This window comes from Thalassophryne amazonica, chromosome 2 (assembly GCF_902500255.1).
Source record: "Thalassophryne amazonica chromosome 2, fThaAma1.1, whole genome shotgun sequence".
Classification (NCBI taxonomy): Eukaryota; Metazoa; Chordata; class Actinopteri; order Batrachoidiformes; family Batrachoididae; genus Thalassophryne; species Thalassophryne amazonica.
This window is the reverse complement of record NC_047104.1, coordinates 130,877,336-130,998,765: the sequence shown is the minus strand read 5'-3', so window position 1 is coordinate 130,998,765 and position 121,430 is coordinate 130,877,336. Positions and strand designations below refer to the sequence as shown.

Below are 121,430 nucleotides of genomic sequence, written 5' to 3'. Positions count from 1 at the left end.
TCGTGTTGAGTACAACTGGTGGCCTGAGGTTTCCTTGGCAGTTGCTAGTAGCTCCAGTGACGATTTTTGTTGATGGTGCCAAACAGAGTTGTTTTTCATTGAAGAAGCCTGTTTGCCAAAGACAGAGAGGTGAAGAAACTGTCCATAGTTACAGTCCTTCCCTGGTCCATAAATGGTTCCATCAACTTTAAAACAACATTCTCTGACAGCCTCTCTCCCGCCGGACGAGTGGGATCTTTTCCCAAGTAAGGGATGGCATTACACATGTATTTCGTGTCCAGATATGCAGGAATCCAAAACTTGATTCCAAACTTGTCAGGCTTGGATGCAATCTACTGCAGAAAGGGACAATGAACATTTGACGGAAATAACTGCTCATCCATGGTAACATGCTGCCCTGGACTGTAGGACGACACACACTTCTGAACAAACTGCTGCCAAATGTCAGAAATTGCTGCAAATTTGTCCGTTTGTAAGCGTTCCTTGTGGGTGTCCTTGTTGTCGAAGTGAAGGTGCCCCTTTATTTCAAGAAAGGGGCTACGGGGCATTATGTCTTTGATATCTGGGTTGCCAAATCTAGTGGCCCACATGAATCGCATGGCACCAACGTAGTAGCCCTTGGCAGCCCTTCGGAAAAGGATTGCGAGGAACGCCATCAGCTTGTAGACACTCATCTGCCAGCTGGGGAAACACTCATCTGCCACCACAGGAGGCTTTGAAGGTGACTCGTGATTTTGCGTTTTGCAAACTCTGTTGGGCCTCCAGATCCACTGAATGCTGTCTGTGGAGTTTCATGAGCAGAATAGTCTCCAACTTTGTGGTAGAACCACACAGTGCCATCTTTTGCCTTCTCTGTGGATCCAGGTGTTATGCTCAAATCAGCAACTTTTGTTTTTTGCTGTGGGGGGGTTGCCATGTGTTGTGTCTTCCTCCTCATCCAATGTAGTGTCTGTGCTTGACCGCCTGTCTCCTGGTGCGTCTTTGGAGGGGAGGATTTACTGGTGCAAGAGCAGTCGCATCCTCATTACTTGAAGAATCGGTGACGACATTTTCATTCTGAAATGTAAAGTCGTCCACATTTCCACCATCAGATTCACTGTCTGACATGCTCTGTAGCATTGCTAAGACTTCCTGAGCGCTGATCCTTCTTGATTATATTGGTCCACAAGCAGTGGTGGGCACAGATAACCAAAAAATTAACTTTGATAACAGATAATCAGATAACTGAAATGTTATCTTTGATAAAGATAAAATGATAAACCACCCAAAAATGTATCGGAAGTTACAGGTAACCGATAAATTCCAGTATTGTCTGTAGTACACTTGCAATTACTAACAAGCTGATTTTGAGTTTTAACACCACAATCACTTCTGGAAGCATCAAAAGCGACGACAGACTCAAACAATGAGTCAGCACTTATGTCTTTGAGCATCCTCCCTCTACTTAATCACAACACTGCCGTCAGGCAGAGGTCTTGGAAAATAAAGCAATGCTGACTTATGGTTTGGTGTAAATAAAATGAATACTGATAGAATAATTCCATTACTGTCAATTCTATCATTTGTGCAAAGTTAAGATATATATCTTTTAATGCACTAATTGTGAAGTTTTGTAACAAACACAGACAGATGGCATTCTGGGTAAAATGTGCCTCCGCTAACACTGATTGGATGACTGTAAACCAACACGTTAATGTGAGGTGTGTCGTGTGTTTGGGTTTACAGATAAATGTGCGTTTGTAAAATGACATTTTTTATTTGTGAAAAAAAAAAAAAGGCCAAGTTGTAATGAGATAACCGTCTGATATAACCGGTGTCAAAATAAATAGAACACTGCCAACTACTGGTGCCAGTGCGAGTTTTGGCCCTTTTTCAGCTGATTTTTCATTCGTGTGAGAATTTTTTGGATCACACCGAGTTTCAGGTTAATCACGCGTCCTGCATCGTTTAGTATACATGGAGTAACAAGCTGCGTTTAACATCTCACGACCACCTCCTGATCGCCGATCGTATGGTCAGATGAAAATCAAACCTGTTTGATATTCTTGTGCCTGTGCAAACACCGCAGACCTGTCTTGTAATGTTTTTTTTGTTTTGTTTTTTTAACTTTGATGTCTCCCATCGAGAGTTTTTGTAAATTAAGTTTGAAAAAAAAGCTTCTGTTTACGTTTTGCTTCTGGAAACACGAGTCCGACGTGTGGGTTTTGAACGTACAATGTGTGTGAGAACATAAATCGGGCGCTCTGAACTTTTACACTGTGCGGTTCTCTGGTACAGTGTCTGCCCAGCTTCAATCTGAGTACTGCCATGAACACTACTGGCCAGTAGATGGCAGTAGAGACCTTGAAAACTTGCCAAAACAAAATTCCAGATAATCTGTGTTGCTACTTGCTCCATTTAAGATGCGTGGAATTTAATAAAAGCAAACACAATAACAAAGTCTATAAACCCAGAGAATATATTCACGAGAGTTTTAGGCACTAGAGTTTAATGCCGTTGTCCGTGGAGCCTGATCAGAGTGTCTCAAATGCATTTCTCATGTCGTGAACGTACTGAGATACCCATAATGCATCTGGACACAGCATGTCCACACTAAAACCTTAAAAATTAGCATATTACTTTAAAACTAAAACATATATCTGATATTTTCAGTTTATAAAACTTCATATGTGACGTTAATTTAAATAACTTGTCCGAAATTAGTTTGGTTAAAATATGAACCATAAGTTAAAAATGTATGCCTCTGGATGACTTGGGTGATATTGCCCACATATCAGTATGGGGTTAAAAGTAATGAGGTGGGTTTTTTTGTGGCCAGTTCTCTTTTGCCTGCGGAAGATAGAGCAGTTTCTTCTAGAAATAGTGTAACTGATGGTCTCGGCACTCATATACTGGTGTTGTCTATCTGGCTGGACTATGGACGATGTCACTGGTGTCTATGGTACAGGAAGGACATCATGGCCACACAGGAGCTGCTCTCAGCCTGATTCAAGTTTATTCTCCCCACTGGTGTAAAAATCAACAGTGCACAGTCATTAGTGCTGTTCAATGCAACTGGAACAGGGCACACATCATCAGCTCAGGAGAGATTTCCTTTGCTTCTCTCTCTCTCTTTAAGTGTATTTTTAAATGACATCATGACATATCTTTTTAACACAGTTTTAACCAACATGTATAGTGGAAATATTTCAGTACCATGCATTCAAACATTTTTAGGTTTTAGATACACAAAAGAAACATAGCAGCTTGATAAAAAATAAAATACATTTCTGGCTGTCACAGAGCATTTTAACTTCATTTTTATACAAAACTAAATATTAATTCACACAGACAATTTTCAAGCAACAATATATGAAAACCGTGCCTACCTGGTGTAAAAATAAACAGTGCACAGTCATTAGTGCTGTTCAGTGCAACTGCAACAGGGCACACATCTGTATAATGCAGACAAAAGATCACCATCTGTAACGTGTGAATCACGGCTGCACACGAGGCATCGGACACATGCTAGTTAGCATTAGCTCGGCTCAGACACAAAGTGTAGCTCGTGAATAAAGTTACTATTTCTACATGCAAGTGTCTGTAACTTTCACGTTAAGTTCCACTCGTATTTGTAGTCAACATGCATGCAAAAGAAGCTTCGTAGAACAACTTTAAAGAACTTAAATATTAAACATCAATCTGAGCATTACACACACACACACCTACCATCAGCTCAGGAGAGATTTCCTTTGCTGAGGTAAAACGTAGAGGTGGGCAGATCGATCCTAATATCGATAATCTCAATACCAACGCTGGTATTGATATTGAACTATCCTCATGTAAAAAGATCGATACTCAAGCTTTTTTCCTCTTCCACACGCACTGACTGCTGCGCACGCAGATTCATCAAAGTCTACTCTCTGTCTATAAGAGCAGCGCTGCGCTGTGTCATGCAGCATGGAGCAGCACACCCTCCCCCCTCTGGTCTTTTGTTGTTGCGCCGTCACGTGGCTCAGTCAACATGTGACACTGTGAACATGATATTGTTAAATAAAAACCTCTAATCCTTTGTTCTCAACAGGGGGACAGGGCCCACAGTGTAGCGGTGGGCCCTTAACATATTCTTTCTTTATTTATACAGTACTTTCTTTATTTAATTTTCACTTATTGTTTTTATTTTGAATGAATGGGATGAAAATCAGCACCTCCAAATCCGAGGCCATGGTTCTCCACCGGAAAAAGGTGCCTTGCCCTCTTCAGGTCGGTGGAGTGTCCTTGCCTCAAGTGGAGGAGTTTAAGTATCTCTGGGTCTTGTTCACGAGCGAGGGACGGATGGAGCGTGAGATCGATAGACGGATTGGTGCAGCGTCTGCAGTAATGCGGTCACTGTATCGGACCATCGTGGTGAAGAGAGAGCTGAGTAGGGGGGCAAAGCTCTCGATTTACCGATTAATCTACATTCCGACCCTCACCTATGGTCATGAGATTTGGCTCATGACTGAAAGAACGAGATCGTGAGTACAAGCGGCTGAGATGAGTTTCTTCCGCAGGGTGGCTGGGCGCTCCCTTAGAGATAGGGTGAGGAGCTCGGTCACTCAGGAGGAGCTCGGAGTCCAGCTGCTGCTCCTCCACGTTGAAAGGAGCCAGCTGAGGTGGCTTGGGCATCTTTTCCGGATGCCCCCTGGACGCTTCGCTGGAGAGGTGTTCTGGGCACGTCCCATCGGGAGGAGGCCCCGGGGAAGTCCCAGGACACGCTGGAGGGACTACGTTTCTCGGCTGGCTTGGGAACGCCTCGGGGTTCCCCCGGAGGAGCTGGGGGAGGTGTGTGTGGATCGGGAGGTCTGGGCAGCTTTGCTTGAGCTGCTGCCCCATGACCTGACTCTGGATAAAGCAGAAATGGATGTTTTTATTTTGTTTAAAGCCAGAAGTGCACTGATGGGAGGAAATTCCTTATTGTTTGACTTGAAAAAAGGAACAAGTTTGAAACTGTTTACAATATTTGTTGTGGTGTGTTAGTTTTTCCTTTATAGTGGTTTGTCAGCTCTCTAACCTCAGAAGATTGTTTTAATTTGCTTTAAGTTCAAATTTTTTACACTCTTTATTTAAGAAACAATGTAGAGAAGTGCACTGAAGGGAAGAAATTCCTTATTTTTTGTATTATTTTATTGTATTGTTCGACTTGAAAAACAGAATAAGTTTGAAACTGTTTACGGTATTTGTTGTGGTGTGTTAATTTTGTTGTATTGTGGTTTGTCAGCCCTCTACGTCAGGAGATTTTGTTTTAAGTTGTGTTGAGTGATATTTTTTTAAACAAAAATCTTGATTGTGATAATAAAGTATTTTGTTGTCACATACAATGTTTGGCGAAATTCTATCCTCGGTCTTTTGGATCCTTTGGATCTATGAAGCTTAAATATGCTTAAATATAAGCTTCTTATGGCCTCGGACAGTGGACTCATCTCTGTGCTTGTTCTGTTAGACCTCAGTGCTGCTTTTGATACTGTTGACCATAAAATTTTATTACAGAGATTAGAGCATGCCATAGGTATTAAAGGCACTGCGCTGCGGTGGTTTGAATCATATTTGTCTAATAGATTACAATTTGTTCATGTAAATGGGGAATCTTCTTCACAGACTAAAGTTAATTATGGAGTTCCACAAGGTTCTGTGCTAGGACAAATTTTATTCACTTTATATATGCTTCCCTTAGGCAGTATTATTAGACGGTATTGCTTAAATTTTCATTGTTACGCAGATGATACCCAGCTTTATCTATCCATGAAGCCAGAGGACACACACCAATTAGCTAAACTGCAGGATTGTCTTACAGACATAAAGACATGGATGACCTCTAATTTCCTGCTTTTAAACTCAGATAAAACTGAAGTTATTGTACTTGGCCCCACAAATCTTAGAAACATGGTGTCTAACCAGATCCTTACTCTGGATGGCATTACCCTGACCTCTAGTAATACTGTGAGAAATCTTGGAGTCATTTTTGATCAGGATATGTCATTCAAAGCGCATATTAAACAAATATGTAGGACTGCTTTTTTGCATTTACGCAATATCTCTAAAATTAGAAAGGTCTTGTCTCAGAGTGATGCTGAAAAACTAATTCATGCATTTATTTCCTCTAGGCTGGACTATTGTAATTCATTATTATCAGGTTGTCCTAAAAGTTCCCTAAAAAGCCTTCAGTTAATTCAAAATGCTGCAGCTAGAGTACTGACGGGGACTGGAAGGAGAGAGCATATCTCACCCATATTGGCCTCTCTTCATTGGCTTCCTGTTAATTCTAGAATAGAATTTAAAATTCTTCTTCTTACTTATAAGGTTTTGAATAATCAGGTCCCATCTTATCTTAGGGACCTCGTAGTACCATATCACCCCAATAGAGCGCTTCGCTCTCAGACTGCAGGCTTACTTGTAGTTCCTAGGGTTTGTAAGAGTAGAATGGGAGGCAGAGCCTTCAGCTTTCAGGCTCCTCTCCTGTGGAACCAGCTCCCAATTCAGATCAGGGAGACAGACACCCTCTCTACTTTTAAGATTAGGCTTAAAACTTTCCTTTTTGCTAAAGCTTATAGTTAGGGCTGGATCAGGTGACCCTGAACCATCCCTTAGTTATGCTGCTATAGACGTAGACTGCTGGGGGGTTCCCATGATGCACTGTTTCTTTCTCTTTTTGCTCTGTATGCACCACTCTGCATTTAATCATTAGTGATCGATCTCTGCTCCCCTCCACAGCATGTCTTTTTCCTGGTTCTCTCCCTCAGCCCCAACCAGTCCCAGCAGAAGACTGCCCCTCCCTGAGCCTGGTTCTGCTGGAGGTTTCTTCCTGTTAAAAGGGAGTTTTTCCTTCCCACTGTAGCCAAGTGCTTGCTCACAGGGGGTCGTTTTGACCGTTGGGGTTTTACATAATTATTGTATGGCCTTGCCTTACAATATAAAGCGCCTTGGGGCAACTGTTTGTTGTGATTTGGCGCTATATAAAAAAAAAAAATTGATTGATTGATTGATTAAATATGAAAAAGTATCGGTATCGGTATCTATCAGCGATACTGGGCCTGTATTTACTTGGTATCGGATCAATACCAAAATTCCCGGTATCGCCCACCTCTAGTAAAACGGCAAACAGCCCAGAACCCTGCAGCTGCAGTTGTGCAGTTTAACCACCAGATGGCGAATACAAAACATATAGAATGATATTCACAACAATTTTGTAGAAATTCAACAGAGGTCATTTCTAAATCTGTTACAATAGCGCTCGTCTGTTTGCAGAGGATAGAACTACACAACTGCTACAAAACATTTAACAGCTAGGTGCTGAACTAATTTTAAATTTTATAAGTGTTTGTAGCTGTTCAATTTTGTTTACCATGTTAACGGTCTAAAAATTATCGGACAAAAATTTATTGGAAGATAATTAGTCCGATAATGGTTTTCAAAGTTATCTGAAAAGATAATCCGATAATGAAAACATTATCTTCGATAATTATCGGTTATCAGATTAATGAAACTCTGCCCACCACTGTGTGCTAGACAGACAATGCACAACCAAAACCCCCAGAGCAAGATTATCCTAGTTTCACTCAGTTACATTACGTGGAAATTTCTCCAGGTGAGAGATGCTTCACATAGTTAATCAGAGGCTTCCAGTAGTGATGGAACCAATCAGAGGAGCTTCTGATCTTGTTTCTAGTTTTAAAATAAATAAGACATCATGCAACCAAGCGTCAAGCAAGGGCAACTTCCACAAAAGCAAAATTTTCCAGTGAGCCAGCAAAGAGGTAAAGACAATGACACTACTTTGAGTCACAAACACAAATATCCTCAGGGAAGCACCCAAAAATATGTATGTTAGGGTTAGGACAGATATTCAAATCCAAAATCTTTGAGATTGTATCAAAAAAGGAATGCCAGTAGTTTAGCAATTTCAGGCGTCAAGTCACAGGGGTTCCCAGAACATCTAGAAAAGCCCTCATTGAGTTTGCCTGGATAGAGCCGGGCAAGTCTGGCCTTACTAAAATTAATTCTGTGTAGTACTTTGAATTGTATTAAGCTAAGTCTGGCAGAGCTGGATGAGGAACTCACAGCACACAAGGCTTTTTTTTCCAGAAGTCATCCCATAGGGTAATCTGCAAGTCATTGTGCCATTTGGCCCTTATTTTATTAATGAGTGGTTCAGATGATAAAGAGAAAAGGTTATAAAAGAAAGAAATGCATCCCTTAGATAAAGGCTCAACTTTAAGTATTAAGTCTACACCACACGGGGGTGAGATTTGAGGAAATAAAGAAGAGGAAGTCCTCGCAAAATTACGTATCTGAAAATATTTAAGGGAATATGAGCTATTCAGATTGAAGTGAGTGCACAATTGTCTAACACTAGCAAATATGTACCTGTCCACATACATATCCTTCAAGTAGTGAAGGCCATTTTTTCAAAGGACTTAAATCGAGTTGCTGACTTTAGCCAGCAAGAATAAATGGTTATTACAAATAGAAGTTGTCTGAGGAAGAGTGAGCCAGCTGACAATGTGCCGATTCCAACAGGACTGGATGTGAAATGTGACGGAGAGAAAGGAAAGGCTTCTACCTAAAGCAGAAAGGAGGAGCAAAAGCCACTGAAGGTTTACACAGAATATAGATATTGGCTGCTATATTAATGTGTAAAATGTAGTTCCACCTTTAAACAATCAGCTTCCAGCCCAACAGGGGGCGGCAAAGGTAAGTGTCGCTTATGTTTCCTCGAAGAAGAAATCACTACGGAGACAACATGGCGGCATCGTTGGTGCGATTTGTCCGCGGAGGTTTCGGTAGAAGTTTTGACAGTAAGTGGAATCAAAACTCTATTTATAGGTGTACTGTTGGTGCCAGGTAGCATATGTATTCAGTGTGCTCTTCTGTATTACTTAAAAATAGATTTCCTCTATTTAAACAGTTAAATTTCTCAGGTTTGACCTTCCGGCTCGCTAATGCTAATTTTGGGAGGATTTTATTTTATTTTTTTAAATCACACTAACCTATGAGTAAATTAGTTTTGCTTTATGTACGTTTTCACTTTCCACTGAACCTGCGTTAAATCAATGGCGTATTTAATTGCAAAACATGCGTATGCTTCAGTCTTTACATTGGTGGTGGTATTATTTGTTAATGTTTTGGTCGCAATTACTGATCAGTCGCCACGGGAAGTATTATGGACATTTCCACATCGCTGAGTAATAGCACTGCAGGGATGGGCAACAGTGTGCCACAAAGGGCCAAGACGGTGCAGGTTTTCCTTGCATCCGATCACATCAGCAGCACTTTGTTTTATTGATGACAGCTCAACTGACCACCTGTGAAGGTACCTGCTGAGGGACTGTGGTAAATGGGTTTGTCATGTAAGATAAGATGTCTCTTTTACACTGTGGTGTGCTGGGGGTAGCACATCCAAGGAGGGCACATCCAGGCTGGTGCCGTGGTTGGCATGAAGCTGGACTCTCTGGTGACAGTGGCAGAGAAGAGAACTCTGGACAAACTGCTGGACATTATGGACGATGTCAGTCACCCTCTGAATGATTGAATGTTTAAGGCAATTATCCAAAAAGAACAGGATAGATTTCCAAAATATTAGTTCCCTTTTCCTCCCTCTCTCACTCCATCTTCAACCGCTTACTCCAATTATAGTTGGCGCCTATCCCAGCAGTCACAGGGTGTGAGGCGGGGGACACCCTGGACAGGATGCCAGTCTGTCACAGGGCCACATATCGACAGACAAACACATTCACACCCACACGCACACCTACGGACAATTTAAAGTTTCCAGTTCTCCTAACCTGCATGTCTTTGGATGTGGGAGGAAGCTGGAGCACCCAGAGAGAACCCACGCAAACATACGGAGAACATGCAAATTTCACACAGAAAGGTGACAGGTGGGAATCGATCAAATGACCTTCTTGCTTACGGGGAGAACATGGACGCACCACACAAAAAGGTGACAGGTGGGAATCCATCCCATGACCTTTCTGTGAGGCAACAGTGCTAACCACTAAGCCCACTATGCTGCCCCCTTTCCCTCCTTATCTTTGCATAATGTAAAAATACTGATACAGTGTCTATCGTTGGGAACAAGACAAGTCATTTGTAGATTTTTGTCCTGTACTCTAGTAAACAGCTCCTGTGTTAATACTGATCAATATTTTTGGCTTGTTGCATTTTTCTAGTTGCTAGTCGGAGCTTGTGTGCCATCCAGCAGCAGGCCAGGTTTCAGGGCTCTTCCACAGAAACCAGACGTGAGTATTGATGCTGCATGGATTGCTGATCAAATATAGTTATGGAATAACATAATGACTGTCTTGTCTCATGATGAGGCTCCTCTGAGAGACATTTAGTGGGTTCAACAGGATTAAAAACAATGCTACTGATGGGTTGTGCACTTGTGAAATACATTTGTTTAGATCTGTAAATTTGAGCCAGTCACACATACTGTTGATCAAGAGTAATCAGAGATTTCTGATGTCCACCAATCCGGATCTGGATCACTTCCAAAATTCAGTGGAGTCTTCCATGTCGTAATACAGTTGTATGTAAAAGTTTGGGCACCCTATAATTTTCTTGTGGTGTCATGCATGCTTTGGGGCCAAAATATGATACTCTCATTATCAAAGCAACATCCCATTCTGCGCTAATCAAAGCAGCAGCAATGTCAGCGTGGATGGCACCGCACCATGGAGGAAGGGACTGTGTGAATTTTCACTCCTCTCCGTTCTGTTTATTGCTTGCCATGAGCCACGGTCCTTCTCCTCCCTGTCTTCGTGGGAACATTGGCAGACCCCAAGTAGAGCAGGGCGTGGCTTTGCTTTGACCTAATGAAGCAATGCTTTGATCTGCTGCTGTGTTGGTTCTTTGTTTTATTTCGCTTTATCTTAATTTTTCCCACTAAAATCCTAAAGAGCATATGTCTGTGAGTAATATTTACCTTTTTATGTAAAACCAACCTGTTATGGTCTTCTGAAACAGTTGATAGATGTATTTCATAATTTAAAACCGGGACCGATGCTAACACGTTAGCATGTCTATGGAGGTTTCAATGTTAAAGTTAGCATTAAGTTGTTTGCATCTCAGCATGTTTGTGTGCATTTGTTTTCTGTATAATAATTAATGGATCAGCGTTTGTTGTTGTAAAAGAGTCAAATGTATTACAAATCGTAATTTTTTTAATTTATTTTTATTTATATATAGTAATAATAGCAACAACAACAATAATAGTAATAACTAATAATGCTACAATACAATTTTAGAGAAACAGACAAAAAGAACCTGATAAAACAAAACAGAAAAGATAAAACCAACTAACAATGAACATAAATAAACATAGAAATAAATGTTTCCTGTGAACACCTAGTGACTCGTACACTTCCACTTCATCCCTGTTTTATTTAAGTTTAGTGACAATTTATTTCGATCAAACCACATCTAAGCTGTGTTTTTACACAAGAAAAAATAAATAAAATGCCGTAAACTGCACATTTGTGTCTTTTTTCATGAAAATATCTTATTAAAGATCACATGTTACACTTTAGTCAGGCCTTTAAAATACCTTTGTGGACTCTTGCTCTAATATGTTGTCAGTGGTTGAGATGGTTGCTGTAGGTAATGTAGGCATCTAAAAATGGTCATAACTCAATGAAACCTGATGGAAACATATTTGTGGTGTGTCAGTGATGTATGTATGTATGTATGTATGTATGTATGTACAAAATAAAGCAAAACACTCCTCCAGGTATGTTTTTGATGAGAATATAACATAATAGTTGTGATTTGAGCTTGTAATAAAATTACAACCTCAGATGTTGATGTTGCATGTTAAAGGCCTTTTAATAACAACTCACTTAAATAATGGCAAAACTCACATGTAAGTAAAAAAAAGAGTAATCGAAAAAAAATAATCGACCGATTAATCGATTACTAAAATAATCGTTAGTTGCAACCCTAGTTTGTTTTATGAGTGAGAGCATTTTACAGATTAAATGTGAATAAGCCAGTTTTGAGTTTCTCAGTGCGCATGCATTTTCAAAACAGGTGACAGTGTTACTTTGTGCACAGCAGAACAACGTTGTCAGTTGCTTTAGGCCATAATTTTGTATTTTATTGAATGTACAGCCAGCGACACAGCACCCTTTTGGCGCATTTACCGGATTAGAACCGATTAAAATACTATAGAAGACAAAGAATGTTTTTACTTGACAGTTTGAAGTGAGTTTTCTTTGTTTCAGAGAGCTTCATACCCATTAAAATTCACTTGAATATACCAAATTTGACTTGCTCTTTTAAAAAATGTCTGGGGGAGAGCCCCAGATCCCCCAGAATCAAGACTACACCCTGCCCCCCACCAACCTTTTATGTACCTTTATTTTCAGGTTTGGCATTCTTTTTATGCTTTGTCTCTCTCTCCTTAGAGGCTATTTAGAATAGATGTGTATACTGTATAATGTGTTTATTGTATTTATTGAGGAAAACAGAGGGTGTGCCCCCACTACGCCATATTTTAGGGAATTGCTGGCATTGATTTTTGCCAGGAAAAAATTTCAGTCGTTTGAAAATTTATTGCTTTAACCCATGCTCTAAACATTGCTCAAAATCTGCTAAGGCATTCATGCAGAGGAACGTTCTGGAATGGCCATCTCAGTCCCCAGACCCGAATATTATTGAAAATCTGTGGTGTTATTTTAAGCGGGCTGTCCATGCTCGAAAACCAACAAACCTGAGATGTTTTGTAAAGAAGAATGGCCAAAATACCTTCAACCAGAATCCAGACTCTCATTGGAAGCTATAGGAAGCGTTTAAAGGCTGTTATTTCTACAAAGGATCTACTAAGTATTGATGTATTATTTTTCTGTTGGCGTGCCCAAATTTATGCACCTGCCTAATTTTGTTTAAAGAATTGAATTGAATTGAATTCATTAGACACCCATGCAACAAAATTTCACTTGTATACAACAACAAAACTCATAAACAAAGTAATCAAAGAAAAAAGACAGTAAGAAAAAATAAACAACGTACATGGTGCCTAAAGGCGTAGGCAGAAGCAAACCTTATCAACGCCTACACCCCTCCATGAAGTAAAATCAAATCAGACATATGTGCCTGCTCATAAACGTTAATTTCTGAACAAAATCTGAACAACAGCAGCTCATAATTACAATTAAAGTAAACAAATATTTCCCAAACAGCTCCAAATACAAATTGGTTACCACTGACATATTTCAGTAGAAAAGGTACGAGTATAACACCTTCATACAACTCAGTTCCAACACTTTCATCTAATACATATCTGGAGAATATCATGTCTTTGTATAAATATTTGAACCAGTTGATATCTGGAGTTTCTCAGGTAGAATATTCGCAGGTATTCATTTCACTGATTAATATCACTTTGAGCAGCTGGAATCAATTAATCAGTGAAATCACCTGGTGGAGTCTGTGGCTGCAAAGAAAACCTGCACTCTTTTGGCCCTTTCTGGAACAAGTTGCCCACCCCTGGCCTATATGAGTGCAAGGCATAATTGTAAAGTGTTTTGAGCTTAAAGTGCAGATAGTAAATGCAGTCCATTTATAATTTGTTACAAACCAGAATACAATTCATTTTTTAAAAGCGTGGTGCAAAACCTTTGTATGTGGACGGATTTCTGTCCAAATATGCTTGCATGTTCCGTTTATTTTGGCAGGAAATGTGCCAGAAAGATCAGAAATCAAGTTTCTGGTCGCGACTCTGTCACCGCGCTCATTTAGATTTCGTCTTCATTCATTTCGTCTTTTATTTCTGTCATTACTAGCAATGGTAAAGATATTACAGTTAATATAATGAGAAGGATTTCAGTTAATTATGAGAGTAGATTGGACCCAGCGTATTCTTGAATGTTAAAACATAGAGATCTGGATGTGTGACAAAATTCACCAAACCAGTCACATTGTGTAACAGTTATTCATTTTAAATTGGAATTATAATTGCTTAAATCAAAATGATCCATAGTGGAAGCCTGTGTGGGACTATTTTCTTCTTCTTGCTCCTGCAGCTTGCTCCCTTCGAATTTTGGTCCATTACTGCCTGTCCCACAGATGAAAACACGTCATTTAGGCTATTAATAAAGAGATTCATGGGGTTGTTTGCTTCATTTCCCTTGCCTGTATGTCTTTTGACACACTGGTCAGGAATAGCACTCCTGTTTCATTGTTTTCATTTTGTTTAAAAACAGTTTCATATGTGTGCCATATACGGGCATGCAGTAAAGCAGGTCTTTTGGGTTGCTGCAGTTACTCTGCTACATCTGTGTCTGTATGTGTACTTCTTGAATTTATTTTTTCATTTTCATATCTAAATACAGTAAAACCTCTTTAGAATGAACATATAATAATAATAATAATAATAATAATTAAAAAAAATTAAACATGCAGGAACATTTAAAATTTGAAGGACTTAATGCGTAATCATGGACTTATGTTTGTATAACTAATTTCAGTAATTCATTACAATTGATTTCCTTCAGTTTTTACTCTTTAATAGATAAACCGTTCAAAAATGATGACATATATTTTGTAAATTAAAGCACTATGCTCAATACTGGACAGGTATATTCATTGTTTTTTTTGTTTTTTTACCCAAAGTCAACAATTATGGCTATCGGGTATTGTGAAGATTTTGTGTCTGTCTGTCCATCTGTGCTCAGCATAGGTCCAGTCCTATTACTGCCAGCCTCCAAATTCACAGGGAACATTGTTGGGACACAGACCATGGACAAGTTCAAATATGACTAACCTTGACGCATTTTAAGAGGTTAAAACTTTACATTCTGTTTCATTTTGTTTTTTTGTTTTTTGTTTTGGTGCGGGGGTCACAGCCAAGCAGAGTAGAGCAGCACCATGACGTCAGTGACTGGTCTAGCTAGCTGCAAACTCTGTTTCATTTGTGTGTAAATATAACCTCTTTGTCATAATATTATGTAGAAGATAATGATAAGTAAACACTACTAAAACTGAAAACTCTGTTTTTGGGACCTGATAACACCTCTGAAGTGATTTACAAGACATCCAGAGGGCGTCAGCGTGCATGCGCATCACACATGGTGGAATCCACTCCCGAACCGCTGCGTTTCTGGGCAAATCTAGCTTTATTTGTATATACACATCAGACTGTGCACCTTATTCCCCTTCCTGTATCATAGTTTTTATGTTTATGCTAGGAAGAAGTTGCTTTTAATCTCATTGTACATGTGTATAGTGACATTAAGGTATTCTATTCTAAACTTTAAGTAACTTAAAAAACAAAAACAAGCAACAAATAGAAGTACATCAGCTCTGAGAGAAGTAGTGCTGTTAAGTCTTTACAGAAGTTTTTTCTTTTCTGCAGCCACAGTGCGACCAAAGGATGCGGTTACCTACAACAAACTGGCAGAGTTTGGGGAGTATGTGGCTGAGATTATGCCCAAGTACATTCAGCAAGTCCAGGTCAGTGCAGACTCCAAGAAGAGGTATAGTTTCTGGCTTATACTGCCATCATCTGGAAAGGGGAAATACATGCTTATCTGCACTTACACTCTGAATTTTGTGGCTGTGTTGTGGGATGTGTCCACTTCAGATAGAAGAGTCTGGCCTGTTTGGATTTGGCACCAAGTGGAGCTTGCTCAGTCCGTTTCCACTGTGCATTTTTGCACCAAACCCTGTTTGGGCCAGGCCAAGCATGGTCAAGTTGTTGGGGGGAATGATTAGTGATTAGTTCACCTAATCTGTATTTTTTTAACTATTGGAAGCAGTAGGAGGACCCAGAAAGAACTCACTGTCACGTGAAAATTTAAAAAGCCACATGGATGGCCCCCAGATGGGTTCAAACCCACAGCCTAGTTGCTATGAGGCAATAGGTGTAATAACTACAGATCTGTTTAATATAACACTTTTTGTTGCCAGAGCTACAAGAAAATATATGAAATCAAGAAAATAAACCTAAAATGCACCAGAATGATCTGATTTTACAAGCTTTATTTCCATATTAATTTTTCCAAAGTGATCGTTTGTTTCGGCCTGTTATAAAGAATTAAGACTGGTGTGTGTGTGTGTAGGTGACCTGCTACAATGAGCTGGAGGTGATGATTCACCCTGATGGGGTGATCCCTGTTTTGACCTTCCTGAAAGACCACACCAATGCTCAGTTCACAAATATGACTGACCTCACAGCTGTTGACGTCCCGACACGAGAAAACCGCTTTGAGGTACCACTGCACCGTAAGCACACTCAGGAAACAGGTCTGTTTTCAAAGCTGTGTACTTTACTCTTCCTGGTTTTGGGAAAGAGAGCAGGAGCAGTGCAGCTTTGTGTGTCTGGAACACAAACGTATCTGTATAGAGGAGGTCAGTCTCTTGTAAAAAGCATCTTCAGATGTCGACATTCTGCAAATGTAGTTTCTATGGATGACGTGAGCATCAAGAAAGCCTGGTATTACTGAAGATATTTTTGCATCTGTGCCGTTTAGTCGGGCTTCGTTGAATGGTGGTGTGATTCTGATTTGCATGGGGAAATGTGAAAACAGTAATTGCCCCGCATGGAACGCTGTCACTACCATTTTAGCAATGCTGTCTGAGTTGTTTTCCAAACTAATGTACTGTGTTTGACCTGTGTGGATAAATAAGAGACGTGCTGGTTCTATACCTGTAAGTCCACCTGCAGATCAGCGCAATTCTCCAGGTCTGCTCATTAATCATGGTAATGTGTGGTTGTCAGCATGGGACTTATTTATAAGATGAGATTGTAGTGAACAAGGTGTCTAAAGGTGTTTGACCCTGACATTTTCTTGGTCTTTGCAAGGTTTTTGCAATTATTTTATCAAGTGATATTCAGCATCCGTCTTTGTTGTTAGGTACTGCACAGAACACTAAAAAAAGTTTTATTTATAAATGAGGTTTGTAAATTGATAAACTCATTTTGATAGGATTGGAATTCCTATCTTGCTATCTTGCTCTTGCTTGCCTCTACTGGTGGTTGGCTCTCACTGCGGTATTGTATCACTTCCTGTTCCGGAGCACAGCGGTGTTTTGCTATATCTGTTAGCTGTTTAATCTACGCAGTTAGATTGATCTAGTTACCTAGATAACGATTTGTTTCACAGTGTAATCTTCACGTGCCTTAACTAAAGCACTCCCTCTGCTGAATCACCTCTAAATTATTTACACATTATTCACTTTATGTGTTTTTAGGAATTCGCTAGCTTAGCGCAGCTACTAGCTCTTAGCCGGTTTAGCATGGCGGCTTCTCCTGTCTCTCCCGCACTTTTCTGCTCTGGGTGTGAAATGTTTAGTTATTCCTCGGCCTCCTTTAGCAGTAATGATACTTGTAATAAGTGTAGCTTATTCGTAGCTTTGGAGGCCAGGCTGGGCGAATTGGAGACTCGGCTCTGCACCGTGGAAATTTCTACAGCTAGCCAGGCCCCTGTAGTCGGTGCGGACCAAGGTAGCTTAGCCGCCATTAGTTTCCCTCTGGCAGATCCCGAGCAGCCGGGAAAGCAGGCCGACTGGGTGACTGTGAGGAGGAAGCGTAGCCCTAAACAGAAGCCCCGTGTACACCGCCAACCCGTTCACATTTCTAACCGTTTTTCCCCACTTGGCGACACACCCGCCGAGGATCAAACTCTGGTTATTGGCGACTCTGTTTTGAGAAATGTGAAGTTAACGACACCAGCAACCATAGTCAATTGTCTTCCGGGGGCCAGAGCAGGCGACATTGAAGGAAATTTGAAACTGCTGGCTAAGGCTAAGCGTAAATTTGGTAAGATTGTAATTCACGTCGGCAGTAATGACACCCGGTTACGCCAATCGGAGGTCACTAAAATTAACATTGAATCGGTGTGTAACTTTGCAAAAACAGTGTCGGACTCTGTAGTTTTCTCTGGGCCCCTCCCCAATCGGACCGGGAGTGACATGTTTAGCCGCATGTTCTCCTTGAATTGCTGGCTGTCTGAGTGGTGTCCAAAAAATGGGGTGGGCTTCATAGATAATTGGCAAATCTTCTGGGGAAAACCTGGTCTTGTTAGGAGAGACGGCATCCATCCCACTTTGGATGGAGCAGCTCTCATTTCTAGAAATCTGGCCAATTTTCTTAAATCCTCCAAACCGTGACTATCCAGGGTTGGGACCAGGAAGCAGAGTTGTAGTCTTACACACCTCTCTGCAGCTTCTCTCCCCCTGCCATCCCCTCATTACCCCATCCCCGTAGAGACGGTGCCTGCTCCCAGACCACCAATAACCAGCAAAAATCTATTTAAGCATAAAAATTCAAAAAGAAAAAATAATATAACACCTTCAACTGCACCACAGACTAAAACAGTTAAATGTGGTCTATTAAACATTAGGTCTCTCTCTTCTAAGTCCCTGTTGGTAAATGATATAATAATTGATCAACATATTGATTCATTCTGCCTTACAGAAACCTGGTTACAGCAGGATGAATATGTTAGTTTAAATGAGTCAACACCCCCGAGTCACACTAACTGCCAGAATGCTCGTAGCACGGGCCGAGGCGGAGGATTAGCAGCAATCTTCCATTCCAGCTTATTAATTAATCAAAGACCCAGACAGAGCTTTAATTCATTTGAAAGCTTGACTCTTAGTCTTGTCCATCCAAATTGGAAGTCCCAAAAAACAGTTTTATTTGTTGTTATCTATCGTCCTCCTGGTCGTTACTGTGAGTTTCTCTGTGAATTTTTAGACCTTTTGTCTGACTTAGTGCTTAGCTCAGATAAAATAATTATAGTGGGCGATTTTAACATCCACACAGATGCTGAGAATGACAGCCTCAACACTGCATTTAATCTATTATTAGACTCAATTGGCTTTGCTCAAAATGTAAATGAGTCCACCCACCACTTTAATCATATCTTAGATCTTGTTCTGACTTATCATCATCATTTCTTAATAACATTTACATTTACTCTGATGGACTACCCAGCAGTGGGGAATAAGTTTCATTACACTAGAAGTCTTTCAGAAAGCGCTGTAACTAGGTTTAAGGATATGATTCCTTCTTCATGTTCTCTAATGCCATATACCAACACAGTGCAGAGTAGCTACCTAAACTCTGTAAGTGAGATAGAGTATCTCGTCAATAGTTTTACATCCTCATTGAAGACAACTTTGGATGCTGTAGCTCCTCTGAAAAAGAGAGCTTTAAATCAGAAGTGCCTGACTCTGTGGTATAACTCACAAACTCGCAGCTTAAAGCAGATAACTCGTAAGTTGGAGAGGAAATGGCGTCTCACTAATTTAGAAGATCTTCACTTAGCCTGGAAAAAGAGTCTGTTGCTCTATAAAAAAGCCCTCCGTAAAGCTAGGACATCTTACTACTCATCACTAATTGAAGAAAATAAGAACAACCCCAGGTTTCTTTTGAGCACTGTAGCCAGGCTGACAAAGAGTCAGAGCTCTATTGAGCTGAGTATTCCTTTAACTTTAACTAGTAATGACTTCATGACTTTTTTTGCTAATAAAATTTTAACTATTAGAGAAAAATTACTCATAACCTTCCCAAAGACGTATCGTTATCGTTGGCTGCTTTCAGTGATGCCGGTATTTGGTTAGACTCTTTCTCTCAGATTGTTCTGTCTGAGTTATTTTCATTAGTTACTTCATCCAAACCATCAACATGTCTATTAGACCCCATTCCTACCAGGCTGCTCAAGGAAGCCCTACCATTATTTAATGCTTCGATCTTAAATATGATCAATCTATCTTTATTAGTTGGCTATGTACCACAGGCTTTTAAGGTGGCAGTAATTAAACCATTACTTAAAAAGCCATCACTTGACCCAGCTATCTTAGCTAATTATAGGCCAATCTCCAACCTTCCTTTTCTCTCAAAAATTCTTGAAAGGGTAGTTGTAATACAGCTAACTGATCATCTGCAGAGGAATGGTCTATTTGAAGAGTTTCAGTCAGGTTTTAGAATTCATCATAGTACCGAAACAGCATTAGTGAAGGTTACAAATGATCTTCTTATGGCCTTGGACAGTGGACTCATCTCTGTGCTTGTTCTGTTAGACCTCAGTGCTGCTTTTGATACTGTTGACCATAAAATTTTATTACAGAGATTAGAGCATGCCATAGGTATTAAAGGCACTGCGCTGCGGTGGTTTGAATCATACTTATCTAATAGATTACAATTTGTTCATGTAAATGGGGAATCTTCTTCACAGACTAAGGTTAATTATGGAGTTCCACAAGGTTCTGTGCTAGGACCAGTTTTATTCACTTTATACATGCTTCCCTTAGGCAGTATTATTAGACAGCATTGCTTAAATCTTCATTGTTACGCAGATGATACCCAGCTTTATCTATCCATGAAGCCAGAGGACACACACCAATTAGCTAAACTGCATTGTCTTACAGACATAAAGACATGGATGACCTCTAATTTCCTGCTTTTAAACTCAGATAAAACTGAAGTTATTGTACTTGGCCCCACAAATCTTAGAAACATGGTGTCTAACCAGATCCTTACTCTGGGTGGCATTACCCTGACCTCTAGTAATACTGTGAGAAATCTTGGGAGTCATTTTTGATCAGGATATGTCATTCAAAGCGCATATTAAACAAATATGTAGGACTGCTTTTTTGCATTTACGCAATATCTCTAAAATTAGAAAGGTCTTGTCTCAGAGTGATGCTGAAAAACTAATTCATGCATTTATTTCCTCTAGGCTGGACTATTGTAATTCATTATTATCAGGTTGTCCTAAAAGTTCCCTGAAAAGCCTTCAGTTAATTCAAAATGCTGCAGCTAGAGTACTGACGGGGACTAGAAGGAGAGAGCATATCTCACCCGTATTGGCCTCTCTTCATTGGCTTCCTGTTAATTCTAGAATAGAATTTAAAATTCTTATTCTTACTTATAAGGTTTTGAATAATCAGGTCCCATCTTATCTTAGGGACCTCATAGTACCATATCACCCCAATAGAACGCTTCGCTCTCAGACTGCAGGCTTACTTGTAGTTCCTAGGGTTTGTAAGAGTAGAATGGGAGGCAGAGCCTTCAGCTTTCAGGCTCCTCTCCTGTGGAACCAGCTCCCAATTCGGATCAGGGAGACAGACACCCTCTCTACTTTTAAGATTAGGCTTAAAACTTTCCTTTTTGCTAAAGCTTATAGTTAGGGCTGGATCAGGTGACCCTGAACCATCCCTTAGTTATGCTGCTATAGACTTAGACTGCTGGGGGTTCCCATGATGCACTGAGTGTTTCTTTCTCTTTTTGCTCTGTATGCACCACTCTGCATTTAATCATTAGTGATTGATCTCTGCTCCCCTCCACAGCATGTCTTTTTCCTGGTTCTCTCCCTCAGCCCCAACCAGTCCCAGCAGAAGACTGCCCCTCCCTGAGCCTGGTTCTGTTGGAGGTTTCTTCCTGTTAAAAGGGAGTTTTTCCTTCCCACTGTCGCCAAGTGCTTGCTCACAGGGGGTCGTTTTGACCGTTGGGGTTTTACGTAATTATTGTATGGCCTTGCCTTACAATATAAAGCGCCTTGGGGCAACTGTTTGTTGTGATTTGGCGCTATATAAATAAAATTGATTGATTGACTGGGTTGCTTGACGCGAGGACGTTTCGCTTCAAATCGCAGAAGCTTCCTCAGCTAAAATTCTTGCTCTGGTGGTCTGACTTCTGTCTTGACTCTTGTAGAGAAGAATAAATAAATAATTATTCTTCTCTACAAGAGTCAAGACAGAAGTCAGACCATAATTATTCTTCTCTACAAGAGTCAAGACAGAAGTCAGACCACCAGAGCAAGGCCTATTGTATGTAGCACAGATTCCATCACGTACAATGTGGCCAAGCACCTCAAGTGGATTTTGGCTCCTCTAGTGGGTAACTCAGAACACCATGTGGAGAACACACAAGATTTTGTGAACAAGATCAAGGACCTGCAGCTGGAGGCAGATGAAACAATTGTCTTTTGATGTGACTTCGTTGTTCACCTGCATCCCCACCGCTGAGGCCGTCTCAGCTGTGAGGCAGAGACTACTGGAGGATGTGTCTCTACTTGAAAGGACCAAACTCACACCAGACTCACACAAATTAGTTCACCCTAAGGACAGGATCCCTAGTTACAAACAGAGCAATGTAGTGTATTCTATCAAATGTCAGGAAAACTGTAACGAACACTACATAGGCGAGACTAAGCAACCTTTACACAAAAGGCTATACCAGCACCGCAGAGAGGACGCCAGTGGAGCAGTTCATCTCCAACTTAAAGACACTAACCACACGTTTCAGGACAAGGAAGTTAAAATATTAGCCAGAGAGAAGAAATGGTTTGAGAGAGGGGTCAAGGAGGCATTCTTTGTGAAACGTTTGAAACCCAGCCTTAACCGGGGAGGGGACACGCTTTATCCCCTGTTTACAATGGGGTACTCAGGTCAAAGCAGTTTCAGTCTTTTGTTCATGGTAATGAGTCATTCACGTCATCAGCAGAGTCGTCAAGGGAGCCATCAGGAGAGGGACAGCTGCCCTGTCATTAGGAGGGTGCTAACTAGAGCACAATAGGTGCTAATTAGAGCTATTGTTTAGTCACCAGCCTATAGCAGTCTGCCTCTCGGTAGGAGGGATCTGGTTAGGTTTAAAACTCCAGCTTTTGTGATTTCTTGATTATTCTTCTCTACAAGAGTCAAGACAGAAGTCAGACCACCAGAGCAAGAATTTTAGCTGAGGAAGCTTCTGCGATTTGAAGCGAAACGTCCTCGCGTCAAGCAACCCAGTCCAGTCGAAGATTCAAGCTTCTCTACCATACACATTTAACAGTTGAAAGTACAAATCACATTGGTGCTACATATTGCTGCTTCATGTAGCAGTTTCACTTTGCATATCAGGATTTTTTTTTTTTTTTTTTTTTTCTTTTTTTTTTTTTGCCCCTAGGATTTTGGAAAAGGTTGGTAATTCTGAGCTATTGAGTGAGGAGTGCTGCTTTAATTATTTGAGGTAAAATGAATACCCCTATTTCACAGAGCACCATTCCTTCCCGTTTCATCCAGAAAAGCAAATCTTGGTGCGTTTTGAAGCATCACAGTAACTTGTTGATCCATCTTTTTGTCAGTATTAAACAAACGCAGTAGTTATGGCCATCATTTGCACCAGTTTTGAAATTGGGGTGAAATTTTTGAGCTGTTCAAAAAAATTTCGTCCTGATTTGACAAATCGGCATCATTACGTGGTCACTTCCGAGAGTTTGTAATCTTGACAGCTTCAGTCACATTCAGACATCTTTAAACGGGGTAGTCCTCATGAGTACAGCTTGATACTTGTTTGATTGTGCTCCTGGGGTAAAATTTTGAAGCAAAAGCCGCTTTTGTTGTGGCTCTGGCTGAGAACGCATCCGGGTGCTGCTTTACTTTTTGAGTGGGTCTCACAAACCAGCTGTTGGAGTATGTGGATCACAGTATGATGTTTTTTCGGCAGCAGTGATTGTGCTTTTAAAAGTGTTTGTGTGTATCTTCTGGTTTACAGATTGTGTACAATCTGCTGTCTGTGCGCTACAACTCTCGTATCCGTGTGAAGACATACACAGACGAGTTAACACCTGTTGAGTCCGCAGTTCCTGTCCACAAAGCTGCCAACTGGTACGAGAGGGAGGTGAGCGACAACCTGAGCAGTGTTTATATACAACCCCTGGCAATAATTATGGAATCACCGGCCTCGCAGGATGTTCATTCAGTTGTTTAATTTTGTAGAAAAAAAGCAGATCACAGACATGACACAAAACTAAAGTCATTTCAAATGGCAACTTTCTGGCTTTAAGAAACACTATAAGAAATCAGGAAAAACCTTTGGCAGTCAGTAACAGTTACTTTTTTAGACCAAGCAGAGGGAAAAAAATATGGACTCACTCAATTCTGAGGAATAAATTATGGAATCACCTTGTAAATTTTCGTCCCCAAAACTAACATCTGCATCAAATCAGATCTGCTTGTTAGTCTGCATCTAAAAAGGAGTGATCACACCTTGGAGAGCTGTTGCACCAAATGGACTGACATGAATCATGGCTCCAACACGAGATGTCAATTGAAACAAAGGAGAGGATTATCAAACTCTTAAAAGAGGGTAAATCATCATGCAATGTTGCAAAAGATGTTGGTTGTTCACAGTCAGCTGTGTCTAAACTCTGGACCAGAGTCAACGTCTGTGACCGAACTTTAAGAAACCGCCTAAAGGAAATGGGATTTACATACGATGATGAATCTCGAATCTGCATTGGGCAAGGTGATGATGCTGGAACTTTTGTTTGGTGCCGTTCCAATGAGATTTATAAAGATGACTGCCTGAAGAGAACATGTAAATTTCCACAGTCATTGATGATATGGGGCTGCATGTCAGGTAAAGGCACTGGGGAGATGGCTGTCATTACATCATCAATAAATGCACAAGTTTACATTGATATTTTGGACACTTTTCTTATCCCATCAATTGAAAGGATGTTTGGGGATGATGATCCCATTTTTCAAGATGATAATGCATCTTGCCATAGAGCAAAAACTGTGAAAACATTCCTTGCAAAAAGACACATAGGGTCAATGTCATGGCCTGCAAATAGTCCGGATCTTAATCCAATTGAAAATCTTTGGTTGAAGTTGAAGAAAATGGTCCATGACAAGGCTCCAACCTGCAAAGCTGATCTGGCAACAGCAGTCAGAGAAAGTTGGAGCCAGATTGATGAAGAGTACTGTTTGTCACTCATTAAGTCCATGCCTCAGAGACTGCAAGCTGTTATAAAAGCCAGAGGTGGTGCAACAAAATACTAGTGATGTGTTGGAGCGTTCTTTTGTTTTTCATGATTCCATAATTTTTTCCTCAGAATTGAGTGATTCCATATTTTTTTCTCTCTGCTTGGTCTAAAAAAAGTAACCGTTACTGACTGCCACACCTTTTTTTTTCCTGATTTCTTATAGTGTTTCTTAAAGCCAGAAAGACTTTAGTTTTGTTTCATGTCTGTGACCTGCTTTTTTTCTACAAAATTAAACAACTGAATGAACATCCTCCGAGGTCGGTGATTCCATAATTTTTGCCAGGGGTTGTAGTACAGTGCATCCGGAAAGTATTCACAGCACTTCACTTTTTCCACATTTTGGTTATGTTACAGCCTTATTCCAAAATGGAGTAAATCCATTTTCCTCGCAAATTTCTACTCACAACACCCCATAATGACATGAGTTTTTTTTTCTTTTTTTCTTCTGCAGATTTATAAAAAAAAAAGATGAAATCACATGTACATAAGTATTCACACCCTGTGCTCTATACTTTGTTGATGCTCCTTTGGCAGCAATTACAGCCTCAGGTCAAATTCAGATCAAATCAAATTTATTATTTTATATAGTGCCAAATCACAAGGTGCTTCACAAACATCATTTAAAAGGCAGAATAAAATGAAATAAAGATTAAAAACACAATAAAAAAGGAAAACGTAAGTATATTATTTACTTATATATTCCTTTTACTTATTTTACTTATATATAAAATAAGTAAAAGGAATAAAATAAGTAAATGGAATAAAAGAAGACACACAATCATATAAAATGCTAATGTTAAAACAGGGAAAAAAATGTGTCTTCAATCTAGTGTGTCAGCAGCATTTTGAACCGGTTGAAGACTCCTGATGCTGGACTGCGGTAAACCAGAAAACAGAGCATTACAATAATCCAATCTGGAAGAAATAAAAGCATGAATCAGAGTCTCAGCATCAGCCATAGATAGGATGGGACATGGAAGAAAGCAGTCCTTGTAATGTCCCTAATGTGGAGGTCAAAGGACAACGTAGGATCAAAATTACCCCAAGGTTCCTCACTTTGTCAGTATGATGTATAACACATGAACCTCGGCTTAGCGCTAGCTGATCACATTGATGCCGATGTCTTGCTGGACCAAGAACCATCATTTCAGTCTTATCAGAGTTCAAAAATAAAAGTTACTAGAAAGTTACTAGACATCCAAGTTCTCACTGCTGCAAGGCAGTCTTCTAAAGATTTTATGTGGACAAGATTTCTAGCAGTTATCGGCATGTATAATTGAGTGTCATCAGCATAGCAATAAAAAGCAACCCCAAAATGCCACAATATGTTCCCAAGGGGTGCTATATACAGTAAAAAAAAAAGCAGGGGGCCCAGAACAGATCCCTGCGGAACCCCAAACTTCATTCCCCAAAAATCAGAGGTAATGATCCAACAACACCAAGACTGTAGTGGTATCAGAGTCTTTTGCTTGCAAAAGATCATTTGCTACTTTAATAATCGCTCTCTCTGTGGAGTGATATTTTTTAAAAGCAGACTGCAGTGGCTCAAAAAGATCATTCTCAGTAACGTGGTCCATGAGCCGCCATGAAACCACCTTTTCCAGAATTGTAGAGCAGAATCATAGATTTGATATTGGCCTATAATTTTTTTTCTTGGTCTTCTTTTATATGATGCCACCAACGTGGCGCACCTATCTTTGGGTAATTTTGTCCATTCACCTTTGCAGCACCTCTCGAGCTCCTTTAGGTTGAATGGGGAAAGTCGCTGCACAGCCACTTTCAGTTCTGTCCAGAGATGTTAATTTGGATTCAGGTCTGGTCTCTGACTGGGCCACTCAAGGACATTCACAGACTTGTCCTGAAGTCACTCCTTTGATATCTTGGCTGTGTGCTTAGGGTCACTGTCCTGCTGAAAGATGAACTGTCACCCCAGTCTGAGGTCAAGAGCACTCTGGAGCAGGTTTTCATCCAGGATGTCTCTGTACATTACTGCATTCATCTTTCTCTCAATCCTAACTAGTCTCCCAGTTCCTGCCACTGAAAAACTTCCCCACAGCATGATGCTGCCACCACCATGCTTCACTGTAGGGATGGTGCCTGGTTTCCTCCAAACATGATGCCTGGCATCTTTGTATCATCAGACCAGAGAATTTTGTTTCTTATGGTCTGAGAGTCCTTCAGGTGCCTTTTGGCAAACTCCAGGCAACCTGCCATGTGCCTTTTACTAAGGAGTGGCTTCTGTCTTGCCACTCTATCATACAGGCATGATTGGTGGATTGCTGCAGAGATGGTTGTCCTTCTGGAAGGTTCTCCTCTCTCCACAGAGGAATGCTGGAGCTCTAACGGAGTGACCATCGAGTTCTTGTCCACCTCCCTCACTAACTCACTGTCTGTAGACTCAGAGGTCTACAGACAATTCCTTTGACTTCATGCTTGTTTGTGTTCTTACATGCACTGTCAACTGTGGGACCTTATATGTAGACAAGCGTGTGACTTTCCAAATCATGTCCAATCAGCTGAATTTACCCCAGGTGGACTCCAGTTAAGCTGTAGAAACATCTCAAGGATGATCAGTGGAAACAGGATGCACCTGAGCTCAGTTTTTGAGCTCCATGGCAAAGGCTGTGAATATTTATGTACATGTGATTTCTTAGTTGGTTTTGTTTATATATATATATATATATATATATATATATATATATATATGAATAAATTTGCAATGCACATTGTTATGAGGTATTGTTTGTAGAATTTTGAGGGAAAAAAAGTGAATTTTATTCATTTTGGAATAAGGCTGTAACATAAGAAAATGTGAAAAAAGTGAAGCACCATGAATACTTTCCAGATGCACTGTACATGACATTTCACTGCACTTCAGACACACCCTTAGCACAGTGATCTGTTCCTTGATTTTAAATGCTATGTAAATTAGTTTGACACTGATAGAAAGCATTTTTGCACCACCAGACCGTGGTTCAGTCAGAAAAATCTCATACTGCTTGGTAGATATTCAGAAGACTCTGTCCTCTTTAATTATGCCCCAGTATGAAATATGGTGGGGTTACAGTGATCAGCTTGTCCATCCATCCATATGTTTTTTTTTCTCTTGTTAGTGCGATGCCTCAAGAACCAGTTCACCAATTTCAATTATATTTGGCGTAAGGGTGTACTTGGGTGATCCCCGACACCATTTGATTATGGTGAGCTTGGGGTCAATTTCAAGGTCACAGTGAGATATTCAAGATAGTGTCTTTCCCTCCCCTGTTAGCATGATATCTCAACAACCACGTGACCAATTTATTCATATTTAGCGTAAGAATGTACATTGGTGATCCCTCAACACTATATTACTGATTCTGTGAATAGCCAGTCCTTATAGCAATGACCTTCTGTGGCTTACTTTCCCTTTTTGTGGGCAGTGTCAGTGAGTGTCTTCTGCACAACTGTCAAGTCAGGACTGCATATTTGTACTGCATAATTTGTGACTTGAACTGTTCTTATATTTTGAAATATAGTTTTTCATTTTCTTTTTTCTTTTTTCCAATTTTTTTGGGAGTTGTAATTGTTACAGTTACAATAAAACCAAAACTGTGCTTGACACATTTTAGTTTCTATGTCCTGAGTCTAGAATATAGGAGATCTGTTAGAAAAGTATCGGACCTTTTTATTTGGGTGGACCACTGCTCACTCAAAGCCTGCTCACAGGCGAATGATGCAACCGACAGGTGTGAAAAAACCCACGCATGCACACAAAGGTTCAAGCTTGGCTGATGCAATCACACGTGATTCAAATCCATATGGTTTTTGAAAAAAATAAAAAGGTCCGATACTTTTCTAACAGACCTCGTATTATAGCTTCACTTTCTGAAATATGTAAAAAAAAAAAAAAAGAACCACAAAGTTTTTTGATTTTTTTTTTTTTTTTTTTTTTTGGAGCTGCACCTGTTGAAGCAATACAGAATAGACTGTAAAGTGTGCATGTGTGTTGTTGGGCAGGTGTGGGACATGTTTGGGGTGTTCTTTGCCAACCACCCTGACCTGAGACGCATTCTGACTGACTACGGCTTTGAAGGTCACCCCTTCAGGAAGGATTTCCCTCTGTCGGGATACGTTGAGGTGAGCACTGCCAGCTGAACATGTGACCATCTTAATAAAAAAACATTAAGCTGGCTCGTGTGAACACTGTCCTCGGTCAGTATACAGCTCACATTGTTGAATTCAGCCAGTTCAGCATTTTCAAGAACTTTGACAAGTCAGATTGTTTTTGCAGAATAAATGTTCCATGTCTTGGTTTTATCATTGGATACATCTGATAACATGATGAAGCTGCTTTTGAAGTCTGAGTGTCACTGCTTTGAAACCTGAGCCAAACCAGTGTGCCAAATGGTCATACTTGACATTTTGTCGTATAGTGAAACTTTTATGTCTTAACCATCATGGAGGGGAGGATTTGAGAGTATGAATGTGTGCAGTAGCTTGCTTGCTGAAGTGCATTTCTTTTGGTAGGTGCGCTATGACGATGAGGTGAAGCGTGTGGTGGCAGAACCCGTAGAGCTTGCACAAGAATTCAGGAAGTTTGACCTCAATACACCCTGGGAGGTTTTCCCTGCCCACCGAGATTCCAAGGAGGCCACACCCAAGCTGGAAGCTGGTGACAAGGCGCCTGAGATCAAATGATTTCCTGTTGTTTTGATGCCTCACACACACCAGTGCTATGCCCCGATTCTTTTATGTGGGACTCCCTGACCTTCGAACAACCCACCTGAAATATTTATGTAAATAAAAGTATCTTTAAAATGGGACGACTCTTTCAGGGGTTTTTATGGAATGTTAAAAAATATATTTTTGTGGGAGTCTTTTTGCACTAGAGTGAGTTTGCAGAGTAAATCAATACTCTGCTGAGATGCAGTGGGTCCAGAAAGTATTCACAGCACTTCATTTTATTTCCCTGCATTTTGTGCTATAGTCTTATTCCAAAATGGATGAAAATTCTACACACAATACCCCATAATGACGATGTGATTTTTTTTTTTTTTGAGATTTCTGCAGATTTATTAAAAAATAAAAAACTAACATATCACATGTACGTAAGTATTCACAGCCTTTGCCATGATGCTCAAAATTGAGCTCAGGTATATCATGTTTCCACTGATCATCCTTGAGGTGTTTCTGCAGCTTAATTGGAGTCCATAAGTCCCTTCGGCTGCTCCCTTGTTTGCACTTGGGGTCGCCACAGCAAATCCAAGGGGGATCTGCATGTTGAATTGGCACAAGTTTTACGCCGGATGCCCTTCCTGATGCAACTCCACATTACATGGAGAAATGTGGCAGGGATGGGATTTGAACCCGGAAACTGAAACCAAGCGCATTAACCACTTGGCCACCTGGGGTAAATTCATTTAATTGGACATGATTCGGAAAGTCACACACCTGTCTACATATAAGGTCCCACAGTTGACAGTGCACGTTAGAACACAAACCAAGCATGAAGTCAAAGGAATTGTCTGTAGACCTCTGAGACAGGAATGTCTTGATGCACAAATATGGGGAAGGCTACAGAAACATTTCTGCTGCTTTGAAGGTCCCAAATGAGCACAGTGGCCTCCATCATCTGTAAATGGAAGAAGTTTGGATCCACCAAGACTCTTCCTAGAGCTGGCTGCCTGTCTAAACTGAGCAATCGGGAGAAGGGCCTTAGTCAGGGAGGTGACCAAGAACCAGATAATCGCTCTGTCAGAGCTTCAGCATTCCTCTATGGAGAGAGGAGAACCTTCCAGAAGGATAACCATCTCACATGTATGGTGCCAGTCCTTAGTAAAAGGCACATGGCAGCCTGCTTAGAGTTTGTCAAAAGGCACCTGAAGGACTCTCACACCATAACAAACAAATTCTTTGGTCTGTTGAGACAAAGATTGAACTCTTTGGTGTGAATGCCAGGTGTCATGTTTGGAGGAAACCAGGCATCATCCCTACAGTGAAGCATGGTGGTGGCAGCATCATGCTGTGAGGATGTTTTTCAGCAGCAGGAACTGGGAGACTAGTCAGGATTGAGGGAAAGATGAATGCAGCAATGTACAGACACATCCTGGATCAAAACCTGCTCCAGAGCGCTCTTGAACTCTGTTCATCTTTCAGCAGGGCTATGACCTTAAGCACACAGCCAAGATATCAAAGGAGTGACTTCAGGATAAATCTATGAATGTCCTTGAGTGGCCCAGCCAGAGCCCACACCTGAATCTGAACATCTCTGGTGAGATCTGAAAGTGGCTGTGCACCGACACTCCCCATCCAACCTGATGGAGCTTGAGAGGTGCTGCAAAGAGGAATGAGCAAAACTGCCCAAAGATAGGTGCACCATGGTTGTGGCATCATTTTCAAGAAGACGTAAGGCTGTAATTGCTGCCAAAAGTGCACAGACAGCTAGCTAGTGTGGACTTGGCTGTGTGCACTTTGTCACCAATTTGTTGTAAATATCTGAGGTTGGTGACATAATCTCCACAGTTGCTGGGGCAATATGCCATCAAAAAAATTGAATACATCAAGCTGCCAGTTATGAACACATCTTTAGCTATTTATGGTGAGCACGGCCAAGATGGTGATATTTGGAACCAGTTCAAACTTGCGCCTCTCTCAAAGAAGGTAGGGTGTCAGCTCTAGAATGTCTTTATTGAAAGAGTGGTGTCAACTCAGAACATGGAGCCATTTTGGTTCCAACTGTGCAAAACTGAATGAACCTTTAATGTTTTCAGCATGTTTTTTAAATAATTTAACCACATACAGCAGCATATCCAGGTATAGGTGCTATCAAAATAAATATAAAAATAGTTAAGATATCAAATTTACATGAATTTACAATTTATGATGATTTATTTAATTAATTTAAAGCCTGATTAATGCTTCTGCAGCTCTGTAATTCTGTGACAGTTCTCCGTCTCTGGAATATGTTTTATTCTGCACTAATTTGACCCTCAACAAGCTTTTCTTTCTGTAGTCATCACCTCCATATCAAAAGTAAGATGTACAATTTCCTCTTTTACCAACTTCATGCTGTAAATGTGCAGCCTTTTCTGATCCATTTGTAATCAAAGTGCACTGCAAAAACTATTATGATGGCAGACGAAGCAATGAAAGCAGAAAAGTGTTAAATCACCATCTTTTGTGTCTGATTTAACAGGTGCATGTCAGGCTTCAGGTCCCAGTCTGAACACGGTTTGAAAAAATAAACGGTCAGTCTTTTAATCACAGAAATAACTCTGGTCCCACTTTCCTCAAATCGGTGAGTGTGAGTTGAACTTTAATTTGTACATCTGTTACATTGCACATCCAGACTGCTCTGGGTTTTTAATGGAAATACATTGCGATCGGACAGGACATTTTATCTGATGTGAGCGAAAATCTGTTGTACAAAATCCGTTATGTACGGTGTTTATTACATGGAAAACAATACAAAAACTGGGAATTTTTTTGTTCGATGACTGCGAATATCTGGCTAATACAATGACTTTAGGTGAGTTTTACTGTACATGGGACTGAACAATAAATTTACTTCTCAAAGTTTTTGTAAGTCTAGGCCCAGCCACCGCAAATGATCGGTCTCCCCACTGTTTGCTCTTGGTCCTGGGGACCTCCAGCTGGTGTTGACTGGAGGACCGCAAAGTTCTTGTTGGTGTGTGTGCAGCTAACAGCTCACACAGGTAAGAAGGTGCAAGTCCGTGTATAGCTTTAAAAAACAACATTAAAAGTTTAAAATCAATTCTGAAGTGGACTGGGAGCCAGTGAAGACTAAACAGCACAGGAGTAATGTGTTTGTCAGAAGGTGGGCTGCAGCATTTTGAACCATCTGCAGATGTTGGAGACAGCTCTGGTTGACACCCACATACAGTGCATTACAATAGTCTATCCTGGAGCTGATGAATGCATGCATAGCCTTTTCTAGGTCCGTCTGTGAAAGGAAAGGTTTGACTTTGGCCAGAAGACGAAGCTGAAAAAAGCTGTCTTTCACCACATTGTGAATTTGTTTGTCAAATTTTAAATATTCATCAAATTTGAGTCCCAGATTTCCTACAACTGACTGACGGTAAGGAGCAAGATCATTTAAATCAGGTAGCGCATCACCAGGTTTCAAGCCAAACAAAATGCACTCAGTTTTGCTCTCATTGAGGTGCAAAAAGTTCTGCAAAAGCCAGTGTTTAATGTCTGACAATGCATTTTGCATGGACAGCAGTGCACAGGACCTGTTGTGTGTGACTGGCAGATACATTTGTAAATCATCGGCATAGAAATGAAAAGACATATTGTGTTTGGATAAGACAGAACTCAGTGGCAACATGTATAGGGAGAACAGCAAAGGACCAAGAATGGAACCTTGGGGCACGGCTGTAGTTAGGGGAACAGTAGAGGAGGAGAGATCATTCATCATGACCCTAATGCTCCTATCAGATAAGACTGACACCACTTTAACACAGTGCCCCAGAGTCCAACCTGTTCTCGCAAACGTCTGCAGAGGAGAGAGTGGTCCACAGTGTCAAATGCTGCAGTTAGATCCAACATGACCAGCAGCATGGCTCTTTTCGAGTCCAGACACATGAGGATGTCATTCTGCACTTTCAACAGAGCAGACTCAGTGCTGTGACGAGACCTGAAACCAGACTGAAACTTTTCAAGAATCTGATTTTGTTCTTAAAAACTCTTGCAACTGTATAAAAACAACTTTTTCTAAAACCTTGGACAAAAACATAAATTTGAGACCGGCCTAAAATTTGCCAGGACAGAGGGATCCAGATTGGGTTTCTTAAGTAGTGGTCTGACAACAGCATGTTTAAACACTTGTGGAACTGTTCCAGAGCTAAGACAACTGTTGATAAATGAGATGAGGCATGGCCCAACAGAAGTAAAGACCTCTTTTAATAACTTAGCGGGAATTATGTCCAATGGACAATAACAAGGTGAAATGCTCTGCACCACCTCAGAGAGGAGCGAGAGAGACACCTGCTCAAAGTGATCCAGAGTCACTACTGGGATTGTGGGAGAGACCACTTCTACACAGACACCAGAGTTATTTACAATGTTGTCTGTTACTGCTGCTACCTTATCAGTGAAAAACAGGTCGAGACAGAGACATCTACCAACACTGTCGGTGGATTTACAACTGAGTTGATGGTGTTAAATAACACTCTAGGATTACTAGAACTGTTAGTAATGACCCGGGAAAAATACTGAGATTTAGCCAAAGTGACTGCTCGTTGATACTCCACCAGCCTGGCGCGCAGAATTTCTAAGGAGACCTGCAGACGATCCCTTTTCCATCTGCGTTCAGCCTGTCTGCAGCTCCTGCGCAGGGCTCTCGTGATATCATTTAGCCAGGGGTCCAGTTTGGGCTTTGTGGATTTGCATCTTAACGGTGCAATGGTGTCCAATATCCTGGAGCAGGTGGAGGTGAAGGAGATGATGAAGTCATGTGGAGGCAGTGAGATGCTATCCACAGAGTGCAAATGAGTGTCCATGAAGGCAGATGCAAACTCTGCAGCTGTGGAGGAGGTGATGGTCCGGCGAGCACACGCAGAAATTGAGGACTTGGTTATTGGACTTGGAGCAACAAAATCAAACAGCACAGGTATATGGTCTGAAATATGGGTGGCTGCTGTCCCTTTACAAGTCAATGACAGTCCATGTGAAATGACCAAATCTAGCGTATGTCCAAGCTCATGTGTGGGACAGTCAAAGCTGGGTCAGACTGAAAGAGTCAATTAGACATTTAAATTCCTTAGCCAAGTGGTTATGAGGGCAGCAAACATGAATGTTGAAGTCCCCACAGATCAGTATGTTGTCATATTTAGGCAGAATGTCTGATAAAAAGTCAGAGAACTCAGAAATAAAATCCTTATTGTACTTCGGGGGGGCGATAGATGGCAGCACACAGTAGGGGGGATGTGAAACTTATTACAAACAGTTGTGCGTCAAACGTGGAAAAGTCACTACCTTGGATAAGATGGCATATCCAGTCCTGTTTGTAAACTGTGGCCAATCCACCACCACGGCCCAAAGCTCCAGGGCACTCGCAATGGTCTTCCTCTTTGCCATACTGGAACTGTCCAGAAGGTGGAGCAGCAGCAGCAGATATTAAACTGAACACCACGCGCTTCTCCATGTCTGTTCCCTTCGTTTTCATTCAGCTCAATATGCAAATAATCTTCCTCATAGGAGGACTAATTACAGGACTGTCTGGCTTCAGTTACAGACTGGATGTTGTGTCCTTAAATACATCTAAATTCAGAAAAGATGATGCTCATTGGTCCCGGAAGACAAATACTCCAGTTAATGCAGTAACTAACAGTGAATTACAGCTGTATTTAGTTAATATTTATAAATGGTGTAGATTTATAAATTACTAAATGTAGAAATTATTAAATATTGTGTAAATTAATACCTCAGAACACCATTCATCTATATAGTAAGCATGGAGGTCCCATTTTTTGTCCTCAATGTTTTCTGGATCTGCTCATCTCGCATCATCTCTTTACTTTTGATCTTCCCATATCCTCTGTAGTTCCGGATGCACATCATGTCTCTTTCACAAATCTAAAAGGAGGATTTTCAACATCCGCCGCCGTCTTGAAATTGAGACTTATGGTTAGTGAGCCATTAGAAACACCTGCTCAGGTGTTAGATTTCCAGGGAGTGAAATGACCACTGGAAGCGATCTAAAGCCCCGGTCACATGGCACTAACGAAGGACACTGAAGCAAAAATGAAACAATAAATCTAGATTTACATTGGCTTTCAGAGACATCATTTAACCGTCGTCCAGCTTCGTTCCTGTATGAATCCCGACAACAACTTCAAGTTTCCGTTTTGTTTTCTATCTTGACGGTTCCTCATCCTTTGCGTATCCCGTACCGTAATTCCTGCACACACAAACAGCTGTGTGCCACCTGTGTGTGTGTGTGCACAGGCTCTCCAACTAAAAACTCTCTAATGACGCCTCACGGAGCGGCTAACCGATCGAAGCTGGACAATGGTTGAATGATGTCTCTGAAAGTCAACGTATGTCTAGATTTATTGTTTCGTTTGGCTTCATTGTCCTTCGTTAGTGCCGTGTGATCGGGGCTTTGTTGCTAGGAAAGTTCAATGACCAAAATATCAACATTCTGGGCGCAATGAACTTTATTTGATTTCTTTGTGTGACTGTTGTTCAAGCATTCAAAAGGCCGCACAACTCCAACCACACACATGAAAGTTTTTTGACAATTCTCGCGTCTCTCGCATCTCACTAATCGGATAGAGTTGTGATGTCATCAGGCGTACGCGTAGGTGCTGTCTAGTGGGATCTTGAAAATCCTCCATTGCTCACATTTTGCGGTTAATTAGAACTGCTAATCTGTGATATACCACCAATTTCCACCAGATGGCGTTTTTGCCTAGCGAGTATGAATCCGTCCAGCTTCCATGTTTGACATTCAATGCGTTGTCAATGAACACTGCTTTTTTTGTATGTATTTTATCAAGGTAGGTCATTGAAAATGATCTGAAGATGTTTTCTAGGGCAAAAACATCCACAGATTCCAAATCTGACATCACATTTGCACCAAATATTATGGTTTGGGCGCTACAGCCCTGTTTTGACGCCGAAAATAGTGCTCGGGCAGCCCCCCCACCAAAATGCATAAAAACAGTATAGTTTTGTGAAAGCATCCATCCATTCATCCATCCATTTTCTTCTGCTTTATCCGGAGTCGGGTCGTGGGGACAGCAGCTCAAACAAAGCCGCCCAGACCTCCCGATCCACACACACCGATGTGAAAGCATCGCTTCTTAATTATTGCAAACAAATGTCAGCATGTTTTTATTACACTTTCTTTCCAGTCTTGCCTTGAATGTTGTGCATTCTCATAATTTATTCTAATCTGTCATTCCCATCATACTTCAGTATACAAATAATGAATGTTTATGAGTTCAGTGGTACGAATATTTCATGAGGTGAAAGCTGGAACATATGAGTTGAAGCCGAGTTGAATGGTTTGTTCCAGCTTTCACTGAATTAACTTTTCATTCCATTGAAAGAATGTAAAAACATTCATTATTTGTTTTATATAATGGCTAAAATAGATCCTTGTCATTTGATATTTTATTAATTTATAAACAACAGAAAAGGGACTTACATTTTGGTGTTCCACTGCTGCTAAAGTCCAAATTGTGACATGTAGTCCGTGATGCTGTGCACTGACTTCAGACTTCCATAAAAAAAAGACTGTGTAGTTCCTCAGTCCAGCCAAAAATCACATCAGCTTTTCATCTGTGTATGTTACAAGAACTAGCACCATCAGTTAGCACTATCAAATCATCGTTCCGCTTGTGTCATTGTCCTGCATGCGCTTGGTACCTGTGTGTGCTTACACAACTAGGACAGCGGTTGTGCGCATGTCTACTACCAAAAAAAAAAGACTGTGTACTTCCTCAGTGCAGCGAAAAAAAACTCCAGCTTTTCATTCTAACATCCTGCTAACAGCCTCCAGATGGGTTACACCGCAGTGAATTTGTTTTGTGTGTGTGTGCAGAGTGCAATGGTACCAAATGTATGGAACCAAATTTGCACTCTAAATGGAACCGAATTGTACTCTAACTGCAATGCAACACAAATGGGATGAATAATCCATGTTACATGATATACAATTACAAAGCAACAATCAAATGACAAGGATCCACTCAGCCATTATACAGTAGTGTTCAGAATAATAGTAGTGCTATGTGACTAAAAAGATTAATCCAGATTTTGAGTAAATTTCTTATTGTTACATGGGAAACAAGGTACCAGTAGATTCAGTAGATTCTCACAAATCCAACAAGACCAAGCATTCATGATATATCCACTCTTAAGGCTATGAAATTGGGCTATTAGTAGTAAAAAAAAAAGTAGAAAAGGGGGGTGTTCAAAATAATAGTAGTGTGGCATTCAATCAGTGAGTTCGTCAATTTTGTGGAACAAACAGGTGTGAATCAGGTGTCCCCTATGTAAGGATGAAGCCAGCACCTGTTGAACATGCTTTTCTCTTTGAAAGCCTGAGAAAAATGGGACGTTCAAGACATTGTTCAGAAGAACAGCGTAGTTTGATTAAAAAGTTGATTGGAGAGGGGAAAACATATACACAGGTGCAAAAAATTATAGGCTGTTCATCTACAATGATCTCCAATGCTTTAAAATGGACAAAAAAAAAAAAAAAAAAAGACGTGTGGAAGAAAACAGAAACAACCATCAAAATGGATAGAAGAATAACCAGAATGGGGAGAGGCTCACCCATTGATCAGCTCCAGGATGATCAAAGACAGTCTGGAGTTACCTGTAAGTGCTGTGATAGTTAGAAGACGCCTATGTGGAGCTAATTTATTTGCAAGAATCCCCCGCAAAGTCCCTCTGTTAAATAAAATACGTGCAGAAGAGGTTACAATTTGCCAATGAGAAATGGAGGAATATTTTGTGGACTGATGAGAGGAAAATTGTTCTTTTTGGGTCCAAGGGCCGCAGACAGTTTGTGAGACAACCCCCAAACTCTGAATTCAAGCCACAGTTCACAGTGAAGACAGTGAAGCATGGTGGTGCAAGCATCATGATATGGGCATGTTTCTCCTACTATGGTGTTGGGCCTATATATCGCATACCAGGTATCATGGATCCGTTTGGATATGTCAGAATACTTGAAGAGGTTATGTTGCCTTATGCTGAAGAGGACATGCCCTTGAAATGGGTGTTTCAACAAGACAGTGACCCCAAGCACACTAGTAAATGAGCAAAATCTTGGTTCCAAACCAACAAAATTAATGCCAGATGTGAAGAAATCATGAAAAACTGTGGTTACACAAATAAATCTAGTTTAGTGATTCACAGGATTGTTAAAAGAGCAGTTTGAACATAATAGTTTTGAGTTTGTAGCGTCAACAGCAGATGCTACTATTATTGTGAACACCCCCTTTTCTACTTTTTTTTACTAATAGCTCAATTTCATAGCCTTAAGAGTGTGCATATCATGAATGCTTGGTCTTGTTGGATTTGTGAGAATCTACTGAATCTACTGGTACCTTGTTTCCCATGTAACAATAAGAAATATACTCAGAACCTGGATTAATCTTTTTAGTCACATAGCACTATTATTCTGAACACTACTGTATAATATACACTAGGTGGTGCCGTTACTGCTGCAAATGTCTTGTCCTGCCACCTGGTGTGATAGATGGATAAATTTTATTGACTTCATAACATAATCAGAAAAAATTAAACGTTACATCCATTTTCATTGCACTACAGAGTCAGTCATTTCATAATTATTAGAACTTAAAAAAAAAGATGAAGCTTAACCTCCTTAAATAAGGGCTCAGTGTGTCTGTTATAACTGCTACTTCAAAATACTTTGAAAGCTTTCTTTTGGAAGCTAATGTGTTGTCTCAGTATACTGCTGCACACTTTACCGGGTCAGTGACTCACGATTAGTACACTCTTTATTCACCGAACGGGTACTTTGCTAGTAAATTAATAAAACTAAAGTTAACTCTTACTTCACTGTTAGTTCATGCATATTACTGCATTAAGTACTGTTAATTCATGCAGTCTTATTGTAAAATGTTACAGTTGTCTGCCAAATATTAATGTGTGCATTAACAGTCATAACAGTCTGTGCATACTGTATATTTCACAGTTTTATTTTGTCAAACATCTCACTGCAGCATTCATTTTAAATGTAAGGAATGTTTCACAGAGTCAACGTGAGGCAGACAAGTTAAAAACCAAGATCAGGTATTTTCTTGGCAGGATTTTTTTTTTTAAATGTATTTTTTCAGTTTGTACTTTTGGAATGATTTTGCACAAAGCCAAATCAGGCAGAATCAAAGAATTCAAACTTTCTGTCCTTTGGTATGTCTGCAGTGCACGGCACAGTATCCAGTAATGATTGTTCTTTCACAGACATTATCAGAAAGAAAGAAGCACAGCGCAGAAACATCCAACATTTACTGTACACGTGATGATCAATAGAAATACACAGTAAGAGCCTTTTCAGCAATCATTTTAGAAGATCCTGTTTTTTTGTGTTGGTTTTTTTTTTTTGGCCATATTTTTATTGATACGCATGCATCACACAATGCTTCAGTGTCACATGAGTTATGATCACACCAGTGCAGGAATATCACAGTATTGATCATTGATCATTGAACTGACCACAAATTACTTAAATAGTTAATTTCTGTCTTAAAGTAAAAATTACTGCTCTGATCATATGAGGCAGAAATAGAAAACTCACCAAAGTTTAAACTGTGACAGAATATATTACAGTATCAAATTAGGCTTACAGGATAATTTTACACTATGAAAAAAAAACAGCTTTTCATTTTCCAAAGTTTTGTACAAAAAAAAAGCATGTTAGTGAAGCAGAGCAGGGATGGAGTCATGGTGACATTACTTTGGAGGAAAACCTTTTTTTTCAACCTGTCTGTACCAATATCATCTGAGTTTGCCTTTTGTTAAAAGGATTTTATTTTTTAACGTATCAAATGAAGAGAGAACCTTTTTTTCACAGCGTACTTTGATGTCCTGCGTCAGTCTGTATGCAGTGTTTCTGTGGTGGAGTTATAGAAAAGCTGTCAGATTTAATTACAATATTTTACATATGTAATAAAATGGTTTAATTTTAACAATTTAAGACATTAAGAATGATGAGGAAATGCCAAAAAGTCAACTGTGATACAGTTTAATTTCATTTGGTAAGAAAATTGGGTCAAGGGTCACAGGGGGCTGTAGCCTATCCCAGCAGTCATAGGGAGTATGCAAGGCCCACCTTGGACAAGATGCCAATTCACCTAACCTGCATGTCTCTGGATGTGGGAGGGAGCCGGAACCCCTGGGGGGAACCCACACAAACATGGGGAGAACATACAAACTCCACACAGAAAGGCCCCAGATGGAAAATGATCCCACAACCTTCTTGCTTTGAGACAACAGTGCTAACCACTAAGCCACTGTGCCGCCAGGGCACATCTGAAAATAATTTTTTTCAAATTATAATATCAAATAATATATGTGTATATATATATATATATATATATATATATATATATATATTCATAATGTAGAAATGAAACAAATGGAATTCTGCAGCTCTGCAGTAACAAAAGTATTAAATCAAAAAGTATACACACATGCACACACATACACACGTAAATCTTTTCCAGTTCCATTCATTTTAGCATGTTTCTATACCTGTATGGGGGGGGCATTGCAAAAATAGATAAATCCAAATATTTTCTAAAAATTGTGATTTGTATTTATTTTCTTCTTGATTCCAGGTAAAATGAATCTTAGTGCAATATGTTTTCTTCTTCTTTTTGAATTAAAAGGTAGTTAACAGCATAATGTTAAACAAATCAACTTTAAGTGAATTTTGTTTTCATGGAAATGTACAAATTTATTTATTCATTTTGCAAAAAAAAAAACAAAAACAAAAACATACATCTGGGCAAATCAGAATATGTGAATAAAATAATAAATTTATAATGCATGGAAATGATAAATACCCAATGAGACGTCAGTGCAGCAGTATTCATCAGGGTTGGACGATTTAGTGACCTTATGGTGTCTACAGAAACTATGCTGCAAAAACTGTATGCTTTATTCCATTAAAGTTGCTGAGGTCAATGTCTCTGTCCATGAGTCCTATCTATTAGCACAACCCTTAAACTTGTTGGTGGAGTTCAATCAAGCTACATAACAATGGCACAACATAAATACATACAAGCAGCTGATATGGTGGAGGATGATCATTTTGTCAGTTTGATCACAGCTGATTGAAATGTAGGTCAATTCAGGCTGTGTTTTTAGTACCTTACTGTGTGAATCAACCTTTTTTAAATTTTGGACTGCATGTATTACACAAATCTAATCTTTTTGCATTGTGAGAATGTGGTAATGTTCATTATTGTTTTTTTTTTTTTATTATCAAATTTGGACCATTGGTGTGTGTAGTTGTAAAATGTATTTGAATCTGATCTGGTGATATAACTGCTATAAGATCAGATCAGCTTTCTGAACTGAGAATGAATTTTCAACAATTCATAACTCTGTCAAAAAAGATCACATTTCCTTCAAATTTGAGACCATTGTGTAGGATGATATTCTTTATCAACTGGCAAAGTTTGATCAGGATCTGTCCCAGATTACGGATTTTGTGGCCATTGAAAACAACATTTAATGTATGTTTTACATTTTATCTTAATCAAACATGCCCCAATCACTCTTATATTTGAAAGTGAGGTGCAGACTGGCACTCACTATCCCCTGACAAATTTAAATCCGGATCTGATCAAGATTGTGGATTTTGTGGACAATGGATTTAATACTGAAAAGCATATTTGATGTACATTTTACATTATATCTCAAAGTGCCTCAATCACGCTCATTTGTGACTATGAGGTGCAAACTTGCACTCTCAAGAAATAGACTAAGTTTGATCAGCATCTGATCCGTATTGTGGATTTAGTGGATATTTGATTCTAACATTGAAAGGCCCTTTTGATTTATATTTTGTATTATATTTCAGCTCATGAAAAAAGTCACTTCTAACAGCACTTTGACCTTGAAAATCTTTTCGAAGGTAAAAATTTGTGGAATTGGAAACTAGTCTTGGTAGAGGTTTGTGCTCTATGCTCTAAATAAATTACTCATTGGATGAACTCAATTCAGTTATGAGCAGGATTTCCATCTAATAAATATATGTAGTTCCAACTAAATTAAATTATCTTACATGGATGTGCTTTATTTGAGTTGGGGCTACATATATTTATTAGATGGGACCCCCAATGTGTCAATTTTTTGAGAGTGCTCTAGTTTAGTGCTTGCATTTATTTGGGCCTAAATCTGATTTGCATCTACCAATTATCTCTCACAAATGAACAATTTAGAAGACTGTCTGGCTTCAGTGATGAACTGGATGGTATGTAATTTCTTACTTCTAAGAAAGAAGACTGAGATGATGGTCATTGATGCTGTGATACGGACATCATTTTGATCAGTTATCATAATCAGTGGATGCATGTCATTCATCATAGCAAATCAAAGTGTAAATCAAAGCATTGTCCTTTGATTTACACAGAGCTATTAGAAAGAATAATTTAATTCATTTGCTGAATATAAGCGAAGATTCAGCCCATTCTGGCTAATTCTTGGTTCATGGTGTAGTTTCATCTAGAATTGATGACTGGAATGTCTTATCTTCTGGCTTACCACACACTGCTGTTGGAATCTTCACCTTATTCCAAATTCTGCTACTTACACTCTAAGGTTTTGAACAAATAACCCCAAATTTAGTCTTACTTTATTAACATATGCTCATATTTTTTAAGTTATGCTTTTAACATATAAAATTCTGAGCGGTCAAGCACCACCTGATTTACCAAATGAGGGGTTTTCATTCATTCTCTATACCTGCTTGTTTGAGTTAAGGGTCATAGGGGAGCTGGAGCCTAACCAGCAGTCATAGGGCGTGAGGTGGACTACACCCTGAACAGGATGCCAGTCTGTCGCAGGGCTACTTATTAATCATTAATCATGCCTGTCAAATAAACTCAAACAAATCTCTGCTCCTCAAACCATTTGGCAGGTTCATTAACATTTTAATGCAAAGCCCCCGAACTACAGCTCCTAAATTGTTCCTTTTTATTTTGTCTTTCCTCATCATATTTTGTATAATTTTTGATTGTGTGTGTGACAGTCTCAGCACATAAATCAGTTTTTAGGCTCATTCCACATGACACTATATTGCTGTTACTGATTTCAGATGCACTAATTTACATTATCCTATTTAAGTGGTGCTTAGTTAATGCATAAAAGAGTTCAAGTTAATTAAAAGTGATCAGTTTAATAAACTCAAAACAACAACAAAAAGTTGCAGTAACTTAAAATATTTAAGTTTTTTTTTTCAAAATAAAGTTTACTGTACTTAATCAGTTTAAGTTTATTTTTGAGCATTTGGGTTTACAGTGAGCACTTCTGGATAACTTATGTTATGAGTTATTGTTATATAAAAACTGAATAGAATATGATAGAAACTGTATTTGTGCTAAAAAATAAAAAATCTGATTCATGTCATTTTAGTCTACAATGTGAACGCAGTGTCAGTTTGGTGCGTCCAGACTTAGCGGATAGCTCATCTCTAAATAATATCAATTTGTAAACATTTTCAAAAATTTGCTGTTCATAAATCAAACTGGAATCTAATGATGTATTTACAGCACAGCTGTAGTTTATGCCAGAGCTCAATTTCTCCTAAATTCACACCCAGTTATCTGTAATAAAAATGCAAATGTTCCATCAAAGGGAAACTTCACTTCAAATGGTGACTCTCAAACTGAGAAGGTGATTTCATAAAGTCAATGATTTAATGGCAATTTGAGCAGCATCGTGTTGCTCCCAGCAGTGTGAAATTAAACACACATGCACATTACAGTGGCCTGGGAGAAGCAATTCAATTCTCCCCGCTGCGGTTGCCATCTGATGAAGTGAATTAAAAGCTGCTAGAATTAGAAATCAAATTATGGCGTAGATCCCTGCAGGCCCAGAGGCATGTGGTCAACACTCGGAATGGGATAAATAGAGTTTTGTGCTTCAGGTCTCTCCTGCTGCACTCGGTGTCGAGCAGAAATCACTCCAAGGTGAAGCAATGAAAGACTCATTTTGACACAGAGCACGCCTGCAGCACACGCACGCCTGCAGCGCACGGTCAAATTACCAAAACAGTCCAAAGACACCGCGCCTTTGACAAAGACCAACAACAACATCATTAATAAGTAAAACCCTTCAGCTGCTCCCTTGTGTTTCACTCGGGGTCACCACAGCGGATCCAAGGTGGAGCTGCATGTTGATTGGGCACTCATTTTACACCGGATGCCCTTCCTGACACAACTCCACGTTACATGGAGACATGTGGCAGAGGTGGGGTTTGAACTGGGAACCGTCCATACTGAAACCAAGCGCACAAACCACTTGGCCACCACCTGTGTTAATGAGCAGTTAATGTGGCTCTAAAAGAAGCATAAATATGTTTTTGTTAAATTTCATTACAAAATATGGAATCAACACCAATGTTTTGAGGTCACAACGATAATAACATGATACTTATTCAAATTTCAATAAAATGAGACAAACAATGTGGTTTTGTAATATGAAAATGTATCTACCTCTGACATCCAGGTCATTTACAAAATTAATGAAAAGGTTTTGACAATTTTGAGATGGAGATAATATTGTGTATCTGGTTCAAATTTAAGGCAAATCCAAATATTGTTGTAAAACCATGATTCCTCTACATACCTTAATATTATTCCAAGACAGACTATTTTTCAAGCACTGCACAATTTAGAAGTTCCTCTTTCCAGAGGCATAAAGGCCACCAGAGGGCACTATTGTAGGAAGGAGTTGTTCAGCTCACCACAGAATCATTTCCTGATTTTCTTTAACTGAATTAACAGTGACTGCAGCGGAGGTGTGTCTTCCCCAAGTGTTTTGTCGTATATATATATATATATATATATATATATATATATATATACGACAAAACAAAACAAAAATGTAAAGGAATCGACCTTGTTAGAATCAACTATATATATATATAGTTGATTCTAACAAGGTCGATTCCTTTACATTTTGGGGAGGTGATGCATGAAAGGAGATTGAACCAGGAATTTTCCACAAGAGGGCAGTAATGTAGCATGCAGAAATGACTTTGGTCATTGGTTTAACTTTTGAGCTGAGAATCACCCGTTCCTGGGAGGACTTAGTAATAAATTAGCCTACCAACTCTACATAATCAGTTGTGAACTCAGCAGGAGATCAAGGAGATTTGATGTTTTCTAAACCATTATTTAAACTAAGCAGATACTATAGTGGTGTAAATTTATGGCAGGTAAATAAATTGGTAGTGTTTCCGCAGAAGAAAGTCCATAAAGCGCAGGGATAAAACTTGATTTCCTATTTATTTTCAGATTTATACTGCAGCGGTTTGATTCTGTATTAGATGACGTGTTTGGAAAGTTACTGTAACTAAAATACATGAGAAAATCACACAGTTGTGCCACACTATGTTTTTACTGAACGTTGCACTATTAAAACGTTGTACCATGAAGAATGTATTGGTTATCTTATTTGTATGTCTGATAGTAAAATCCTGCACTTTCAATGGGAGTTTGATGCACAGGTGAGCTGATTGAATGCAGTGGTGATCTTTATATTGCACATTACAAGTTCCACGTTTGATTATGGTGCAGTCCAGTTCTGGAAAGTCATCAGCTTGAAATGGAAGATTCTCATGTAGACAATCTAGAACTCTACATTCAGTCCAGAGCATCAAAATGATCACAAATCAACAATTAATATTCTCTGACCTGTACAGTCACATCTTTTTTTTTTTTTTAGCACACAAGCCATAAACAAAAGCTTCAAACTCCTCATTTGTTGATTCAGAGATGTTTCTATTTTGAACAGATCCCTGCTCCCTCACAATGTTCAATCTGCAGTTCATAGTCTAGCTAGGGTTTCTTGCTTGCATATGATTGGTTGGTGTTAGCAGGGAGGTCTGGATAAACCAGGAAGCCGGTGAAGGTGATGTACTTGGCGTGGTTGCTGTAGGCCCCAAATCCATCTCTCTGGTGGGAATAGAGCCAGACCGTGTCCCCAGGTTTGAGTGACAGCATCAGGCTCTGACTCTGCAGGGCTTTCTCTCCCTGACTGTCGTCATAGATCATCGCCTGCACCTCCAGATGATTCTTCATCAGCTTGACAGACAGCGTCTTCTGCGGCAGTTTGCCCACGTTGAAGGAGAAGAAGTAGGCTCCAGGAACACGACATGTAAAAAGCCCCTCTGTCAAGTTAAAGTCCTCCCCAATGTTGACGAACTTTGTGTCAAAGCTGACCGGCTGGTGCTGAGGCATTCCAACTTGGTCAACACCCAGGATGCTCTGCGTTCGACCCACTGAGAAGGCAGATCGCTGGTCATCCTCTTCCTCATCATCCTCCTCTTCCTCCTCATTGTGTTGTACCTCCTTGTCCTCTGTGGCAGCTTGTCTTCCTACGTGCTCTGTAGCCTGGTTGGCATTCAGCAGTGCAAGTTTCTCCTGCTGGGAGCTGTAGGCTGGGTGGTGTTGGTGGGGGTGTGTCTGGTAGCTGTAGGTGTCGGGATAGATGAGGTAACCGTTGAAGGTGGTGTAGTGTCCTGTGTTACTGTAGAGAGCATAGCGAGGGTCGCCATGGAGACGGAGCCAGACGATGTCGCCAAACTCCAGCTGCAGCATGACGCTCTGACTCTGGACCTGATGATGGAAGGACATCATATTATTTCAACAAGGCAGTTCTGCTTAAATGTATATAAAGATTTCACCAACAAGCACAAAAGTCACATTTGCACCAACAAAATGACAACTACACAAATTTTCTCCACCCATGTGTTTGACAGCTAGTTTGGTTGTTGTTGATACCTTATTCCTTATATATCATGTAGTATATGTTATACCTTATTACCTGAGGCCAAAATACGGCCATCTGTCAGGGTTTGGATTTTCTGAATTGTGTTTGTTGTTTTTGTTATCTAGTTAGGACTGTTTTTCTATGTGGTGATTTTTCTTGTATTTTTTTTCCTGTTTAGGGTTCTCTGTCTATATTTCTCTTGTCTGTCTCTTGGTGTTTGGTGGTGGGGGTTTCACTCTGTCTGGCCATGCCCTCATTCTGGTTCTTTCTCACACACCTGTTTCTCATCTGTAGCTCATCACCTGGGGGTATTTAAGCCTCACCTGGTTCACCTTTTCCCTGCCAGATTGATGCACCTTGTGTCTTTGCTTCCAGCCTTGTTCCTAGTGTTTTCTCATCCTGCTTGCTACCTTGTGCTTTTTGACCATCTGCCTGTTTTTTTTTGACCACGCCTTTTGCCTCATGAACTTGGTACTGTTGCTTATTTTGAACTGCCTTGCACCGGACCCAGTTTACAACCACAGTAAACTGTCTTAACCCTAAGTGCTTGAGTCCTGCAATTGTGTCCTGCCATTTGCAAGACCCGATACCATCGGGTCTTGCAAAAGCCTTGCATCCCTCCATCCGTCTGTCTGTGCTCAGCATAAGTCCAGTCCTATTACTGCCAGGGTCTTCAAATTCACATGGAACATTCTTGGGACACAGACCTTGGACACATCGGCAGCATACATTTATGTCCACTCAAATGTAGACCGAAAAGTACATTCTGTGCCCCCATGTGTCTGGAAAATCAGCCAGTTGTTGAAAATTGACACTGAAGATGCTACATGCCGCTTCTCAAGTTTAACAGCCGCCGTTAGTTCCCCTCCAGCAGATCCCGAACAAACTCTGGTTATTGGCGACTCTGTTTTGAGAAATGTGAAGTTAGCGACACCAGCAACCATAGTCAAATGTCTTCCGGGGGCCAGAGCAGGCGACATTGAAGGAAATTTGAAACTGCTGGCTAAGGCTAAGCGTAAATTTGGTAAGATTGTAATTCACATCGGCAGTAATGACACCCGGTTACGCCAATCGGAGGTCACTAAAATTAATATCGAATCGGTGTGTAACTTTGCAAAAACAATGTCAGACTCTGTAGTTTTCTCTGGGCCCCTCCCCAATCGGACCGGGAGTGACATGTTTAGCAGCATGTTCTCCCTGAATTTCTGGCTGTCTGAGTAGTGTCCAAAAAATGAGGTGGGCTTCATAGATAATTGGCAAAGCTTCTGGGGAAAACCTGGTCTTGTTAGGAGAGACGGCATCCATCCCACTTTGGATGGAGCAGCTCTCATTTCTAGAAATCTGGCCAATTTTCTTAAATCCTCCAAACCGTGACTATCCAGGGTTGGGACCAGGAAGCAGAGTTGTAGTCTTACACACCTCTCTGCAGCTTCTCTCCCCCTGCCATCCCCTCATTACCCCATCCCCGTAGAGACGGTGCCTGCTCCCAGACCACCAATAACTGGCAAAAATCTATTTAAGCATAAAAATTCAAAAAGAAAAAATAATATAGCACCTTCAACTGCACCACAGACTAAAACAGTTAAATGTGGTCTATTAAACATTAGGTCTCTCTCTTCTAAGTCCCTGTTAGTAAATGATATAATACTTGATCAACATATTGATTTATTCTGCCTTACAGAAACCTGGTTACAGCAGGATGACTATGTTAGTTTAAATGAGTCAACACCCCCCGAGTCACACTAACTGCCAGAATGCTCGTAGCACGGGCCGAGGGGGAGGATTAGCAGCAATCTTCCAATCCAGCTTATTAATTAATCAAAAACCCAGACAGAGCTTTAATTCATTTGAAAGCTTGACTCTTAGTCTTGTCCATCCAAATTGGAAGTCCCAAAAACCAGTTTTATTTGTTATTATCTATCGTCCACCTGGTCGTTACTGTGAGTTTCTCTGTGAATTTTCAGACCTTTTGTCTGACTTAGTGCTTAGCTCAGATAAGATAATTATAGTGGGCGATTTTAACATCCACACAGATGCTGAGAATGACAGCCTCAACGCTGCATTTAATCTATTGTTAGACTCGATTGGCTTTGCTCAAAATGTAAATGAGTCCACCCACCACTTTAATCATACCTTAGATCTTGTTCTGACTTATGTATGGAAATTGAAGACTTAACAGTATTCCCTGAAAACCCCCTTCTGTCTGATAATTTCTTAATAACATTTACATTTACTCTGATGGACTACCTAGCAGTGGGGAATAAGTTTCATTACAGTAAAGGTCTTTCAGAAAGCGCTGTAACTAGGTTTAAGGGTATGATTCCTTCTTTATGTTCTCCAATGCCATATACCAACACAGGGCAGAGTAGCTACCTAAACTCTGTGAGTGAGACAGATTATCTCGTCAACAGTTTTATATCCTCATTGAGGACAACTTTGGATGCTGTAGCTCCTCTGAAAAAGAGAGCCTTAAATCAGAAGTGCCTGACTCCGTGGTATAACTCACAAACCCGCAGCTTAAAGCAGATAACCCATACGTTGGAGAGGAAATGGCGTCTCACTAATTTAGAAGATCTTCACTTAGCCTGGAAAAAGAGTCTGTTGCTCTATAAAAAAGCCCTCCGTAAAGCTAGGACATCTTACTACTCATCACTAATTGAAGAAAATAAGAACAACCCCAGGTTTCTTTTCAGCACTGTAGCCAGGCTGACAGAGAGTCAGAGCTCTACTGAGCCGAGTATTCCTTTAACTTTAACTAGTAATGACTTCATGACTTTCTTTGCTAATAAAATTTTAACTATTAGAGAAAAAATTACTCATAACCATCCCAAAGACATATCATTCTCTTTGGCTGCTTTCAGTGATGCCGGTATTTGCTTAGACTCTTTCTCTCCGATTGTTCTGTCTGAGTTATTTTCATTAGTTACTTCCTCCAAACCATCAACATGTCTATTAGACCCCATTCCTACCAGACTGCTCAAGGAAGCCCTACCATTAATTAATGCTTCGATCTTAAATATGATCAATCTATCTTTATTAGTTGGCTATGTACCACAGGCTTTTAAGGTGGCAGTAATTAAACCATTACTTAAAAAGCCATCACTTGACCCAGCTATCTTAGCTAATTATAGGCCAATCTCCAACCTTCCTTTTCTCTCAAAAATTCTTGAAAGGGTAGTTGTAAAACAGCTAACTGATCATCTGCAGAGGAATGGTCTATTTGAAGAGTTTCAGTCAGGGTTTAGAATTCATCATAGTACAGAAACAGCATTAGTGAAGGTTACAAATTATCTTCTTATGGCCTCAGACAGTGGACTCATCTCTGTGCTTGTTCTGTTAGACCTCAGTGCTGCTTTTGATACTGTTGACCATAAAATTTTATTACAGAGATTAGAGCATGCCATAGGTATTAAAGGCACTGTGCTGTGGTGGTTTGAATCATATTTATCTAATAGATTACAATTTGTTCATGTAAATGGGGAATCTTCTTCACAGACTAAGGTTAATTATGGAGTTCCACAAGGTTCTGTGCTAGGACCAATTTTATTCACTTTATACATGCTTCCCTTAGGCAGTATTATTAGACAGCATTGCTTAAATTTTCACTGTTACGCAGATGATACCCAGCTTTATCTACCCATGAAGCCAGAGGACACACCAATTAGCTAAACTGCAGAATTGTCTTACAGACATAAAGACATGGATGACCTCTAATTTCCTGCTTTTAAATTAGATAAAACTGACGTTATTGTACTTGGCCCCACAAATCTTAGAAACATGGTGTCTAGCCAGATCCTTACTCTGGATGGCATTACCCTGACCTCTAGTAATACTGTGAGAAATCTTGGAGTCATTTTTGATCAGGATATGTCATTCAATGCGCATATTAAACAAATATGTAGAACTTTTTTGCATTTGCGCAATATCTCTAAAATTAGAAAGGTCTTGTCTCAGAGTGATGCTGAAAAACTAATTCATGCATTTATTTCCTCTAGGCTGGACTATTGTAATTCATTATTATCAGGTTGTCCTAAAAGTTCCCTGAAAAGCCTTCAGTTAATTCAAAATGCTGCAGCTAGAGTGCTGACAGGGACTAGAAGGAGAGAGCATATCTCACCCATATTGGCCTCTCTTCATTGGCTTCCTGTTAATTCTAGAATAGAATTTAAAATTCTTCTTCTTAGTTATAAGGTTTTGAATAATCAGGTCCCATCTTATCTTATGGCACTCATAGTAGCATATCACCCCAATAGAGCGCTTCGCTCTCAGACTGCAGGCTTACTCAGATCAGGGAGACAGACACCCTCTCTACTTTTAAGATTACGCTTAAAACTTTCCTTTTTGCTAAAGCTTATAGTTAGGGCTGGATCAGGTGACCCTGAACCATCCCTTAGTTATGCTGCTGTAGACTTAGGCTGCTGGGGGGTTCCCATGATGCACTGAGTGTTTCTTTCTCTTTTTGCTCTGTATGCACCACTCTGCATTTAATCATTAGTGATTGATCTCTGCTCTCTTCCACAGCATGTCTTTTTCCTGGTTCTCTCCCTCAGCCCCAACCAGTCCCAGCAGAAGACTGCCCCTCCCTGAGCCTGGTTCTGCTGGAGGTTTCTTCCTGTTAAAAGGGAGTTTTTCCTTCCCACTGTCGCCAAGTGCTTGCTCACAGGGGGTCATTTTGACCGTTGGGGTTTTTCCATAATTATTGTATGGCTTTGCCTTACAATATAAAGCGCCTTGGGGTAACTATTTGTTGTGATTTGGTGCTATATAAATAAAATTGATTTGATTTGATTTGATATTTTACAGTTACTTTATATAGTTACTTCATTAGCAGCTGCTGAATGTAATTAATAAAGTAACTCATAATCTAACTTGGTTATTTTTAAGATTTAGTACTCAGAAAAGTAACTATTAGTTACTTTGCTGATTAGTTACTTTGCTGATTGCTCAAGTAACCAAGTTAGATTACTAGTTATCTTATTTGTTACATTACTTATTAGTTGCAAGTTTTCGGCAGCTTCTAATAAAGTAATTGCATAAAGCTGCTAATTAAGTAACTGCATAAAGTAACTGTATGAAGCAACTAAAAAGTAACTAAAAAAGCAACTACGTTAAGTTTGTATATACGAGGGCTGTCAATAAAGTAACAGTCCTTTTTATTTTTTTCAAAAACTATATGGATTTCATTCATATGTTTTTACGTCAGACATGCTTGAACCCTCGTGCGCATGCGTGAGTTTTTCCACGCCTGTCGGTGACGTCATTCGCCTGTGAGCACTCCTTGTGGGAGGAGTCGTCCAGCCCCTCGTCGGAATTCCTTTGTCTGAGAAGTTGCTGAGAGACTGGCGCGTTGTTTGATCAAAATTTTTTCTAAACCTGTGAGACACATTGAAGTGGACACGGTTCAAAAAATTAAGCTGGTTTTCAGTGAAAATTTTAATGGCTGATGACAGATTTTGAGGTGATTCTGTCGCTTTAAGGACTTCCCACGGTGCGAGACGTCGCTCAGCGCTCTCAGCCGCTGTCGTCAGCCTGTTCAAGCTGAAAACCTCCATATTTCAGGCTCTATTGATCCAGGACGTCGTGAGAGAACAGAGAAGTTTCAGAAGAAGTCGGTTTCAGCATTTTATCTGGATATTCCACTGTTAAAGGAGATTTTTTTAATGAAAGACGTGCGGACGGGTCCGCGCGTCAGGACGCAGCCGACGCGGTGCGGCGGCACAGGAAAAACACCTCCGTGTTGATAACCATTTGTAAAATCCAGGCGGCTTTTGATGGCTTTCAACAAGTGAGTAACTGAGAAATTGTTTAACAGGTTGGGCATGTTCCAACTTGCCCGTTAAGGTTTCCAACGGAGGTGTTTTTCCTGTGGCGGAGCAAAGGAATTCCGACGAGGGGCTGGACGATTCCTCCCACAAGGAGTGCTCACAGGCGAATGACGTCACCGACAGGCGTGGAAAAACTCACGCATGTGCACGAGGGTTCAAGCATGTCTGACGTAAAAACATATGAATGAAATCCATATAGTTTTTGAAAAAAATAAAAAGGACCGTTACTTTATTGACAGCCCTTGTACAGTAGTGTTCAGAATAATAGTAGTGCTATGTGACTAAAAAGATTAATCCAGGTTTTGAGTATATTTCTTATTGTTACATGGGAAACAAGGTACCAGTAGATTCAGTAGAGTCTCACAAATCCAACAAGACCAAGCACTCATGATATGCACACTCTTAAGGCTATGAAATTGGGCTATTAGTAAAACTAGAAGCACTCAGAAAGTGCAAATCTCCGCCAAGGCCATGGGGTCACTAACGCCATAACATCTACACGCCGTGGAATCATTGAAACTAAAAAAGTCTAACAATGATGTTTGCTCAGTAGTAAAACAAGTTTCATCTGCTGTGACTGGATAGCATGCATCCTTAGCGCTTGGCATCACAGTTTATTGCAATTTGCACCTTTCGCAGAAGCTACTGTCGTCTGAGCACTGATATTGATATTGCATGTGCTTATAGACAAAAACAAATAAGAGATAAAATTCAATTTATTATTCAACTAAACTGCAAATATATGAATTTTTTATTTAACATTTATGAAACACTTCTCTAAACAAGGCCATGGGGTCACTGACCCTAAAGAGATTCCCTCCTTGGCACAGTGATCTATTTCTTTTTGTCTCTTTCTCTAAAATTGTATATAATAATCATTAGATTATTAATATATAAACAAAAATAAATTTAAGAAATATTACAATTTGAAAACAAATGCACCCGAATGTGATGACCGCTGCAACTGCTTAATGCTAACTTTTAACATTGAAAATGCCATAGACATGCTAACAGGTTAGCATCGGGATCCGGATCTTGATCCAGATCACCACTAAAATTTAATCACTTGTTTCTCTTGTCATTTCCAACCACTCCACAAATTTTCAACAAAAATAAATTTAAAAAATATTACAATTTGAAAACAAATGCACCCGAACATGATGACAGCTGCAACTGCTTAATGCTAACTTTTAACATTGAAAATGCCACAGACATGCTAACGCATTAGCATCAGGATCCGGATCGTGATCCGGATCACCACTGAAACTTAATCACTTGTTCCTCTTGTCATTTCCAACCACTCCACAAAATTTCATCAAAATCCGTTCAAAACGTTTTGAGTTATCCTGCTGACAGACAGACAAACAAACAAACGCGACCGAAAACATAACCTCCTTGGCAGAGGTAAAAAGTAGAAAAGGGAGTGTTCACAATAATAGTAGCATCTGCTGTTGACACTACAAACTCAAAACTATTATGTTCAAACTGCTTTTTTAGCAATCCTGTGAATCACTAAACTAGTATTTAGTTGTATAACCACAGTTTTTCATGATTTCTTCACATCTGCGAGGCATTAATTTTGTTGGTTTGGAACCAAGATTTTGCTCGTTTACTAGTGTGCTTGGGGTCATTGTCTTGTTGAAACACCCATTTCAAGGGCATGTCCTCGTCAGCATGAGGCAACATGACCTCTTCAAGTATTTTGACATATCCAAACTGATCCATGATACCTGGTATGCGATATATAGGCCCAACACCATAGTAGGAGAAACATGCCCATATCATGATGCTTGCACCACCATGCTTCACTGTCTTCACTGTGAACTGTGGCTTGAATTCAGAGAGTTTAGGGGCCGTCTCACAAACTGTCTGCGGCCCTTGGACCCAAAAAGAACAATTTTACTCTCATCAGTCCACAAAATATTCCTCCATTTCTCTTTAGGCCAGTTGATGTGTTCTTTGGCAAATTGTAACCTCTTCTGCACATGTCTTTTATTTAACAGAGGGACTTTGCGGGGGATTCTTGCAAATAAATTAGTTTCACACAGGTGTCTTCTAACTGTCACAGCACTTACAGGTAACTCCAGACTGTCTTTGATCATCCTGGAGCTGATCAATGGGTGAGCCTTCCCCATTCTGGTTATTCTTCTATCCATTTTGATGGTTGTTTTCTGTTTTCTTCCACACGTCTTTTTTTTTTTTTTTTGTTCCATTTTAAAGCATTGGAGATCATTGTAGATGAACAACCTATAATTTTTTGCACCTGCGTATAAGTTTCCCCTCTCCAATAAACTTTTTAATCAAACTATGCTGTTCTTCTGAACAATGTCTTGAACATCCCATTTTCCTCAGGCTTTCAGAGAGAAAAGCATGTTCAACTGGTGCTGGCTTCATCCTTAAATAGGGGACACCTGATTCACACCTGTTTGTTCCACAAAATTGACAAACTCACTGACAGAATGCCACACTACTATTATTATGGACACCCCCTTTTCTACTTTTTCTACTAATAGCCAAATTTCATAGCCTTAAGAGTGTGCATATCATGAGTGCTTGGTCTTGTTGGATTTGTGAGACTCTACTAAATCTACTGGTACCTTGTTTCCCATGTAACAATAAGAAATATACTCAAAACCTGGATTAATCTTTTTAGTCACATGGCACTACTATTATTCTGAACACCACTGTATATACAAACTTAACGTATTGCCCGAATGTCTGGTCGTGAGCTGGTAAGCTTTCAATCTGTGTGTTTTCCCGATGCTGTTTAGATATTTATGGAGTATGCTCATGTCCGACTTGGTTTTTCTAATCGTGTTTTTAGCCTTCAGGTTTGTAACAAACGGGATACACGATTGTCATGGTAACCAGTCAGATATGGGGAAAATATCGGACCGGAAATCAGCCAATCAGAGTGTGCGTAGCTTCACAGCCATATAATATTATGTAATATTTAGTGAACCTTCTAATTTTTGTGACTCTGACTAATAACTTTAGAACAACATACAAAAAAAATTTGGGGGGGGGCTTGATTATTACAGGACACAGATTTTCTTCAGTACAACACGTGAGCTTTTTGAAGCAGTTGTTCATGTGTTTATAAAGTCTAAAACCAGTTTACAAGATAATAGGAGGACAATCTAACTGCAGGCGAATTTACTACAATTTGAACACAAGAACTTCTTCTGTCCACTAGAAGGACCACGTACCTTCCTCTCCTCTCCTGAGTTCTCCTCGTACACGATGGCCTGCACCTCGTTCCTGTTCTTCATCAGCATGACAGACAGATCTTTATGCGGGAACTTTCCCACAGTGAAGGAGAAGTAGTAGGCGCCGGGGATACGGCAACGGAACAAGCCTGCCTTGGCATCAAAATCTCCACCAATGTTGACATAAACCGTGTCAAAGGTCACTGTCATTTTTGGCCCACCTTCCATGCTGTTGGTGCGTGCGACAGAAAAAGCAGAGCGGAGCTCCCCATCGTCCAGCAGACGGGCAAAACCCAACACAACCACTGATTGGCTCAGACACAGCAGGCCAATCAGCATGCTCGCTGGGAACAGCATCATTCCTGTAGAAAGACGGAAAAGGGGAAAAAAAGGTTTTTATTTTACCTGTTTGTGAAGATGCATTACAGCAGCACTTTGTGTGTAGTTTGCGTGTTCTTCCCGTGTCTGCGTGGGTTCTTTTAACCCTTGGAAAACGTTTTCCAGAGTTTAGAGCAGGGGTGGCCAAGTTTGGTCCTTGAGATCTACCTTCCTGACACTCTTAGTTGTCTCCCTGTTCCAACACACCTGAATCCAGTCTTTCATTGGATTCAGGTGTGTTGGAACAGGGAGACAACTAAGAGTGTCAGGAAGGTAGATCTCAAGGACCAAATGTGGCCACCCCTGGTTTAGAGGATCAGTTTTGGGTCCAGTGCCACCTCAGAGTGGGCGGGGTCCAATAGTAAGTCCAACACTGATTCTGGGATACAACAATAGACCAGATTATTCATTAATCCACAGCCTGACGTGTTTGATCCCTGTTTGTGACTGAGTTGTCATGTCCTTCAGTAACACACTGAAGCCCCAAACTGCACAATCTTGGGTCACACAGCACATCGCTGTCAAAAGGAAAAACACTGTGCTGTTGTATATATGATCATATTTTCAACATGTTGGACTTTCATGGTTTAGAATAGCTTTATTAATTTTTTTGTCAAGATTAGTCAATGACTCATTCAAGGTTAATGCTACCTGACTAGTCAACTAATGATTTTTTTTTTAGTCATCCCTAGCAGCAAAACACATTCCCACCCTAAAACAGCACGAAGACAGAGGAGAAGGTCTAAGGTTTAAGGCCCTGCTCACTGAACAGAAAACCCATCACTTCTGTCTGTCCCAGGATCTCGAGCTCAGTGAAGGTTTACAACTGGATGAACAGAACACAAGAAACTACTTCATCCTCCAAATACCACCAAGTGGTGTGTACCATCAGAGTGTACAACTTCTCATTCAGGGGGAGGAGGAGTAACAGGAAGACAGAGGTCGGGAATGAGAAAGAGAGGAAGAGTAGTATTGCAGACTGTTTTGATACTCTGTGTGCTTCTTACGCCGTGTGCTGCTACAAATGCTGCTGGAACCTGGAAATTGATTAGGCAGCTCCTTATCCACTGAGAACAGGGGAGAATTTTGTTTGAAGGTACACAGTAAAATCACCACTGTTAAATTAACACTGCCAGTGTACATATGGTCCCACTCTGGTCAGAGTGGGACCATAAGTACACTGACATTCTTAATTTAATCTGTCAGTGTTAGTTTTACACTGGTGATTTTACTGTGTATCAGTGATCACAGAAAAGAAATTGTTTATTTATTTTTGAAGTTGTCGCACATTTCACATGTTTAGATTTCTAACAAGAGCAATCAGAAATTTCTGACATCTGCCAATCTGGATACGGATCACCTCCAAAATGCAGTGGAGTCTTCCATGCTCTAATAGCTATCTGTGGTGCAAATTTGGTGAGAATCCGTGAAGTGGATCAGGGGAGGTGATGGTCTAGTGGTTAAGCATTGGCTTGAGACCAGAGGATCCTCAGTTCAAATCCCAGCATGACTGTAAAATCACTAAGGGCCTTTTGGCAAGGTCCTTAATCCCGTTGTTGTTCCCGGTGTGTAGTGAGCACCTTGCATGGCAGCAGCCTAACATCATGTTGAATGTGAGGCATTGATGTGTAAAGCACTTTGAGCGTCTGCTGCAGATGGAAAAGCCCTATATAAATGCAGTCTATTTACTATTAAGTAGTTTTGATTTAATCCTTCAAAGCCTATATAAAGTGAAATCTTGATCCAGAATCTGGATTCAGATCCGAATCATCTCCAGAATTTAATGGAGTCTTCCATGGCCTAATATGTATCTGTGGTGCAAATTTGGTGAGAATCCGTGAAGTAGTTTTGATGTAATCCTTTAAAGCCTATATAAAGTGAATCTTGATCCAGAATCCAGATCACCTCCAAAATTCAGTGGAGTCTTTCATGCCCTAATATGTATCTGTGGTGAAAATTTGGTGAGAATCTGTGAAGTAGTTTTCACTTAATCCGTCAAAGCGTATATAAAGAGAAATCTTGATCCAGAATCCAAATCACCTGCAAAATATAATGGAGTCTTCCATGGCCTAATATATCTGTGGTGAAAATTTTGTCAAAATCTGTGTAGGGTAGTTTTGACATAATCCTGCTAATTTTAATCCTTCAAAACCTGTATAAAGTGAAACTTGATTGAGAATCCAGATACAGATCCGCAGTGCCTCCAAAATTTAATGGGTTCTTCCATGGCCTAATATGTATCGTTGGTGAAAATTTTGCCAAAATCAGTGAAGTAGTTTTGACGTAATCCTGCTAACAGACAGGCAAATAAATAAATAAATAAACATTGATGATTTTATTACGTCCTTGGCGGACTTAAATACTGAATAATGTTTTGGTTTTGGGCGGCACAGTGGCTTGATACCGTAGTTATCAGTCGCCAGACAGCAAGAGGGTCCCAGGTTTGTTTCCAACCTGGTCCTTTCTGGAGTTGGCATGTCCTTCCTGTGTTTGCTTGGGTTCTCAATGGGTGCTCCATCTGCAGTGACTGTAGGTGTGAATGTGTTTGTCTGTCTCAGTGTGTTGGCCCTGCAACACACTGGCGGTCTGTCTAGGGTGTACCCTGCCTCTCGACTGCTGGGATAGGCTGCAGCCACCATGACCCTTAACTAGAATGAGAGGGTCTAGATAACAGATGGAAGGTTTAGTTTTTCATTATTTTCTAAAGCTTTGGCCACAGTAAATCTGCCTAAAACTTTTGCACAGTACTGTAGGTGGCTGTTCAGACCGACACTGTTTTATTTCATGAATGGGTGTGTTCATTTATTAAGCCAGTCACAGTTCATTTGACTTCATCATTTAAAATGTTTGTTAACCGTTTTTCATATATTTATATAAACTGCTTTTAGTAATACCAACTGTTTAATATTTTATTTAAAGTTGTCCTAAATGACATTTTACACATTAATGCAGTAGCCAACAATTATTTTCTCCATAAATATTTTGTGGCTTCATCATGTGCTGGCAGAGAATGAAGAAGCACTCCTTCTGTGCTCTGCGCTTTTCTGTCCCGTTCTGGCACATACATGTTTAGTGCATAAGACTTTGGTTGCGTGCATGTTTAGTGTATGTCATTCCTGCCTCATCAAAATCATGCCCTTCCCTCCATTCATAAAGAAACAGCAGTACACACCAAGGCCCACCTTCATTCCTTGGACCAGTTCAAGGAATGAAAATAAAGCCAGAAACTTTCCTTTTTTTAAATGTTCCATTTAGTGTTTATTTGAAATAATGGAAACTGGTTTCCAATTGTTTTCAGTCTTTTCTTGTAAATTAACCCTATAATGCCATGCATATCATTTTGGATACATACATTTCTGGGGTCAGGCATTATTGGGTTAAACTATTTTCTGCTTTCCACAACTTGGTGCTGAGTTTACCTCCTGTCTCCTGAACATCAAGCACCTCTTTTAACGATGGAGAGAAATTTACCAGCAGCAGACGATTCAGTTAAAATGTGGTGTGGTCTCCCTGTTTCTTTGAATGTGCTATGTACCTTATAAATGTTGTTCTTAGACATCAACTTCATTATTGTTTGAAAGTCAGACGAATATGAAAAGTGAAATAATGTTGGAAATAAAATAGGTAGCTATTTTCAGTTACGCTAAACAGTTTGTCCAACATAGCCTCACTTGTTAATAGTGGAATTAATGATGGAGTAAAGTATACCCAATATCACTGGAACATTAATAAGCGGTGTTTGTTTTGGTTCAAGAATGATCATTTTAATGTAAAACCAAAAAAAAAAAAAAAAGGCAACATTAAAATACAGATTATGCATGCTACAAAATGAAAAGAAAAAAAAAATCTTGATTGAAGCTTTGGTGCTCATTACTCACCACATTTAAATTTAATTCAATTTATGTTCATTTATATAGCACCAAATCACAACAAAGTTGCCTCAAGGCACTTCACACAAGTAAGGTCTAACCTTACCAACCCCAAGAACAAGCACACAGGCTACAGTGGTCAGAAAAAACTCCCTCTGATGATTTGAGGAAGAAACCTCAAGCAGACCAGACTCAAAGGGGTGACCCCCTGCTTGGTCCATGCTACCGACACAAACGACAATACGAATATACCGGAAATTTCTGGAGTCCATGCTGGTGCACAGGACGGGAGGCCTGCAGAAGGAGACACCCACTCCCATCTCTGGATGGAGCCGCACCGCAAACAGAGAGAAACAGAATCAGGCATCAGAAAGACAACAAATACAGTATAATTTGTCAGCATTAAGCAACAAGAAAAACAGAAGAAATATTAAGGTGATCGCCAGCCACTAGCCCTAAGCTTCATTAAAAGACCGAGAGTTTAGATAAGGTTGAGGCTGCGACCCACTCTCTTTAATAATAAAATTAATTTAAAAAGGGTAGAATGCATAGTAACATACTATGCCGGTATACTAGCCATAAGAAATGGAAAATTAGTGTGTGGACTTGAATCTGACTGTTTTATTGACACATAACTTTTGAATTTTTTTTCAAAATGGTGGATGGCAGTGAATTTACAGAAATACACCCAGAAATCACATTTACAGGTCAAAAACAGGTTTGACCAAGAACACAGCTAGACTTGAATCCACATACAGCTGACGTTTCACTTTTAAGAGCTGTTACACCTATTAAAATGCTCCAATTAGCAATGTATCTGGCCAACGCAGAATAAGGGTTGAGGCAGAGTGGCCAAGGAGGGAAGCTTTGTTTACATCCTGAAAAGGGTGCTAGTCCCACCATCTAGTGGAAGGAAAAAAAAAATTCACAGCACCTCCAACATTTAATTATTTAAATTCCACTTGAAAGCACAGCTTAATTATTTTTCAAAATCTTAAAGTTAAAAGTTACATTCTGCACACTGACTCTTTGCACAACACTGATCTGAATTATGTAAAATAAATAAATAATTGCAACACACATTTAAATTTAGTTTTTTAGTCTAGATCGGACGCCTTTTGATCAATTATGCATGCAACAACAGTGCAGAAATCCCAGAAACTACACATAAAATGAGTTTTAATGAGCCAACCATAAGAGAAACCAAGACACGAGCCCTTTGCTCTGAGTCTTTCAAGCAAATAGGTCTCAGTAGAGGAGATGTTAATGTGTCCTTCATAAGTGGACAAATGCTCTGAGGTTGTCTCACTGTCCTCTAATGAAGCAACACCAGCAAAACGAAAGTTCATCTCTTCCTGAACTGCCAGACCTGAAGGAGCTGCACTCACATTCAGCTCGTCAGCACAGATCAGACCAAACAGACCCTGCATGAAATGTAGGAATGCTCCTGACCTCCCCACAAACATTCATTCAGGTGTCAGATACAACAAGTGGTGCTGGAAGCTCGCTGAATTGTGACTAGACTGATTAGAGTAGTTCCCCTTTTCCTTTTTTTTTTCCTGTCTGGAGAAATACAGTGCCTGTTTATTTGTCCTTCACCAAGTGGGTCAGATGAGGGCGCTGTTTTATTAAAGTTCAAATAACATGGAACTCAATGGGAGACATTAAAAATAATTTAAAAACATTCTGGATCTGCTTCTGGATCATAATGTAGTGGTTCAGGTTTTCCAGCACTTGCTGTTGTCAGGCGTGGCTCAAACTGGGTGGACACAATTGCAAAGTCACACGACTGATAGAGGAAGAAAAAGTACACAGGCGGTCCAGCAGCGAGGCAAAGATAGCAGACAGATGGCTTTGTCCAGGTGTGGACAAGCTCAAGGTCAAAACACAAGGCAAAGTCAAAATACCGGCAGGAAGAAAACAGGACACAACAAGGCTTGGGACGGAGGCTGGAAAGTGACACGAAACCAACAATCGGACAGTCAAACTGTGAGGGCTTATATAATGGGCTGGTTAATCTGGGTGTGAATGAGGAGCAGGTGTGAGGAAGGTTCTGGAAGGGGCGTGACTGAGAAACACAAGGGCAGGTGCAAGAGACAAAAAGCAAAGCAGACTACAGCAAGATAAATAAGTGACAGACAAACCAATGGTGAAAAATGTGACGTGCTCATGAACAAAACAAAAAGAGAAAAACTAGGAGACAATGTGACAAGTCTAAAAAGCGGATAACAAAAAGATTAATGAACAAAACTAGAACGGAACTGATACTGATTAAAGTATAAAAGTAAATGCAATAACAGATAATGAGATGACAACACAAAGTATGACTACACTGAAAATAAATGAACAGAAAAACAAAACCAGAGACTACAGAGTAATGCACTGAATAACAAAACTAAATAAATGATAAACAGAGAAAGCAATAAATAACTAACAGAACATAATCAGATTACAAAACACAGAATGTAAATGAACAAAGCCAGAAACTACAAAATCCAACAGAAAGCCACCAAGAGAAGACCGCAAGAAAATGAATGATGAACAGAAAACAAAACCTATGATAAAAGGAACATGATAAGAATATGATTAGAAATGTTCAAACCGAGGAAGCTGACAAGAGTCCAAAACAATGACAGGAGTCCAACATGGCAGGAACATGACAGCTGTAGAAGTAATGACAACAACAAAATACAACAAAATGCCAAAATACTCTGAGCATATGAGCATAAAAATAGGAACCAGAATGTGACCTTTTGACCTCTTGAAATAGGTCAAGGTTAGCCATCTTTGAACTTGTCCAAGGTCTGTGTCCAAAGAATGTTCCCTGTGATTTTGAAGACCCTGGTAGTCATAGGACTGGACTTATGCTGAGCACAGACAGACAGATGGACTTATGCAAGGCCTTTGCAATACTCCATGGCACATATTTTGGCCTCGGGTAAAAAAAAAATCTCACTTTTGATAACACACACACACACACACACACACACACACACACACACACACACACACACACACACACACACACACACACACACACACACACACACACACACACACACATTGGATAATGCAATAACTGTAAAACACTGCTGGTCTGATGATTCTCATGCAACATTCAGATGGTAAAGTCAGAACTGGATAGCATGGATCCATCCTGTCTCACATCACAAATTCAGAGTGGTGGTGGTGTAATACTGGGGCAACTGCATGATGCTGTCACATCAATATCTGAGGAATGCTTCTAGCACCCTGTTGAATCTACGGCGAGAAGAAATAAGGAAGTTAAGGCAGTCCTGAAGATAAACAAGGGTCCATCCTGGTGTCGCAGACCGAACGGTCCCCCCTAAAAATTGGTCCTTCCTGCCTCCACTGTGCATGCATCATTTGGGACCCCAGTAGCTCGACTGAGTCTCTACACCCAAAGTGATCAAAGGGAATAATGTGATTACTAACCATCAGATGACAAAGTAAAAGCTCTTAAATCATGCGAAGGCGATAATCAGTGAGTCGCTACTGACACTTTGAAATGATGGAGGCGCAGTGAACTGCTGCTGTGCTCTGATTGCTTCCTCTGTCTTTTATGATGAAATAATGCTGAATGTATGTGGAAATGATAGTTGTACAAAAGCTTCAGATATCTGTTGGAACGTTCCATCTTTCACCTGATGAAATATTTGAACTCATTGAACTCATAAACATTCATTATTTGTATACTATCATACTGAATTTGTTTTGTGTGCTATTTGCTTTTTGTCTCTATTTGAGAAGTTCACCCCTAAAAAATGCATGATTTGAAAAGCAAAGATTTTTTTTTGGTGAAACTATTTTCAGTCCGTCACTGCAGAAGACTTTATTTTATTTACTCTTGAAACTTAATGTTCTTCAAGATGTTTATGCCTAATCACCCTATTTAAATGAGAAGTCGTGGCAGTGCTTAATTGTACTTAAAGCAGTGAAGCACAGCTGATGGTTTTATTGCAGCAGCAAAGAAGAAATCCATCTCAGAAAAGCAGAAATGCTGCAGTTCTGCTACGGTGCAGATATCATTTTTTTCCCCTTTATGATTTGTTTATATAATTCCAGCTTGCACCTCGTAACCATGTTTGTCTGCGTAATGGCAGCAGACTTTACTCGCAGTGTTTATAGACTGCAGTCCTCAGAGAGTGTGATACTTCAGGTTCAAACGGCAGTGGAAGAGCAGATCAAACAAACCTGCTCCATAATGAGCTCCCGTGGGAGATAAGCAGAGAGGAGCGGGATACAGCACAATCAGTCTGAGGATGAGACGTGCACTATATCATGCATTTAACAATTAGTGGCTTCTTGTGGCTGACGCAGTTCCAAAGACGAGATGCATTCAAAAGTGATTATGATGCTGTTTTATTTCAGCTTTGTTGCATTTCAGTGCAATAATTGAAAACTGTTTTGGATGACTGAAATTTTGTTGAAGTGTGTGTGTGTGTGTGTGTGTGATATCAGGGTTGCTCAGTTACATCACTGTAGCCATGACCTAAAAAAAATATTTCCTTTCTATGCATTTTGGATGCAAATGGTTCATTTTGACCTGACATCAATATGTGATGAGTTAAGTAGTGAAATGCGTAACGTTAACTTTAACCATAACATCAACATACATCAGTGCTCCCTGATGACACAGAAGTGACACAGGTGTAGTTGTGTGTGCGGTCAGAGAGAAATGACGCTGTTGTCAAAAGATGTGTCTCCCCGTCTATCACTAAATGACATGACAGGGGAATCGAACTTATCACATAGTGATGTAAAGGAGCACTGACCAAAAGAAAAATATGACAAGTTGGGCGTGGCAATGTGTTAGACATTCATGTGACTGCCTCTGAGCCTTGGTTTTAAGATTTTCTGTTATTCAGAAGTGCAACAGATCAGAAATATAGGGAACTATTCTGAAAATAACCCAAATTTACAAACATTCAAGCTATATAATTTCCTGAAAAGGTCTATACATAAAAAACCCAGTGTTGGAACATCCCTGCCTCCAATTTTTCTTTTATTTATTTATTTTAACATGTAATGTATATTTTGGCTTAAAAAACCCAATTGAATCCCCAAACAGGGCATGAAAAAGTATGTAATCTGTGGTAAAAGTAGTGCTGTAGAACGCAGGGACCATTTGTGAAAGTTTTGAACATGTTCAAAAAAGTGTTGCCATTGTAACACATTGTGATCCTCAAAAGTGAATAATTGGATGTAATCTGTGCAGAGAGGGAGCTTTGGTTGTGGGAGATTCTGTCATTAAATGTCTCCTCACAGCTGCTGAATGTTCAGAGTTTTCTGGAGTGAGAGTGGTCGGTATTTTTAGGTACTTACAACGGTTTTTCGTTTGCATCCACATGTGATGATGTTGGTGATAGTACACCTCCAGTCTGAACTGGTGAAACTGGTTTTCATTAATCTTTTAAATATGCTGAGGAACACTGCCATGCATGTTTTTATTTCTGGACCCTTTTTTTTCTTCAACCATGCCATGGAGTGTTTCAGTCGCCTACTCAGTGGCTGACAACAGCTTCTACAGAGCATGGAGCTGGTTTTATTGACAATCTTAATCTGTTGTGGTAGTGTTCCAAATTTTTTAGGAAAGCTGGAGTTCATCCCAACATTCATAGGGCTTTAATGTGTAAATATTGTCCACTCAGACATCGCTGGTCACCAACTGCATCCTCTTGTAGAAGAAAATTCTACTTCTGTCAAAAAACTTATAAATAAACTGTATTTATTAAAAATCAGATGACAATATTTAGGGCCCCTTCACACATAGTACAAATAAGTACAAATCTGGGTGAATCATGGTGGAACAGCTCGTATGAGCGAACCACGAAAACACTGAGCCAACGGACAGGACAGGGGTGCACAATCCTGCTGCGTGTCATGCGAGCAGGAACACAGTGCAAGCAGCTGGGACTTGGTGCACCACATCGCGCCGCTGATGTGGAGAAAAATAAAATAAAAACCAGCTGTATAATTAGTGAATATCACTGGGTTGATATAAATAATAAATAAAAAGGGACACAATACAAAACCCCGCGGTTAAATAACCCTGGTTAATTAAAAATAAATGCCACTCACAGGATTTGAACTTGCAATTTACAAAAGCTCTGATTACCAGACAGAAACTTTACCACTGTGGTACAATCACTGTCTTATAACAGAAGTGTGAAATGGCTAAAATCAACAAGCAGATAAATGTATTTTTTTAAAAAAGAGAAAAAAGTGCAGTGATACTGACCAAATGGCATTGGTACGGCGTATTTCTGCTGATACGTGACTGAAAGTGGTGTAAAATGTATATGGCGCAAAATGTATATGGCGCAAATGTATATGTCCACTCTCATCTTCAGACATGAATGGATGTACACAGCTGAGCTGCAGGGTCATGCAGCCATGCTTGTCCTCACACAGATCACAGACAAGTGGGTACCTTCAATAGTCTCAGATGAGACCTACCTGGAAGAAGAAAATGTTGCAGTACCTTGACTGGCCACTTGAGGCTGGCTCCAAAAGTGAGCAGGTTCCCTTTTAATTTTATGTTAAAATGTTCAACTTTCGAGTGATCTAAATGTTTGAAATATTGAAATTGAAATTTTTGTTTGAACATGAGCAGCAGTTTGTGTACATTCCATTTAACTGGGATGTTTGTTTGTGTGGACTGTCGTAGCACTCAGGAAAATAAGTATATTGTTTTTCGACAGTCTTTGTAGCTATATGTATGTTTCAATTGGCGTATGCTTAGAGATGGGTCATGGAAGTACGCAAATTAATAATGGTGTATCACCTCTATAACAGCCAAAATCTGAGTTGTTATGAATTATGTGAGAGAGACATGTGCTTTAAGTATTTATGCTTAGTCTGAATGTGGGGGTTATTACATTTTGTCATTTGGTGGATCAGTAATCTCATTTAACAATCCTGTGACATTGATTTTTTTTTTTTTCAATCAACACTCTGTCTGGACACAAATTCATGTTTCCCAGTGCTTGTTCTTTGCTGAAATGGTTTGCAGTGGAAAAAAAAAAGAATCAATTCTATATGCAGTTTCAGACATTTTTATTTATTTTTTTCTTCTAGTCTGACATCAGCATGGAAATGCTGCCCTGTCTGTGAAGATGAGGCTTGTACGGCCCAGTGACTCTGACAGCAGTGTTATCTGAAAGACGACTCTCCAAGCAGGGATCACCCGGGGCAAACTGGTCTCAGTTGAGCAGTCGCTGTCTGCATGGCTGGATGACCCCTGCAGCTCAACTGAGTGATGACTGAAGAAGCAGCATGGGTTGCAGCTATATGTGCACACAGCACTCAGCATGGTCTGGTGGAATGCCTGATGGTCACAAAGCAAGTGAGGAGCTGGTTTAATGATGGCACATCTTTGTAATGGAAAAAAGAACTTGGAATCTGAAAGATCTGAAGCAAAAGTTCTGGTATTATCTAGTTATGGTGAGGAACTCATGATGGTACAGTAGAAATAACAAACTGCACTCTTAATCACAGTGCATCTGGAAAGTATTCACAGCGCTACACTTTTCCCACATTTTGTTATGTTACAGCCTTATTCCAAAATGAACAATTTTTTTTAACCTCAAAATTCTACTCACAACATCCCATAATAACAACATGAAAAGTTTTTTTCTTTTTTTTTTTACAAATTTATTAAAAACAATCAGACATTTCTGATGTCTGCCAATCAGGATCCAGATCATCTCCAAAATTCAGTGTAGTCTTCCATGCCCAAATAGCTATCTGTGGTGCATGTTGGTGAGAATCCATGAAGTAGTTTCGAAGTAATCCTTCAAAGTTTATATAAAGTGAAATCTTGATCCAGAATCTGGATCTGGATCCAGATCACCTCCAGAATTCAGTGGAGTCTTCCATAGGCTAAGATGCATCCGTGGTGAAAATTAGGTGAGAATCTGTAAAGTAGTTTTGACTTAATCTTTCAAAGCCTATATAAAGTAAAACTTCATCCAGAATCCAGATTATCTCCAAAATTTATTGGAGCCTTCCATGGGCTAAGATGCATCTGTGTTGAAAATTTTGTCAAAATCCATGCAGTCGTTTTGATGTAATCCTGCTAGCAGACAGACAGACAAACAAATAAGTAAACAAAGATGATTTTATGATGTCCTTGGTGGATGTAATTAAAAAAACTAAGAAAATCACATGTACATAAGTATTCACACTCTTTGTTCAATACTCTGTTGGTATACTTTTGGCAGCCTCAAGTCTTCTTGAATATGATTGTTGTGAAAGTGTAGTGACACGGACCCACAACAGGAGGCGCAAATGAACGGACAATAGAAGGAGTCGAATTTGAACACTTTACTGTTGTGACTGCCACAACCATACACAGCAGATTATAGAATGATACAAAGTCAATGGATAAAGGTGTCGTGTGGGCAGGCTCGACGATAGGAGACGTCCGTCTAAAGAAGAACCGGAACTACACGATTTCCTCCGCCACCGAACCCGAAGGATACTGGAGCCACCAGGTCCCGAGTCCCCCAGGTGGCCACCGTCTCCGCGTGTCGGATCTGGTACTGCTGGCGAAGAGCAAAGACAGTCAAGTGTGGGTGTGTGTACACCCAGTAACAACAACGGTGGGAATTCCACCTCCACCTCAAATCACACACTCGTGCAGCTCCTGTTTCAGCACTTATCTGGAAAGAGTGAGAGGCGAAGACGTCGGCACTCTCACAAACCACCAATCAGCGGACAAGGCTCCACAGGAAAGCGGCTGCAAAAAGAGTTCGGACTAAGATACAGTTTAGTTTATGGCTGAGAATATTACCTCCTTAGAAGAACGATATCTCGGCGACGTGGTGGAGGTGTCATCCTGCTTTTATCTGGGGTGAAGTGCAGATGATCGGTGACAGCTGTCATAGTTGATGAGTGACAGCTGTCACCTCGGCTGTTCCTGTGAGGCGGCAGCGCCCTCTCGTGCCTGAAGCCTGCACTTCAGGCAGGGCGCCCTCTGGTGGTGGGCCAGCAGTACCTCCTCTTCTGGCGGCCCACACAACAATGATGCCACAAGCCATCTATTTTTGGGCAGTTTTGTCCATTCCTCTTTGCAACACCTCTCACGATCCATCAGGTTGGTTGGGGAGCGTTGGTGCACAGCCATTTTCAGATCTCTCCAGAGATGTTCAATCAGATTCAGGTCTGGGCTCTCTCTGGGCCACTCAAGGACATTCACAGACTTGTCCTGAAGCCACTCCTTTGATATCTTGGCTGTGTGCTTAGGGTCATTGTCCTGCTGAAAGATGAACCATCGCCCCAGTCTGAGGTCAAGAGCGCTCTGGAGCAGGTTTTCATCCAGGATGTCTCTGTACATTGCTGCATTCATTTTTCCCTCAATCCTGACTAGTCTCCCAGTTCCTGCTGCTGGAAAACATCCTCACAGCATGATGCTGCCACCATCATGCTTCAGTGTAGGGATGGAGCCTGGTTTCCTCCAAACATGACACCTGCCATTCATGCAAAGAGTTCAATCTTTGTCTCATTAGACCAGAAAATTTTGTTTCTCATGGTCTGAGAGTCCTTCAGGTGCCTTTTGACAAACTCCAGGTGGGCTGCCATGTGCCTTTTCCTAATGAGTGGCTTCCGTCTGGCCACTCTACCATATAGTGGATTGCTGCAGAGATGGTTGTCCTTCTGGAAGGTTCTCCTCTCTCCACAGAGGAATGCTGGAGAGTAATTAGTAGTAATTTATTTTGTATATTAAATAACGTTTTGTCCAAGGCCATCAAATTGGGTATTGCGAAGGCTTTGCATCCGTACGTCTGTGCTCAGTAGTAGTAGAAGTAGCAGTAATAGCAGCAGCAGCAGCTGTTGTTGTTAAGGGGAGGGACACTTTTTTGCTGCAGAATTGAGCCAAACGTGGCACACATATATTTTGACATACAGGGAGTGACATAGGCTATTGAGCACTTTAGTAGTAGTAGTAATAGTAGTAGTAGTAGTAGCAGTAGTTAAGGGAAGAGACATTTTGCGCTGCATCATCATTGGCAAGTGTGCTAAAAAGTTGGTGTCATACTTTTCTTTCTTATTGTGAAGAAGAAAATGCATATCATTGACCAAATGAGCTAGTCTAACCCCTTGTACATACCCCCTGAAGTTAAAACCCCCCAAATATGCATTTTTCATGCCAAAATGCTGCCTGGCAAAGGTAGGACGTCTCTACCTGGAGGCTCACTATGCCCCGTAAAGCCACTTGATATCTACAGAATAGGTCCAAATATCAACAGAATAATCTGCTACACTCGTGTTATCTTGCCAAAGATTCAACAGGCGGTTACATGCACTGCCTTGATAATCTGGATGGTCAAACACAACTTCCATTTTCTGAACAAAATCCACATAAGACAAGGTTCCCACCGATTGATCTGAATAAAATGTCTCTGCCCAAGCCAAAGCTCTTCCTCTTAATAATCCTAGTAAATATTATATGTACAACCCCAATTCCAATGAAGTTTGGACGTTGTGTAAAATGTAAATAAAAACAGAATACAATGATTTGCAAATCCTCTTCAACCTATATTCAATTGAATACACCACAAAGACAAGATATTTAACATTCAAACTGATAAACTTTATTGTTTATATGCAAATATTTGCTCATTTTGAAATGGATGCCTGCAACATGTTTCAAAAAAGCTGGGACAGTGGTATGTTTACCACTGTGTTACATCACCTTTCCTTCTAACAACACTCAATAAGCGTTTGGGAAATTAGGACACTAACTGTTGAAACTTTGTAGGTGGAATTCTTTCCCATTTTTGGTTGATGTATGACTTCAGTTGTTCAACAGTCTGGGGTCTCCGTTGTCATTTTTTGTGCTTCATAATGCACCATGGGTATTCAATGTTGGTTTTTGATCTTGCCGCTTACGTGTACAGTGGTCCCTCGCTATAATGCGGTTCACCTTTCGCGGCCTCGCAGTTTCACAGATTATTTTAGTGCAATTTTGCATGCTTCTTTTTTTTTTTAACAGCGCATTGTGTTCTGCGTCCTTATCAGGCTGGCCGGTCGCGGCACCGTTTGGCATCACTGCGGTTGCTCTCACTGCTTCCGATGCGCTTACTGAGTCTGCGGGTTTGGTAAGTGCCGCAGCGGGCCACTCACACCGCCCCCCTGTCTGGTGTATGGAGCTGCGGCCAACTCTGGCAACAGGTCCAGAGACTACGCTCACTGTATTGATGCGGAGCACACCGGCAACCCACAAGGATAGACTTCTTGCGGATAAATCCGCAGTGCTGCATGGTCTCAGTAACCGCAGCCACAGAGCTCCGTGGCCACTGAGAGAGGTTTGTATCTTTTTAATGACTTGGACTCTTTGTGGGTCCCTCATCCGTACCCCGCAACGGTAACACCGGAGGCAGTGTGCGAAGGGAGAGCATGCGCATTGTGTTCTGCGTGTGTCTGTTTATAATCTTCTTGCCCAGAAGAAAAAGAGCGCCAACAACTACCCATAACTGTGTTCTTCACTCGGAAAAAGACACCTGCACCGAGGTGTCACTCAGTGGAAAAAGACGCGACAGCGGAGCGGCGCCAGGATGAAGAGGCGCGGTCAGAGGAACTGTGAAATACTGGTGAGTCACTATTAATAATTTCTTATGTGTACAACCTCGTAGGTTGATTGTTAAAATTAAATTCATTAGTTCTAAAAGCCATCATAATTATTTATAGGAAAACGTTCTATTTTTATTTCTCAAACAAATGTTTGGGCCTGAAAACAGGTTTTGATCATTCTATAATACTGGACTTATTTTTCTACTAAGGTTTGAACTTTGAGTGTTTACACAGGAGAGAAAAGAGAAAATGTTAATGCCTGTTTGAGAAAAGTGTATAAAGTGTGTAGTGAGGGGTTTTACAGCCTTAAAACATCTATAATAACTGTAAAAACTAACGCTGACTACTTCGCGGATTTCGCCTATTGTGGGTTATTTTTAAGACGTAACTCCCGCGATAAACGAGGGACCACTGTACACAGTAAAATCATCAGTGTTAAAGTAACACTGACAGTGTACATATGGTCCCACTCTGACCAGAGTAGGCTCATATGTACACTGGCAGTGTTAATTTAACACTTCCAGTGTTAAATTTACAGTGGTGGTTTTACTGTGTAGAAAGTTCTCCAGATTCTCTGAATCTTCTGATTATATTATGGACTGTAGATGATAGAATCCCTAAATTCCTTGCAATTGAACATTGAGAAACATTGTTCTTAAACTGTTGGACTATTTTTTCACGCAGTTGCTTACAAAATGGTGATACTCGCCCCATCTTTGCTTGTGAACGGCTGAGCCTTTTCGGGATGCTCCTTTTATACCCAATCATGACTAGGATTGGGTATCGAGAACCAGTTCTTTTTGGGCATCGTTAAGAACTGATTCGATCCACCGATATCAATAGCCTTTTTGCTTAATGATTCTCTTATCGGTCCATCAGAGCGGCTGTTGTTTTTTTGGGTGTTTGTCGGGAAAATGATCATTTCTCTATGTTGATTACAGACCCTGCAGCGGCTCTGTAAACAACCACTTCTGCAGCGCGACTCCACTTTGAAGCTTGAACCAATGAAGCAGTCCTTCGATCCACTGCTTCATTGGTTCTTTGATTCGCTACTCTTCAGAAGCGGCAAGTCCGCTTCTTAACCCCTCTCAAAGCTATTAAAATATGTCAATCATGAGTCACTTGTGTGTGGATTAAAGTCACTAACTGGGAGTCTTGTCTTGTTGCTGTCAAGAAACGAGAAATGTCCTCCATTCTGTTGGCACAGCTCCAAACACTGCACGGCTCTCTGCCAAGACAGAATCCCATTGGCACCTCTTTCCAAACACTGTAATACAGACAATAAACTACAATCGACTAAAACTTTTTTTTCCCTCCCAAAATGAGACGTCCTGCATTCTTTATGAATTACATCCTGATGCGCAGCGCAGCCAGGTGCAAGAGGTCAGCTCAGATGTGTGGAAAGACATTCATGCCAATAATGTCTGAAAGGAAATGCTTTTGACAAAAACTACATATTTTGTTTATTTCTATTTATGTCAAGAAATCAAGGATCCACCATGTAGAGTTTATTATGTCCATAGTTTAAAGATCCAGTGACCAATTTCATATTTTACTTTAAGACTCAATAAAATGTCGTTGACATAGAAAACCTGTAAAGCCTACTTTTAGTACACAGAAAATTCACAAGAGGTATCGATAAGGGAATCGATGAAGGAACTGATATTGAATCGGATCGATAAGCGGTATCGATATTGATAAAATCTTATCAATACCCATCCCTAATCATTACACTCACAATTAGTGTCCTCAGTTCCCAAACACTTATTGAGTGTTGTAAGAAGGAAAGGTGATGTAACACTGTGGTAAACATACCACTGTCCCAGCTTTTTTGAAACGTGTTGCAGGCATCCATTTCAAAATGAGCAAATATTTACATAAAAACAATAAAGTTTATCAGTTTGAACATTAAATATCTTGTCTTTGCGGTGTATTCAAATAAATATAGGTTGAAGAGGATTTGCAAATCATTGTATTCTGTTTTTATTTACATTTTACACAACGTCCCAACTTCATTAGAATTGGGGTTGTAGTAGTAGCAGCAGCTGTCTCTTCTTCAGGCAGCTTTAGTCACACCTTAACAGTTCTCTGGAATCTGAGATAGGTGGGAAGTGATAGCTTTGTTGGTGAAGATGAAGTTTTCGTTTCAGTCTCTGAATCAAACAGTTAGTATATACAATTTTAAAATCTCAACAGCAATTTGTTTCTCAATTTTCCTCCATAATTTAGGGGGGAAAATACAATCAACCATTTGACAAACAATGACAGTGACAGATGACAACAAAAGCACCATCTGAACCAACAATACAGACGACAATAAAGACAATGTGGAAACACGTAGAAATAAAAGTTATTCACACACAAACAGCAGTAAAAATAGACATTTGCAGAATATTACTGTAATTGGAAAGATCTAAATCACCTTGCAGACTGCTGTCGCTGGGAGCTGCATGGGGTCATTGTAGACAATGAAAGCAAGCCCTTTGGCTGCTGTGCAGCCTTATATGTGTTCAAAATTCAATCACTCCATCAGTCAGTGACATGGCATGACACACACAAAAACAAACCAACACACATTAATGGTTCACAAAAAGCTAAAGTATTCACAACCAGACATTAATGCACACACTGCAAAGTGTTATAACCAGACAGGAAGGAGCAGTACCCCGCCCTCGGACAGTGTCACAGCTTCATCTTCGAAACTCCATTCCTCCAATTCTTCTCCCCCTCTGTGTGCCCTCCTTTTCATCTGCACCTCAATCATCAGTTATTGATCTACAGGGAGGACAATCCATGCGGCTCTCCTCCTGTCTGCCCATCTGAACGAGTGGTGGTGTAAAACAAGGAGAAGGAGGTGGTCTTTCATTTTATGGCAGGTAGACAAGGACTGAATTAAGGGGATTGTGTCATGTCGTGAACTTCATGACGTTCTGCTGTTTAAGATGTTAGGTTAGCACACAAACAAGACACCCACACCAATATGCAAATGTGACACACTGGATGTTTTTCCCTTTAAAGTTTGCTGGTGTTTCAGGTAGTCTGTGAATCTGTTCCAAAATTCACGGTCATTTCAAAAATGCATAAAGGTCAGTCTAAAAATAAGGCAGGTTTCAAAGTCTTTGATCAGATGACCTTTTGCAGACAAGGGGGTTCAACAAACAAGTTTCTGCAGCTTCAAATACACACATTTGGTGCATTTCAACAAGGCAATTACTTTTCTGTCTTGTACTCTCTGTGTTTTCCTTAGAAGAGCACACCAATCATTTAAACTTACAATCCGAGTCAAAGAAGTGTGTGTGTGTGTTTTTTTTTTTTTTGTTACTGTGGAAAGCCAACATCCAAGGTGATGATATATACACTATAGGTATGTTGTTTGTTTATTTGTTATTTTTACCTTTACCAACTGGACCTTTTTTCAGCTTGGCTGAAGTACACCCTCTTGGAAGTGCCCTTCTAGCACTTATATTGAAATGGTTAGTTAAATATTATATGTCACTGGTTTAGAATGTAGACAGACAAACGTATTCAAGTTCTTTAGTAATGTAAACAATTTAATATTAAATATAACACAATGCTAAAATGCCTTCAGCTGTATGAGCATTGGGGCAGCACGGTGGCTTAGTGGTTAGCACTGTTGCCTCACAGCAGGAAGGTCGTGGGTTCAATTCCAGTGGCCTTTCTGTGTGGAGTTTGCATGTTCTCCCTGTGTTTTCGTGGGTTTCCTCCGGGTGCTCTGGTTTCCTCCCACATCCAAAGACATGCGGGTTAGGTAGACTGGAATCTTTAAATTGTCCGTAGGTGTGTGTGTGGGTGTGTCTGTGTTTGTTTGTCTGTTTGTGGCCCTGCGACAGAGTGGCGTTCTGTCCTGGGTGTACCCCCGCGACCCTTAAATGGACTAAGCGGTAGAAGATGAATGAATGAATGTATGAGCATTGTGTTCTTTATAATTTGCAGTTGTTTAATTAATTATTAAGATTCTATTGGCTTATGTACAGTTTGTACATGTTCAATAAAGCCCCTCTATCAATCAATCCATCAATATTTACTTTTTAAGAGCGGAAGTTGTGCAAATCAAGGAATATTTGTAGATCACCCGCTGTGAATTTGCAGGTATTAATGAATAAATTTAACTCCATTGGAAGTTAGCTTTGCGTTAGCGGAAGTTAGCATGCATGTTAATGTCTGCAAAATGTCTTGTAAATGACTCTTGAGGTGTTATCAGGTTACAAAAGCAGCATTTTCAGTTTTAGAAGTGTTTATTTCTCACTAGCTTTTACGTAATATATGACAAAGAGGATATGAGGTCTGTTAGAAAAGTATCCGACCTTTTTATTTTTTTCAAAAACCTGATGGATTTGAATCATGTGTGCTTGCATGAGCCAACCTTGAACCTTTGTGCGCATGCGTGATTTTTTTCACGCCTGTCGGTTGTGTCATTTGCTTGTAATATTGTGTGAGGATGGGTGGAGTCTCTCGTCGTTTTTTCTTTGCAAGGAAAGGCAGAACGACTGGAGCAGCGCAACAGCATCAAATTTGGCGACAGCCAGGTGGAAACCATTCAGATTATTCAGACGGCTTTCGGTGACAATCCTATGGGCATCACACAGATTAAGGAGCGGTACAACCGGTTTAAAGATTGCTGCACAAAGGTGGAGAGCTCGCTGTGCCCCGGGTGGCCATCAACACGCTGAAATGACCGGATCATTTCCAAAGTGAACGCTGTGATGATGTGGGACCGTTGTGTGACTATCCGAGAAATTGTGGAAGAGGTGGACATCAGCACTTTTTCGGCACATTCCACTGTGACAGAAGATTTGACCATGAAAAGAGTTGCAGTGAAATTCATCGGCACGAAGCTGATGGTGCAGCAAAAGCGCCTCCGTGTTGAAGACTCACAGGACATGTTGTGACATGCCCAGCTCGTCCACAATTTCTCGGATAGTCACACGACTGAAAAGTCACCGAAAGCCATCTGAATAATCAGAATGGTTTCCACCTGGCTGTCACCCAGTTTCTGGACAAATTTGACACAGTCGCGCTGCTCCAGTCGTTCCGTCTTTTTCCTTGCAAAGAAAATCCGACGAGAGACTATTCCCATCCTCACACAAAGGCTGCTTACAAGCAAATGACGCAACCGACAGGCGTGAAAAAAATCACGCATGTGCACGAAGGTTCAAGGTTTGCTCATGCAAGCACACGTGATTCAAATCCATCAGGCTTTTGAAAAAATAAAAAGGTCGGATACTTTTCTAACAGACCTCGTATATTTACACATAAACGAAATACAGCTAGCTACCAGCCCATGATGTCACCATGCTAATGTCCACGAAATGTCTTGTAAATACGTTCAGAGGTGTTATTAGTTTCCAAAAACAGCATTTTCAGTTTTAGAAGTGTTTATTTCTCACTAGCTTTTACATAATATATGAGAAACATGTATATAAAACACAAAACAAAGCGACTTTGGAGAGACCAGCCACTGACGTCACGATGCAGCTTATTTTTCTTGTTCATGGTGCATTTTTTGACAGATGAAACTTCTACTTGACTCTGATTCATAGTCAGGAAAATATGGTGCATCCATATCAAATGAAGGATTTCTTATTTTAATCATGCAGCCAGTACAGGGATATGCTTAATATTACAACACATGTCCCATTTGTGTTTATTTTTGTTTTAAATATTTGGGTTCAAATCAAGTTGATTGTAATTTGATGCACTGACACCTGTATGTAAGCAGAGTGCACACATCTAATGAACGACAACGAGCAGTGAGGTGACCACTCCTCATTTTCACACCATGCCACTGAGCACACGTACATACACAATTTGGATGCAGGGCGTGAAAATAGCATTTGCATTGTTTGAAAACTGATGCTGCTGTGCTGCTTTGGTGGCTGCAAGATCCGCCCAACGTCTCCGTTGATGTGCATGTAGCTCACTTTCCAAAAGATGAAAAAAAAAATAAAAAAAACTCTTTTGCCTCCTGAGTCGAGACAAACGTCCTTTGTGAAGCTGCAGCTCAAGGCCACAGCCTCCTCGTCTCTCCCCAAAACAAAAGGCGTGCTGGCATGTCGGCTGCATCCTCCTCTGCTGAGTGCCGTCTGACTCAAAACACCTTTGAAATTATTTTTGTTAGATCTGCAGGATTCAACCTTGAGAGCAACACAGGCATTAAATCAATGAGTGGACTGAAACCTACAGCTGCTGATCATTTGTTCCTTCTGAAAAATCAGCCGCTTTTCAGCATTTGATCCAACCAGCAAGGATTCTCACCAGAGCGCATGTAAATTTTGACTTCATGTGTACAAGCAAATCCACAAAGATGTTGCTACTATTTAAAGGAAATATCTGAAGCTGCAAATCATGATTACTTCATTATTGAATAAACTGTCTATTCTATGTACAATGAATTGATAATTTAACAAACAAAATGTGAGAAAATGGCCCAATCAAATCAAATCACCGTCATGCTCCAGTCGCGGTACTTGTTTCTCCCAGGTTCATTGAACTCCTCAGTTACTGTGGTTCAGTTAGTGTTCATTTCTTCCAGCTCTATTAATCTCCCCAGTAACAACATCTCTCTCAGCTGCACCACATCAGCAACCATCGGCACCTTTACAACACTACCCTTTTCTGGATCTTTCTGCTGGTTCTTTGAAGTTTCATGTGGAGTCTGTTTGTTTCCCTGCCTGTTATTTGGTGTCCCTGCTGTTTTCCCTGGACTCTTGCTCTTTGTTCCCACTTCGTCTTTGCAATTTATTTGAATTTGTTCTTATGCCTTGCTGACGGCTTTCATTTTGGACACTCGCCACATGATTTTTTAAAAAACTACTCCCTTGTGTCTGTGCTTTCATTCTCTTGTTTGTGTGTTTTCCTGTTTTTAAAATATCTTACTTTATCTCTAATGATGCTCTCCTGCATCCTGGTAAACATTTCATCATATTCTCGTATTAATAGATCATATCTTTATACAGTATTCAAAACAAATATATTTTGCTTTCCGAAAGGAGATAATGTTCTGAACATTTTGATATGCAACACACGGACATATGACTTAATTAATAATAGAAAGTGCCTTAAAAGGGACATTTCTTAAGGTAAAATCAAAACAATATAATTCGGCTCTAATGGTTAATAATGCCACGCTGTTCAAACCAGCATACATTTGTGTTATCACGATGACACATCACAGTTTTAGAATCCAGTGAGACATGATCCAACCCCAAATTATACATTATCCAAAAATACTCTATTGTTCTTGATAGACAGTTAAAACCAGTCTAATTTAAATTGAGCAAGTTCTGCAGTGGATAATTAAAGGTTGCACCAGCCACTAAAAACACTTAAAGATGTAATCCCTTTTTAATTTAAGCATTTAGTTAATTAAAGGGATTTCCTAAGGCAACACATTATGTTCTTTAGTCTTCCAATAATGGAGTCATAATCCTATATAACCAATCAGAGGTGAAAACCCTGCCTTAAGTGAATAAAGCCCTCATGCATATTTTTTCTACCCACCCACAAAACCAGCTAATTCTGATTAATTGATGTATTTTTCCTAGTTGTAAGTGAAAAATTCCAAGTTCCCAGTTTTCACTTCATGCAACATGGACTTACTACCTTTTCCCATTTGCTTCTTCCTTCATATTGTCAGTAATATCTCACAGAGCAAACTCACTATCATGGGTCACTTTTCTGATGTTTGATTCTGGTCTCTGGTTAGTCAGTATTAGTGAGAATATTTCCACATATTATTATTGTCCTCATCCATGTTCTGAACTCTTGTGAGTTTCTTGAACGTTAGTTTCTCTTCATGGTGTTTTGCATCATTCGCCACGGTGTGAGATGCTGCTCGTAGTCTGTAGTGTTATTCTTTACGTGCCAGATTATCCTCTGTGCTCTCTACTCTTCTCTCTCGGGTTAAAATGATCACCTGTGCTTTTATTCTGATGTTTACTGGTTTCCAGGTCTCTCGTCTTCATGCTTTGAACCTCTGTTCTCTGGATCCCTCTGGTTTCTGCTCGTTGCACTATCCCCTGTCTGGTTATCCCACGTGTATTGAATTATGTAATCACTGTGTAGCTGTTTCCAATTTGTCATCTTCACCTTCACTCTATATTAGTGTCTCCCTGTGTCCTTTGGAATGGCTGGGTTGTTAGTGTTTGTCACTATAGTGTCCTTTTCTCATGTTACTTGTGTTCCTTGGGATTACAGAGTTTGCCTCTGTGTTATCGACCCATTCTGCCATTCCTTGTTTCCTGAGTTTGCCTTCTGACTCAGAATTTGGTCATGTTTTGCGAATGCTCTCTGTGTACTGATCCTCTGCTTGTCATGCATTTTCTCATCTGCCTGATGGCTCACTGACACTTCTGCCTGTGGACTGATTACCTGAGCATGTCCCTGGACTGTCCCTGGGTTAAAGAATAAACAAGTCTGGACTTACATTCTAGTCTGTTCTCTGCGTTGGGGTCACGCATGAAGTTGAGTTCCAGCAACAAAATTAACTGTAATTTTGTGATACCACAGAAATAAAGGTCATTCCTTTATAATAACTAGATTTCATATTCACAAATGTTGTCAATTCTGTGAAAAATAAAATGAAAGGGAGTAGACTTTTTAATTAGACTTTAATTAGTGCAAAACAGTTTAAAACCTGATTGTGTAACTTATGCACATTTAAACCACAATAAGACATTTAATTATCACTTTATTTATTTCAAGCCAGTGACAAACAAGAAAGGAGGTTTTAAAACTTAAACCATTATAATCCCTAAATCTATAATAACTTCTGAAACAGTAGATAGTTAAAATAAGGGTAAAGGTGCACAACACAATATCCAGCTGGTGGTCTGTAATGGTGCGTTTACATATAGGCAAGACGTGTTACGAATGTCATTCTTGGCACATTCCTGACATTCTTAACGTGACTTAACGCGTCTGAATAGGTTTCTTAATAGTGCGTGTTGGTGTGTGATATTTGTGATTTTCGTGGAGCATGTTTTTGGCTGTCAAAAAATCTTACACGAAAGTCATGCACCACCTTCATTTTACCTCATGTCGTGGAGGTCGCAACTGAGCATGTTGATCTGTCTTGATTAGTGGTGATCCTTAATAGAGCATGACAGCGTTCTTCTCTGATGTGCGCACAATTAAACCCTGCTGCACCACATTCAGTTTCATTGCTGCAGTATGCTGAAGAAGGACAGTGATGCCAAGTAGGCTAAAAGTCTCCTTCCAGTGCTCCTCAGTGTGCTCCTGCAGGTGTTCCACCTGTTGCTGCTGCTGCTGTGCCTGATGTTTGGGAAAATGAGCGAGACAAGAGCCGTGTAAAGCCACACATCTGGCTCTTTCCATCTCCATCTCCTTTCTGCGCCACTCCATGGCACAAAGCCAAACTAAGCATGTAGTCACAAAGTTCTTGTGCTGTGGATTAATCTAGATTTTGAGGAGCAAACTGGAGCGATCTGAGTTGTTCAACTGACGATTGGATGAATAAGGAGGTGTGTGTGGAGACAATGTGCCTCATTCACAACGTGACAGAACGTAACAATGTGCTGTTACGTGTGATAGCGCTTAATAGCGTGGAACATTATTCTTGACCGTACATAATGGTTCCTGATAATTCTCCAGCAACACGTGCCGTTAATCGTTACATGTGTTAACAGGTTGCAGGAGTTCCTGAGGACACCTGACGCCTCTGCCTCAAATCATCACATTCGTGATCAGCAGCCAAGAATGTATACCTCGTGGCATTTGTGACTTGCTGTCGTTATGCGTAAACGCAGCATAACATTCATGGAGTAATTCCTGAGCTCCTGCACGACATGCTTATAATTGTTTCCTGTCTTCTTTCATTTTCATTATTGATGTATTGTTCATGCATGAACTGAATGAATCTCAACGATCTAATCTTTAACCTGAAAGAAAAATTAGAGACGTCTTTGTCAACGCATTTGTCTGACTCCCCATTGACACAGAGCTCAAAATCATTTGAGCCATTTTACTCCCTGTCAGCGTTCAATGAAAAATACACAAGTCAACAGAATTAATTTGTATCAGTACTTGAAAATTTCAAGTTTCATGTTGAGTGACATACACGGGTGCCAAGTATTACCACATCCAAAACACTAAAGAACTGCCATGGGTACCAGTTGGCAACCACTCAAGCATGCCAGCAGTCCATCTCTATTTCCTGAAGAGTAGCCATGCTGTAATCTCTCAATTTCCTGCCGCTGTGTACTGAGCTATTGAATTAAAGTAAACAATGCCATGAAAATATGTGCAGTAACACCAGAAGCACTACACTTCTAAAGACTTGGACTTTGTCCTCCTACAGATGCTATATCACCATCAGCATACATCTCTGTTCTTTGATCTCATGACTCCATGATATGTATCTTTTTGTTTCAACAACGCTTCTGGGTGCATCTGTGCTTGGGGGTATGGCTGCTTCCCCCCCCCCCCCCCCCCACCACCACCACCACCACCAATCTATCTTCACTCTATCCAGAAACATCCATAACTATCAATCATTAGATGAAAAGACATAGTGCTGGATGTGCCTGCACACCCATCAGTCCAGGAGGGTTGAGGGCTGTAGTCAGTGCAGGACCAGCTCACATGGTGCTTTTTGGAAAAAGACTTTCTGTGGATCAAATCTTCTTTTTTAAAAAAATAAAGAAAGTGCTTTTATTTGAAAACAGTGCCAATAAAAGCACATTTTAGGGGTTGTCCCTCATTTTTTTTCCAACTGTGTCCTGACACATGCCTGTGAATCTCTATTGGAAGCACCACTTTTAGGATCTCCATGACTTCCATTTTTTAAGATGGTCCTTTTGGGCTTCCTGTTTTCTAACATGGCAGTCTATCAATCCATACTTGTTGGCTGCTTGAGAAGTGTTTGGTGACTGCTGCATGAGCCATGGCACTGGAGATCACGTCAGCATTTTTATGAAAGAAAAAAAAAGCACTGCACGTCGATTTTGTTTCTGTGACAAGAGGAAATGGCTAATAACAACCGTACCCTGCATAAAGTGAAGAAAGCAACACTCATAAGCAAAATTACAGTATGTGTAAATGGACAGCACTTACGTAGCGCTTTTCCATCTATATCAGAAGCTCAAAGGGCTTTACACATCAATGCCTCATGTTCACCCCGATGTCAGGGTGCTGCTATGCAACGCGTCCACTACACACCAGGAGCAACTCGGGAATGAATGAGCTTGCCCAAGGGCCCTTAGTGATTTTCCGGCCAAATGAAGAATTGAAATGAGCATCTTCTGGTCTCAAGCCCACTGCTTAACCACAAGACCATCACATCTGCTCTCTCAGAAAGCTAGAGGAACAGGTCTCTCCAGTCCTGGGGACACCTTTACATGCATTTGGCACCACCTGATGTTGTGGATGTACTGCCATCTAAAACTATAGACCCTGAGTATAACATATTTTCATGTCTATTGGAAAGCAAAAAATGTCATCTTGTATTCAGAACAGCATGGTAGTTCTTGTGGTGGACAAGTTATAGTAACTTAATTAGAGACATTTGCATGCATAGACACGCTGATGCTTACTTAATCATGGCAGTATGAAAAAATACTCAACTCCAGAAATCATCCAGAAAGTATTCACAGTGCTTCACTTTTTCCACATTTTCTTATTTTCCAGCATTATTCCAAAATGGATGAAATTCATTTTCCCCCTCAAAATTCTACACACAATACCCCATAATGACAAAGTGAAAAAAGTATTTCTGAGATTTTTTGGGATTGGGATTTTGAGATTTTTTATACTATACTATATATATATATATATATATATATATATATATATATATATATATATATATATATATATATATATATATATATATATATATATATATATTGCATGATTCATAGCATGAAAATAGGAAACAGAATGTGACTTTTTAGACCTCTTAAAATAGGTCAAGGTTAGCCATCTTTGAACTTGTCCAAGGTCTGTCTCCCAAGAATATTTCCTGTGAATTTGAAGACTGTGGCAGCAATAGGACTGGACTTATGTTGAGCACAGAGAGACGTACAGAGGAACGCAAAACCTTTCCAATACCCGATGGCCATATTTTGATGGCCTCGGGTAAAAACACAAGAATGGTTATTTAACAATTTAATAATGACTCATTAAGGGCATACAGGAATGCTGCTTGTATCTGCACGTCTGTGCCCAAAATAGTCTGAGCACATTCAGGATTCTTTTGGATATATTAGTATTCTTTTATCACTACCATTCTGCTTTCAATGACAGGCTGAAGGATGTGACAGACATTCTGAAAGTGCAGTAAGCTGCCTGCTGGGAGGGCCACATCAACGTGCAGGCATCTAAGAAAGGTCAAAAGGTCACACCTCTGTGGAGGCAGCAGTATCAAAATGTGACCTTCAGCTGAGTGTCGACATCAAAGAGACAGACTGCTGTTTTTAAAGAATACCTCCATATTGTTCTATTGTACAACTGCAAATTAGAAAAAGTTGGCACTTATGAAAAATGCAAATTTAAAATAAATAACCCACTGTCATTTCATTCTGATTTGGGGTTGTGTTTGAATTCTTCATGTAATGAAGTCTATTAGGAATCCAGAGGTGTTTGAGGTTTTCTGCACCTTCAAACTTTACTCAACCTGTAAACTAGAAGCAGTAAAATAATTAGTTTCTCTTAACTATTGTCATAGGTACAAGCAGGGCAGGAACACAACAACTAGTTTTTGACTCAAGGAAAGGCAAAAAAATAAAAAAATAAAAAAATAAAAAGTGGGGAAAACCTCTGAGAGAACAGAACAAGTTCCAAGAGCAAAGTCCAGTAATCAGACCACTGCTGGGTTCAGTTCCCTGTTCCCTGAGAGCTAAAGTATTCCGAAGTAAGAAACTGATCCAGACACACATGGGCCACAGCAATCCAAGTGAACATGAGAGAGAAAGGGAAAAAAAAATACTAAATAATGAAAACAAGTGAATAAATGTCACATGAATTTACTTTTACAACAGGTTTCCAATTAAAAACTGGGAAATAAGCAGTACATGACAAGAAGGAAATGTTCCCAGACTTAAGATGCACTTATTTTCCCTTTTGTATGGCATACTGGCATAGTATATTATTACACTTTTTACTCTTTTGATTAATTATATTAGGAAACAGAGCGTGCCACGGCCTCAATTTTATCTAAATTCTGGGTCTTTTAGTGAAGCTTAGGGCTAGTGGCCAGCGATCACCTTATTATTTTTTCTTCTATTTTTCTTGTTGCTTAAAGGAGACCTGCATTGAAATAAATGTGGTCAGATTTCAGAAAAGAAATAGCTGATATGTATTTATAAGACCCTTGTGAATGCAGTAAAGTAAATCTGTAAGCCCAAATTTGTAATTCAACGGAGAAATACAAATTTGCAGCTAACATTTAGCCCTCTGTGAAAAATTTGTACATCCGGATCATTTCCATGACTCCGGTGACAAGACGACTCGTTCCCGCCTTCAGTCCGATCCTGCATTGAAATTGATTTTATCTCTTAGTAATGTTACTGTTATACACATCCTGGTTTCAACATCCAAAGGTAAGCTGCAATGAATGTGAGATACAGCTCTGCTTGCTCAGATCCGGGGATCAGATCAGTGGCGGCATCGACAGCGAGCGACATTATTCCTCGACGCCTCGCTCTCACTGCCCCCGATACACTTACCGAGTGCATGTGCTCGTTAAATTCCACCGCGGCACTCACACCCCCGTGTCTGCTGTGCAGCCAGCACCACCTCTCTGTCTACTGAATGGAGTTGCAGCCAACTTGGCACAAGTCCAGAGACTACGCTCGCCGTTTTAATGCAGTGCGCGCGGTGACACCTGTTGCTCACAAGGACAGACTTCTTGCTGCAAAATCCGCAGCGCCGCACATCACGGTAATCGGAGCCGCAGAGCTCCGTGGCCGCTGAGAGAGGTTTATATATTTTTAATGACTTGAATTCTTTGCGGGTCTCGCCTCCGTAGCCCGCAACGGTACACCGGAGGTGAAAGACAGTAGATTTTCAATGCGACACCACTCAATCAAACAGGCGTATGAAAAAGTCCACAAAAATAATTTTCAAGCACAAATAAAAGAAATGTGTACTCACCAAGCGTACCGCAAGACAATATGAAGTTTTAAAAAGTAGATCCTTCTGTATAAGACAAGAAAAAGGTGCAGATGCAAACTGACGTAAATCCACAAATTACAGTTGGCGCGCGCAATGCATGCTGGGAGAGGGTCTTGTCCCTGACGTCTCTGCAGCGTCCATGATGAGAGGGACAATTTGCGGAGGGCTAAATGTTAGCTGTAAATTTGTCATTTTCAAATGAAGATTTCTCCGTTGAATGACAGATCTGGGCTTGCAGATTTACTTTACTACATTCAGAAGGATCTTATGTGTAAATATAAGTCATTTTTTGGTCCAAAGATCTGACTGCATTTATTTCAATGCAGGTCTACTTTAATGCTGACAAATTACACTGTACGAGGTCTGTGAGAAAAGAATCCGACCTTTTTATTTTATGCAAAAAATATATGGATTTGATTCATATGTTTTTACATCAGCCAAGCTTGAACCTTCGTGCGCATGCGTGAGTTTTTCCATGCGTGTCGGTTGCGTCATTCGCCTGTGGGCAGGCTTTGAGTGAGCACTGGTCCACTCCTCTCGTCGTCGTTTCATTGCGAGGAAATGGCGGAATGATTTGGGCTTTTTTTCCATCAGAATTTTTTCAGAAATTGTTAGAGACAGACAGCTGTAAACCATTCGAAAAATTTATCTGGCTTTCGGTGAAAATGTTACGGGCTTCACAGAGAATAAGGAGTGTTACTACAACTTTAAGGACTGCCCACAATGGCGCACGGTGCGCCGCGCTCCGAGCTGCCATTGAGAGGCAGAAACCACCACATCATTTCTAAACGGATGGCTGTGTGGAGCCGGAAAGCCGCACGGAGGCTTTGCGCGTCACGACGGAGCCGCTGATGGAGCGAGACAAAGGAACACCGCCGTTTCGGAGTGTTAAAAGACAAGTTGGGACATGCCTATCTCGGCTTTCAGTGCTTACCAGTCGAGTGAGTATAAGAGAAATTGTGGAGAGCTGGGCATGTCCCAACTTGTCCTTTAACACTCCGAAACTAACCAACCACCTCCATTCAGAGATGGGTGTGGTATCTGTTCTGGAAACCCTCCTGTGCTGTGCACCAGCAACATTTCCTGTATATTCATTTTGTGAATTTTTTGTAATTTGTGTCTGTAGCATGGCCCAAGCAGAGGGTCACCCCTTTGAGTCTGGTCTGCTTATGGTTTCTTCCTCAGAGGGAGTTTGTCCTTACCACTGTCATCTGTGTGCTTTCTCTGGGGGTTAGTAAGGTTAGACCTTACTTGTGTGAAGCGCCTTGAGGCAGCCTTGTTGTGATTTGGTGCTATATAAATGAACATAAATTGAAAAAAATTGAAATGTGGAAAGTGCAAAAGTACTGGGACAAAGTGGTGAATATGTATGGAATGAGCTTACTGAGTAAATAAGATAAGTGGGAATGATGCTGCTCAATCTGCTTTACATTTACTTCAAATTCCGTTTCATTGCAGATTGTATTAGTGGTCGACTTAATTTCATTTGTTAATATAGAAAGAGAATTTTGAAATGTTCAAAAAATCTTTCACACATAAATGCCATGCAATGTGGCGCGATCTGCTCGCCAACACTACATGCAGCTTGTCAATTGGAGTAAAGAAGTGAACAGAGTGAGTGATTGCGTCAGCGCACGGCATCAGAATGCAGCTCATCTGAAGGATTACAGCCTATCCCATCACTCATAGGGTGTGAGGCAGGGCATACCCTGGACAGGACACCGGTCTGTCACATATAGACAGACAAACACCTTCACACCCACCCACCATTAAATCTGGAGTAACCAGTTCCCCTAACCTGCATGTCTTTGAAAGTAGGAGGAAGCTGGACCACTTCTTGGTGAACCCACATGAGGATGGGGTGAACGTGTACACTCCACACAGAAAGGTCCAGGTGCCAAGCAACCCCATTCTTGCTGCGAGGTAACAGTGCTAACCACTAACTCACTGTGGTGCCTCCTTTGTGATTCAGTGACATCATAATATAGGGTTCTATTTCAGTCCGAACTTTGTCCACTTGTGTCCAAAACTGAACCACTTGATCCTTATCAAATATCATATATCCTTTCCAAAATTCTGGCTCCGAACTGAGTTAATCAGTTATAGTGCAGCAGATAAGAAAACATTACAGAGGAATCCTTCAAATGATGATGGAAGCATCAAAATTGGCACAAATACTCCTTTGACATTACTCTTTTGAAAGAGCAAAGTGTCCACTTGAATTTTCAATAGACCATGTAGGGGCCAATTGAAGAATTACACAGGAGTCAAAATTTAAAAATGCTTCAGTCACATTGAAATTTATTCCATATTATTTGTCTGATCATAAGGATTTCAAAAGGTAGAGTTAGGACCATCTGTGACTGAATTCTATGGAGTTATGGGGTAAAGAAAAAATAGCAAAAATGGTGAGAGGTCAATTTAGTTTGTACAGGGATCAAAAGTTAAAATTGCTCCAATTTTGGAAAAAAAGTGGTGCAAATTATTGGTTGAGCTAATAAATGTAATATTTTTGACTGTGCTGAATGCTTGGTCTGCAAAGTGAAAGTTAAACAATGTCGACATCCATTGGATTCTGACATATGTTACCCCGTAACATGATAACTAAGCATGACACATGATGCAAACTATTTCTTTTTAAAACTCTATTAACTCAACCAATAATTTGCATTTTTTTTTCCAAAATTAGAGCAACTTCAACTTTTGACCCCTGTATACAGTAAAACAGACCTTTGTCACCATTCTTGCTGTTTTTACCCCGTAACTCCATAACATTCAGTCACAGATCACCCAAACTATACCTTTTTGGAATCTCTGTGATCAGACAAATAATGTGGTATAGTTTTCAATATGATTGGAGCATCTTTTAATTTTGACCCCTGTGTAATTCTTCAATTGACCCCTAATTGGCTGCCGATTGAAAATTCACATGAACACCCTGCCTTTTCCATGTCTAAGGTGTATTTGTGCCAAATTTGGTGCTTGCATCTCCATTTGAAAGATTTTTTTCAGTCATCTGCTGCACTATTATGACCTTGAGTTGACCTTTCAAGTCATCTATTGTGATCTATACAAAAGGTGATGAATGAACTGATTTTTATTTTCAAAGGTAGCCAACTTTATGTTGAAACAATTCCCCGAAACAGCAATTTTGGGTTTGAGCTTTCATGGTCATCAAAGTTCAAAGGTTATTTGACTGATGGATGGATGGATAAAAAAATTGCTCAACAGCAGGTCCGTGTCCTGTTCCTTCTCCTTGCGTTCAGAAGTGCAGGAGGGAGAAGGGCTAAGCTGACACCGCTGACACAGGCTGAAGCAACCTGCTCACTTGGGACAGATATCAAAGAGAATCAGTGGAGCTGTTATCTGGAGGTGCAGTGACAGACCCTTGCTGCTGCTGTCATTAGTCCCTGATCCTCCCGTCCTCAGCACTTGTCTCCATGCTGTCAGGCGGCTGCTCAGCCGCAGACACAGGAGCAGCCGGAGGACTGGATGTACGGCTGGAAGACGAAGAATAGAAGGATGAGGTGTAAGCCAGGCTTGTCAGTCCAAGTGGAACAGCGGAGGTGATCCATTTCTGTGAGCATTAATCTGTTCTGTAAACATCATCTTTTCCCTGCCACAAAGAAAACCTGGAGCAGGAAGACTGCTCGGTCTGTCCTGTGACTGTCACTTCATCTGAATACAGGGACAGACAGCGAGTTGGAGGGGAACAGCGTGTCCTGCTAGGAAACACGTCAGGGTTCGATCCAGCGGTGACAGGGGAAAGGGTGACAGGCCGAGCAGGCAGAGCACTGCCGCTGCTCATTACGTTTGTGAGACATGTCAGTCCTCTGCAGAGCCAGAGTCACATCTGAGTGTTGTTTTTCAGCAACTTATCACCCTGCGACATGTCTGCACTGTCGACAAGAAAACACAGACTGCAGACATTTAATGGCCCAGTTTTCATTATTGTGGTTTCTGCCCTGCCCTCTCCCAGAGGGTATTAAAAAAGACCTGTGTGTCTGCTCACAGAACTAAAAACCCCCACTGTCTGGAGAATGTTATACAAAGTTACGCTTCACCAGGCCTCATTTCTCCTTCAAGATCAAAGCCAGACTGGCCATCTGGAGCACGGGATAAAACAAAAAAAAAAAAATCACAGAGACGTAGAGAACGGTTCTTTAAGACCCGGCCCCACTCGTCTCTCATCTCCATCAAGTCACTTCTTTGCTTTCTTCATCTGTCAGTTATGCTTGGTTCCTGCCTGGAATGGGGCCCAAAATTGTGCAGAGGTTATCACGACCATGTGACAGTTACTGAAGCATAGAAGAAAACGTGAACATTTCTAAAAACTGACGCACTCTCATGCTTTGTAGTGTGTTGATGGCAGCGGCTCTGCAGGAGACAACAGGGATTTTAATCAGGGACGGGTCAGAAATAGATCTGCATGTGCGTCACATCCGCACCAGCAAAAGTCACGCTCACTGAAATATGGCTACACTTCAAAAGTTTCCTTGGATACCTGAACAAATAAAGAGATCACCGTCACACTGAGAGCGCAGCAGAGCAACATCCAAGAAGCTAAAACATCAGCAAAGTGTCTGATTCTCAGGCCTCGATCCTCTACTCTGTTCAAAGAAGCGCACAGTGCAGCGCCAGTGTTATTGGTAGTTGTCATTGGCTGAGTTTCCCTTACAGATTTGTGAGAAGGAATTAATCAGAATGTCTGCAACAAACAGTGAAATGACACCGTTTCCATTGAGTAATTGACTGTGACCGTTGGGTTTTGTCTTTTTGTGATAACTGTCATTTTAGCGAGACTCTTATGTTCCCACAGTGATGGCTGAGTCAATCCTGTTGCAGTTTTTTAAAATAATTCTTTTTCAAATGGCCTGACAAACCAACTTGTGGAAAAAAAAAAATATATATATATATATATATATATATATATATATATATATATTATATATATATATATATATATATATATATATATATATATATATATATATATATATATATATATATATATGTGTGTGTGTGTGTGTGTGTGTGTATTTCAAAATATACAATTTTCATGAAGTGTATTTTCAATTTCGTCTCTCTATTTACACAAATTTGGAAGGTAATGGAAACTCATCAACTCTTATATCTACGTCCTCTAACAGTATCAGTTTTGTGTTCATGATGATGTGTTTATCTGAAAACGAGATGTAGTTGAGCACAGAGTTTCTGCATTGACATCGTCCATCACTAGAAAGCATTTGTGCCTTAGAACAGACCCCCCCCCCCACACACACATAGAACAGTGCAAACAAAAAAGAAAACAAACAAACAAGTCTAAAGTTCAATGCTGTAGAGTTCAACAGCAATACTCACACCTTACATAAGTGGCTTCACAATACACATAACCCCCTGCTCATATGTATATATTCCATGTGACTTCAAATTAATTCACTTAATGTGTGTGAATATTTAATACAAGTGTATGTAAACATACGAGTTTGGATTTTTGGAACACATTTCCCGTCATAGCATGAAGCCGCAGACACACTCTCTGCAAATGCAAATAAAATCCCTGTTCATGCAAACTTACAATATGTACTATATTAAAAACCATTCTTAAATGAACGTATAGTGTGTATATATAACTCCACACCAGATCCAAGAGAATAATTTAATTTCACATCACATTTTTCTGTTTCTTTTTATTTACAAATGACACATTTGTTCCACAAGATTGAATGTTTTTGTGAAACACACACTGATTTGATCTTTGGAACGTTCCCATTTTTCCATCACCAGATCTGTTCCACATTGCAAAAGTCAGTGAGCATAGATATGAAATTGCACATGTGACTGGAAAGATTTGTCATCATAGAGTTGTGGCTGTAGAGGAAAATGGACTGAAAGAAAAATATAAGTGACTTAATCTTGAAATGCATGTTTGTAGCTGTCACCGTATTTATGTAAATATCAATGTCCTCATTTGTGGAACTTTCTAATGGGTGTTAGGATTTTCTACCAATGATAATTACAATGTTTAAGTTACTATTTTTTTCTACAGCTCTCATTTTTTTTTTCCCCGTGACTTCAAATTCAGTTTACCTGTATGTCTGAATATTTTAATACAAGTGTACATGAACAAATGAGTTTGGATTTTATTCTCACATAAAGTGCCTAAGATTTCCAATTTTTCAACAATCTTCATAGCATTGTCCCCTGTTGCCTGCAACAATGCAGTAATAGTATTTTGGTCACTATGGGATTAAAAAAAAGAGGGAAGAAGAAATACTCGAGAACTGTTTCAATACAAATCTATGTGTTTGTGTAACAAATGATAAATAATATGACCATTAATGTAGCCATGTTAAAAGCAGTTTCACCAAACTAACATGCACATTTGGCACCAACGTCTGTGATATGAGGTTAGGGCTAGACAGAAATATTTCAGTTGTTGGTACTGTGATCAGTTTGCTGTAAATAATCACTTTCACTACTAATTATCTTTAGACAATGGATACATGTACATTTAGAAGTCACTGAATATATCTAGTGCTGCCAATTTAGTGACTTTAGCAATGTTTTGCAGGAGTGTTGGCCAAGTGGTTAGTGCGCTTGGGTTCAGCGCAGAAGGTTCCCCATTCAAATGCCACCCAGCCACATTTCTCCATGTAATGTGGAGTTGCATCAGGAAGGGCATCCGGCGTATGCCAAATCAACATGCAGATCCGCCTTGGATCTGCTGTGTCGACCCCGAGTGAAAACAAGAGAGCAGCCGAAGGGACTTACTTTAAGGGCCCCTTCACACATAGTGCGAATTTGGTCAATTTGTGCATAAAGTGAGCATGAAGCAGGAATCGTGTGAAAAAAAGTGTAAAATCATAGCTGCCTCGTACACCTGTTGCTACAACAATTTGCCCGCACCAGCAGCTGTGTTGTAAAAGTCCATCGAACCCTCTCGTGACAGGTGTCAGTGAAATTGTAGGTGACACACATGAACATCTAACACTGCTCGCATAGCACTTGTGTGGGCATTTGCACTATTAACACGACAACAATCAGAAAACAATCACTGTTGTACAGGCAGTGAAATTTGTCTAAGTGCCCCATGAGTGTGCCTTTGTTCTGCGCACTGAACTGACAGGAGGTGTGTCTGCCGGCAGGAGCGGCTGTGGAGATCTGTCGTTCTGGACATCCCAGGTGGACAATGCATACTGTGTTTGGATGGACATGGACTAACAACTGCCCACTGTGACACATGTGTGTCTGCTTGCTATCATTATGTGGACATAAATAAAAACATATCGTTGTGGCAACGGGCTGCAGCAAGCACACCTGCGCGCATGCTGCAACCCATGGACAGGCTGCCCCCAGGTTGAAATGGACCATCAGCTCATAACACACAGTGGGCGATCCGACTGTCATGTCACCCATGTGAGCTCTGTTCCACACAGTGCGATGGTGGCGCACTGGCAGGACATGCGCGTGGGCCGGCTGGACATACACCAGCAGATGTGGACATGAGACGAGGGAACTGCTTCTCATTCATGTCATTTCATGACTGTTCATCTGTGACCATGCGTCATCTACTGCAGAACAGACGGATCATATTTGTATTGCCTGCTTGATAAGAGGGATTCAATAAAATGTGTGATTTTATTTTATTTTTTTAAGTACGTCCATGTCCTTCCTGATATCAGGCAGTTTCCTGCATCTTTCACAGTCCAGTGGTGGCAGCTCAATGGTAGTTTCTGACTGGCAACCACAGTTTTTGGAAAGCGCAGGTTCGAATCTCGTGGGTGACATGTATTTTTTTTATTTTCACAACAGCTGCAAGATGTGGTTACACATTGCACTGCTGCTCGCAGTGTTCCCGCGTGCATGAAACCATTGCAACATGTATTTTTTAAATTTATTTTTTCTTCGCAGCAGTTGTGCGATGTGTAACCACATCGCGCAGCACTTGTGCTGTGAAAACAACGGTTTGGCCTAAGGAGTGAAAACAGACTTGGCATGTTCATGAGGCTGTTTAAACTGTACTGTGCCTGGTATCATGGCAATCCATTGGGGGCAATGAAGATGGTCTCTTGGAGTATTCCTAGATGAGACGGTGGAATGTTGGATGACTGAACAGGCTCAGACTTGATGAGCAATGGTTCTGTCAGATGCTGCACAGGGAAGCTGCGGGAAGCTTATGCCATTCAGGAACTTGCTTTCTCTCCTTCCTCTTTCTCCTCTGTGTTGTTCATCTGCCTTTTTTTAAAACTTGCTCTCCCGTGTGGATCATTGTTCACTAACTGGCTCTGTCTCTTGCTTGTTTTTCCCAGGTCTTTCAGTCAATGGAGCAGCTCTTGAGGCTCTGCTTCAGGAGGTGTGTGTGTATATATATATATATATATATATATATATATATATATATATATATATATATATATATATATATATATATATATATATATATATATATATATATATATATATAATATGAATGAAACCTCTTAATATGTGCAGTTTACCCCACCATTCTACAGGGTAATAACTCCTAGAAGCAAGTTAGTCAGAACATCCTTCAGATCCTTTTTCATGCCTTTTAAACTTGCAATTCTGCACTTTAACCATCCTTTTAGTTCCACTCAGTGGTGGGCACAGTTCCAATAATCCGATAACAGATAATTATCGAAGATAATTTTTTACTTTAAAAACCATTATCGGACTAATTATCTTATGATAACTTTTAGACCGATAATGTTTAGTAAACAAAGCTGAACAGCGTAAACATTTTTTGAGCACCTACCCGTTAGAAGTTTCCTAAAAGATGTATAGTTACACCCTCTACAAACAGAAGAGAGCTGCTTTCAGGAGAAATCACTCTATCCTCTGCAGGCAAAGGAGAACTGGTCACAAAAAACAAAAAACAAAAAAAATCATTTTCTTTAACACCATGCTGGTACATTGGCAATATCACTCAAGTCATCCAGAGGCATACATTTTTAACTTATGGTTCAAATTTTAACCAAACTAATTTTGGACAAGTTATTTAAAATTACTGTCATGTCTGAAGTTTTATAAAGTGAAATAAGTGAAATTATAAGAAATTTTCACCACAGATAGATATTAGGCCATGGATGACTCCATTCAATTTTGGAGGGGATCCGGATCTGAACTCTGCATCAAAATTTCATTTTATATAGGCTTTGAAGGATTACGTCAAAACTACTTAACGGATTCCCACCAAATCTGCACGCTATGGAAGACTCAACTGTATTTTGGAAGTGATCTGCATCCTGATTGGTGGACATCAGAAATCTCTGATTGCTCTTGCTCGAAGGATAGGTTTGGTTTATTTAGCACATGCAAATTCAGGACCCTCTAGGAGCAGGTTGCTTTAACTGTTGATGATTTTTAGGTCTCTGCAGGACACAGATTAGTGCACTAAAAGAGGGGTTTGATGTCACGCTGTATATCTGAGCTCTCCTCTGTTGCTGTCGGCTCAGATGTCTCTGCTTGGAACTCATTTTAATACTTATTTACTTTTTGAATCCCTCAAGGGATGAAACTAATGCTGGAAAAATAATATCTCATGTAGTTATGACTTGTATTATTTTTATGATTAGTAGTCTATATTTCACATATAAAAAAATTCTGGCACATCAGGAGCACGATAACCACAAGACGTATGTCACACAACTTTGTACACAGAACCACAAGACTGTCCTCACACAATAATCAAAAAGGGACAAAGGAGCAACATTTATGACAAGTGATGTCCTCGTCAGCATTCTCTTTTTCACATTTTCATCTCTGCAGATTTGCAGAGCAGGTGTTCGTGCTTGCAGGTGCATTGAGAGCACATGCACAGTTTCCAAATGTCAGCAACATGCTGCACAGTAACAAACGACATTTTATCAGGAAGCTCGGTTTGCAATAAGTATTTTTACCCATCTTGAAAATGTTTGCTGCCAATTTCAATACTGTGGTTTCTTTTGTGTTTGTTACGATTCCATGTAATGATTTCTCCAGGTTTTCTGTGCGGTGTGTGGCAGTGGACCACACTCATGTATTAATATCATTGCAAAGTGTCAACTGTCAAATCAACATCTTATCAGTTCCAGAAAGTCAGTGCCACAGCTGGAATGTGATTATACAGCACATTTATCATGGCAAAAATATCTTATGTAAATCTAATTAGATATACAAATCAACCCTTATGCTTTCTAAACATTTCTTTTTCATTCACTATTTATTTTTGTAGAGATTGGAAGAAGTGTAAATATGCCATATATACAACAATGACTTTTTATTTATCTGATGTGTGAAATTGCAATGTTTTAAAATGGACTTTTTCATTCAGACAGTAACATAAATACAAATCAGATTTGTGCCTCCAGAGAATCTTGTCTCGGGGGTTAATAGACAATTCCTTTGACTTCATGCTTGGTTTGTGCTCTGTCATGCACTGCCAGCTGTGGGACATTATATGTAGACAGGTGTGTTTCTTTCCAAATCATGTCCAATCAACTGAATTGCATCAGGTGGACTCCAATTAAGCTGCTGAAACCAAGGATGATGAGTGGAAACAGGATGCACCTGAGCTCAGTTTTAAACTTCAGGGCAAAGGCTATGAATACTTATGTGATTGTTTAATGTTTTTTGTGATAAATTTGCAAATTTACCCCTCCCCTTAAAAAAAACTTATTTTACAGTCATTATGGGGTATTGTGTGTACAATGTTGAGGAAAAAAATAAATTTCATCCATTTTGTAATAAGGCTGTATACACACACACACACACACACACACACACACACACCATCTGTACTGTAGTGAAGCTTAGGGCTAGTGGCCGGCGATCACCTTAGTATTTCCTGTTTTTTATTGTTGTTTTTAATGCTGGCAAAGTAAGTCCCTTCGGCTGCTCCCTTGTTTGCACTTGGGGTCGCCACAGCAAATCCAAGGTGGATCTGCATGTTGAATTGGCACAGGTTTTACGCCGGATGCCCTTCCTGACGCAACTCCACATTGCATGGAGAAATGTGGCAGGGGTGGGATTTGAACCCAGAACCTTCTGCACATTAACCAAGTGCATTAACCACTTGGCCACCACCCCTTTCTTGTCTTTCTGATGCCTGATTCTGTTTTTTTTCTCTCTGTTTAAGGTGCAGCTCCATTCAGAGATGGGTGTGGTATTTGTGCTGGAGACCCTCCTGTCCTGTGCACCAACAGCATTTCCTGTATATTTGTTTTGTGAATTGTTCTGTAATTTATGTCTGTAGCATGGCCCAAGCAGACGGTCACCCCTTTGAGTCTGGTCTGCTTGAGGCTTCTTTCCCACTGCTGCTCTGGGGGTTAGTAAGGGTGTGAAGTGCCTTGAGGCAACGCTGTTGTGATTTGGTGCTATATAAATGAAAATAAATTGAAATTGAATTGTACTCTTTCTTCTGCATTGTGTTGTTGGCTACTCATGATCCCTGGCATGGGAGGCAGATGCTCTAACTGGAAGGATATAGCCCAGGCTCTAGCTGTTGGGGGTGAGGGTCTTACTGAGTACTATTGAGTACAGTGACATCCATCCATCCATCTATCTATCCATCTATCTATCTATCTATCTTCAACAAAAATATAAACGCAACACTTTTGGTTTTGCTCCCATTTTGTATGAGATGAACTCAAAGATCTAAAACTTTTTCCACATACACAATATCACCATTTCCCTCAAATATTGTTCACAAACCAGTCTAAATCTGTGATAGTGAGCACTTCTCCTTTGCTGAGATAATCCATCCCACCTCACAGGTGTGCCATATCAAGATGCTGATTAGACACCATGATTAGTGCACAGGTGTGCCTTAGACTGCCCACAATAAAAGGCCACTCTGAAAGGTGCAGTTTTGTTTTATTGGGGGGGGGGGGGGGGATACCAGTCAGTATCTGGTGTGACCACCATTTGCCTCATGCAGTGCAACACATCTCCTTCGCATAGAGTTGATCAGGTTGTCAATTGTGGCCTGTGGAATGTTGGTCCACTCCTCTTCAATGGCTGTGCGAAGTTGCTGGATATTGGCAGGAACTGGTACACGCTGTCGTATACGCCGGTCCAGAGCATCCCAAACATGCTCAATGGGTGACATGTCCGGTGAGTATGCCAGCCATGCAAGAACTGGGACATTTTCAGCTTCCAAGAATTGTGAACAGATCCTTGCAACATGGGGCCGTGCATTATCCTGCTGCAACATGAGGTGATGTTCTTGGATGTATGGCACAACAATGGGCCTCAGGATCTCGTCACGGTATCTCTGTGCATTCAAAATGCCATCAATAAAATGCACCTGTGTTCTTCGTCCATAACAGACGCCTGCCCATACCATAACCCCACCGCCACCATGGGCCACTCGATCCACAACATTGACATCAGAAAACCGCTCACCCACACGATGCCACACACGCTGTCTGCCATCTGCCCTGAACAGTGTGAACCGGGATTCATCCGTGAAGAGAACACCTCTCCAACGTGCCAAATGCCAGTGAATGTGAGCATTTGCCCACTCAAGTCGGTTACGACGATGAACTGGAGTCAGGTCGAGACCCCGATGAGGACGACGAGCATGCAGATGAGCTTCCCTGAGACGGTTTCTGACAGTTTGTGCAGAAATTCTTTGGTTATGCAAACCGATTGTTTCAGCAGCTGTCCGAGTGGCTGGTCTCAGATGATGTTGGAGGTGAACATGCTGGATGTGGAGGTCCTGGGCTGGTGTGGTTACACGTGGTCTGCGGTTGTGAGGCTGGTTGGATGTACTGCCAAATTCTCTGAAACGCCTTTGGAGACGGCTTATGGTAGAGAAATGAACATTCAATACACGAGCAACAGCTCTGGTTGACATTCCTGCTGTCAGCATGCCAATTGCACGCTCCCTCAAATCTTGCGTCATCTGTGGCATTGTGCTGTGTGATAAAACTGCACCTTTCAGAGTGGCCTTTTATTGTGGGCAGTCTAAGGCACACCTGTGCACTAATCATGGTGTCTAATCAGCATCTTGATATGGCACACCTGTGAGGTGGGATGGATTATCTCAGCAAAGGAGAAGTGCTCACTATCACAGATTTAGACTGGTTTGTGAACAATATTTGAGGGAAATGGTGATATTGTGTATGTGGAAAAAGTTTTAGATCTTTGAGTTCATCTCATACAAAATGGGAGCAAAACCAAAAGTGTTGCGTTTATATTTTTGTTGAGTGTATCTCTCTCTCTCTCTCTCTCTCTCTCTCTCTCTCTGTGTGTGTGTGTGTGTGTGTGTGTGTAAAATTTTTTTTGAACTCATTGGTCTACTTTCTTGTGTTTATTGTTAGTAAATCATGCTATAGGCCCTTTGTCCATATAGCTTTTTTTTTTCTTTTCTGGGTACCAGTGCATTTTCTTGTGTACCTGTGCTTTGTGTGCCCTCTCTGACTGCTTTTAATTTTTAGAAAGATGCCATGACGTCACTGAAGCGCCCTTTCTGGCAACCGGGAGGAGTGGTTTATTTTTGCATATTTCTGAATCAAAATCTATCACAAGACAAAAAAGAGACAAAAAATAAAAAACCCTCATCTGTGATAGCAAATTGGACATATGCTTAATTCTTGCTGAAGGTGTGTACTTTTGCCACCGTACATAATAAGCTTGTCGTTAGGTGTTTATTGTTGTCATAGAAATAAAGCCTACATGGGTGTGAAATCTGCTCTGCTCTGCTTTCATTTATGTTGTAGCTGTGAAACTGTTATGTGGGCCGATGAAGAGGAGGTACTGCTGGCCCACCACCACCAGAGGGCGCCCTGCTTGGAGTGCGGGCTCCAAGCACGAGAGGGCGCCGGACCCTGAAGAAGTGACAGCTGTCATTCATCCCCTGCACCAGCTGTCACTCGTTCATCATCATCATCACCATCTTAAAAGCCGGATCGTGACTCCACCTCCTCGCCGAGAAATCGACTACCGTGAGGTACACTTCTCTGCTGATTAACACGTTGTGTAGGATTCTGAACTTCTGTTGCAGCCGGTATCCTGTGGTGTTCACCCTTATCTGGGAAGTGGCGTGGAGCGTGACGACGACAACCGCGCTACAGATAAGTGGACACACTAGGAGCTGCACGAGTGTGTGATTCGGAGGTGGAGGTTCTCCTCCTGACTGTGTACAGACTGTAGACCACTGAGTGTAAGGAGTTACACTCATTCATCTTTTCTCTGCTTTCTGCCAGCAGTACCAGGGTCGACAGCCGAAGACAGAGGTCACCTGGGGATTCGGGACTTGGCGGCTCCGGTGTTCTTCAGACCGTTGGTGGTGGAGGCCGTGTGGGACGCGGTCTCTCTCTCGTCGGGGTCTTCTATCTTCGAGCCTGCCCACACGTCACCTGGTGTTCATTGACTTTGCAATTTCTGTACATTTAGTTGTGTATTGTCACAACAGTAAATTGTTACCTTTTGGCTTACTCATTGTCCGTTCATTTGCGCCCCCTGTTGTGGGTCCGTGCTACGACACCTTCCCAACAGAAACGGGGTCACCATTTGAATCTTCTGCACCGTTTGTAAATCCAAGCTGATGCTGACCTTTGCAGAAGCACAGGATATCAACTTTTTCAGAACCACGTATGGACTCAGTGCCGCGGGTGTTTCACACTGACTACTTAGTGGAGTATTATTTTAAATACCAAGACTGTATTTATGTACTGTGTAAGAGGGGGCAAAATAAGTATTTAAACTGTTACATCTGTTGATGCATGCATTCAGGTGACTGCTGCATTCATTCTTTGTAAAAGAGCAGAGAGACAGCTGGGTGTTAAAGCCATGGCAGTGCGGTAAATAACGCAAAGGTATAAATGTGAAAACTGTGTAATCTGCTCACACGCTGTGTCAGATGATAAATCTATAACCTGCAGGATCCGCAAGTCCCAAAGATGTGGATTTAGATTCAGGAGCAGCAGACAATAGGAGTCAATGCATGATAAGAGAGGGTGGAAAGAGATCTGATCACCTCAGCTTTCTGCTGCCATGGGGGGCTTGCCGGTATCTACACCGCAGATAATAACGTCGAAACAAACCACAGGATATCTATGCACACTGCTGCTGCAGAGCCGCACGGCCAACCGACTGTACCGAGACATTACCAACAAACGAGTGTGCCACGACTGGAGATATTAAAGATGCAGCTTTCCTGTCTGTTCTCAGCACATTAGACCAGTATCACATGACCACGTGTGGACGCATACATTCAGTCCTCTCTGTGTCCCGCCGGAGGTATTGCCTCATGTGGAGATCAGTGCAGATAAATAATGCATGCTGCTGCTCAGACGCCGCAAGACTGCTGAATGCACACACTGTATCGAGCTGCACTCATACACACAACATGCATTCCAGCGATGGAAGCAACACTCGTGCATGGACTAACTTGTAGAACACAGCATGATGCTGACTCAAAGGACTCCCCGGTGATGACGGTCATGATGGTTAAATCTACATTCATCCTCAAGAGATGCGCCAAAGGTCTCCTGGTGTGGCAACGTGCTCGGTGCTGCATGCCTGCACACTCCCAACTTAGTTTCTGCACAGCGTTCACCTTCACGTGCACAATTCAGTGTGCAAATAAATACAAAAAAGACAGTAAGAAGCAGAAAACAGCTCACCTATAGACGTGTAAGTGGAGTGTGTGTGTGTGTCCGAGCTGAAGCACAGAGCTGAAACTTCAGTCTCACAGCACTGTGGGATAAACCTCAGCTCCCTCACGCCTCCCTCTTTCTCTATCTCTCCTCCCTCCTTTCTCTCTCTCACAATCTGCTTTCTCCTCCAGCTCCTCTCAGCCTCCTTATAGTGTTTTCTTTTTCCTCCCCCTGGCACACACTGTTCAGTTTTCTCCATATGTGTCTCCCTCTTTCTCCTTTAGTGTCCTGCTGTTTCTGTCTTTGAATCCTGCATTACATGGACTCCCACCTCCCCAACACACACACACACACACACACACACACACACACACACACACACACACACACACACACACACACACACACACACACACACACACACACAGGGATTTAGGATGTGAGGGAGGAAGGTATGCAATGCACACCACTGCAGTGAGACTACACACACACTCAGATATCAGATATGATGCTCTCTTCTTAACCTATAATTTTGTGTGCATGTGTGTGATCGTGTTGTGTTTGCATGCTCATGCACAAACAGCAGGAGAGCTGCAGCCGCATCACAATAAACAGCCACGTTTCCAATGTGGTAGCAGCACTGCCATCTTCATCCCTTCTGTTCATTGTTGGGAGTTATTGTCTCACGTGTGAAGGGAGGGGGAGGCAGGGGAGCAGAGGGAGCAGAAGGAGCAGGGGAGGGAGCAGGGGAGGGAGCAGGGGAGGGAGAGACAGAACACGTGTAATGCTCTCAAATTGAAATTCATCCTTCTCTTGCTCCCTTTATAATCTCATTCAAATTCCACAGTCTGTTGCTTGCACATATTTAAATGAGCACTTGACTAAAATCCCTCCTGTGCTTTGCTTTTCTTGGCCAGCGTTTGGCCACGTGCCTCTCTGTGTTGCTTAGCGTCCGGGATGGTTCCAACAAACTAGAGTGCTCTTTGCGTTCTGTCCAACACACAGAAATAGATATAAGAGAGTGGGCAGCACGGTCGTGCAATGAGGCTAAACAGATCTGATGGCAGGTTAGAAACAAGCTTCTGTTCCAAATGACGACGTAAATGACGTTTTTTTTACATTGTTTATAAGGGTTCATCAGATTATACAGCCTGTCAGAGGTACGTTGCTTTGTAAAAAACTGAAGTGTGGTAGAAGACTTTACATCTGTTAGGTGTGATTAAAGCCCAGCATCAGCCTGTAGAGAGTGGGAGAGGAAATGCAGCACACAGGAATGAAAGCCGGAAATAACACCACCATCATGTTTTTGTTATGTCAGTGCACATACTAAAAATGCATGGGACACTGCAGATATATATATATATATATATATAATGTGTGTGTGTGTGTGTGTGTGTGTGTGCAGTACCCTCCAAAAGTGTTGGAACACTGTGGTATATGGTATGGTAATTTATTTATGTCTTTTCAATTACAAAAACACCATAAAATAAATTTCTAAAAGTTTCTTCCTTAAACTCAAACTGAAAGCAAATCTCCACAACCTGATATAAATTCATTAAAAATACAAAAGCCAAGATGATGGGTTGCATAAGTAATGGAATGCTTTGGTATAATAGCTGTAAATAATCAGTTTTAGTACTAGTTTTTTTTTTTTTCAGACAAGTCAGGGTATGGATACATGAACATTTCCGAGACACTGAAAATGTCTTGGAATTTATTTACATCAGTTATGAAAAATACAAACAGTATGGCATTCTGTGGTAAATTTGTGTGGAGTAGACAGTTCTCAAAAATTGAGTGACTGTGCAAGAAGGAGAGCAATGAGGAAAGCCACCAAGATACGCAGAAGAAGTTATAGGCTTCTGTGGCTGTGATTGGAGAAATTGTGCATGTTTTACATTTTGTATCCCCAGTTATACAGCTTCATGATGAAGTGGTATAGAAGAGTATTTTCTTTCACCAATACATCAAATCTAGGCTTGCACCTCAGCTGTTCCTTTTGGCAAATTGTAGCTGAACTTTCAGGTCTTATTTTTAAGACATCCAGCTGCTACCAGATCTTTCAATCTACATTGTGATCCTTCCTCCCTGATTTGATGGAATCCTAGCTGTCATCTGCCCTGCTTCAGTCTTCAGTCGCCTGTTTGATTCACTCATATTCAACTCTTCTACCTGCCCCACCCAGCTGTTCCTGTCCTCCGCTCTCAGACCACTCCAGCCAAGCCTGGCTACATCTCACCTAAATAAACTGTAAAAACCTTTCTCTGTCTTCAGGTTGTGTCTGCATTCTGCGCCCTATGTGTCAGTTCCTGGGTCAATCATAAGGGCCCCTTCACACATAATGCAAATTTCGTTGATTTGCGTAGAAAGTGCACATGAAGCAGGAATCGTGTGCAAAACGTGTAATTTCGTAGCTGCGTCCAACGCCTCGTACACCTGTTGCTACAACTATTTGCGCACACCAGTGGCTGAAAGACAATGTGCCCTGTTAGAGCCCATTCGATTCCTCTCGTGGCAGGTGTTGGCCAAATTCCAGCTGACACACATGAACATCTAACACTGCTCGCTTGGCACTTAGAAAATGTGTGGCCATTTGTACTGTTAACACGACAACAGACAATCACTGTCGAGCTGGATGTGAAATTTGTCTAAATGCCCCACGACTGTGAAGTTGTCGAGTGTACATGTGGTATACTAGCGTGTCGGCTCCCCCCACAACATGTGTGTGTGTGTTTCACGTGACTCACCCCCCAGGTGAGGCATCTTTCATCTGATCATAGAGTGACATCTTGGTCTGTACTTTGAGATGACAGGGGGCGTGGCTGGCTGCCCATAGCTGTTGAGACATCTCCGGTCCTGGATGTCATAGCTGCAGTACACGTCCCGTGTTTTGAGGGACATGCGCATGTATGTGCTTGTGTGGAAATACATAAAAACATATATTGCTTTTGCGATGGGAGGAGAAATGGGATGTCAGTCTGTTTGGACATGCAACAGGTGATCTGAATGTCACGTCTGACAGAACATGTGTGTTGGGCCATGAGGGCTGTGAGCGGTGCCCGCACAACCAGGACAAGCCAACAGTATGACAAATACGCCACTTTCAGTCACATATCAGCAGAAATATGCTATATACCAAACAATGTTTTGTCAGGTATCACAGCACTTTTTTTTTTTTTTTAGAAAATATGTTTATCTGCCTGTTTATCTGCTTGTACCCATTTCATGCTCCTGTTACAAGATTGTAATGCAGTGATAAAGTTTCCATCTGGTAATCAGAGTGTGTGGGTTCGAGTCCCATGGTTTTTTTTTTCTTTTGATTTAACCAGGGTTATATTTAATGGCCCCTTCATGACTGTATGCCTGTGACCATGGGTCATCTACAGAGGAACAGATGGATCATATTTATATTTCCCGCTTGATAAATGCAGTGTTTTTATATGGTGTGTATTTCATTTTAAATACTTCCATCTCCTTCTTCATATCAGGCAAGTTCCCGCAGCTTTCACAGGATAGTGATTGTAGCTCAGTGGTAAAGTTTTGACTAGCAATCAGAGCTTTTGGAAGGCGCGGGTTTGAGTCCCGTGGGTGGCATATCATTTTTATTTTTTTTTTATTTCAGCAGCTACGCGATGTGTAACCACATTGTGCAGCTGCTGGCAGTGTGTTCCTGCATGCACAAACCATCACACCGGCATCGTGCACACCTGCCCGTCGGCGCAATGTTTTTTGTCTAAATCTGTGATAGTGAGCACTTCTCCTTTGCTGAGATAATCCATCCCAGCTCACAGGTGTGCCATATCAAGATGCTGATTAGACACCATGATTAGTGCACAGGTGTGCCTTAGACTGCCCACAATAAAAGGCCACTCTGAAAGGTGCAGTTTTATCACACAGCACAATGCCACAGATGTTGCAAGATTTGAGGGAGCGTGCAATTGGCATGCTGACAGCAGGAATGTCAACCAGAGCTGTTGCTCGTGTATTGAATGTTCATTTCTCTACCATAAGCCGTCTCCAAAGGCGATTCAGAGAATTTGGCAGTACATCCAACCAGCCTCACAACCGCAGACCACGTGTAACCACACCAGCCCAGGACCTCCACATCCAGCATGTTCACCTCCAAGATCGTCTGAGATAACCAAAGAATTTCTGCACAAGCTGTCAGAAACCATCTCAGGGAAGCTCATCTGCATGCTCGTCGTCCTCATCGGGGTCTCGACCTGACTCCAGTTCGTCGTCGTAACCGACTTGAGTGGGCAAATGCTCACATTTGCTGGCGTTTGGCACGTTGGAGAGGTGTTCTCTTCACGGATGAATCCCAGTTCACACTGTCCAGGGCAAATGGCAGACAGCGTGTGTGGCGTCGTGTGGGTGAGCGGTTTTCTGATGTCAATGTTGTGGATCGAGTGGCCCATGGTGGCGGTGGGGTTATGGTATGGGCAGACGTCTGTTATGGACGAAGAACACAGGTGCATTTTATTGATGGCATTTTGAATGCACAGAGATACCGTGACGAGATCCTGAGGCCCATTGTTGTGCCATACATCCAAGAACATCACCTCATGTTGCAGCAGGATAATGCACGGCCCCATGTTGCAAGGATCTGTACACAATTCTTGGAAGCTGAAAATGTCCCAGTTCTTGCATGGCCGGCATACTCACCGGACATGTCACCCATTGAGCATGTTTGGGATGCTCTGGACCGGCGTATACGACAGCGTGTACCAGTTCCTGCCAATATCCAGCAACTTCGCACAGCCATTGAAGAAGAGTGGACCAACATTCCACAGGCCACAATTGACAACCTGATCAACTCTATGCGAAGGACATGTGTTGCACTGCATGAGGCAAATGGTGGTCACACCAGATACTGACTGGTATCCCCCCCAATAAAACAAAACTGCACCTTTCAGAGTGGCCTTTTATTGTGGGCAGTCTAAGGCACACCTGTGCACTAATCATGGTGTCTAATCAGCATCTTGATATGGCACACCTGTGAGGTGGGATGGATTATCTCAGCAAAGGAGAAGTGCTCACTATCACAGATTTAGACTGGTTTGTGAACAATATTTGAGGGAAATGGTGATATTGTGTATGTGGAAAAAGTTTTAGATCTTTGAGTTCATCTCAATAAAAATGGGAGCAAAACCAAAAGTGATGCGTTTATATTTTTGTTGTTCAATAGTCTGATAGATACGATGATCAAGCCTGAACCTGTCCATCTTGTGCTATGTAGCTGTGATTTTAACTGGATTACATTTACACCTGACATTAAAATGTTCCTCCAGTGACCACACTAAAACCTGACTGAGGTACAATGATTCTGTCCACCTCATGTCACACATCATGTTTCTTGTGCTAACAGCTGCTCGTGTTTGATGGCTGGAAAGCAAAGACCAAATCAGGCGATAATGCTGATTTATGCACTCGTGCTCATCCATGCAGTTGGAATAAAGGGTCGGGGTTACCATTTGGTACTGCTCTTGTAGCTATTGTATGTGGGTTTGGTCACAGTGCTTCCTTATTCATATCTGGAGCTGGTTTGGCAGATCTGATGACACTCTATCCTCAGTGCTTTTTGGGCGTATTTACACCTGTGCTTTCATCAGGTCAAGCATTAGATATTCCAGTCTGGCCACCAAAACCCATTTTAATGGCTGGTGTAAATTAATTAATCCTGCACATACCACTACCAGGGTTTGGATTATCTCTGTTAACATTTTCCTTTTAGCTTTCTTTTTAATGTGGAATGTTATTCCACATCTCTTTGTCTAATATTCCCTCCTTATGACATCTTCTGACATGCTCCTTTTATCTTTTCATTTTTACTTCAGATCAGCCAGCAAACAGACGTAGATTAAAATGTCCTCAGCTGTCCTCTGCTCTTTTTCTCTTGAACATTTATTTTTGGATTCTTCATCCTGCCATCTGCCACCTTCAGCAGGTGTCTCTCATTGAGCACCAGGAGATCAGCGTTCTGGACAGATACCGCTAATGACCTGCTCCAGCTCTCACTTAAGGAAAGGAGACAATGGGAAAGTGCTCTCTGTGTCCTCATTTTCTCCTTCAGGCTTGTCATTTTGCCTCTGTGTCTCCGTGCCTGCCTGACAGTCTTGTTTACACTCTCTTGCTGCTTCTTTGGGGTCTTCAGTATAGCTACCCTCTTGGGATTTTCCAGCGAATTCATCGCTCATATAAATGTGCCAAGCAAAGAGATGAACAGCGCTAATTCCTTGTGTGAGTGTGTGTGTGTGTGGGAACAGTTCGTGTCAGTGTTGGCTAGTGAATGTCAGAGTTGTCTTCTCTGGCATTCATTAGCGAGAAAAGCATCTGCTGTAAATACACTGGCAGTCCAAATCCTTTTGAAATGCCTTCATGTAACATCTGAGGAAGAGAAGATGTGGAAAAAGAGCATGAAGCAAAGACGTATTAGGAGGCAGAAACAGAGAGGAAGCAAAAAATTAACAATATGAAGATCATGCATGCACATAGGCGTACATGGTGGATAGGTGCATATATATATATATATATATATATATATATATATATATATATATATATATATATATATATATATATATATATATATATATGACCTCTTTAAGTATTTTGACATATTCAAACTGATCCATGATACCTGGTATGCGATATATAAGCCCAACACCATAGTAGGAGAAACATGCCCATATCATGATGCTTGCACCACCATGCTTCACTGTCTTCATTGTGAACTGTGGCTTGAATTCAGAGTTTGGGGGTCATCTCACAAACTGTCTGCAGCCCTTGGACCCAAAAAAAACCCAAACAATTTTACTCTCATCAGTCCACAAAATATTCCTCCATTTCTCTTTAGGCCAGTTGATGTGTTCTTTGGCAAATTGTAACCTCTTCTGCACGTCTTTTATTTAACAGAGGGACTTTGCGGGGGATTCTTGCAAATAAATTAGCTTCACACAGGCGTCTTCTAACTGTCACAGCACTTACAGGTAACTCCAGACTGTCTTTGATCATCCTGGAGCTGATCAATGGGTGAGCCTTTGCCATTCTGGTTATTCTTCTATCTATTTTGATGGTTGTTTTCCATTTTCTTCCACGCATCTCTGTTTTTTTTGTCCATTTTAAAGCATTGGAGATCATTGTAGATGAACAGCCTATAATTTTTTGCACCTGCCTATAAGTTTTCCCCTCTCCAATCAACTTTTTAATCAAACTACGCTGTTCATCTGAACAATGTCTTGAACGTCCCATTTTCCTCAGGCTTTCAAAGAGAAAAGCATGTTCAGCAGATGCTGGCTTCATCCTTAAATAGGGGACACCTGATTCACACCTGTTTGTTCCACAAAATTGACGAACTCACTGACTGAATGCCACACTACTATTATTATGAACACCCCCTTTTCTACTTTTTTTTTTACTAATAGCCCAATTTCATAGCCTTAAGAGTGTGCATATCATGAATGCTTGGTCTTGTTGGATTTGTGAGAATCTACTGAATCTACTGGTACCTTGTTTCCCATGTAACAATAAGAAATATACTCAAAACCTGGATTAATCTTTTTAGTCACATAGCACTACTATTATTCTGAACACTACTGTATATTTATATATATATATACAGTATATGCAGTCTTTGAGTGACTGTGGGTGTGTGAGTATGCAGTCTTACTAATTTTGAGTGTGTAGTTGTGTGGGTATGTATGTGGGTGTGTGTTATTCTCTTTTTGTGTTCAGCCGTGGTGGACCCATATGTCTGTGGTGAATTTTTCCCATCAAGTCATTCATCATACAGGCTCTGTCCCAATTCAGGGTCTGCACCCTTCTTATGTCTATTTTCCACAGAACTCTTCAGGCTTCACCTCTTCAAACACAGCTGAGGCTGGAACAAGCTGAAGTGAGATGGTCTAGCTCACGTAACATTTTTTGTTGCATCATTACGTTGACCTGTCCTCGACCTCCTGTCGCCTGGCAGACTTGACAGCTGCACTTGCCAAGTGAGTGTAGTGGGCGTAACCCGTAGTTTAGCAACCATTTTTCAGTACTTATTTATGTTCTACTTATAGATATTACTTATTTACAATTGTACACACGGATCCTAAAAGTGTCCTTTTGTGTGTGTGTGTGTGTGTGTGTGTGTGTGTGTGTGTGTGTTTTAAATGTACCAACTGTTTTGCTTTGGGGAAAAATGTTTTAAATAAATAAATACATAAAAAATATCAAGCAATGACTCATGGAATCATAGGCAAGAATTTAAATTTTCAGGGTCAAAGGTAAAATCTTTGAAAATCAGGAAAAATCTTGAAAAGTTTGGAAAATCCCTATCTTTAACATTGAATGAATTTTCAAGAATTCATAAGTCTGTCAAAAAAGATCAACTTTCTTTCATATTTGAGAGGATTATGTATGGTATCCTTTAGTAACTGAAAAAGTTTGATCCGGATCTGATCCAGATTACCGATTTTGTGGCCATTTAAATTTAACATTGAAAACCCCATTTAATGTATATTTTACATTATATCTTAATCAAATGTGCCCCAATCACTCTCCGGATTGTGGAGTTTGTGGACATTTGAATTTAAGATTAAAAAGCTACATTTTGCTTTATATCTCAATCAAAAGTGCCTCAATCTCACATTTGTGTCAATGAGGTGCAAAGTGGCACTCTCAATGAATAGACTAAGTTTTAGCCTTATCTGAGCCATATTGTAGATTTAGCAGATATTTGATATTAACATTGAAAAGCTTTTTTGATCTATATTTTGCATTATATTTTAGCTTATGAAAAGCCACTTCTAACAGGATTTTCACCTTGAACATTTTTTACAAGGTAAAAATTTATGGAATTGGAAACTAGTGTTGCAGAGGTTTGCGCTCTATGAGCACGGCTCTCTAGTCTTGAAAAGCAATGGAGGGTAGAATTTATGTACGAGATCTATTAGAAAAGTATACTACCTTATTATTTTTTTCAAAAACCATATGGATTTGATTCATATGTTTTTACGTCAGCCAAGCTTGAACCTTCGTGCGCATGCGTGAGTTTTTCCACGCCTGTCGGTTGCGTCATTCGCCTGTGGGCAGGCTTTGAGTGAGCACTGGTCCACCCCTCTTGCTCACGACAGTCCCAGCTCCACACAGCCATCCGTTTAGAAATGATGTGGTGTTTTCTGCCTCTCGATGGCGGCTCGGAGCGCGGCGCGCTGTGCGCCATTGTGGGCCGTCCTTAAAGCTGTAGTAACGGTCCTTATTCTCTGTGAAGCCCGTAAAATTTTCACCGAAAGCCAGATAAATTTTTCGAATGGTTTCTAGCTGCTTGTCTCTAACAGTTTCTGAAAAAATTCTGATGGAAAAAAAGCCCAAATCATTCCGCCATTTCCTCGCAATGAAACAACGACGAGAGGGGTGGAGCACTCCTCACCTGCAGACTTCTTATTCACCTTAGGGACACTAAGTAGTTCTGCACCCTGAGAACACAAAGCCCAGGCTGGTAAGTAGGGTTTAATTAGGTCAGTGAGGTAGGGAGGTGCCAGTCCATAAAGAATTTTATAGACTAGTAGCAGAACCTTAAAATCTGATCTCACTGGGACAGGAAGCCAGTGAAGAGATGCCAAAATGGGTGTAATGTGGTCAAACTTTCTGCTTCGTGTCTGGCTGCAGCATTTTGAACCAATTGGAGAGCCCTAATGCTGGCCTGCGGTAAACCAGAAAATAGAACATTGCAGTAGTCCAATCTAGAAGAGATAAATGCATGGATCAGGGTCTCAGCATCAGCCATAGACAGGATGGGAGGAATCTTTGCTATATTTCGCAGGTGGAAGAAGGCATTCCTCATAATATTTCTAATGTGGAGGTCAAAGGACAATGTAGGATCAAAAATTACCCCAAGGTTCCTCACTTTGTCAGTGTGATGTGAAGGATGTTGATGATTGTGTCACTAGGCAGGGTAACCAAGAGGGTAACCAAAGAGGAGATTTCTGGATGTGCTGACATGCAGGTGGTTGGTGTGACAGAGGAAGATGCAGAGGACAGAGTAAGATGGAAACTGTTGATGTGCTGTGGTGACCCCGAACTGGAGCAGTCGAACGAAAAATCAGAGCTGGTTTTAAGCTCAAGTCCAGCAGTAAGAAGTAGCTTTCTGTTCTTTATGTGTATACAGTTCATTCTAAAAGTATTTGGCCTCTTGGTATTTCACACATTTTAATTTGTTTGTCATTTCAACTACAAAAACTACAAAATAAATAAATAAATAAAAATAAAGGAGGCTGAATTCTAAACAAGAAGCAGGTGGCTCACAGCATGCAGCAGAAGAACTGTATCAAATTTCAATAACTTCATCAAATGGTGAGTTTTAAAGCACTTCCATAGTTCAACTATGTGCTAGTTCATCATAACGTGCTCTGAAGGGCCGCCCGAACAACGTATAGTGGTTATATGCTCGTGATCATTAAATACATTGATTGATTGTTAGTTTCATCTGACAGGTGATAGTGTGTGTGTGTGTGTGAGAGAGAGAGAGAGAGAGAGAGAGAGAGATGGCAAGGTTACTGTTTTTGACTCTAAAAATAGAGCTGCCACTGCTGGGATAGGCTCCAGCCCAGTGGCGGCTGGTGAAAAACAGTCTTGGTGGGGCTGCTGTGCAAATAGATTCCCTTGCCTTGTCCAGTACAGGCATTAACTGAACAGTCGGAAAATTACTACAATTCCACAATAATCATTTCATGTCCTTCTCAAAATCAGCAGTTTTACAGATAAAGTTAACCATTTACAGCTATATTAGGCCCCATTTCTACTTTGGAAAGGAACAGTATCAAATACAACACTCAAGTTCTTGAGCAAAGAACATTTCACCATTTGACACCAATTACACACATAGTACACCAAACTGTACTGCACTGCCATTATCTTCAGACAAACAGATCCTGGGGTTCACAATGACACCGACCTTAACATAATAGAAAATATCAGCAAATTTACACTCTTTAAAAATATGGAAAAATTATTCAATTGACAAAAGAACATTATGTACATACTACAATGTTCACACCACCTTCAGAGAGAGAGAGAGAAAATGTGTGTGTGTGTGAGTGAGTGAGAGAGAGAGAGAGAGAGAGAGAGAGAGAGAGAGAGAGAGAGAGAGAGAGAGAAAATGTGTGTGTGTGTGTGTGTGTGTGAGTGAGTGAGTGAGTGAGAGAGAGAGAGAGAGAGAGAGAGAGAGAGAGAGAGAGAGAGAGAGAATTAAGGTAATATTTTGCATGAACATTACTGAGTGGAATGGGGGCAAAAAAGAAGCTTGAAAAACTTAAATAACTTGACTAACTAATAACACCAAAACCTTTAAATTAAATTGGTAGAAATGAATTAAGAGTGTAGAGGACAAAGCAAATGAAGTATACAAAACCACTTAATTAAATGCGTTGCTAAACTTGGGTTTGTCTGACTATAAGTGTCTTGTGTGAACTCAGTGGCTGAGTTAGAATTTCTTTAAAAAACATGTAAATTGCTATTTTAATCAATCAATCAATTTTTTTTTTTTTTTATATAGCGCCAAATCACAACAAACAGTTGCCCCAAGGCGCTTTATATTGTAAGGCAAAGCCATACAATAATTACGTAAAACCCCAATGGTCAAAACGACCCCCTGTGAGCAAGCACTTGGCTACAGCGGGAAGGAAAAACTCCCTTTTAACAGGAAGAAACCTCCAGCAGAACCAGGCTCAGGGAGGGGCAGTCTTCTGCTGGGACTGGTTGGGGCTGAGGGAGAGAACCAGGAAAAAGACATGCTGTGGAGGGGAGCAGAGATCGATCACTAATGATTAAATGCAGAGTGGTGCATACAGAGCAAAAAGAGAAAGAAACAGTGCATCATGGGAACCCCCCAGCAGTCTAAGTCTATAGCAGCATAACTAAGGGATGGTTCAGGGTCACCTGAGGCGTAGCGGAATAAGCCAGGACCAAGCGCACGCGGCCGCTCCCCACGCCGAGATCCAGAGGAGGGAGGAGGAGCGCCAAAGAGATGGGAACTCCCTTCTTTTATAGCTCCACGGCAGGAAACAGGACCAGTGCCTCCCAGTGGCCAAGACCTCAGGACACACAACACACACATTAAGACAGCAGCACAACAAACACATTAGGATGGCCGCAAAGGGCCGTCCTAATTCCTCTACAGCTTGAACTTTAGCTGCAACAGGACTGACTTCCCCCTGACCAACTACACGACCCAAATAGGTAACAGTCGCCCTCGCAAACTAACACTTTGCAAGATTGACGGTCAACCTCACCCCCGCCAGACGAGTGAAAAGCTCCTCCATATGCTCTAAATGTTCTTCCCAGGTGTCAGAATAAACCACCACGTCATCCAAATACACTGCGCCACCAGACATGTCGCCCACAACAGCATTCATCAACCTTTGGAACGTAGCTGGCACATTTCTAAGTTCAAACGGCATCACTGTGTAAGAAAACAAAACTGACGGAGTAATAAACGCAAACACCTCACGTGCACGCTTAGACAACGGCACTTGCCAGTAGCCCTTCAAAAGATCAAATTTACTCACAAATTTAGCAGAACCAACCTGGTCTACACAATCATCCATTCTTGGCAAGGGAAAACAATCTGGTTTTGTAACTGCATTAAGCTTAGGGAAATCAGAACAAAAACGCGATGTATTATGTGATTTAGGAGCCAAAATACATGGAGACGGCCAACTCGAAGCACTTGGCTCCGCCATGCCATTCTCCAACACGCATTTTACTTCTGCATCCAGATGCTTGTGTTTATCCAAACTGAGCCTGTAAAAGCTTTGCTTAATCGGCCTAGTATCTCCCACATCAGTATCATGTTCAACAAGATGTGTGCGCCCTGGTATATCTGAAAACAAACATGGAAAGCAATGTATTAGATTACGTACCTGTTCAGCATGACACCTACGCAAATTACCAAACAACACATCCGAATTTGACAAGACTTCTGAGTTCTTAAGACGCCCCTGTGTAAGAGCACTGTCCAAAGTACCAGCTTCACTGTCACCCCGCTGATCAGCGACAGTGAACTGTCCAAGGTACCAGCACTGTCAAGCATCCCAATAGATCTACTTGCCATACATACCGCAAAAACCTCAGCATCCTCCGTTGGCTGTAACACTTCTTTGGAATAGTAAGGCTTGAACAAATTGACATGACACGTTTGTTGCTTTCTTCTGGCATTGAGATTAAATAGTTTTGATCAGAAAGCTGTTCAAGCACAGTGTAAGGACCACTAAACTTTGCTTGAAAAGGTGACGTAATAACCGGACAAAGGGCCAACACTTGATCACCAGGCAAAAACGAACGCACCTCCGAACGCCTGTCAGAGACTTCATTTTATTCTGCACAGCAGTCATTTTCAACTTGACCAAATCTCTTGCAACATACAAGCGCCGTCTGAACCCACTGACAAAATTTATCAGATTTTTAGGTGGGTTTGGCTCCTTTAATCTGTCTGCCACTATAGCCAAAGGACCTTTCACTGTATGTGTGAAGACCAACTCATTTGGGCTAAACCCAGTACTCTCTTGAGTGACTTCACAAGCAGCCAGCATCAGCCAAGGCAAACCTTCTTCCCAGTCGCCACCCAACTCAGTACAGTAAGCATGCAGCAGTGACTTCAAGGACTGGTGAAAGTGCCTTGCGACTCGGGATGGAAAGCCATCACTCTGCTATGCTGCACTCCGAGCTGCTTCAAGACCTGGCCAAACAAATGAGAGGTAAAGTTACTGCCCTGATCCGACTGTATGACTTTCGGAATACCAAACACAGAAATAAACTGAGTAAGCGCCCGCACCACTGCCCTAGCAGTTATTTTCCGTAATGGATAAGCTGCTGGATACCGTGTAACTCGACACATCACTATGAGCAAATATAATGACCCTGACCTTGAAGGAGGTAAAGGCCCGACACAGTCAATTATTAAATGCTCAACTGCTTCGGATGCAACTACAGTTGGAGTCAATGGAACTGACTTCAACATTTGATTAGGCTTAGCAGTAAGCTGGCACACATGACATGTCTTAATATATGAAGAAACGTCCCTTTTTAGATGCAGCCAAAAAAAATGTCTCAGGACCCGGTCATACGTTTTAGTCACCCCGGAGTGTCCAGACTCATCATGTGCAACTTTTAAAACAGCAGCGCAAAATTTACTGGACACCACGATTTGAAACACAGGATCACTGACAATCCAGAACTTCACTCGCTGGGCGCACCTGATCAAAGAGGCCTTTCAAAGACACATCAGCATGCTGCTCCGCCACCAGCTCACTATGAGACAAGGACACAGGAAAATCAGACAGAGGTACATAAACGTTTTTAACACATCTCTCCTTCTTAACCTCATCCCGTGATATTGGCCGAGTAAGAGCACATGCAGTGAACACCTGGGGGAATTGTTTACTGCTCTCATCAGTCTGAGGAAGTAAATAAGGAACTGGCTCCGTCTCGGTCTGTACAGCTGACCGAGCAACGTCCTTCCACAAACGTGCGCTAGCCAAAACCACTGCCCAAGATAACGGAGACACCTTCCACTGGCAATGCAGGACGAACAGCCAAAACTGCATCCCCGCTGAACAATTCACACTCAAGCAACACTTTATGCAAAGGAACAAAGAGCACGTTAAGACCCATACCTCGAAGTGGAACCCACGTGCCTGTGTTCAACTCCACAGACAGCGACAACACATAAGCTTGGATAAACAAGTCAAACGCCCCTGTGCTGCGCAGAATTTTGACACGCACCTTTTTAACATCTCCCACCAATGAGACAAACCCCTCACGAATGAAAGGCAAGTACGAGTCACATGGTTCAGAGCTCACGTTTTCCACCTCAAGTTCCACAGCGTTACACACCAGGGCAGCTAAACCCACTCCTTTGAGCTTAACAGGAGACATCCTTAACTTTAGCAGAGCACAATCTGCTTTAATGTGCTCGCACCTGTGACAATAATGACACACCCGATCACTATCACGCAAAACAGAGTTTTTCACTTCCCCGTTTCACCCAACTAGACCGACCAAAGCCCTCAGAGGGCCCCTCCCTTGGCACACTGGAACCAAGACACGGGTTTGGAGTCACATTTTGTGAAACAGACCTATGAGTCAATACGTATTCATCCGCCAAAACAGCAGCATCCCAAACATTCGCAGCCTTTTGTTCACTAATATAAGTTGCAATCCTCTCTGGTACACAGTTCTTGAACTCTTCCATCAAAATCAAATCTCGCAGCTGATCAAAATTTTTAACATTTTGCGCAGCACACCAACAATCAAACAACGCAGTTTTATCACGTCCAAACTCCACATAATTTTGATGATCAAGTTTTTTGTAACACTGAAATTTCTGTCTATGCCTCTGGCAGAAGCTCATATGCTCTCTCCACAGCGCTTTTCACTTTGTCATAAACCAAACTATCTTTAAGTGACAATGAAGCATACGCCTCCTGAGCTTTACCTGTAAACACACACTGCAACAGCAGCGGCCAAACCTCTCTTGGCCACTTTAACATCGACGCCACGCACTCAGACAAAACAAAATATTTATCCACATCTCTCTCAATAAACGGTGGAATAAATTGAATACACTTGTTAACGTCAAAGTCTGCTTCACCAGGATTAACAGTCCGCATGCCAGACACATGCGCCGCCTCGCATCTCTGCGCCTCTTCCATGTCCAGTTTACGTTGTTCTAACTGAATTTCTTTCTTCCTGAGATTAGACTGAATTTCCTGCTCTCGGAGATTCATCTCCAAACGTTTTATTTCAAACTGCACTCTAATTTATGCAAATCAGCATCAGCTGTCCCATCTGCCACCTGTGTTACCACTGATGCAGCAGGAAAAAAAAAACAAACAAAAAAAACGCCCTTTGCAACCAGCGCGTCATCAGTTTGTTGTTTGATATCTTTTCCTTATCCCATTTTACAACTGGAATGTCAAAATGAGCCGCAGCTGCCAGCAGATTATCTTTGACGAAAACATTAAACTTCTCCCTTGTGGGATTAGCCACAAAACTCTCCACCTCCGCGTTCATTACGCGCACACACCGTGCCATGTAACCAAACAATTCACACACCAACCGAGTCAATACACTGCAAATTGAAGTGCTAACATGTGCACAGCACGATGCCCAACGCGACCATGTCCCCTCTATTCTATACCTACCTAACAAAACTCCACCTAACTAACGTACCTAACTCTTCACGTGGTTTGGCGGCGGGATGATTATGCACACAGCCAGCGAGAAAACATTTCTCCAGGACTGCTCCCGAGAACACTGTTAAACTATTATGAAAGTAAAAGAAAATAAAAAGAAAGGGAGGCATAGGGAGAACCCACGCCTGTTACGAGGACCCACGCCTGTTACGCCATCTGCGTAACAGCTTGCACATTGGACTGGGATGCCAGCAACTCGGGTTCGCTTCCCGATTGCAACCACACTCCCGACTGGCACTCTTAACATCAGTGCTGGGGGGGAGGAGTGACACGTGTCATGGGCCCTTCTGGAAACAAGTCGTAGACTTTCGTTGTCGTAGACTTTCGTTGTCGTAGACTTTCGTTGTCGTAGACTTTCGTTGGTTACCCACGTTAAATAAGAAACTCTTCTTCTTCTTCTTCTAGGGGAATAAGCCAGAGGACCAAGCCAGGACCAAGTGCACGCGGCTGCTCCCCATGCCGCGATCCGGAGGAGGGAGGAGGAGCGCCGAAGAGACTGGAACTCCCTCCTTTTATAGCCCCATGGCAGGAAACAGGACCAGCGCCTTCTTGTGACCGAGACCTCAGGACACACAACACACACATTAAGACAGCAGCACAACAAACACATTAGGACGGCCGCAAAGGGCTGTCACAATAGCTAATTAACTACCATATTTTCCGGCATGTAATTAGCTCAGTGGAGACATCTAGACCACAACTGCAACACGCAACATCAGAGGGATGTATGAAGGGATCAAGAGAGCTCTAGGTCCAACTCAGACCAAGACAGCCCCCCTCAAATTGTCCAATGGGGAACTGATCACCAACAAAGACAAGGAGATGGAGAGATGGGTAGAGCACTACTTAGAGCTGTACTCCAGTGACATCACCTTTGTATCACCAGCCCTTGATGCCATCAAACCTCTGCCCATTATGAATGAGCTAGATAAGGAACCAACACTGGAGGAGCTCAGCAAGGCTACTGACAGCTTGGCCTGTAGTAAAGCACTTGGCAATGATGGCATCCCGCCGGACCCGATCAAGCACTGCAAAAACACTCTCCTGCAACCACTTTATGACGTCATGTACAACTGCTAGGGAGTGGGTGCTGTACCGCAAGACATGAGAGACACAAACATTGTCCGTCTTTGCAAGAACAAGTGTGAGAGAAGTGATCGCGACAAGTACAGAGGCATCTCCCTCCTGAATATTGTAGGTAAACTCTGTGCCAGAGTTGTGCTCATCTGCCTACAAAAGCTAGCTGAGCGTATCTATCTGGAGTTCCAGCATGGCTTCCAAGCTGGGCGTTCGACCGTGAATCTGATTTTTTCCCTTGGCCAACTACAAGAGAAATGTAGAGAACAGCAGAAGCCCCTCAACATCACCTTAATTGACTAACAAAAGCGTTCCATCTGGTGAGCTGGGATGGGTTTTTCAACATTCTTTTGTAAATTGGATATCCACAGCAACTACAAAACTACACAGCATAATCAGGTATTTCCACAATGACATGAAGGCATCCATGAGGGCAACATGTCTGTGCCATTGGACACACTACACTACAAGGATGTCTGTAAGCATGACCTGAAGGCTGTGGACATCAACTGAGCTGGGAGGACTTAGCAGCTGAATGCACCCAATGGCACAGCATACTCCTGAGACACCTTAAGACAGATGTCTTTAGGATTTGGACTCTGGCGTGTTTTGGAGTGTCAGCAGTGATTCAGCAATTATCACCTTGTTTCTGCTTAAAACTGCACTCCAGTCATCATCTATCTCAGCAACAGATATCTGAAGCTTTTGTACAACAATCATGTCCAAATAAATTCAGCATTACTTCATCATAAAAGACAGGGCACCGATCAGAGCGCCACAGCAGCACATCTGAGTCTGACATGCTGCAGTGCCGAGTCATTTCTGAGCATCGGCAGGAAATTCACCGATTATTGTCTTGTTTCTGCTTAAAACTGACTTTAGAATGATTTAAGAGGTTTTACTTTGTCATCGGATGGTTAATAATCACATTATTCCCTTTGACCGCTTTGGGAGAGCAGGCCATGGCCTCAACTTTATCTAAAGTCTGGGTCTTTTAGTGATGCTTAGGGCTAGTGGCTTAGTATTTCTTCTATTTTCTTGTTGCTTAATGCTGACAAATTCTACAGTATTTGTTGTTTTTCTCTGTTTGAGGTGTGGCTCCATCCAGAGGGGTGGTGTGTTTTTGCTGCTCCTGTCCTGTCCTGTGCAAATATTTGCTCATTTTGAAATGGGGCCATGGTCAGGCCCCATGCACAGAGGTGGACTTAATCACAGCAGAACCATGGAGGACATCTGTCCACAGGAGGATGGAGTGGATCTGGACAGCGATCATGCACCATCCGTGCATGATGGTGCCAGTCCTTTTAACAACAACACTCAATAAGCATTTGGGAACTGAGGACACTAATTGTTGAAGCTTTGTAGGTGGAATTTTTTTCCCATTCTTGCTTGATGTACGACTTCAGTTGTTCAACAGTCCGGGGTCTCTGTTGTTGTATTTTGCGTAATAATGCTCCACACATTCAATGGGCGACAGGTCTGGACTGCAGGCAGGCCAGTCTAGTACCCACACTCTTTTACTATGAAGCCACGCTGTTGTAACACATGAAGAATGTGGCTTGGCATTGTCTTGCTGAAATAAGCAGGGACGTCCCTGAAAAAGACGTTGGATGGCAGCATGTGTTGCTCCAAAACATGGATGTACCTTTCAGCATTGATGGTGCCATCACAGATGTATAAGTTGCCCATGCCATGGGCACTAACACACCCCCATACCATCACAGATGCTGGCTTTTGAACTTTGCACTGGTAACAATCTGGATAGTGTTTTTCCTCTTTTGTCCAGAGGACACGACGTCCATGATTTCCAAAAACAATTTGAAACGTGGATTCATCAGACCACAGCACACTTTTCCACTTTGTGTCTGTCCATTTCAAATGTACTCGGGCCCAGAGAAGGCGGCGGCGTTTCTGGATGTTGTTGATGTATGAATTTCACTTTGCATGGTAGAGTTTTAACTTGCACTTGTAGATGTAGCGACGAACTGTGTTAACTGACAATGATTTTCTGAAGTGTTCCTGAGCCCACACAGTAAGATCCTTTACACAATGATGTCAGTTTTTAATGTCGTGCCACCTGAGGGATCGAAGGTCACGGGCATTCAATGTTGGTTTTCGGCTTTGCCATTTATGTGTAGAAAGTTCTCCAGATTCTCTGAATCTTCTGATTATATTATGGACTGTAGATGATGGAATCCCTAAATTCCTTG

The 121,430-nt window shown here is 41.0% G+C and overlaps 2 protein-coding genes and 1 long non-coding RNA gene across 4 annotated transcripts; 2 read left to right on the top strand and 1 right to left on the bottom strand.

Annotated features, from left to right (window-relative positions):
- Window positions 1–8,686: 8,686 nt before the first annotated feature.
- On the top strand, window positions 8,687–29,573 carry ndufs3 (NADH:ubiquinone oxidoreductase core subunit S3). Its single transcript, XM_034193322.1, has 7 exons — window positions 8,687–8,813; window positions 10,188–10,256; window positions 15,371–15,468; window positions 16,077–16,226; window positions 23,498–23,623; window positions 28,770–28,889; window positions 29,280–29,573. Exons 1-7 carry the CDS (start codon window positions 8,723–8,725, stop codon window positions 29,448–29,450), a joined length of 825 nt encoding a protein of 274 aa, XP_034049213.1. The 5' UTR covers window positions 8,687–8,722; the 3' UTR covers window positions 29,451–29,573.
- Window positions 29,574–46,066: 16,493 nt separating this feature from the next.
- Window positions 46,067–102,203, bottom strand: c1qtnf4 (C1q and TNF related 4). Of its 2 annotated transcripts, XM_034193298.1 has the most exons (6): window positions 101,950–102,203; window positions 65,002–65,021; window positions 58,048–58,055; window positions 57,686–57,691; window positions 56,299–56,667; window positions 46,067–47,110 (listed from the first exon to the last, which is right to left on the bottom strand). In XM_034193298.1, the coding sequence occupies exons 1-6, from the start codon at window positions 102,162–102,164 to the stop codon at window positions 46,331–46,333; spliced, it is 1,398 nt and encodes a 465-aa protein (XP_034049189.1). In that variant the 5' UTR covers window positions 102,165–102,203; the 3' UTR covers window positions 46,067–46,330. The 2 variants fall into 2 exon arrangements, with proteins under 2 accessions (XP_034049189.1, XP_034049195.1); XM_034193304.1 differs by lacking the exons at window positions 57,686–57,691; window positions 58,048–58,055; window positions 101,950–102,203 and adding an exon at window positions 62,585–62,591 and having other exon boundaries at window positions 56,299–56,668; window positions 64,994–65,021.
- Window positions 97,830–110,574, top strand: LOC117530433. Its single transcript, XR_004566360.1, has 3 exons — window positions 97,830–97,840; window positions 108,659–108,665; window positions 110,495–110,574. It is a non-coding gene; the product is annotated as an uncharacterized LOC117530433 (long non-coding RNA).
- The last annotated feature ends 10,856 nt before the right edge of the window (window positions 110,575–121,430 follow it).

Coding starts and splice junctions, on each gene's coding strand:
- ndufs3 (XM_034193322.1), top strand. CDS start 8,723: ATGTTTCCTCGAAGAAGAAATCACTACGGAGACAACATGGCGGCATCG. Junction 8,814..10,187: donor TTTCGGTAGAAGTTTTGACA/GTAAGTGGAATC, acceptor GCATTTTTCTAG/TTGCTAGTCGGAGCTTGTGT. Junction 23,624..28,769: donor CCAACTGGTACGAGAGGGAG/GTGAGCGACAAC, acceptor GTTGTTGGGCAG/GTGTGGGACATGTTTGGGGT.
- c1qtnf4 (XM_034193298.1), bottom strand. CDS start 102,164: ATGGAGAAAACTGAACAGTGTGTGCCAGGGGGAGGAAAAAGAAAACAC. Junction 65,022..101,949: donor TCGGACACACACACACACTC/CACTTACACGTC, acceptor GCAACCCTGATA/TCACACACACACACACACAC. Junction 47,111..56,298: donor ACTCAGGAGAGGAGAGGAAG/GTACGTGGTCCT, acceptor TTCCATCATCAG/GTCCAGAGTCAGAGCGTCAT.